Here is a 143,134-nt window from a genome sequence, read left to right as displayed (position 1 = left end):
CTCTTTGTGGAAACCCGTTCATTGCAAAAGGCCTCGAACGCGGGCAGTCTTTGTATAGCGACGGCTCGTGAATTTAACAAACAGCTTCGTCCCACACGATCAGATCTCTGTCACAGTTTGTACACTTAATCACGGAACAAGTCTTCCCTCTACTTTTCCAGATTTTGCACAGAACTGTAGCATAGCGGCAAAAAAAGGTCGGAAGCGCTCACATAGGCAAAGGCACAGAGCACTCGCAAAAGGCAAGCAATGGCGTGGCTACTGTGGCGCCATCTATTAGCGCCCGAAGCAACTGGCTGCTGTAAACGGTCTATAAAATGCTATACATCCCTTACCTGGTCCCACATTGTAATACCACACAGTTCGAGGCTAATGTTCTACAAAACTAAACATTCAAGTTGCAAAGTAACAGAATACTGTTGCTTTTCAGAATGACGAGATACTGACACAATCATCACCGTATCATTGTACAAATCAACACTTAATGATAGAGGTATCCCTGTTATGCAGAAACAAACACAACCTAACATCAAACACACAAACATCACCTATCTACATTTAATGAAGCATACGAAGGATGGAAGGCACACTGATGATGGAAGCCAATGAAATGCACAGGAATTCCTATACTGAAGTAAAATGGCAAATCACGCAGTAAAGTAGGGGTGCTCAAGCGCATCCCTTGCCGATATTCTTTTCGCAGGGTCATAGGTCAGCATTTTCTGCAAGGTAGCAGAAATGAAAAACGTCACACACGCATATTACAAGGATTTTCCAAGCTCGCTCCTCAAAAGCAGGAAGAAGTGTACATCCTTGCATATTCTTTATCACTGATAAGGAAGGAGTCTACTTTCCTACCTTCAGTAGGTCAATGGCTTCAGAGTCCATATCCGTGACCATGCTTCCAAGAATGTTATCCTTCCAGCTGGGAAATGTAGGCTTGTAGTCTCGAAGCCCTGCTACACCGGGCCAGGTATCTTCTGTTGGTGTGCCTAAAGTTCTGGAGGAACACGAACAACATGCTGTAGTACATGTGACTTGAATATGTCTCGCAGCAGAACTGTCTGGCACACCATGTACACAAACCTGAAGATGCGGAATAGTTGATCAATCTCCGAGTCACCGTGGAAAAGGGGCTTCTTGTTGTACATCTCCACAAAGATGCATCCGATGCTCCATATGTCAATCGGAATTGAGTAACGGGGAGACCCTAGCAGCACTTCAGGTGCTCTGTACCACAGGGTCGCCACTTCATGAGTATACACTCTAATGGGGTTACAGAAAGCCCTGGCGAGGCCAAAGTCTGCCACCTTGATATTACCCTTCTGATCAATAAGTAAGTTCTGGGGCTTGAGGTCTCTGTGCAGAACGCGACGTTGATGACAAAAGAGGATTGCTTCCAGGATTTGCCTCATGTAGCTCTGCAAGAAATATGGGCATTGTCTTCCGCTTATGCAATATAAAGTGGTCTCCCTTGAGGACGAGTACTCTTACAAGTTATATATACCTTCACCAACTTCTTGTCCATCTGCTGATCCTCAGGAATAGTATCAATGTACTCCTTAAGGTCCATCGAGAGGAATTCGAAGACCAAGAACAGTCCGTTCTTTTCTATGAGCACATCCTGTAAACTACATTACACACGCTACAAGATGTTAAAACACAACGCAAGAGATAACTAAACGCAGTATTTACCAGACAATATTCGGGTGGATGAGTTCACGTAAGAAGGAAATCTCACGCATCGCAGTAGATGGGACGCCTTCATCTTCTCTTTCAGGACGAATCTTCTTCAAGGCCACTATCTGACCATTTCGCTTATCCTCGCATTTGTAAACAACGCCATATCTGCCTGGAAACGTAATTTATAGGTTACATCCTTAGCATTTTTGGGCTCATTTAAGAATGTTCCTGTAGGAACCATACCTTCTCCTATCTTCTCTACCTCGGTGTAGTTCTCCATGGCTGCCACCTTTCAAATTTAAAAGTAGACGGTCAGAAAAATGCTACTTCCTCTGAGATACTATGCGGAAGTCGTATGCTACTTTTAAGGGACGCGCAAGTCCATACATATACATGTGTGGTAACGCCCGCATGGTCATTGTCTCACAATGCCACTTCGCATTCAAGTCAAACCCAAAAGATACCAATGCAGGTACTATGTCTCGGGTGCACATACAGCTATAAAAGATACGTTTGAAACTCTTACCGGCTGAATGTGTCTGGAAGTAATGCAAAGTATCGTCGTTATGTACGTAACAAAGCACCAACTGCCACTTTTTAAACGAAGCGCTGCGCTAGTGTCACCCTTCTTCTTGTTCTCATGCTTCTTCTTCTTCTTCCACCAAGAAGCACTGTGGTCACAAGCTACACAGGGCGATTGGCCAGGGTTTCGTGCAGGGTAATCCCTCCTCCTGTGTACACTGGGTACCCGGGTACTGGGGACTGGGAGGTACCCGGGTTCGAATCCCGGTGCCGGCTGTGCTGTCTGGGGTTTTTCCTGGGTTTTCCTCAGACGCTTTCAGACATATGTCGGCGCAGTTCCCTTAGAAGTCGGCCCAGGACGCACATTCCCCCAGGGCGTGAGTCGTGACGTTGCCCACATACGTGAGGCCGACAACGGCAAGCCCTATCACCACCACCACCTGTGTACAAAATTCTGGCGGCCAATCGCATGTGGCGACGCGTGGGAAGGGGTACCCAGATGGACATTCAAATTTAGCGATTTCTCCCACAAAATTTACTTTATGAAAGAATAAACCGCGTTATATTTAGGGTTCCGCGTTTTCGGTTCTAATCGAAAACACCGAAAAACATACGCCGGCTAAATTTCCCATCATTCGGTTTTAATCGAAAAACGCCGAATACAGAGGGACATTCCAGGACATGACAGTAATAAATTGCTGCACATGCCCTCCAAGATGTTGATGCAGAACGGAAAACCAAAGAGAAATACGATGGTTTTGTGAAAAATGTCCGTTTACTTTATCGTTAGCCGTAAAACGGCACCGCAGCGAACAACGCCATGTTGAATGAGCGTCGTGCAGAAATTACATTGGGATTTCTATTCGACGGTAACTGTCGGGTAAACCATGTACACGCCATCGAAAGACGCCGATTTCGTGAAAATCCATAAACATCGAAAAAGATGCGCAAAAATAAAAACCGAAAACGAGGAACCTTAGTTATATTGTATAATCTAACCTGTCTATTGTAAGCTTATGTAACACAGCACACCGCTGCGCTGCGAGCGGCTTTCAAAGCGCGTAATCAATAATTTTGGCACCTTGTAATCTTTACGAACAAAACACAAATGTTTATTTACTTTTCTGGGCCAGTTCTAGCACAAGCCGCTTTAAGATGTGTCGATTTTGTTCCATGTCGTTCTTCAAGGCGAGACGATAAGTATTGTCCTGGGGCGGATTACTGGCCACTTGTCGGTGCGTAGCGCAGCGTCATCTCCATAGTAACGCGTGCTGCACGTGACCCGCTTCGTCGTGAGAAGGAAGACGTGACCTTACTCGCAGCCTGGCCACCATCGCCGGGTGTGTGGCGTTCGTAGCCATTGGGCGAGGAGGTCAGCCGACGCAAAACGCTGCGATGTTCGTCGTTGAAAATGGCGCTTGTGTATGCGTTTCTAGAGGACCAAGGAGCCACTTCAGTGCAGTCAACGAGGACATTTCGTGCTCACAAGGATGTCTTCACGTCGTTGTCGGAAGAGCAGTTTGTTCCCTTCTTCCGACTGTCCAAAGCCTCGTGTATACACATACAGGATGTATATGGAAACATTGACATACACATCGAGTGTTTCCCATATATGGAATGTTATGCACACGCATTAGCTGAGTTCGTGTGTATGTAACCCACCATTGTGAAATTAACTCCGTCTTGCACAAGCATGACATTTCTTTCTTTATGAAATATTTGGACACTGCAATAAAAAAAAAAACTAGCAATACTTGCGCTATTCATTTGTATGCCTTTTCTGCAGAAGCTTGTGCGCAAAATATTGTGATATTGCAGCCAGTGCCTGCGGGAATGAGCCAGCACATACTTTATTGTCCGTATTGTTAGTAACTCATTCATTGGGCATACTTGGCATAGGCGATCAATGCTTCCTGCGGTCCGCCGTTGTTGTTCCACGATTCTCCTTCGTTCTTCAAGGAGTTGGTGGACATTGATGGTGGCACCTGTCTCCTCCTCCGTCGACATCTGCCTCCGCTCCGCACATTTTGAGCTTGGCTGCTTGTTGTAGCCGGCAACTCTCTGGAAGCCTCAGCAGGCTGTGTAGTCCTGAGCTGTTACCCGAATCACTGCTTAGTTTAGTTGTAGAACTAAAAAGGAGGAGATCACTCGACAAGCTCAGCAAGCACACCGTAAGTCCACCAAATAACTTTATCCTCGTCAGTATAGCAATCTTCCACGCGGTGTATAGTGCACAGATCACCGTCCTCGTCTTCTACGAATGTAATGCTAAAACAAAATACGCAATTAATCCTCAACGCATGTGTCGCGTGAAAAGAAAAAGAGACAGCTCCGAGCACCGAAGGATTCCCTTCGAGCCGGCGACGGCAGCAGACGACACTGCACTGCATTCGCATTGGCTGATTCGTGTCTTACGTGCTCATCTATCGAAGTATGTGCAAGAAGGTTTCTTTCCACGCGGTAACAAAATTTATATTTCTTAGAGGTAAATACAAAGTAAGTTAATGTCGTCAAATTTAGGCTTTTTGCTTGACAGACTTGCGTCTGCCACCGAGAGTAGCGTCATTGCTCCTCGCGCCGACGAGGCTCGCCTACCCAGCGGACGACGGTGGCCTTACTGACCACTTGAGATCGTGCGAATCCCTTGAATCCCTTGCCGATATCCTTTCCGCAGGGTCATAGATCAGCATTTTCTGCAAGGTAGCAGAAATGAAAAACGTCACACACGCACATTACAAGGATTTTTCAAGCTCGCTCCTCAAAAGCAGGAAGAAGTGTACATCCTTGCATAATCACTGTTAAGGCAGGAGTCTAGTTTCCTACCTTCAGCAGGTCAATGGCGTCAGAGTCCATATCGGTGACCATACTTCCAAGAATGTTATCCTTCCAGCTGGGAAATGTGGGCCTCTAGTCTCGAAGTCCTGCTACACCGGGCCAGGTTTCTTCTCACGTATCGCAGTAGCTGGGACGCCTTCGCCTTCTCTTCTAAGACGAATCTTCTTCAAGGCCACCATCTGACCAGTCCGCTTATCCTTGCCTTTGTAAACAACGCCATATGAGCCTGGAGACGTAATTTGTACGTTACATCCTTAGCATTTTTGGGCTCATTTAAGTGATCCTGTAGGAACCACACCTTCTCCTACCACCTTTACCTTCGTGTAGTCCTCCATGGCTGCCACCCTTCAAATGCTCAGAAAAATGCTACTTCCTCTGAGATACTATTCGGAAGTCGTATGCTACTTTTGAGGGACGCGCAAGTCCATATATACATGTGTAGTAACGCCCGCATGGTCATGTCTCACAACAGACTGCCACTTCGCATTCAAGATAAACCCAAAAGATACCAATGCAGGTACTATGTCTCGGGTGCACATACAGCTATAAAAGATACGTCTGAAACTCTTACCGGCTGAATGTGCCTGAAAGTAATGAAAAGTACCGTTGCTAAGTACGTAATAAGGCCACAACTGCCACTTCTTCTACCAATGAGATAATGGCCGTGAGCCACTAAGGAAGATTGGCCAGGACAAAAGGGGCGAAAGATGTTTGTCTGTGTCTGCGCAGTAATGATAGGGACTAAGGCCAGGTCAGATCCAAGTAACTTATGACATATATGATGTGTGATGACTAATACAGGAACTGGAAATGGACTTATGTAGGAATATGCGTACGACGACTATACACGGCCAAAAGGATGACTGTATGAATGTGTGTGTACGTGAAAGTGTATGAGAGTAGGAAGGAAGTGCCTAGAAGCGGTTGGAGAGCGCGATGTATCCTGCTACCACAGCCAGAGCGCAGACAGAGCGCAGTGTATGATGCTCCGAGAGACAGCACTGACGCCAATGACAGTGGGGCTCCTAACAAGCGCAAGGGTGTCCAGATATACCTGCGGCGTAATTGGCCGAACTGAGAGCAGGTTAGCAAAAAGTGTTCAGTTGTTTCATTCTGGCCACAGTGGGAACAAGCAGGGGACAAAGACCGTCCAGCACGGTGGAGGTAAAAATTTAGCGGCAGCGCCAGGCATCGAGCTCTCGTCACCAAGACTTCTGTCTGCCTGGAGCTGCAGAGGTTAGGGTTCCATGAAAAGACGAGATGTTCATATGGCGGGCGTGGGGGGGGGGGGGCAGCTCGAGACAGACCTGTGAGCCGTCTGTACCTGGCAACAGAAGTGCGAGCAAGTACTGGGAGGAGAGGGACATTTTAGCGAGGGTGTCAGCGGTTTCGTTAAGGGTGAGTCCGCAGTGGCCAGGAATCCACGTGATTATGACGTTGCGAAGATGAGGAGGGGCAAGACGAACCAAAATGGATACCAATGACTCTGAGGACGGCAGGAAACCTGAGGGCGACGCCAAGGCTGAAATGACGGATAGGGAGTCCGACAGCAAGATAACTTGTTCGAAGGCAGGAGGAACCCTCCTAAGTGCAAGGGCCATAGCTAAGAACTCGCTGTCAAAGGGTGGGGTAAAGTCAGGGAGGCGAACCGGAAACTGGAAATCAAGTTGTGGGAAGTACAAGCCAGCTCCAGCGCGCTCCGCAGAAACCGACGCGTCCGTTGCAACGATCAAGTACTGCGCGTAGCGATTTAGGTGGTCCGTTAATGTCCTCTGTAGAGTGATCAGTGGAAGACGCTTGGCATCCGCATGAAATATCTCGGAGACCTGAATCAAGGGGGCATCCCGGTGAGGACCAAGTACACACACATCCGCCAAAGAGATCCTCAGTGGCGCGAGGAGCTGTTCGGCGAAAAGCAGCTGTGGTGTATTCCTACGGTGCCAACGACGTGTTAGCCAAAGCCGACAGTCTCTCATCGACTCATTATTCCCCAACGCAACCGGGTGTTGCCTTTGCGAGAGGTAGCAACAGATAGTAAGAGACCGAAAGCGTTCTTTCAGTGAAGGTAGACGGGCTTCAGAGAGGAGTGCGTCCTTTGCCTTATATTTAGGGAGACCTAAACAGAGCCGTAAGGCCCGCCTCTCTAAGATATATAGTTTACTCAAGCGCCAGTCAGGAAGAGAAGAGAACAGAACACAGCCGAACTCTAATATAGGTCGGATGTACAGTTTATAAATATATAGCAGAGCAGCTCTGCGCATACCAATGCGAGGGCTGCAGCAACGATGAAGTATGCTGAGAGCTTTCGACGCCTTAGCGCTCAAGTAGTCTATGTGTTGCGACCAGCACAGAGTCTCATCATACCACACACCCAGATATTTTAGCTGGCTCACATGACGGACAGACTGGAGCCCCACCCTTAGATCATTAGATATGGCCGCATCCAGCGGGAAGACGCGAATAGCAGACTTAACCACGTTGAGCGACAGATGGACAGAGTCTAACCACGTGGACAAGGTGTTCATATAGGCTTGCAGGTTCGCATACAGCTCTGGCAAAGATGGTGCCGAAGCGAAGAACGCGATGTCGTCGGCATACGTTATGGTGAGGACTTCTGGGTCACAAGGGAGAGAGCTCATGAGAATGTTAAACAGTATGGGGGACAGGACCGAGCCCTGGGGGACGCCTTTACTCTGGGGTACGCTGAGGAGACAAATCGGCCGTCTGAACAGAAAAAGGTGCGACCCGAGAGAAAGTTCGCAATCCAAGTGAGCAGATACGGGGGGGTGTCTAGAAGCCTCTGGAGGAGCACAGCATGTATGACACTGTCGTATGCTTTGGTGATGTCCAGGGCAACAAGTGCTGAAAGGTGTCTCATCTCATTTGCAAGGCGAATCTGGCTCTCAATGTTCGTATGGGCGAACCATATCGAGCAATGAGGGCGAAAGCCTATCTGGTGGGTGGGCACCGAGAATGCCACGGGATACCACATGGGAGAGAAGTCGCCGATTGATGATACGCTCAACGGTCTTGCAGAGCACAGATGTTAAAGCGATAGGCCTAATATTGTCTAGCGTAAGGCCATTGGAAGGGACTTTCTTAACGATGACAATGCGCGCCACCTTCCAGGTAGCGGGAATCCATGCATATTGAAGAGACGTATTCACAAGATTCAGTAAAGCCGGCCGGTGGTTGGCCCACAGATTTCACCGTGGCAGCAGAAATTCCATCGGGTCCAGGGGCTGTTCCGGGCAAGGATTGCGCCACAAATTCCAACTCATCGGCAGAAATATCGTGATAGCCCACACAAGAAGAGGGAAGGGCTGATCCGAGGGGCACAGCGTCGAAAAAACGCAATGAGAGACCCTTGGCAATTTCTTCGAGGCGCGCCTTAAAATCCGTGTCCGAGAGGACAGTGAGATCTGAGGAGATGGCAGACGAGGAGCGAAGCAAGGCAAGGCAATGTGCCTATGAAGCGCTTTCCTACGATTCGGTGCAGAAAGGAAGGTGTTGCGTCCAGAGTAAAACTCACGCTTTGCTGTAGCAACAGACCGCTTGAAGAGAGCTTTACAAAACTGGTACTTCTTCCAGTTCACATAGCAGGTGTTGGCAAGCACTTGTTTCCATGCCGCCTTGCGGCGTCTATACGCACCTGCACAGTCGTCGTTCCACCAAGGCGCACAAGGGGATGTAGTCCGCTTCGTAACGCAGAAGGAGGACTGCTGCAGGGACTTGGCGACGGAGGACAGTGTGTGAGATGCCCAGTCTACCGAAGAAAGGCTATCACATTGGGCCAAAAGAGCATCCAGCCTCTGACTCTGCAGTCTGCGGTTATTGAGGATCCGAGAGGAGGAGTTACGCGTGGCAGAGCAGGGGACCACGAATAGTATGGGGTCACTGTTGGTAGATGAATCAATGGTCTTCCACGACGACATCTTGGATTGAGAGGAACACAAAGAAAGATCAATAGCAGATCGCGCCAGCCCACGGAGGAAGGTAGAAGAGCCATCATTAGCCACGCACAAATTCCGCTTACAAACCCAATTCCACAAGTCACGACCACGCGCAGGAGTCTTAGAGCCCCACATAACATGGTGGGAGTTGAAGTCACCACCGACAATAACCCTCCCAGATGCCTGAGTGACGGCAGAGTCAATAGAGCAGTCTGATAAGAACCCCCAGGGTAATAAGCGTTAATAACAGAAAGGACGTCATTCGGCAAGGACAAGTGGACCCCGAGAACTTCGCAGTCCGGCGACGTATGTGTGAAAAAAACAGAAGACGAATGAACCAAAGCAGTAGAAACAAGAGTCAACAGACCACCACCCTTACCAGCTGGCCTGTCTAAGCGGTAAGAATGAAAGCCACGAAAAGAGAAAGCACGGTCAGGGGTTAGCCACGTTTCCTGGAGGAGAATCACGTCGGGAGAATAGGAAGAGACTAAGGCGGTAAGATCAGGAAGGGATGCAAAAACGGAGTAGCAATTCCACTGAAGCACTTTAACACTATTCATCACAGAGTATGGAGCTTGCTACAGCACCTGCAAGGACATCGTTGTTCACATTCGGCCGGCCACCCTTTCTGTTCCGCTTTCCTAGGGGACTTTCAGACCCAGACCCAGTCTTAGAGGGAGAGGCACTGCGTTTAGAGAGAGCAGAAGTTGGAGTCATTTCAGTGTCTATGTCAGGGGATGGACAAATAGAGATATGCGTACAGGCTACCGGGGAGGGGCGATGTGGAGGAAATGGGCGCACTGTTGAAGGCATTACAACCTACTCGCCCTCAGTGGCCGACGGCATAACAGTGGGAGCAGCATGCGTCACGGACGAGACTACAGTTGAGACTACATCCTGCAAAGCAGCAGACAAGGAGGCCAGGGGCCCTATTCCGAGGTGCCTCGCTCGCGCAATCGAGTCGTTCGCAAGCGACGGCACGTGGTGTGTGATGTCATCGAAAGACAGCGCCGATAATTTGGTATTCCTGTGCTTCCAGACGAGCCGCCCGTGAACGATCCTGTCGTTCTACAGATGCGCACGCTTGTTCTGCGGGGAGAGCTCAGCAGAAGGGAACATGAAACAGAGCAACTTTCAACACGAACCACCAGAAGACAACTGCCGCCTGGTGCCGACCCTCATAAGCTAGCAACGTGTGTAATGCTTTTTTTTTTTTTTTTTGCTGCATTCTATAGAGGCTTCCCGCTCTAGCAATTTTGCCACGGCTGACAGTGAATACATGCAGTGAAAAGCAGTCGGAGGTGCGAAAGGCAAAGACAAAGGAACCACGGACAACTTCCCAATCCGTTGAGCAGCTACCACATGTAGTTCCGGACCACCGACGGTGTCGGTAGGCGAAGCGATCGAGGCGGCGGGAACGATACATGCCATTTTTGGTATTTCGGGTTACGTCTTGAGCCATGGTAGCGTAGGAGTTGCCACGGCTCTTCAAGATAGCAGCAGCGTCGCTGCGACAGCAGTGGCGAGAATCCATGACCTCCAACACGAAAGCCTCGTGGCTACGTGCAGGGAAGCCTTGATAATCAGAAAGGTGCGCACCACCGCACAAACAGCACTTCAAGAGCGAGCCTGGAGGACACTCGGACTCGTCATGGGAGTCAGCGCACCGACGGCAACGCACCCCAGACTTGCAGTGTTTTGTAACATGCCCGAAGCGGAAACAGCGTCTACACTGAAGTGGCCTACGCGTAAAGGGATCCACGCGAAAAATTAGTGGCCAAGACTTGATTTCGGAGGGTCGGTTATGACCAGCAAAAGTGACGATGACCGACTCTGTAGGAACACGGTCTCCGTTTACTGACTGCTGCACCGGTAGACTTCTACTGCGCCCGTATGCGAGAAAAGATCGAGGACCTCTAGTGAAGAGAGTGCCACATCCACTCCCTTCACAATGCCTTTGACACAAGTCAAATTAGGGGGGATAAAAGCTCTCGCTGGGCGTCCACCGAACGACGATATCCCGAGTAACGATCGGACAACAGCAACATTTGAGGATCGACAGACAAGCCCGTCGCCTCCATACTGGCGCACTTCAGAGATGTACCTATAGTTATCTAATACCTTCAAGGCATTGTGTGAGGAATTTGGTTCTTCGCGCAAATGGAAGAGCCACTCAAAGGTCGTAGGACAACAGGGAGGGATACCAGTCCATTATCGAGAAAGTATTCTAAGGGGAATGATAAAATGTCCTGTGTTGCGGTCCAGTACGGGTCAGGCCCCCCGCCGGGCGGCATTGTGCAAGTCGCGTAAGCGCCGGCCAATCTCTCTTACCTCAGGCCAGAGGAGTATTCCACCAAGATATCTTCCATCCACTGATCGGTGTAAGTCGGTTCTCCAAGCAAAGCAAGCAAGGCTTCAGCAAGGGTCAGAACGTCCGAGCTCGTCGAGCGTTGCGCGTCTTCTTCTTCTTCTTCGTCTTCCTCCGCAGTGGCGCATAGCACGGGGCCATTCGGATCTTCGGCGGATCGTGACATGAGGACCCAATTAATGACGGTTATGCGAAGCGATGAGAGGATGAGGTGAATGAAATGACTGAATAAAAGATGGGCGGGGGAGCGGAATGACGACCTGACAATTTACCAAAAGACAAAATGGAAGATGCCGACAGTGGAATATCCTGGGCAAGGAATGGGACGGCTAGGAACATGGCGCGTTGGGATGAGTAGCGTGAACAGCGGAGGAAAAAGTGATCAATGGTTTCGTTTTGCTGGCAATAAGGGCAGAGAGGAGAGACAGAGCGCGAATTTTATGGAGGTAATAGTTCAGCTGAATGACGCGACAGCGAAAACGCGTGAGCAGAACCTCCATTCGCCGCGAACCACAAAGGAGAGGGTTCCCGCCAAACTCCAGGTGCGCTAGTTCAGGCCGCGCGCGGAGCTGCTGTTGGAGGGCAGCAGCTCTACAGTCTTTGGCGCGTGTTGTTGTTGTTGTTGTTGCTCCTCAAGCGGGATGGCGCTTATCCGCTAGGGAGATTGGCCAGGACTACTGAGGTGCGGTCAACAGGATGTTAAAAAAGAGTTAGAATCGGTTAGAGCTGGAGATGAATGACATGATACTATGGAGAACAGCGCGGGCCCTAACGCCATTATGGGAGGCTCTAAGGGATAGCAGAGATGTCAGGGAGAGCTGAGCACCGATGGAGAGAAGAGGGGGGACGAGAAGGCGACGACGAATGGTGACGTAGGAGGGGCAATCGAGAAAGAAGTGATGGACAGTCTCGGCTTGTCCGCAGTGCGGGCACGCAGGTGCCGATTCGAGGCCAGCACGGTGAAGATAGAAGTTCAATGGGAGGGAGAGGCACCGAGCACGCGTTACAGAAGTTTTGAACTCACGGCAGCCACAATGCTCAGGATTCCAACGGAATAAGAGGTGTTCACAGCCAGGACGTGGAGGGCGACGCCGCGCGAGTGAAAGGAAGCGTCTGTAGCGCGCCCGGACGATGTCAGCTATTGGAGGAAGGACATCCAGGATTGGCCCAGAGAGTGCCATATTAGCCAGGGTGTCAGCGGCTTCGTTGAACGGGAGACCGCGGTGACCAGGAATCCAGGTGACAAGGAGATGGGAGATGTGGCTGGGTGCAAAAGCAACTAAGGTGGCGAGCAAGGGGCTTGTAGGGCTCTCAAGGGACGAAATCACAGAGAGAGAGTCAGAGAGAAGGAGCACCATTTTGAAAGCGATGGGAACCCTAATCAGCGCTAGGAGCATGGCTAGAAACTCACTGTGAAAGACCGGTGTGTAGTCCGGGAGGCGGACGGGACTGTGCAAGTCGAGCTGCGGAATGACAATGCCAACTCCCGCCCGTTCCTCAGAGACATGATGCGTCCGTGGCGATGACCAGGTGATTGGGAAACTGAGACATGTGAGTGTCAAGCTCTGCTTTCAAATAAGTGAGAGGGGCATGTTTGGCATCCGAATGAAAGATGCTGAGAACCTGGACAGAGGCTGGCGCGGGAGGCACAACCGGCTGGGGGACATGGGCAAGCGAAACGTTCAGGGGCGACAGGAGAGATTGGGCAAATAGCAACTGGGGAATATTGGATCTGCGCCACCGCCTGCTAGCCCAGGAACCCAAATCTCTGAGCGATTCAATGTGGTGAGAAGCAAGAGGGCTCTGCGCCAGAGACAGGAAAGTGCTCACTGTTAAAAGGTGAAAGCGGGCTTTCAGTGGGAGCAAACCCGCCTCAAGATACAGGGCGTCGTTAGCAGTATACCTGGGGAGGCCGAGACACATGCGGAGCGCTTTCCGCCGCGCTAGTGTCACTCTTCTTCTTCTTCTTCTACCAATGAGATAATGGCCCACTAAGGGAGATTCTTCTTCTTCTTCTTCCACCCCTAGGAACAGTGGCCACAAGCTACACAGGGCGATTGGCCATGGTTTCGTGCAGGGTAATCCCTCCTCCTGTGTACAAAAGTCTGGCGGCCAATCGCGCGTGGCGGCGACTGTGGCGACGCGTGGGAAGGGGTACCCAGATGAACATTCAAATTTAGCGATTTCTCCGACAAAATTTACTTCATGAATGAATGAACCGTGTTATATTGTATAATCTAACCCGTCTATTGTAAGCTTATGTAACACAGCACACCACTGCGCTGCGAGCGGCTTTCAAGGCGCGTAATCAATAATTTTGACACCTTGTAATCTTTACAAACAAAACACAAATCTTTTACTTTTCTGGGCCAATTCTAGCACAAGCCGCTTTCAGATGCGTCGATTTTGTTCCATGTCGTTCTTCAAGGCGAGACGATGAGTATTGTCCTGGCAGCCTTCTATATGTATTTTTGGCACATTCTGTCCAAATTGTAGATCACGTGTGGAGTAACGGACATATGGTCACTGCCAGGGGAAGCCCGCGCACTGTTTGCACCGATGGTTGCGCGTGCCTTTTGTTTCTTGTTTTTTTCTCGGGGATGGATTCTTTTGCGATTAAACACATGAGTTCGACTCGCACTTGACTGCTCGTCTCCGGAGTTCCTTCAACGTGAACACCGCAATCGTAGGAATTCATCTCCTCTGGGCACTGTACTTAAACCAAATCAATTACGTCTGCATTTAACACCGGCAACAACGCCTTTGCAACGCGTTGTGCGTGCTTTAAATTCGTCCCTTTACTTGAATCGTAATGTGCGAATTTGTCATCTTTTCTCGAGTTAACGAGCAAACTCCAGTGACAACCCCCTGGCGAATCATTGACGGGCAACAGAACAACGTCCTTCTTTTGAAGTTGAACTCTAGCAACAGAGTTCTGTAGCCTTGGGCCGAAGAGTCACAGAAAGAAGACTGTATCCTCCCAAAGGATAAACGGCATTGTTTACTGCAAAGTAGCCCACGTCTTTCAGACTCATTTTGGGAAGGTTCGGTGAGACCGTGAAACAGAGGGAGAGAAGGGGAATCCCGACAGGGAATGGGGGGGGGGGACGAGAGAGAGTTCATGTCCAGTAAGTCACGTGGTGGCAGCTCGCGTAACAAAACTCCGCTGTCGCGGATTCCTGGTCATTTTCCAACAACATATAAAATGCTATACATCCCTTACCTGGTCCCACATTGTAATACCAGTGCATAGGTGGGGAGTAACGCGTTACAAAGTAGTGCGTTACTGTTAACGCGTTACATTCGAGTAGTGAAATATGGTAACGCATTACATTTGGGAGAAAAGTAATGAGTAACGTAACGTCATTACATTTTTAACAACTAACGCGTAACGGCGTTATGCGTTACTGCGTGGTCGGGAACTTGAAAGCTTGAGCGAGGACCGTGCCTGCAGAATCCGGGAAAATCCCCGATTTTTTCTATTCATCTTCAACAATGACAAGAAGGTCACATCGACACCCACGAAGAACGCAAAAGAAGGGTTGTTGACCTACCTTGTTGAGGTGTCACCTTTGTTTACCACCTCTGTTTTTCACTCCCTCTGGTATTTTTCGGACGAATGGGGCAAAAGCGGCAGAAAAATAGCCTCTACCCTCTGAACAAGCCAAGGAATTGGCTGTTTGGATTTGTACTGTATGAGATAAAAGGTCACCGTCTCTATCAACCTTGACAAGGAGCACTCACTGGTCAGTAGGCGTCCTCTCAGCCCAACGGGCGAAGCTCACCGATGAAAATTTTGAACATCAACTACTTCTGCGTTGCAATAAATCGTACATGTAAGTTGTGTTCATGCGTGACCCTTGTTTGTGCCCAACATTGCTTGTATTGATTTGCGGAATGCACTTATGTGACTCAACCAAAAATGGTACATATTATTAGGACAACTGGTGAAGTAATGCAAAAGTAACGGCATTACTTATCAGAAGTAACGGCGTTAGTAACGCGTTACCTACTACCGCAACAGTAACGAATAACGTAACGCGTTACTTTTCGAAAAAGTAGTGAGTAACGGTAGTGCACTACAAAATAAAAGTGACTTCCCCACCTATGAATACCACACAGTTCGAGGCTAATGTTCTACAAAACATTCAAGTTTCTACATTCAAGTTGCAAAGTAATAGAATACTGTTGCTTTCCAGAATGACGAGATACTGAAACAACCATCACCGTATCATTGTACAAATCAACACTTAATGATAGAGGTATCCCTGTTATGCAGAAACAAACACAACCTAACATCAAACACACAAACATCACCTATCTACATTTAAAGAAGCACACTGAGGATGGAAGGCACACTCAGGATGGAAGGCAATGAAATGCAAATGCAGGAATCTTTATACTGAATTTAAACGAAGTCACGTAGTAAAGTACGGGTGCTCAAGCGATTCCCTTGCCGATACCCTTTTCGCAGGGTCGTAGGTCAGCATTTTCTGCAAAGGTAGCAGAAATGAAAAACGTCACACACGCATATTACAAGGATTTTCCAAGCTCGCTCCTCAAAAGCAGGAAGAAGTGTACATCCTTGCATAATCTATATCACTGTTAAGGCAGGAGTCTACTTTCCTACCATGAGTAGGTCCATGGCTTCAGAGTCCATATCCGTGACCATGCTTCCAATGATGTTATCCTTCCACCTGGGAAATGTAGGGTTGTAGTCTCGAAGCCCTGCTACACCGGGCCAGGTGTCTTCTGTTGGTGTGCCTAAAGCCCTGGAGGAACACGAACAACATGCTGTAGTACATGTCGCAGCAGAACTGTCTGGCACACCATGTACACAAACCTGAAGATGCGGAATAGTTGATCAATCTCCGAGTCCCCGCGGAAAAGGGGCTTCTTGTTGTACATCTCCACAAAGATGCATCCGATGCTCCATATGTCGATGGGAATTGAGTAACGTGGACACCCTAGCAGCACTTCGGGTGCTCTGTACCACAGGGTCGCCACCTCATGAGTATACACTCTGATGGGGATGCAGAAAGCCCTGGCGAGGCCAAAGTCTGCCACCTTGATATTACCCTTCTGATCAATAAGTAGGTTCTGGGGCTTCAGGTCTCTGTGCAGAACGCGACGTTGATGACAAAAGAGGATTGCTTCCAGGATTTGCCTCATGTAGCTCTGCAAGAAATATGGGCATTCTCTTTCGCTTACTGCAATATAAAGTGATCTTCCTTGAGGACGAGTACTCTTACAAGTTATATACCTTCACCAGCATCTTGTCCATCTGCTGATCCTCGGGAATTGTGTCAAGGTACTTCCTAAGGTCCATCGAGAGGAATTCGAAGACCAAGTACAGGCCGTTCTCTTCCATGAGCACATCCTGTAAACTACATTACACACGCTACAAGTTGCTAATACACAACGCAAGAGATAACTAAAATACGCGGTATTTACCATACAATATTGGGGTGGGTGAGTTCACGTAAGACAGACATCTCACGTATCGCAGTTGCTGGCACGCCTTCGCCTTCTCTAATAAGACGAATCATCTTCAACGCCACCATCTGACCATTTCGATTATCCTTGCCTTTGTAAACAACGCCATATGACCCTGGAAAAGTAATTTGTAGGTTACATACCTAGCATTTTTGGACTCATTTAAGTGTTACTGTAGGAACCATACCTTCTCCGACTTTCTCTACCTTGGTATAATCCTCCATGGCTGCCACCCTTCAAATTTGAAATTACACGCTCAGAAAAATGCTGCTTCCTCTGAGATACTATTCGGAAGTCGTATGCTACTTTTGAGGGACGCGCAAGTCCATATATACATGTGTGGTAACGCCCGCAGGGTCATTGTCTCACAACCAGACTGCCACCACGGTCCTTTGATACTTCTACCACCACTACTCATCCGATTTCTTTTCGAGAACGGTTTCGCTGCTGGCAGCCTCGTCGTTGCGCGACTTTTAGGCTTTGGGGTTCTCTAGTATTGCGGACACCCGTCAAAAATTCGTGGCACGGCCTCGGGACGCAGCTTTGACCTGTCGCGAGGCATGGTGACCTTCTCTTTGCTTGAGGTTCGCAGAGCTTCGCGTGCCACGAGGAATTCGTCCGCTCTGACAATGTCGGATGTGTCAAAGTGCTTCTCGCACACACGTGTCCACTTTGACTCAAAGCTGAAACGCGAGTCCTCTTTCTGAGGTATCGAACGCTTCCACTTGTCTCGCTTGATGGCATCAGTCGGCAATGCGAAAAACGATACCTTTTCACCAGAATTATCATATCCCGAGCGACACGCTGGGATACAACACGTCTGCGGCATGCATAGATTAGCCGAAATCTATTCACAGTCTAAGGATGCACGTGGATTTCAGGAAGAAGCGTCTACACTGGTCAAAACGCAGGCAAAAGAAGAGGCATTTTCCCGTATCACCTGGCGTTTTCTCCCCAAGTAGCGACGCGCGCGGCTCCGCGCGGCGGCGGTTCTCCCTAGGCAAACCTGACCTATTGTTCTCCGGCGGAGTTTCGTGACCAGAGAGAGTATCAATGGACCGTGCTGCCACTTCGCATTCAAGATAAACCCAAAAGATACCAATGCAGGCACTATGTCTCGGGTGCATATACAGCTATAAAAGATACGTTTGAAACTCTTACCGGATGAATGTGCCTGAGAGTAATGAAAAGTATCGTCGTTCTGTAGGTAACAAAGCACCAACTGCCACCTTTTAAACGAACCGCCGCGCTAGCGTGAGCCTCCTCTACTTCGTCTCCTCCTTCTTCTTCTTCTTCTTCCTCCACTAAGCACAGTGGCCACAAGCTACACAGGGCGATTGGCCAGGGTTTCGTGCAGGGCAATCCCTCCTCCTCTGTACCAGCTCCCGTGGCTCAGTGGTTAGCGTGCTGGCCATGTCACGTCGAGACTAGGAGGTACCCGGGTGCGAATCCCGGTGCCGGCTGTGCCGTCTGGGGTTTTTCCTGGGTTTTCCTCAGACGCTCTCAGACATATGTCGGCACAGTTCCCTTAGAAGTCGGTCCAGGACGCACATTCCCCCAGGGCGTCAGTCGTGACGTTGTCCACATACGTGAGGCCGACAACGGCAAGCCCTTTCACCAGCTCCTGTGTACAAAATTCTGGCGGCCAATCGCACAGTGGCGACGCGTGGGAAGGGGTACCCAGATGGACATTCAAATTTAGCGATTTCTCCCACAAAATTTACTTTATGAAAGAATAAACCGTGTTATATTGTATAATCTAACCCATCTATTGTAAGCTTATGTAACACAGCACACCACTGCGCTGCGAGCGGCTTTCAGAGCGCGTAATCAATAATTTTGGCACCTTGTAATCTTCACGAACAAAACTCAAATGTTTATTTACTTTTCTGAGCCAATTCTAGCACAAGCCGCTTTAAGATGCGTCGATTTTCTTCCATGTCGTTCTTCAAGGCGAGACGATGAGTATTGTCCTGGCAGCCTTCTATGTATTTTTGGCACATGCACTCTGTCCAAATTGTAGATCACGTGAACACCGCAATCGTAGGAATTCATCTGCTCTGGGCACTGTACTTAAACCAAATCAATTACTTCTGCGTTTAACACCGGCAACAACGCCTTTGCAACGCGTTGTGCGTGCTTTAAATTCGTCCCTTTACTTGAATCGTAATGTGCGAATTTGTCATCTTTTCTCGAGTTAACGAGCAAACTCCAGTGACAACCCCCTGGCGAATCATTGACGGGCAACAGAACAACGTCCTTCTTTTGAAGTTCTAGCGACTTGAACTCTAGCAACAGAGTTCTGTAGCCTTGGGCCGAAGAGTCACAGAAAGAAGACTGTATCCTCCCAAAGGGGATAAACGGCATTGTTTACTGCAAAGTAGCCCACGTCTTTCGGTAGCAGATCATATCCTCCAAACGCCCATTTCCACCGACGTCCCAATTCAACCAAAAGCTCATTTCCTCCAAAAAAATATTCCGAGGTTCTGGGCTTTCGGTTGATCTGGGCATGCGGGTGGCAGTGACCCATATCCCCCAAATGATCTTTTCATCCAAGCGTCCAGAACCACCGAAAGCGGGATACTTCAAAGGACACGCTTCCACCGTTTAACAGGGAGAGGAGGAAGGGTGAGCGGTTCCCAAGTATGCGGGAATCCGATGTACAGCTCGAGGCAGAGTTAACTGGAACGCCACTCCGACTGGCGGAGCTAAACTCGGGGAGAGAGCAACCCTAGCGGCTCTTACCAGAAATAAAGGCAAATAGCGTTCCGACTGTCCCACTGTTGCTGTGTTGCTGTGGAGGTGTAAGCCTTGCCATGAGCTATTGACTCGGCATTGCCTTTAGCTGTGGTTATCGTGGCGATGTTTGTTTATGTTTGCGGCGATTATATGAAGGTGTATGCCGGCTGATATCGCACGGATACGATGCCTTTATCTCATTGATACACGCGAAAGTGGTCGCGTTCGCTCAGTGAGGCATTTTGAGATTTGTGATAAAACAAATGAGGATGCACGGGGTCTACTGGAAGATTTATTGGAGTTGCTGTCCACGTTTGCGCGTATCAATGAGATAACAGCATCGTATACGCGTGATATGGGCCAGCATACACCTTTACATAATCGGCTCAAACCCAAACAAACATCGCGATGATAACCACCTCTGAGAGTAATGCCGAGTCAACAACTCATGCCAAGGCGGACAGCCTAGCAGCATCATGGCGAGTGGTGGTCATTTGGTGGCATTTCTTTTTTCTTTTTTTGACAGATCCCGAGCAGTCAAGCAATCTTGCATGTTCGCGTGGCACTTTCCGTGCGCCCGTAATTTCCCAGCTATTACTTTTTTCGTCCGGTCTCGAAAGGATCGAGCAGCGGGTTGCCCAACTATATCCGGTGTCGTCAAATCCGCAGTGCAACGGTGGCGAGTGCTCTCACTGGACCGCTGGTCGAAGTCCACGTGATTTAGCAGACGACGGAACCCGAAGACGGGCGACCGCAGTGGCCCTAGCGTGATCCAAGTGTACGAACTCTGCCCTGATTCAAAAGGGATGAGGCGAGCCCGATTCTGATCCTAAAACCGCCAGATCCCTGGCACTCATGTTCGGGTGGCAACTGCCACAAGATCCAGCTCCGGAGCCGACCTAGCAATCTCGCCAGGCAGTGTTGTAATTAAATGACCACCACAATTCGCCATAAGTAGGACAATGGAAACATTATTCCCTTTATTTCTCCTAAGCGCCGCTAGGGTGATTCTCTTCCCGATTCAGCGGTCGAAGTGGCGTTCCTTAGAGATGTAACATATATGACTAATATAAATATGAGAGCTAATGCACGAGATCTATATTAAAGAAGCTTGATCGTAGTTGGATAGAAATGACACGACACTCGGTGTGTACAAATGAGATCGCGTTCAAGAAGTGATCTCAACGGAGAGGTATCCCGAAAATGAATTTTATTGGTATGCACATTGCTGACGGGAGAAGCACTATCTTCGGAAGGTCATGGAAGTCCGCGTCATGATTCACGGAAAAAGAGCATGGTGGGAGTGGTATGTTCTGTGGCTGGAACATTTAGCGGGACGGCGGAAAACAAACAAACCTCAAGTGCCTTCATAGGAGGTAGACAGTTCAGGCGATATGTTGGTTTCATGCATTCATACTGTTTGCAAGCTTTTTCTAGGGGTTGTTTCAGCCGGTTAATAGCGTGTTTTCTGAACATCTGAACTGTATTAACAGAACGCATAACAGAAAAGTAAAGGAGGCCTAGGTCCTTTTTGTAACCTTCTTCGAGACCTGTGAAGTGGGCGCTTTGTTACTATATTTGCTTTCCACTATGATGACATACACAGTGCCTGGAGCCCTGTCACTCACATGGAAAATATCTCTCTGTTCGGATCGGATCATTTCTTGTACGCGATCGACATCAATAATACCTTTCCTTTGCAAACTTCACTTCTGACTCAGTTGCAGGATTGGATTCCCGCACACCCCAAACCCGCTCAGCCTTCCTCCTCTCCCTGAGAAACAGAGGAATCGTGTCCTTTCAAGTATCCCGCTTTCGGTGGTTCTGGGCGCTCGGATGAAAAGAGCTTTTGGGGGAAATGAGTCACTGCTACCCTCGTGCCCTGATCAACCGAAAGCCCAGAACCTCCGAACATTTCTTCGGATGAAATGACCTTTTGGTTGATTTGGAACGTCGGTGGAAATGGGCATTTGGAGGATATGAGGCCTAACCCGTCTTTCAGACTCATTTTGGGAAGGTTCGGTGAGACCGTGAAACAGAGGGAGAGAAGGGGAATCCCGACAGGGAAGGGGGGGAACGAGAGAGAGTTCATGTCCAGTAAGTCACGTGGTGGCAGCTCGCGTAACAAAACTCCGCTGTCGCGGATTCCTGGTCATTTTCCAACAACATATAAAATGCTATACATCCCTTACCTGGTCCCACATTGTAATACCACACAGTTCGAGGCTAATGTTCTACAAAACATTCAAGTTTCTACATTCAAGTTGCAAAGTAATAGAATACTGTTGCTTTCCAGAATGACGAGATACTGAAACAATCATCACCGTATCATTGTACAAATCAACACTTAATGATAGAGGTATCCCTGTTATGCAGAAACAAACACAACCTAACATCAAACACACAAACATCACCTATCTACATTTAAAGAAGCACACTGAGGATGGAAGGCACACTCAGGAGGGAAGGCAATGAAATGCAAATGCAGGAATCTTTATACAGAATTTAGACGAAGTCACGTAGTAAAGTAGGGGTGCTGAAGCGAATCCCTTGCCGATACCCTTTTCGCAGGGTCGTAGGTCAGCATTTTCTGCAAAGGTAGCAGAAATGAAAAACGTCACACACGCATATTACAAGGATTTTCCAAGCTCGCTCCTCAAAAGCAGAAAGAAGTGTACATCCTTGCATAATCTCTATCACTGTTAAGGCAGGAGTCTACTTTCCTACCATGAGTAGGTCCATGGCTTCAGAGTCCATATCCGTGACCATGCTTCCAATGTTGTTATCCTTCCACCTGGGAAATGTAGGGTTGTAGTCTCGAAGCCCTGCTACACCGGGCCAGGTGTCTTCTGTTGGTGTGCCTAAAGCCCTGGAGGAACACGAACAACATGCTGTAGTACATGTCGCAGCAGAACTGTCTGGCACACCATGTACACAAACCTGAAGATGCGGAATAGTTGATCAATCTCCGAGTCACCGCGGAAAAGGGGCTTCTTGTTGTACATCTCCACAAAGATGCATCCGATGCTCCATATGTCGATGGGAATTGAGTAACGTGGACACCCTAGCAGCACTTCGGGTGCTCTGTACCACAGGGTGGCCACTTCATGAGTGTACACTCTGATGGGGATGCAGAAAGCCCTGGCGAGGCCAAAGTCTGCCACCTTGATATTACCCTTCTGATCAATAAGTAGGTTCTGGGGCTTCAGGTCTCTGTGCAGAACGCGACGTTGATGACAAAAGAGGATTGCTTCCAGGATTTGCCTCATGTAGCTCTGCAAGAAATATGGGCATTCTCTTTCGCTTACTGCAATATAAAGTGATCTTCCTTGAGGACGAGTACTCTTACAAGTTATATACCTTCACCAGCATCTTGTCCATCTGCTGATCCTCGGGAATTGTGTCAAGGTACTTCCTAAGGTCCATCGAGAGGAATTCGAAGACCAAGTACAGTCCGTTCTCTTCCATGAGCACATCCTGTAAACTACATTACACACGCTACAAGTTGCTAATACACAACGCAAGAGATAACTAAAATACGCGGTATTTACCATACAATATTGGGGTGGGTGAGTTCACGTAAGACAGACATCTCACGTATCGCAGTTGCTGGCACGCCTTCGCCTTCTCTAATAAGACGAATCATCTTCAACGCCACCATCTGACCATTTCGATTATCCTTGCCTTTGTAAACAACGCCATATGACCCTGGAAAAGTAATTTGTAGGTTACATACCTAGCATTTTTGGACTCATTTAAGTGTTACTGTAGGAACCATACCTTCTCCGACTTTCTCTACCTTGGTATAATCCTCCATGGCTGCCACCCTTCAAATTTGAAATTACACGCTCAGAAATATGCTGCTTCCTCTGAGATACTATTCGGAAGTCGTATGCTACTTTTGAGGGACGCGCAAGTCCATATATACATGTGTGGTAACGCCCGCAGGGTCATTGTCTCACAACCAGACTGCCACCACGGTCCTTTGATACTTCTACCACCACTACTCATCCGTTTTCTTTTCGAGAACGGTTTCGCTGCTGGCAGCCTCGTCGTTGCGCGACTTTTAGGCTTTGGGGTTCTCTAGTATTGCGGACACCCGTCAAAAATTCGTGGCACGGCCTCGGGACGCAGCTTTGACCTGTCGCGAGGCATGGTGACCTTCTCTTTGCTTGAGGTTCGCAGAGCTTCGCGTGCCACGAGGAATTCGTCCGCTCTGACAATGTCGGATGTGTCAAAGTGCTTCTCGCACACACGTGTCCACTTTGACTCAAAGCTGAAACGCGAGTCCTCTTTCTGAGGTATCGAACGCTTCCACTTGTCTCGCTTGATGGCATCAGTCGGCAACGCGAAAAACGATACCTTTTCACCAGAATTATCATATCCCGAGCGACACGCTGGGATACAACACGTCTGCGGCATGCATAGATTAGCCGAAATCTATTCACAGTCTAAGGATGCACGTGGATTTCAGGAAGAAGCGTCTACACTGGTCAAAACGCAGGCAAAAGAAGAGGCATTTTCCCGTATCACCTGGCGTTTTCTCCCCAAGTAGCGACGCGCGCGCCTCCGCGCGGCGGCGGTTCTCCCTAGGCAAACCTGACCTATTGTTCTCCGGCGGAGTTTCGTGACCAGAGAGAGTATCAATGGACCGTGCTGCCACTTCGCATTCAAGATAAACCCAAAAGGTACCAATGCAGGTACTATGTCTCGGGTGCATATACAGCTATAAAAGATACGTTTGAAACTCTTACCGGATGAATGTGCCTGAGAGTAATGAAAAGTATCGTCGTTCTGTAGGTAACAAAGCACCAACTGCCACCTTTTAAACGAACCGCCGCGCTAGCGTGAGCCTCCTCTACTTCGTCTCCTTCTTCTACTTCTTCTTCTTCCACCACTAAGCACAGTGGCCACAGCTACACAGGGCGATTGGCCAGGGTTTCGTGCAGGGTAATCCCTCCTCCTCTGTACCAGCTCCCGTGGCTCAGTGGTTAGCGTGCTGGCCATGTCACGTCGAGACTAGGAGGTACCCGGGTGCGAATCCCGGTGCCGTCTGGTGTTTTTCCTGGGTTTTCCTCAGACGCTCTCAGACATATGTCGGCACAGTTCCCTTAGAAGTCGGTCCAGGACGCACATTCCCCCAGGGCGTCAGTCGTGACGTTGTCCACATACGTGAGGCCGACAACGGCAAGCCCCTTCACCAGCTCCTGTGTACAAAATTCTGGCGGCCAATCGCACAGTGGCGACGCGTGGGAAGGGGTACCCAGATGGACATTCAAATTTAGCGATTTCTCCCACAAAATTTACTTTATGAAAGAATAAACCGTGTTATATTGTATAATCTAACCCATCTATTGTAAGCTTATGTAACACAGCACACCACTGCGCTGCGAGCGGCTTTCAAAGCGCGTAATCAATAATTTTGGCACCTTGTAATCTTTACGAACAAAACTCAAATGTTTATTTACTTTACTGAGCCAATTCTAGCACAAGCCGCTTTAAGATGCGTCGATTTTGTTCCATGTCGTTCTTCAAGGCGAGACGATGAGTATTGTCCTGGCAGCCTTCTATGTATTTTTGGCACATGCACTCTGTCCAAATTGTAGATCACGTGAACACCGCAATCGTAGGAATTCATCTGCTCTGGGCACTGTACTTAAACCAAATCAATTACTTCTGCGTTGAACACCTTCAACAACGCCTTTGCAACGCGTTGTGCCTGCTTTAAATTCGTCCCTTTACTTGAATCGTAATGTGCGAATTTGTCATCTTTTCTCGAGTTAACGAGCAAACTCCAGTGACAACCCCATGGCGAATCTAAACAGGAACAATCATTGACGAGCAACAGAACAACGTCCTTCTTTTGAAGCTTTAGCGACTTGAACTCTTCAGCGCGAGATCGCTAAATCTACAAATGCGGCTTCGGAATCATTGTATGCAGTACACATCGGGAGGGAAGAGCCTGGATTTGGAGCCTGGATTTTGGTGCAAAACATCCAAGAGTTGAAATGTAAATGATGGTAAGGAAACTATACAACACCCTGTCAGCTGTGTTTGCGCTAATCGAAAATGAATAAGTAACTTTGTACCTTGCAAAAAAAAAAAAAAAGAAAAGAAAAGTATTGTCTGCGTGAGGAGGTATGTTACGGAGCCCAGGCATGTGGCTTGAGCATTATTCACTTTATTTATTGTTATGTTATAGGGCATCGAGAACTATATGAATTTTCTCTAGAATTTCAATGTTCTTACGATGCCTCTCTCCCCTTTCTTGTTGTCTTTCCGCTCGCCTCCTTTCTTCACGTTCCGTTCTTCTTTGTTCCTTTTTTGCCTTCTATTTCTTCCATTTTCTAAAAAAAAAAAAAAAACAGCTTCATGTCACGCACGCGCGCAGTGCTTGGCCGTTGTCTGCGCTCTGGGCCTGGTTCCCTCCAGCCGTCCACTGCAAAAGGCACATATAGGTAGGCTTCCGACTTTTCGGATTTATCCGATATACTCCAACAAACTCCCTCCGACGTTTTTTTTTTTTGCAAAACGTCGAATTTATCCGATAAACTCCGATTTTTCCAACTTCTTCCTTTGTCCGTCTTCTTCCACACCTAATTTTCGACTTCAAACTGATTCGCAACTAAAAAAAAGAAAACGTCAGAAGTGGTAGCCTCCTTCAGAGTCGTTGGACGCATGAATGGCCCAAAGGAAGGATATACTACACACACTTGTCCCCTCCGTTTTATGTGTCCTCGACCCCTAGTGAATTACTTAACCCCGGGCACTGGGCTAGTCTGGCACAGAACAGTTCTGTGTTCGTCACAGCTGCTACTCATTTTGAGTCTGGGCACCATTCAGAATCTGTGCAAATAAGCTCGTTTGTACTTCGATAGCTCTGGGTATTAAGACAATCCGTGCATTACATCGTGTGGTCCCAGTCACTTTTGCGCATCTTTCCTTGCATTGTCTCTGCGATGACTGCTCCGCAATACTTTGAAATCGGCAGCGTTCATTTTTCGGACATTTTAATCCTCCGAGTAGCTCCGAATTTCCGAAAAGTTGAAAACTCCGAAAACTCGGAACCTTACATCCAGGCAATATATCTTGAGGACACCTGTTCTAGCTGCCTGCCGGTAGATTCTGGAAAATATACTAACCCCTCCTCATTTGAATGTGCTAATTCCTGCTCTCGAGGGGGATCAGGAATGGCAATCTCAGTCTGAGTGTTGCTGGCTTGCACGGTAGTGACAGTAGGCGAGGGGACGGACCCCTAGTGCAGTTTGGGTGACCGATGCCCTTCTGTATGTCACCCCATGGGCGTCCCGCAAAATTTCAGGATAAATGCTGTTGTCTCTGCGGAGCCTGGAGCTCCTCTTGGTATGGGACAGGGAGCGGCGAAGCTCCTGATTGGCTGTTGTTTTTTTATGGCATGTCTCTTGCGTCTTAAAATTGTTTTTACTCCATTCTCACAATGCATGTGTGCCTTTTCGGTTCCCAATATACTTAAAATGTCCCGAGATATATTTTGAAACATTGATTTCTTATTGTTGAAGCGTTTTAGAGCTGGCCAATTTTTTTTCGAGGTACAAGCCATAGTTGTCAGGCAGGAACTTGGTTTCCCTGTCCGTCTATTCTGCAAGTGAACAAAAAAAATTGAGCTGGCAAACAAGATTGAGCCACGTGAATTTAATGCAACGTGTGTACATAATATGCCGCCTTTTGCTTTATTTGTTATTGTCATCAAACACCTCGATTGGTCGTGCACGAAATTATTACTTGGGGAATGGTGACGCCTACCAAAACAATGCCCACCACTTCCACTGGACGACCATCGCGTGGATCATCTTCAATGGACTCTCACCCCAGTCGAAACTGCTTAGCCCAGTCTTTTACCGTTGTGTACGAAGGAGAGGCTTCCCTGTACACGTTGTGCAGTCGCGCTTTAATTTTCTTTAGGCGAAAGTCCCTCTTTTGCAAACAATTTTATCACAGCGCGGTTTAACTGAAGAGTGCACCCTGGCTGTTCGAAATGCCGCTCTCCAACCGACAAAAGCGTGGAGAAGGGTTGCGGGTGGTTAGTTAGTTAGTTCCAGTTCCTATTCCCTTTTGCGACAGGGCGGGCGTTCTTTTTAAAACGCCTCAGGAAAAAAAAACACGCACACACGTGAACACTAACATACAGGGTGTTTCAAAAAAGGTGTCATTCGGAGTTTATAAAAAAACGGGGCGACGGAAAAATACGGGGTAAACGGCATTCGTGTGGCAACTGAATTTGCCACCTTGAAAAAATATTTTCTTCTGGTTTTAATTAAAATAAATTAAATTTCTTTAATTGAACTCCAAAATTTCCCAAGTCAACCTAATGTTTTTTTTACAGAATTAGAGAGCCCGTAGCGAACTTAGTCAGATCCACCAAGAAATCCGCTCGATATTGCAAATGGAACTGCCCAAAAAAAGTCCCGAAGTTGAGGCTTCAGAGTTTCGGGTATTCAACAGCGCACCAAATCAGTCGGAAAAATGCGCGGAGGGCAGGACATGCTCCTGCCCTATGAAAGATAGAAGGTCGAAAAAACACAGGGAGGGAAAAAAGAGGCGGAATCATTTTTGTTTGCCGCTTATCAACGTATGGTGGAATGTCACCTGCCTTGTTATCTGCGCGTCTTGTGCTGCACGCCAGTCCGGCGATAAACTGTTCTAGCTTCACGGGTGCAGGAGCCTGTCCTGCCCTCCGCGCATTTTTCCGACTGATTTGGTGCGCTGTTGAATACCCGAAACTCTGAAGCCTCAACTTCGGGACTTTTTTTGGGCAGTTCCATTTGCAATATCGAGCGGATTTCTTGGTGGATCTGACTAAGTTCGCTACGGGCTCTCAAATTCTGTAAAAAAAAACGTTAGGTTGACTTGGGAAATTTTGGAGTTCAATTAAAGAAATTCAATTAATTTTAATTAAAATCAAATGAAAATATTTTTTCAAGGTGGCAAATTCAGTTGCCACACAAATGCCGTTTACCCCGTATTTTTCCGTCGCCCCGTTTTTTTATAAAGTCCGAATGACACGTTTTTTGAAACACCCTGTATAGTCTTCAGTTCCTCTCTTCAAGCATTGTGTTGTTCTGTACCACTCTCGCAGATGGCGCTTGGTGTGGTGGATGGGGTGAGTGTTGCGCTGAGGGGAAGGCCGAGCGCGGGGGCTCCGGTCTCCACAGCTTTCCAATGGCACTGTATCAGATCCGTTGTTCGTTGAGGTGCAAGGAGCGGCGTCCGTTACGATTGGGCGAAAGTCACTGAAGCCCTAAAGCATGGCTTTATTCTCCTGATGTTTGAGGAGTTCCCCTCGGGTGTCCAGGCTGTTTAAGGCGGTGCATCATAGCCGGCACTTCGTCGTCTACAGTCGAGGGATGGCGCAGCGAGCGAAATGGTTTGCGCAGTCACCGCTTCACAACATTTTGGCGGCGTCCATTTAAAAGCAGTTGCACGGAGATCAACCAAATTTTCGCGGCGCTACGAGAGTTGAAAAATGTATGGGGATTCCCATAGAGCGTCGGTGGTGATGCACCGCCTTAATGCGTCGCATCGGAATAAGATATGGTCGATGTCTTCCTCCTCTTTGCCGCAGAGGAGGCACACAGGGTCTCCCTCTCCGAAGAGCTCAAAGATCCTCTTTTGGGTAAGGAGGGATCCTGTCCTTGCCTGAAAGAGCAGAGCGCTGTCCCTATCGCCTCTATACTCCGCTACTGGGGCCGGGATCTCCTTGCAAGCTGCGTAGTTGTCCAGGCTCTTTTTCTTCGCCAGTGACTCGCGCCAGAGTATCTGTTCTTTTGCTCGTGCTTCCTTCTTTACCTTCCGAGACCATTCCTTTTCGGACTTAGACAGGTGTCGCGTGGTGCCCGCGCTATAGGTTCTGTCCAGGGCGGCTATCCTTCGGACCCAGTTTGTCCTCACGCCGCGGTATCTTACGTGCCGGTGAATTCTGGTGGCGTAGTTACGGTCTGGCAGGTGAGTCAGCCTGCCGAGGTACGTCAGCTTCGACCGAGCGTCGCGCTCCCCGAATGTCGACCAGCCCATCTCGCCCGTCACCGCCAGTCGAGCTGTCGCGAAATTGCCGTCAAGAACCCACCGGCCAAGCTCATACTGGTGTCTATCCAGAGCTTTCAGTGTTGGGGGCTGGTATACCAGCACGTCATTTGCGTGGGTGGCACCTGGGACGGCCACTGTCTTCCAGAGGATGCGTCCAACCGTGTACGGGTTATAGGAATTTCTGGCCAGGTTCCAGGTGTACCCTTTCAATTGATTTGACTTAAGTACTAAATTCCTCTCATGGGCGTCCGAGTATTGCGGTTCATTCGTGATCGTGACCCCGAGGTACTTGTACGAAGTGCAGTTACAACGGTCTTTTCTTGTAGTAGCAAGGTTGGTTGGTCAACAACGTTGAAACCCATCCATTGGGACTTCTCCTGGCTGAATCGAAATCCATCCTCCCCGGCTACAGTTGTGCAGATGTCTAACAGCTCTTGCATGTTTCTTTCTGTGCTCGAGAGAAGTACGATATCATCTGCGAACGCTAGACATGGTATCCTTGTCGTCTCGAGCTTGTTGTCTTTGGTCACTGTGGAAAATAGGAGACCTGGGCCGGTTGTTTCGAGCGCCGTTAACAGGTCGTTGATGTATATATTAAACAGCGTCGGTGAAAGGGGGCAGCCCTGCCTCAGTCCTGTGGTAATAGGCAGTTCCTTTGTGGTATAATCTCCTAAGCAGTAAATACCCGTGCAGTCAGAATAAACATTCCGTAGCAAGTCGACGGTGTTGCGGTCGAGGCCGATTGCAAGTATAGTTTGCTCCAGAGTCTGTTGTGCGGAATTCGATCATAGGCCTTTTCCAGGTCTAAGAACGTGAGATGGAGTTGGGATTTGTCAGCCAACGCCAACTCGATCACCTGCGTTAGTGTGAAGATATTGTCTGAGCCCCGACGGCCTCTCCTAAAACCATTTTGGGCCTCACTGAAGACGCCTTTTTGTTCACACCAGTCTTTGATCCTTTCGTTTAGGATGCACATGAAGAGCTTGTAGATGTTGCTTAACAGCGCTATCGGTCTATACGAGTCCAGTTGTCTGCTGTCTTTGCCGTTTCCTTTGTATATCAGTTTGACCGTTGTCTTCCTCCAATCCCGTGGACACTGTTTTGTGGCTAGTACAGCGTTGAGTTGGGTCCTGAGAGCGGGCGCACGGGCTCAGGGCCTTCAATATTTCGTTTGGTACCTCATCTGTACCCGTGGCTTTCCCGCATGCGAGCTTCGCGATATGGCGATTTATCTCGTGCTCACTTATCGGAGCCGTAAGGGGGGGAGGAGTGGCTCTGGTGGTCTTGGATAGGCCCTGCTGTACGTTCGGGACGTTTACCGTTAAGCATTGTTGAAGGGTCCGGTAGAAGTCGGTCATGTATGACTCTATTTCGGCTTGGCTTTCCAGACGTACTGCGTCAGTGTCGACAATGCTTGGGTTCGCCGGCTCAGGCTCGTCTTGCATGGAACGGATATAGTTCCAGAACTTGTTACCTGCCTTTCTTCCTGCCGCCAGTATATCCTCTTCCTGCTTCTTATGTCCTTCTTGTACCTTGCGTCCAACCAGCTCTCGCACTTTTTCCTTCTGCCTCTTGTATGCTTCCCATAGATCTTTTACATAAACTTCATCCACTCCTCTTCTTTTTGCAGCCCTGTGGTCCCTGTTCAGTTTTCTTCGTATGTGAATTTCCTCTTTCAATTCCTTGTCGAACCAGAAGCAAGTTTTCTTTCGCGTCCTCCCTCTACTTCTGCCAATTATTTGCTCAGCGGTTTCGGCTAGTCTGGAGTAAAATTCATCGTACGTTGTTGTTGGCTTAGTCTCAATCATCTTATCAAATTCAGAGGCGAAGAGCTCTAATTTTTCTTGGTTCCCAACCTTCCATGGCCCTCTTGTCTGTCGTTTTCTGGTAATCCTAGAGTTTCTCCGCTTGCCTTCCGACAGAAGGCTTATCTTTACGCGGTTATGATCGCTGCCGCAACTTTTTATCCCGTCTTCGTCAATGTTCACCCTTACTGACATTTCCATGGATGGCGAGTACTTCGGTTTGAATAACACGTAGTCAATTGTAAATTGATGCAGTCCATTGCTCCACGTGACCCTTCCTTCACAGTTGTCACTTAGGTTCAGTATTTGTAGGTTGTGTTGCTCGACCATGTCTCGAAATTTTTCCGAGCGTTTGTCTTCTCCATTTAGCTCCATGAGATGACAGTTGAAGTCCCCCAAAAGGATAACATGTCCTGTTTTCTCTTTGACCACGATGTCTCTGTGAAGACATCCGTAGATTTCTTCATTCCATTCCTTAGTTTCATTTCCAGTGGCCATGTATATCACTGCCACATGGGTTTGCTGGCCGCTCGTGTCTGTGATCGTGAGCCATACACTCTTAAAAATGAACTTCACCGCATAGCAAGCTCCTAGCCAACCACCATCTTGAATGATATCGTTATCTGCCCTGATTTGTTGAAAACGGAAGGCGTGCGCCTTTTCTGTGACAATTATGAACCGCATAAGTGTCACAGAAAAGGCGTACGCCTCCCGTTTTCAACAAATCAGGGCAGATAACGATATCATTCAAGATGATGGTTGGCTAGGAGCGTGCTATGCGGTGAAGTTCATTTTTAAGAGTGTAGGTGTTCGGCACTAGCTGTCCTGCATGGCTCCATCCGTACAAAATCGCGAAGCTCGCGGTCCACAAGGAAACCTACGCCTCCCCATGCCCATCTATTGTTGCTATGCCCATCTATTGTGCTCCGGTCCTCCAACAGATGGCGCCACGCGTCCTTAAGCGCATTTTCAAATTCGCGCGCATTTTCTCCCTCGGGCCGGAAACTTATGGGACCATCCTCGTACCTTACTGCACCGCTTCCGGTTTGTTGCCAAAAAGACAACCGGTCTCGCAGCGAACACGCTCTGCGCCAACCACTAGGCCGATTGATACAGTTATCGCTTTTGATTTGAGGAGAGAGAGGGCCGTATACGCCTTTTTATGGCAATTGAAATTGTCACAAAGAACCCCTCCCCCCTACCACGGGCCGACCCACGCAAATCGTGCAAATTCGATTAGAAAAAAAAACATTATACTACATCCAATGTCGTGACGCGGCATATCGCCGGCCGTGACAGCCTATATGTACAGAATAGCATTTTTAACGTTCAAACATTATAGATTTTTATCGCTCATCTTGCTGTATGTACAGGTATGTGTGTGGCGCAACCGGCATCAGCGGCGGGGAGGGAGGTTCGTACCGACACTATCCGTGTCTGTCTCCTGCGTTTACAACCACCACGCTCTACTCGTTTTATCGTTACGTCCGTCTTTCACGGACGCAAAAGAACGTCATGTTCGTGTGAGTCCAACCTTCAGCGGTTAAAAATCGACGAGATTCACTTCTTCCCCGATAAATCGTGATAAATTCTTCATTGGTAAGTCACTGCGTTCATATACAGCAGCCACCGAACGTTTGAGCTGTCACCACAGCGGCATCTGAAGCTTGTTTATTTCTACGAGGGTGGCGCTGGCCATCTGTGTAAACAGACGCTCAATGGTGGCCATTGTAACGGTCGTTTGGTGAGCACGTGGCCACCGTGCACGTGACTTTAGTGGAAGCACTAAAAGGAGGCTGCTGCCGACGGGCTGTGTTCACATACGTATATGTATGATTCCGATGCGCTTCTGATAAGCGAGCTGATTTTGCGTCATCGCCGAGGTTGGAGGGCACTTGCCATCATCGCTCTTACCGAACATACATCTCCTACACTCTAAAAACAGAACTTCACCGCATAGCACGCTGTGAGCCAACCATAGCCAAGAATGATAGGGTTATCCCTTGTGATTGGAAGACAGAGGGAGGTGTACGCGTTTTTGTTGCAATTTTCATATATCAAAATTGCCACAAAAAGGCGTACGCCCCCCTCTCTGTTCGAATCAGAAGCGATAACCATTATGGCAACGATATCATTCGTGGCAACGGTTGGTGTACAGTGTGCTATGCGGCGAAGTTCTGTTAGAGTGTAGGGTTATCGCTTCTGATTCGGAGATAGAGGGGGGGGGGGGCGTACGCCTTTTTGTGGCAATTTGGATATATGGAAATTGCCACAAAAAAACGTACGCCCCACTCTGTCTTCCAATCACCAGCGATAACACTATCGTTCGTGACAATGGTTGGCGCGCAGCGTGCTATGCGGTGAAGTTCTGTCGGCGGTATGTCGGCACAGTTCCCTTAGAAGTCGGCCCAGGACGCACATTCCCCCAGGGCGTCAGTCGTGACGTTGCCCACATACGTGAGGCCGACAACGGCAAGCCCTATCGCCATCACCACCACCACCACCACCATCTGTTTTTACAGTGGTCGAGGACTCGAGGAACGAAAAATGAAGTTACGTAACAGTCATAATAGGAGCCTCAACTACGAGCAAGAATGTTATCACCGCGAAACAGCCGTGGCCGTACAGGTACACTCTTAAAAATGAACTTCACCGCATAGCACGCTCCTAGCCAACCATCATCTCGAATGATATCGTTATCTGATTTGTTGAAAACGGGAGGCGTACGCTTTTTCTGTGACAATTATGAACAGCATAAGTGTCACAAAAAAGGCGTACGCCTCCCGCTTTCAACAAAGCAGGGCAGATAACGATATGTTATTCGAGATGACGGTTGGCTAGAAGCGTGCTATGCGGTGAAGTTCATTTCTAAGAGTGTAGGATTGGAGCCGTCCACCTTGGAGCTACGCGGAATTATTCAGTTGGTGTGTTTTGCCTTTCCAGCGACTGTCGTCCCTCAAAACGTCAGATTCCTCTCTTGCAACCGCACCCATGTAATGTACGCCGTCTTGAAGCAAGTCTGATGGGCGTCGGGCAGGCGAATCAACCGAGCGTGCCGGCAATGTTGCTGCATTAAACATGGGTCATCTTGGGCGGAATATTTCTATATGCGCGCCGAGCTTTTTTTTCCTATTCGAGGCAATGAGCGCAATTTCTTCTCTGGCACTTTGCAGGCGCACCCAAAAGCAGAAATCGAGGCCAAAACCAAGTGGACAACACCGAGTCTTTTTACTGCACAAGCGGTGTTGTACGTAACGCCGACACCTAGACTTTATCAAATCGATATCGGAAATGGTAACGCCGATACCGCTACTTTTATAGTGCCCAGACTTGTACAAAATACTGCGCAAAAGTATTTAAAATAGAGTACAAAATACTCAGAACTGAAAGTAATCTGAGTAGAGTACTAAATACTCTAAGAAGTACTTTAATATTAGCAGTAAGTGAAAGGCGTATTCTGAACGTGGCCGTACAAATAGAAGGAATGAACTTCATCTGCATCTTTCATTTGCAAGGTCGTGGTGTCAAGTAATGTTTGGTGAAATTTGTAAATTTTGAAATTGTAATTCGTAAATTGTAATTAACTTTGGTGATACGTCCTGTATGTCAGCTCAGGCCTTTCAACCTCTGGCGCGTGTTTATTACTTTCGTGACCAAGGAAATAACTGCCCGGATGCTCTCGTATACCTAATCCCCTGGGGATTCACCTGGCAATACGTATAAGAACCGTTTTCTGACCAAGTTGGCTATTGACAACAAAGCCAAGCGTAGGACCAGCCTATATTGTACAGTAGGCGTAATGATAGATTCCCGAAAAAAAGGAAAGAAAAAGAGGCGCTGAAAATGCCTGCTCTTCAGAGAGGAGGCGCCACGCGGACGCTTCTCAAACGCTGGGTTTCCAAACAAACGACGCAGCCGTCCTCTCCTACACTCTTAAAAATGAACTTCACCGCATCGCACGCTCCTAGCCAACCCTAATCTCGAATGATATCGTTATCTGCCCTGATTTGTTGAAAGCGGTAGGCGTACGCCTTTTTTGTGACAATTATGAACAGCATAAGTGTCACAAAAAGGCGTACGCCTCCCGTTTTCAACAAATTAGGGCAGATAACGATATCATTCGAGATTATGGCTGGCTAGGAGCGTGCTGTGCGGTGAAGTTCATTTTTAAGGGTGTAGCAACTTCAGTATATTTTCTGAAAGGTGAGTGGCCTGTCATCGTCCACCGAATGCATGGAGCAGGTCAGTTGTGTAGCTCTGGAAGACGAATACCATGTGGTTAAGCAAGCGCCCAACATTTCCATTTACGCGTGAGCAGTCAAAATTAAACGAGCCAGAAACATAAGAAGTGGAGAAGCAGCATGCGCAGAACGGTGCCTGTATAATTGGTGGTGGTTCGAAAAATGCACGTATAGTCCTGCTTATTGGTAGTGCAGTTGTGTTGTCCCACGACCTGCTACTCCATGGCATGAGGTAATGCCCAATATCTCGTTGCACATTTCAGGGCTGAGAAAGAAGGGCGAATCCAGCTCACTGGAAGCCAAGGCAGCTGCTGAGCTCCTAATTAGCGACACTTTTCACGCGCACACTCTGGTGTTCACAGACGGATCCGTTGACGCAGACATCAATATAAAACGGAACGAGAGACATAAAACGGAAGCGTTGAACCGGTCCGCCAACCCGTTCGAGGCTGCGAACCGGTTCGATTTTTCCGAACAGGTTCAGTTTCAGGAACTGAACCGGAACGAAGTCCAAGCAACGCGAACCCGAACCGAACCCGTATTTTTTGCGGTTCGACACCCTGATCCATATACTACTTGTAGAGAGAGTTGTATACAATTTATACCTATGTACACAACCTATATTATTAATATAGACCCGTGACAATGGTCATTTTAAAACGGAAGCGAATAGTCACAGTAACCGAGCCGTACATACCATACATGACACGCATGTGCACAAATCTCGAGTGTAATATACTCTATTAATGACATTACTTCAGTAGAGTCAGCGACTTGAAAAAGAAGAAACCTTTGGTCGGGCCTGCGAGACAGTTTTGAAGCAAAAGTTGGTATCACCCACGTTCAAATAACGTACTGGATTAACAGTTCCATGTTGCTGTCATATCGAATTTAATTCATCATGTACACTGAAGTAAAGTTTACTGTCTGGGTTATCTGACGAAGGGAAACAACTTCTGTATTGGACGATGCCCTAGCTGGCAGTATAATGAGCATAGATTGAGAAGTTATCCGTCAAAAGGAACTCGTTACGAGTTAAGTTATCGTGTGAAAAATGTAACTATAAGTTAATAACGAAGTTCTTCACCCTGAAATGTAACTCGCAGTTACGGAGTTACTTAAAAAAAGAACGAGTTAGTTCCAAGTTACTTGGGACACAAAATAGCACTACACAGGTACAGCGCACGTGAGCAGTTGAGTTAGACCTTGAGTTGCTTGCGGAGGAGTGCAACACGCTTAGATAGTTTTCGTTTATGTCCAACAAATTCGAACGCTTTGCATCTTACCCCCTGTGGGCGCAAAATGGTTCAGCTTCATTTCAATGGCAGCGGTTCTTACTTCCAGAATAGAATACTGTCATTGATTGAATATCACGTTCTGTGGCGTAAACTGCCGTGAAAGAACCGGAGAGAGAGCAAGAAAATAAGTGGGCGTGAGTGAAAACCGAATTGAAAGTAACTTGGAACTCAGCTTAAGTTACTTTGGCTTGTTACCTGACTTACTTAACCTCCTGACTACCTGAGTGACCTTACTTGTGACCTGAGCTACTTCACTTGTGACCTGAAAAAGATACGAGTTCCTCTGAATGTTACCACGTCTCAAAAGTGCCGAGTTAAGTTAAAAGTTACAAAAAAAAAACAAAAAGGAACTTAGTTACAGTAACGAGTTACCTCGAACTCTGATAATGAGTAATGTAAGTTGATTACAAAGTGAAAGTAATTATGCTCGGAGTCTTTCCCCATAGGAAATATATGAAATAGTAAAGCAACGGACAGTGGACATGGAGGATGAGTCACCATCCTTCCCAGGGTTTCGACCCGGGGCGTCCAGACGATGACTCAGATGGGGTTTTCCGTCTTATCGATCGTCTCGTTCACTGCAGAGGAACAAGTTGGGGGCTGTTCCGAAAACCGCGTCTGCTTCATCCAGTCCAGGACCCCTGGTGTTAAATTCAATTAGGATACTGTATGAAACGGGAATTTGTGGTCTACAGTGTCGAATGCCTTCCCAAATACCGAGAAAACACAGCCGGTGCGAATTTCTCCTATCAAAGTGAGCGCGAGATCCTGGGCGTTGTACGTGGGTGGTTTTTACGAAAGCCGTGCTGGGCAGGGGATAAAAAAATAATTAGACAATAAATTATAAACAAACTTAGAATAAATAAAATGTTTTTTGGCTTATACTTAAAAGAGAAACTGCACTCTTAGAAATGAACTTCCCCGCATAGCATGCTCATAGCCAACTATCATCTCGAATGATATCGTTATCTGCCCTGATTTGTTGAAAATTGGAGGCGTATGCCTTTTTGTGACACTTATGCTGTTCATAATTGTCACAAAAAAGGCGTACGCCTCCCGTTTTCAAGAAATCAGGGCAGGTAACGACATCATTCGAGATGATGGATGGCCAGGAGCGCGCTATGCGGTGAAGTTGATTTTTAAGAGTGTACACTCAAAAATGAACTTCACCGCTCAGCCAACCACCATCCCGTTCTGTGCATTGATTTCCTAAAAACGGGGGGCGTATGCCATTTTTGGGACATTATGGGGTTCATAATTGCCGCAGAAATGGCGTACGCCCCCATTTTCATCAAATCAAGGCAGAAAACGTTGTCGTTCAGGATGGTGGTTGGCTAGGGGCGTGCTATACGGTGAAGGTCTGTTTTTAGAGTGTAGACGCCTCTTTTGATTAACTCTGCTCGCACGTGAGGGAAAGAACACACAAAAGTGACACACACATTACGTATACTGTATGTACACTCTTAAAAATGAGCTTCACCTCATAGCACGCTCCTATCCAACCGTCAGTTCGAATGATATCGTTATCTGCCCTGATTTGTTGAAAACGGGAGGTGTACGCCTTTTTTGTGACAATTATGAACAGCATAAGTGTTACAAAAAAGGCGTACGCATCCCGTTTTCAACAAATCAGAGCAGATAACGATATCATTCGAAATGGTGGTTGGCTAGGAGCGTGCTATGCGGTGAAGTTCATTTTTAAGAGTGTACTCGCAATTAACACATATGTGAGACCTGGAGTTACTAATAGCTAGTGACTCTGTAGTGAGACCGAGAAGATACGATACCGAAACCATTTTGGCGTTGTTGGCCTCACAAATGCGGGCAGCGTCACGACTGTATAGACTGTTGGTGAGATGAACTGGTGTGATGGCGCAGGAGATGAAGGCGGAAGCACATTGCCTATTGCCGCCGTTCTGAGGAGCACATAAATCTATGTGGGTGTATCTTTTCTTCTATGCAGATATTAGCTAATGCGGTGCTTGATATGTGCAGTTATGTTAGGAAGAACGACAAAGAAAATCCTATCAATTGGATGACGTATATGCATGGTGACTTGAACGTTTGATGGCGAGCAACTTTCTGAGATCCGTTTATGACGATGGAGGTAAAAGACGAAAATAATTTCTCGTTCAAATGCACGATCCGTTTACCTACTCCTATATCCTGCTCAAAGACAACGAACCCCTATCTGAGAAACACCACTATAGCTATATTGTTCTAGCCGCGTGACTTATTATAACGGTAAAAGTTGGCTCTGTAGCCGTTAGACGATTACATTATTAGCGGAGTAATTTGTAACGGTAAAAGATTATTGTTACCACAAGAGTAATAGTACCGGTAATCAATTACAATTTGCGAATAATGTGTACAATTTGATATCGCGTTTCGGCCCTTTAGTTACGCTCAGGGATTTCCCCCCCAAAGACACCTCCAAATTGCCTGCCAGAAAAGCTGCAAATATATGAGTGTCACATCTCCCCTACGGGACCCCCCCCCCAAGACGACAATCCTAGGATTACGCTTTGAAAGAAAATTTGGTGTCTCCCCATGGGAGCACAAGTGGCCGTATTGGTGATCATGACTAGAGCAGCCGATCGGGACCATCCCCGCATAAACATGCCACTCAGAGACACTTGGCGCCAATTCTTCCCCATTAGTTGAGAAAGGTCGCTCAATCGGCTCCTTCCTCTGTTGGGGCAGAGATTCCACAAAAGAGGGCCAAGAAAATCATATGGTCATATAGTATATATAGTATAGGGAGTGACTTTTTCGGGTTAAATGCCTTTTTCAGATTCGGGGGGGGGGGGTAAAAATCGGGCTCTATTTTTATATATGTAGTTAGTTAGTTAGTAAATTACTAGAATAAAGTAAGTCTTGGAGCTTTCAGCAACCCACCATGGGTGCTACCTGCTCCATTGCAAGAGCCGTATAGCTATTACACGCTCTGATTCGTAATTCGTAATTAAATCTGTAATTCGAGGAGAAATCGGGCGATGATTGTGCCTTCGGGTGTTGTCGGGTGTTTTTGTTTCTCCTCTTGCACAAGTGTCACAAAACAGGTGTTCGCCTCCCGTTTTCAACAAATCAGGGCAAATAACGATATCATTCGAGATTATGGTTGGCTAGGAGCGTGCTATGCGGTGAACTTCATTTTGAAGAGTGATATTTCTCCTCCCAAGTTTCGCTCTAATAGAAAGATGTACGAAACAATCATTGAAGTTTCAGCAAACAATCTGACTCAATTAACGTGGGATGGCGGCGGGTTCGGTGGAAAGCGGAATAATTTCCTCGGACGACGCGACGCCGTTCCATGTCCAGGAAATTATCCACTCTGGATGCGGTTCCGCCCTGCGGATGGTTACACGGAAACGCAATTTCTGAGGCCCCTCCAACTGAGAACCAATATAAGTGCGCCTTCTCGAAACCCAGAGCTTTTTCTAACTCGATTAACGACGTTTCATTTTATGGATGGACTATTGATCCTGCAGTGGTGTTATCCGTTTATATCAGTCCCAAGCTTGTTTTGCTTGCTCCAAACGGCGATTTCAACGAGTTGTTTGTGACTCCTTTTGTATAGGTGAATTTGATAGCACGCTCTTAGCCAACCATCTTCCCCAGTGACAACGTTCTCTCCCATGATTTGTTCATAACGAGAGGCGGAGCCTTTTATGTACCTATTATGCGCGGCTACAAAATGGGCTACGCCTCCCGTTTTCAACAAATCAGAGACGAGAACGTTGTCATCCGGGATTATGGTTGGCTTGGAGCGTGCTATGTAATGAAATTCATTTTGAAGACCCCCCCCCGCCGTACACGCACCGCCGTCCAAATACCTCTATCTATCGTTACGTCATCTCAAGAATTGTAGCACCCAATCAGACGCCAACGCGGAGGCACACATAACGTTCTGCTTTAGCCTCTTCAATGAACTTCACTACATGGCACGCTCCTAGCCAACCATCATCCCGAATGACAACGTTTTGTCTACACAACTACACTCTTAAAAATGAACTTCACCGCATAGCACGCTCCTAGCCAACCATTATCTCGAATGATATCGTTATCTGCCCTGATTTGTTGAAAACTGGAGGCGTACGCCTTTTCTGTGACAATTATGAACAGCATAAGTGTCACAGAAAAGGCGTACGCCTCCCGTTTTCAACAAATCAGGACAGATAACGATATCATTCGGGATAATGGTTGGCTAGGAGCGTGCTATGCGGTGAAGTTCATTTTTAAGAGTGTATGTCTATGACAACAACTGTCTATGACAACAATGTCTCTGATTTGTTGAAAACGGGAGGCGGATCCCATTTTGTAGCCGCGCATAATAAACTTCGCCTCTTGTTATCAACAAATCATGGGCGAGAACGTCGTCATTCGGGAACATGGTTGGCCAGGAACATGCTATGTGCCGAAGATACGCACCTATCAAATTCACCTATACAAAAGGTGTCACAGACAACACGTTCAAATCGCCGTCTGGAGCCGACACAGTCGGCGGGCTCTCGGAAGGACAGTTCATAGCTCCTTTAACGCTGCACAAGTTATGAAGGAGATGAATTGAACAATGAATTGTAAATACAATTACGAAGCGTACAAGAACAATATTACATCTATTAAACCCGTAACTAAATACATGCAGATAGGATTTCTTACCTCCTTTAAGACACTCGAAAGAAGTTTTTTTTTTTCTTTTTTTTTTCGTTACCAGTCCCGACTTGAGGAGGGCCAAGCTTGATTTGCGCGGCGCCACAAAAAAGACCTTCCGTTTACAGGGGTCTTTCCACAAAAGAGCGATGTCATTCTTCGTGTTATGCGGGCAAATTCTGTTACACTGCGAGCGGATCCTGCCCTCCGTTGCACCGCGTAGAATCAACTTATAGTCTTATACACGTATAGATGGGAACATGTTGAACGACAACGCTAAACGTGCCATACAGTGGACGACGTTTGTTTAAGCTCGGCATGGTCCCGTTCCCCAACTGCGGTCTGTGTGATGTAGTTGAGGACGTGGATCATATATACTCCAAGGCTGCACGAGGTACAGTGCACACCGTTGTACCCTTGTGTCATCGCTGACCCGCCTGGATAATCGGCCATACTCCACCGAACTTGTGCAATTTCTCGTCTCGACGGACCTCTTTGATACTTTGTGACGCTCTTTGTTGTTTTTCTGCATTCAGATTTCGAAGTACTCTCCTACTCTGTTGCTTTTGGGGCTAAGTTTTGTGATGATGTTTTCGTCCACTCAATTTCAAGGTGTATAGATTTGTGTAGCTTCCTTTTCTTTTTCTGAATGACGAGTCCTAGAGTAGCCAGTCCCGAGTGGCTCGAGACTAACATCTCCATTTTTTTTTCTTTTACAAATCAATCAATCAACGCTAAAGCCTTTCCCATTTCATCGTATCGTTTTCGGCTTCCGATCTGATCCGAAGAATTGTACCTAACGATTTCTCTCGAACCTCCGATTCCTGACGGGGCAAAAAAGGAAAACACCCAAGGGAACAAAATGCAGTTGAGCATTAAAAAAAAAAAATTGAAAATTTTGAGGTATCGTAAGAAATTATTTCGGTCAGGTGTCGCTTTAGTTAGAATCGTCAACTCTTCGATGAAAAACTGTTTCGGTCAACATAAAAGCGAACCAACTGGCGTAAAAATGACGAAGAAAGCGCGTCAGACGCTCTTTCGGGGGACCCCAGGGTGCGCGTAACGGGACCTGCATCTTCCATCTGGGATGCGAGAGAAGGCTCTCTGACGTCAGGACCTTCCTCCTCCGGGGCAGTCCGTTGCTAGTGGGTCCTCCTCAGTTGGCTTTCTGTCGGTTCCGCCGTCGGCCGCTTCGCTCGATTTTCCGAGGCCAGGATTGACGCGCTTTCACTGTCTGGAATACCGCTCGTCGCCGACATCCAGTGAGTACTCTTTCCCGCTTAAGGTTCAGGGAGAAGGAAAATGTGGGACCTGTGGGAAAGCGATCTGTCCCACGCCGGTGCCCTATACACCGAAGCTTGTCTTTTCTCTGAGAATATATGTTTTACCCCAACCGTGAAAAGCCTCGTAAGAACTCTGTGTTGAAGCCTTTGTTCACTGTATATAGTCACTTTTCTGCTCGCAACATTTGATCCTCTATGTTTTCTTTTTCTTCTTCTTCTTTTTTTCTAGTCGCAATGTCAAGAACGTTTCGATTTTTTCGCTGCTTCACCGGTGAAATTTGTATGGCTGATAATATGGCGATTTTAAACCAGTCTCTAAACCAACTTAACCCGAAGCAACGCGAAATGCGTTCAGTGTTCTACGATAGCCTTAATATTTTACTTTAATATTACATATATACTTTATAATAATAATAATAATAATATATACTGGGAAAATAGTGAGTTGAACAGTCTCCGTTGCTCGCGACATGTTTGTATTTTTCATCCAGTTTAACGTTCAATCGACAAGTCTTCAACGTGACAGCGTAGATAATGCTTACTCATCTCAGTCTCCTTTGATTGCTTGGAAAGGCACGTTAGCCTCGAGATGCCAAGTTTTAGGGGAACAAAAAAGGTCTGCCTTTGTAATTTTTTCCCCCCTTGTCAAGTTATTACTATTACGCGGGAGAGCGAGATTGTTAAATTAATTTCAACGTTAAATGTTGTACACTTAATTAAATTAATTAAGTGTGCAGCACTGCGTGATCAACTTTTCGACGCAGAGATATGACATAATTATTTGTGGCAGGCTTTGGGCATTTCATTTTCTTGCTTATGGAAACGTAGAGCGACTTTTGGTAAGAATGGGAGGACTTATTGTTACACTGCTCCGCATTCTTAACTGTATTAATAATCCCATACAAAATATTAACAATGTCCATCCGCTCCCTCGTCTCACAACCTGAATTTTCATTTTGTGGCGTAATAAATAAATATGTCGTCTGTTCAAAATGACTGGTTTTATAACAAAAAAAAAAAAAAAGTAAAATGCTAACATATTTGAAACTTAGTCGAAACAGTCTCTTTCCGAAGCCAGACGCTTACTTTCACGCAGCTGTTTCAATTGCATTTAGATTTTTGCGTCTGTTTCCTCTTTTCGAAAATCAAAATGCAAATGAAACAAGAAAACAATTGGGATGTTGCAGATGTGACGACGCAGGGCTACTTCCAAAGAGGACTCGAAAAAGTGTTTTCAACAATGGACTCAGCGCTAATTTTCAAATCTGGAAGTAACGAAATTTTTAAATTATAAATCCAGCCCGGATACTTTTTGTGCGGACCTATTCCTAAAATATCAGTCACGCTATAAACCTTTTAATTATCGCAGAAACGAACCCATCATCAACATTACCATAGTCATCGGCATTCTTCTATGAATCGATTTACGCGCAATATTTTCCGTCACAGTTTGAACCGTCTTGCGTAAAGTGACGTTCTCGAAATATGGCATTTTATCTGGCTGATGAGGTTAGCCCGTAGTGTGGGTAGTCTGACGGTCATTAGAACTAATACGCTTGTCGACTTCAAGCAATAATTAGGCTGGTTGGTACGTATTCAAGTAGTCAGGACACACTGGGCTTGATCATCATCATCATCACATTCGGTGTTCCTTCATGTACTGCGCAAATATCTCCGTAATTCTCCTACGTTCTAAAAAGGCGGAAACTTGGAAGCCCTCTAGGAGTGACTTGACGATTGGGAGAGAGTTCATTCTGGTAAAGATCATTCTAATATCGACACGTATGCCAAACGGGGAAAATAATGGGGTTCGAGTGAAAGAGAACAAATTCGGGTGTCAGGGACCTCTGCTTAACTTGAACAGGTTCAAAAAATGGTTATGCGTGGCGCATAATCGTGTTTACTTGGCACAGCGAGCCTCTTCGTAAATGTCAAATTACTAGCCTGGTAATAGTAGATAATTAAAGACATCCGACTGGTTCCTTTCGGAGAACAGCCCAGGGTAGTCTAAATTTAGTCCACAGTTTACTCTTTTGAAAATATAAACAGGACATGGGCAACCTGGCCAAAAATACACCGGCCAGCTCGGCAGCGGATAGACTTCTTTGTATAGACCAAAGTTTTCGCCGTCTCCACTGCGCGGCCATTGTGTAGCGACTGGGGCGCCATCGTGCGGGTATTTCCTGCGGGGACTGCGGGCGCGGTCCATTGGCGAAGGCTCGGGATATGGATCGTTGTTCGGGCGCCCCGTTGCCTTTAGAGATGCATAAGTGGATGTTTTTATGCGCGTGAAATGCGTTTTGTAATATACTTGGAAACCGAAGTCATCAAAGGGTTTGGCATCTTGTAAACTTTTGAAGGTACCGCAGGCGCTACATGCATTTTCTAGTTTGTTGAACTATACATCGAACATAGTTATGTTTTCTGTATGTGTGTTTTTCTATGTACATGTGGCGTAGTCTTAAAGCAAAGTTTTTGCAGCGTGGGGCGAGGGACTACAACATTGCGGCTAGTATTCAGTAGACTACATGAGATGCCTTTCTTAAGTATCGCTGTTCTTGACTAGCAGAATATTCCTGTCAGATACGAACACTTATTCAGTTATAAGTGTTCGTATCTGTGTTCGGTAGAAGTGTTCTTATAAGTTCGTATAAGTGTTCTTAAGTGTGCGCGCTTAAGAGCATTTACATTTGTCTCGCAGGAATGCTTGCTGGTGTTGCAGTGAACAAAACGATGACTGCTTTAGAATAAAATAAAATAGAAATATAAAGAAAAAAAAATGGAAACGTAGGTCGCTTTAGAGAATTAAATAGGCACGCATGTTAAGCAGGGATCCCGCACTCTAACAGTATAATATCAACAGCATCATTATTTCTGATTGTTGTTAATAGTTGATGGTAGAACAGGTTGTTGTTAGCTCATAATGCCCCATACTTGGATTTTTTATTATATGTTTTTATGGATATGTTCTTGGTTGAAAAAAAAAAAAAAAGTCCTCCAACCGACTGGCATAAAAGGGCAAACTTGCTCACTCATAGCCGCGCTCCAACGCTACACTCTAAAAACAGTACTTCACCGCATAGCACGTTGTGAGCCAGCAATTGCCACGAATGATAGCGTTATCGCTTCCAGTGATTCGAAGAGAGAGGTGGGCGTACGCCTTTTTGTGGCAATTTGGATATATGAAAATTGCCACAAAAAGGTGTACGTCCCCGTCTCTCTTAGAATCAGAAGCGATAACCCTATCATACCAGGCAGTGGTTGGCCCACAGCGTGCTATGCGATGAAGTACTGTTTTTAGAGACGCTTTCAGACATATGTCGGCACAGTTCCCTTAGAAGTCGGCCCAGGACGCACATTCCCCCAGGGCGTGAGTCGTGACGTTGCCCACATACGTGAGGCCGACAACGGCAAGCCCTATCACCACCACCACCACCACTGTTTTTAGAGTGTATGAGTACTGCTTGAGGGGGGGGGGGGGGATATGTTTATTAAGAAAAAAAGAAAGGAAAGGTTAGCCAGGCAAAGAGCCGGCTTGCTATTCCGAAAAAAAATGAAAAAGGGGGAAGGGGAAAACGAAAAAGAAGGAAGGAGAAAGAAAAAAACAAAAAGGGGAATCAAAAAAGAAAAGAAAGGAAAAAGAAAAAGGGGGAATCGAAACAAAGGAAGGAGAGAAAAACAAAAAGCAACAAAAAGAAAAAGAAAGGAAACAAGAAACAAAAAGAAAGAAAATGAAAAGAGAAATAAAAAGAAACAAAACGAAAGGAAAAGGAAAGAAAGAAAGAAAGAAGAGAATAAACACTAGCACAACGTTACATGCAGTTCACGAGTCCTGAGACTCGGAGAGTACTGCTTGGACTTCTCACAAACTCTGGCAGGGACTGCCCTTGATCTTAACTTTCGGCCGTCATCATTCCTTCATCTGTTATCACATCATCTCATCTCATCCCGGCTACAGTCGTGACGCAGCACACATACGTGAGACCAACAACGGCGAGCCGGTTCCACACTCTTAAAAATGAACTTCACCGCATAGCACGCTCGTAGCCAACCATCATGTCGAATGATATCGCTATCTGCCCTGATTTGTTGAAAACGGGAGGCGTACGCCTTCTTTGCGACACTTATGCTGTTCATAGTTGACACAAAAAAGGCTTAGGCCTCCCGTTTTCAAGGAATCGGGGCAGATAACGGTATCATTCGAGATGATGTGGTTGGCTAGGAGCGTGCTATGCGGCGAAGTTCATTTCTAAGAGCGTAGGAAGAGGCTGCAGCAAGCGGATATCATTACATCATGTCGTCGTCCAAGTTTTGACGTCAGAGGAGCTATTTCTATTGGTTCTCGGAAGCAAGTGTGGCCTCATAGCCGTTTCAGCGCGTCCCTCCTTTTCTGTGTACTCCTGAAATTCAAGCGGGCATGGAAATGAGCGTCTCTTAGCGTCAAAAGGAGCGGCCACGATTCTATTAGGCCAAGAGTTCTACGTTGACTTAATTAATTCTTTTGGCGTCGCATGTTCATAGTCCACATTATGAGATGGACCAACTATCCGGTCCCTCGTGTCGTTTGGAGGCCTATAAATAAATCCCTTCCGAAGGACTCAAAGGAAATTAGTTGAGAATAGAAACAGATCAACGCACAGAATGACGTAATTAAAAACAACAACAAGTTTATTTTGATTGATTGATTGGTAAATTAAAAAAAAAGATTATTTGAATGATGATAATCATCGCCAGGGGCAATACTCTACGCGCCGTTGCTGGCGTCGCCTCACAGTGAGGACCCCTAAAAATACAATCAGCGAGTGCTTCGAATTCCAAGAGAGACGAGATATGAGAGAGATATGATAATTAAGGCACTAACAGGGAGCGCTCTTGACCACGCAGTATGTCAATCATGATCGCGTATCATATCGCTCTGTCTCCCGATAACCTCGGAAAGGGGATGCACCACATTTTATGTGTGATGTGATGCGATAAAAAAAGAAAAGAAAATGGGGATGTGAGGTTCGACGAAGTCGAACTGGCTGCCCCAGGACTCTACCCCCAGTACACTTACACACAGAAAGTCGAAACAGATGATGAGAAGACAAAGATATGATAATGTAATTCAAGATGTAGTTCAAAGGTTTCGACAAAAAGAGAGTAAAATGTCGCTGGGGGCACACACAGCACACATTCAGCGTGTCAGCTTATGGACAAATCTATGACACTTTTTGTGCACGAACTTTCTTTCCATTCGGAAGATCAAACGACACGTTTCAGAAGCTTGGTTGGCCAACGATTGGGTTCTGGTAGGGTACAGAGTAAAACGAGGAAAATTCACTAGGTTTATGTGAGAAAAAAAAGAGAGAAAGTTAATAGCCTATTTGTGGTGGTGGCGCAGTGGCGTAGCCAGACCTCCAAGGTAGGGGGGGCTCGATACGAAAACTCGCCCCCCCCCCCCCCGCTGATCCTGTGTCGACAACACACACATACTTGTGCACACTGCAACCTGAGGATTAAAAAAAGGAAGGAAAATACTTGATTAGGACGTTCACAGTACGATTACATGTATAGGCTGTCATGACCAATGAGGTGGTGTCACGAGATTGGAAGTATTTTGAAAAGCTCATACTTTGAAAACCATTCAAAAGTGCTTCTTAGATAGACGCCCATGAACTGCAAGAACTTTCGCTATCGTCACACTGGTCCCCCCCACATATATTATGTTCTCGGATTTGCACGATTTGTGTGGGTCGGTCCGTGGCAGGTAGGGGGGGCTCGAGCCCCCCCTAGCCCCCCCGTGGCTACGCCACTGTGGTGGCGGCACAGCAGTATAGGAATCGCCAAGACTGTAGCTGGTGACAGTGTGGTAGTCAGAAAATATTTTGCGGGGGTCTATGGGGACTGTATACATCAGGGGAGGGGGATTTCCCCTCGTTTTTCTCCCCCAAATGCTACCAAAGGTACAATTTCGGGTTCAATCCCCCCCCCCCCCCCCCGAGCCCAGCCCCCCTGGCTACGCCCCCTGCTGGTGACAAGAAAATCAGTGGAACGTTAGTCTCGGTCGTCATTTGGAGCGCGTATACTAGTATTGTGAACAGCGATCATTTCACAAATCTTATATCTATAAAGTTTGTTTGACGTCGTCTACGTGCTTTCACCCTGAACCAAAGAATCGTTCAGGGTAGTGCAACCTGGGCTCTTCATTGTCACCAGAACTCCCCCAATAAGCTGTGCAAAGTTGCTAAAAACAGTGACCACTCACCACCAGCGAGTGAATGAAGCCACGCTGCGTGAAGGAAAAATGGGCCTCTATGGCCGCTGCTTTTATTCGGATAAAGTACTACTCATTCCAAAATATTTGGTGCTTGAGAGGCGACGGACGCAGGTTTTGACCAAGTCTGACCAAGTCTTGCGAAACCTTGAAACTTGCCTTCGTCTCATCTCGTAACTGCCTAACATCTTATGAAGTTAAAAGGAAAATCATGGAAAAATCGAGGAAAATCGAACATTTCGTGCCTCTCGGTTTCCTCTATGTATAGTATCAACATATTCATCGCCACACAAAAAACAAACCTAAAGATTAGCCCTTTTCTAATTAACAGAACGACAGCCCCCTTTTTCTGCATATAGGATATCGAATGATCTCTGTGTCAAGTGATATTTGCTGCCCCTCGAGATGAATTCAGATAAAAAATAATATCAAAAATCGGGACAGTGTAAAGAACTGTGTGCTGCTCTAGCATTGGTTCACTTTTCAACTGGCATCGTGATTCTGAATAACCAACTTGATTCTTTTGGAACTCAACTAACTTGCGTTGCCATCCTGTGACCTTTAACAGAAAAAGTGTGCGCGCGCATCTGTCGTGTGTATGCAGATAACGATCGCCATTTGAAAGCAACACAAAAAGTTGACGTGCCTGTTCACCTCAGCCAATCGCCCTGGAGAGTTTTCGTTGCTACGGAAACATCGTCTACCTTTATTTCATTGATCGTGGTTTTCGCAAGGCTATATTGTCAGTGAATTAAGCATTGTGATCGAAAGAGGGGGACCCACAAAATGCGTCGTCTAATTCCATCTGTGGTTTTCTTTCGCTCTTAAAACAGAGTTTCACCACGTAGCACGCTGACTGAGTCCAACCGTTGTACGCAGAGTGATACCTTTATCACTCGCAAGTTGTGGAATGCACGGGGCGTACCCCTTTTTGTGACAATTAACGAAACTTCATAAGTGCCTCCTGTTTTCAACAAATCGGGATAAAGAACGATGTTATTCGGGATTGCGGTTGGCTAGCTATGCAGTGTGTTTGGATGACAGTTTCCTCTCACTTTCTTCTGTCCACCTGCGCTAATTTACTAGTACAATTTCTTGGCGGAATAAAGATATTTCCGTTGTTTTTCATTTCCTTTCTCTCTCAACTTTGCGGCTTTAAAAAAAAAAAAAAAAAAAAAAACGATAGACCAATATGCGGTACACTCTTAGAAATAAACTTCACCGCATAGCACACTCGTAGCCAACCATAATCTCGAATGATATCGTTATCTACCCTGATTCGTTGGAAACGGGAGGCGTACGCCATTTTTGTGACACTTATGCTGCCGATAATTGTCACAACAAGGCGTACGCCTCCCGTTCTCAACAAATCAGAACAGATTACGATATCGTTCGAGATTATGGTTAGCTACGAGTGTGCTATGCTGTGAAGTTCATTTCTAAGAGTGTCGGTATTGAAAGCGACCACGAAGTAAAATAAATAAATAAATTTGATGCGTGCAAGCAGAAGCCAGATGAAATGTGCGTTTCCGGCCAGCGGAAACATTGGGCGTACGTACAACAAAAATGCCTTCTCATCTTTATGCATGACCTTTCGTCCTTCTGTTGAGGGGCCACCACCCGACTGGTTCCCCAACTGAGGGATAACGACAGGCACTGGCACTCAACGAATGATAACCTTTTCGCTTGGGATTTGCCGAAAACAGGGGGGCGTACGCCTTTTTGTAGCAATTACTCGAACCGCATGATGAGACAAAAAGGGTGCACGCTTCTTGTTTTCAGCAAATCACGAGTGATGACGATGGCAACGGCCGCTCTCAGCGTAGTTCCTTTTCTGTGGTTCCTTTTTAGAGTGCATGACGCCAGGATAAGTGAATGAATTGGTGAGGGCGAGGAAGGGTGTGAACGCAGAACTTCACCACCTAAGAAAAACAATATCGTTGTCACTTGTGATTCGCTGAAGTCAGGGGGTGTACGCCTTTTTGTGACCATTATCGTAACAGCACAATGCCACAAAAGGGCTTAGCCCCCTGTTTTCAGCAAATCAGGCATGATAACGATAGCACTTGATGCAGTGGATGGTTTTCAGCCTGTGGTGGGGTGAAGTTCTTTTTTTTTTTTTTTCAGAGTGCATACACTCTAAAAACAGAGCTTCACCCCATAGCGCGCTCCTAGCCAACCATCACACCGAATGACAACGTTCTCTCTCATGATCTAATGAAAACGGGGGTTGCGTACACTCTTAAAAATGAACTTCACCGCATAGCATACCCGTAGCCAACCATAATCTCGAATGATATCGTTATCTACCCTGATTTGTTGAAACGGGAGGCGTACGCCCTTTTTGTGACACTTATGCTGTTTGGCTACGAGTATGCTATGTGGTGAAATTCATTTCTAAGTGCGTACACCATTTTTTTTGTGTGGCAATTATGAACCGCATAATGCCACAAAAATGGCGTACGCCCCCGTTTTCACCAAATCAGGGGAAGAACGACGCCACTCGGGATGATGGTTGGTGGTCAAGTTGATTTTGAAGGACACGAATAAGGGACTCTTTTGTCCTTTGAACAGTTTGCGCAACGCGTCCCCACACATAGCCGCACCGAATGTTTTAATGTGGCGGCCAGGACGGCCTATCCTATAACACGTAACTTACAGCAATATAATGAACAACAGTTTGGCGTCCGCGTTTAATTTCCGACATTTAATTTTAACAGGATTTTGTGTCTATCTTTAACTGATGTGTTGTTATATTCCTTTTTCGCGCTCTAGGTCACCGCTAACACATGAATATCACATAGGCCAGGATGTCATCCGTGAGTCTGATACTTACAAAGACTTGGGGCTTCATTTCTCCTCAAACCTCTCTCTCGGTCAGATCATATTCATACCATTGTTGGAGATGCAAAAATCGCAAACTTGGTTTCATCCGTCGCCACTTTAGACTTGCTCCACCTGAGGTGAAACGTCTTGCATACCAAACACTAGTCAGGCCGAAGTTGGAAAATGCATGTAGCATTTGGGATCCTTATCAGTCAACACTTGTGGGCCTTCTTAAATCCATACAAGCTCGCTTTATTTTATCAGACTATTCTTTTCCATCCAGTATTACATCACTAAAGGCCTCTATCAGTCTTCCTCCTCTTGCACACCGTAGGAAATACTTTTGTCTGTGTTTATTTCATAAATTCTACTACACCACAACCATCCGACCTCGGTTCATCACTACGGCCCACTATACATCTCCTCTAGGATCGATCATGCCCATAAAATCGACCAAATTGCATGTCATGCATCCCATTTCCAATTTTCCTTCTTCCCCAAAACCATCATTGCTTGGAACAACCTTCCCCGGTCTATCGTAGCCAACTCCGACTTTTTAGTTTTTCGCGGCCAGCTGGCTGCCAGTACTGGTATAGAGTTTCCTTATCATCATCTCATATTTCTAACTCAAAATGATTTCACAATATTGTTTTTTCTCGTGTGTTTTGCTTCTCCTGTTGCGTATATTTGTTGATGTTACCTCCCTCTCACACAACGTCCCCTGAGGGCTTCGAGAGGTATTGACATAAATAAGTATGTGGCGTTGTTCCGTACAACCCGGCACACAGTGCCTCTGATGCTGGCCAACTTTCCGCAACAGTTGAGCACGAGGCTGAGCCCCCATCTCGACACCGGTCGTTCAGTTGTCTCTAATTGTCTCAATTATTCTAATTATTCGGTTCTCAGTTCCCTATCTCAGTGAAACTCCAACTTATTTCAACTCTATATTTATTCGTAATAATACTCATTGGGAGTTTACGTCGCGAGACAACTGAGATCATGAGCGACGCGGTCGGTCTGCGGATTGCTTTTGCCCGCCTGAGGGTTCTTTGACGTGCGATGAAAGCTCATCACACGGCACCCCGTATTTAACGTGTATAAGCAACTTGTACCCTGCCACCAAGTTGCTGGCGTCATCGGCCGGGTTCGAACCCGCGATCTCGGGATCAGAAGGCGAACGCGCTACTGAGCCACCGAGGCCGGTCTCTATATTTATTCAGTTCTCTATCTATTGGAGGAAGGTGACCAGCAGTACAAACGGGACAAAAGACACACGGACGCTGGAATCTCTCTATCTATGGCAGCGAAATGACACCACGGGAAATGAAGCTATACGGTGCCGAAGCCGAAATGATAACGTTACAGCTAAACTTGTAGCACTGTACAAAAATCAATGTTAAATCGTTGGTGGACGTGGACCGTGTCTTGGGACACGGCCGCGTGGTCACGTGGCAGTATTGTTTTACAATACTGCTCCTGGAATCATTCGAACCACAACAGGAGCGTCGGCACATGACCGTATAGGGCAATTGTCAATGGCAATGTGGCAATTATCATGTACCCAAATTGACACAGAAAGCCGTACGCCTCTTTCAAATGAGTCTTTAGAGTGCACGCTCTAAAAACAGCGAGAACCATGTCCCCTTCCTCCGATTTCTTGAAAATAACGCGGTTAATCGCCACAAAAGCGTGTAGCACTCTCTTCGCAGAGGCCATTACTTCTCGACTTGAACGCCGTCCAAAAAGGTCACCGAGCGTGCACTTGGTGTATTTATTGATCCTTCTGTCGTGATGCTCTGGGAATTGGGTTGCTGCACACTTGCCGCACCCTCTTGTCAACAGCGCTCTCAATAATTGCAAAGGGTGCAATGTAGCGTGCAGTATACTCTTCTAAATGAACTTCACCGCATAGCACGCTCCTAGCCAACCATCATCTCGAATGATATCGTTATCTGCCCTGATTTGCTGAAAACGGGAGGCGTACGCCTTTTTTGTGACAATTATGAAAAGCATAACTGACAAAAAAAAAAAAGGCGTACGCCCCCATTTTCAACAAATCGGGGCAGATAACGACATCACTCGAGATAGTGGTTGGCTAGGGGTGTGCTATGCGGTGAAGTTCATTTTTAAGAGTGTAGTTTTCGCAATGATTAGAGACTTATGGGTTACTCCGCCTCTCTTTCTCTCTCTCTCTAAAGAAGAAGAAAGAGCCAGCACGACGTGCACCACTCCCGGACAGATTAGATATTGTGCGGGTAACTAGCAAATAAATAAATAAATAAATAAATAAACAAACGAAGAGTTCTCATCCATACAACACGACGTAGACGAGCTGCGACGACAGCTGTAGTGCCAACAAAATTGAAATCCCAAGGGAGGACGCCAAGTAACATTTTCCGCTGTATCTCTCTTTTGTGTTATGTCAAGTGTATATGTATACACCCATAGTGCCTTTAAGTGAGCGAGTACGTGCCATGGGGTTGCTGGTCTCCATGTATGTGAAGCCAGTTTTCTCTTTTCTTTTCCTTTTTATAATCAATCAATCAACATTTTTCGCGAAATATAATATAATATGTGGTATCTTGTAAGTTTTGTTCTTCTGCATATTGTCAAATATGCATTTCATCGTGCACTCTGTTCTTCTTCATTTTTTTATCCCCATACCGTGTGGCCACCTCCGTTATCTAATGCCTTCGGGCTTGTAATGCATCAACAATAAATAAATAAATAAATAAGCCAAAAAAGGAGGTCAATTATGCAGACTGCTTAAAGCAGAACCATCTAAGGAGCATCTAACTATGTCCTTGTCGTTCATAAGCCTACCTGGGTCTGCAAATATACACTCTAAGAACAGAACTTCATCGCATAGCACACTGTGCGCCAACCATTGCCAAGAATGATAGGGTTATCGCTTCTGATTCGAAGAGAGACGAGGGCGTACGCCCTCTCATTAGAACATTAGACTCATTAGAACGCCCTCTCATTAGAGACATCTCAATTAGAAGGCACTCAATCACTGCAACTTTCGGTGCACTCGCTGTTCTCGTTCACGAAAATTCCGGTGCCGCGCAGCGTGCGTGCCCTTGGCGTCGGTAAACCCTGTGACGCTTCGATCAAAAGGGTTCCAACTTTTTCGACGGCGCCGAGATGAAACACGATCACCTCACGACGGACACATCTCTGAGACAAACACAAAAGAAGAAAACTTTACTTTGCCACCATACTCACTTTGAAAAATCGCATTATCCTGAATATTGCACCGGAGTGGCAGCAAAAAAAAAAAGAAAAAAAAAAGAAAGAAAAACAAATCCGAATGTCATTGTGTGTGTGTGTGTTTGATAAACGACGAAAAAAAAAAAAACTGTGGCGACTACTTGAGATTTAGAATGACCTTGGAGATTGACCTTCTCAACAACAAGTCAATGACCATTTGCTTTTCCGCTTAATTCTGCGAAATACAACTGTGCCTGTACAGACGAAGCAGAGAGGAAACTAATTACACTGGAAAAGCAGATAACAGGGCCAGAATCACCACTAACGCGTTCCAACAAATCAGAATTGGGAATGATGCTGCCTGTGTTTAGACTTGAGGGCAAACTGTGGGCGCCAATCGTGACTGGAATGAGGCGAGACAAATTCCTCATTCTTCCCAAGTATGAAAGAACCGCACTTTTCGTAACTTTATTTTATTTTTGTTTGGGTACCCAAAAACAACCACTAGGGTCGAGATAGTTTATAAGGAAGTTCCAAGCCTTTAGCTTCGGGGTCCATCCGGATGTATGTAGTCTGGAAAAATAAAGCTGATACCGAACAAAGACGCGTCCAGCCAATTTTATTTTTGGAGCGAAATACAACTGCTTAGTTTACAGTGCATACTAGAGCACCGCAAAGGGTTTGCCCGGAAACGTGAAAACCAAAGCCCGGTCCGGCCCTGGGGCCGAAATTGGGCCTCACATGGGCTCGAGCCAGTGTCGGGGCGAGCTTCTGTGCGCTATTCTTTCACATTTCTATTTAATCCTCAACGTTCCTTTTTTAAAGCAAAACAACTGAGTGCCCATCGTCCGTCTTTCTGCTAAAATGCTACAATATAAGCGTCCCTTTATTTTCGTCTTGGCCTCGTTGAAGCGGATCACGTCCTCGGCGCGGCTTGGAAACCGCAAAACGAATCAAGGGCTGCGCGTTCCAGCTATGTCATTCAAAGTCGGCCCAGAGCGACTTTGTGAGGCCGACAATGACGAGCTCTTTCAGAAGCACCACCGCTGTTATGAGTCTTCAGAACGTATGATTCAACCTGTTGGACGGATCGCATTGCAAATTTGCAGCAGGGCTGGGGTCGCGGGATACAGCAGCCGGGTAAGGCTTCGGGTCAGGTCGCGCCAGTAAATTACGCTCCGTGCACATATATCGCACCACGCTGAAGGCATAGAATGATACCACTCCTAATTTGTGGAAAGCACGCAGTCTTAAAAATGAACTTCACCGCATAGCACACTCTTAGCCAACCATAATCTGGAATTATATCGTTATCTGCCCTAGAGCCCCGCACGTACGGGTCCGGGCCGCTGACCCGGCCCGACAAACATGTTTCCGAGAGTCAGGCCTGGCCGGGCCACGCAGCTAATTCCACACAATGGTGATCTATTAGTTCATATCAGCATGCGCATGCCTCATTCCTGTGCATATTTTGCAAAGACAAGCAAAGGACACTATATGATTCGACCCTCTAGAACATTCTCAAAGCCACTTCCACATTGCTCCTCACTCCTCACGTATTTCACAATCACGTTGGCAAAGCTTGGGGAGAGGGGTTGGGAGAAAGAGTTTGTCGACAGCATCCTCTACCTCCGCAAAAACTTGACAATGTAACGATAACGGCCATGACCGCGTGCGTTCTGGATTTAATTTAGTCGCGTGCGGTTACGGTGCTAAACCGCCATCACTTGTATGTTTGTGGCCTTGTCTTCTCTCCTTATAAATTTGTTTGATAAGCGCCAGAAACGCGTACGTCACGGCTGGAAATACTAGGCCGGGATCTACTCGCCGAGTCACCGGGCCGGGCTCTATTTGCTTAGACGTCGGGCCGGGCCGGGCTCTACTCACTGGGTCACCGGGCCGGGCCGCATAAAAATATGAAGGTCCGGACCCGGGTCGGGCCGGACCATTTTTCGATGCGCCCGGGCCGGGTGGGGCCCGGAAAAGTCGGCCCGTGCAGGGCTCTAATCTGCCCTGATTTGTTGAAAACGGGACGCGTACGCCTTTTTTTTTTTTTTTTTGTGACACTTATGCTGTTCATAATTCACTTCCGGGCTGGTGATTGGCGTGGTCAAGTTCTGTTTCGCTGTGCAAAGCTTTTTTTTCTACGCACTACCCGTTCGCGTCGATGCATCCTTTCTCCGAATGGATGAAACGTGATCCAAACAGCCTCGCAGGGTTAGATTCTGGCAACACTCTGTCGCAATCACTTTCTTCTGCGCGTGATTCAGTCGTCTTTTTTTTTTTTTCTGCCACTTTTCCTGTGAATGCGGCTGGCGAGATGAATGGGTGGTTATAGGGAGGAAGCTTGCCACGCACCGTTGCTGACTCGCGATGCGTACTTGGTAAACAGCGTCTTACAACGCCTCAGTCTGCGGGGCTTTTTTTATACTCCGCTGCGTCACTCGGCCTTTGGGGGGAGACGTGGCTCTGTAGTGGTTTCCAACTCCCCGTTATCGCCGCGAAGTAACTTTGGCTATGAACAGTGTACAGACAAGGATAGATGTTGGCAGGAAGGACTGGGGGGGGGGGGGATTCCCGGTCACGAATGAAAGAAAACGCTCGATCGGTCGCTTCGTTAGTTGATAAGTCGTCCCCGCAATCATCGCTTCTGACCAGTGGAATATTCTATAGGCGCGTTGCTTAGACTGATTACGTATTGAAGAGCGCAAAGAAACCAGTCTTGGGTAGTAACTCAGTTACTTTTAACTTGTAAGTGTAACTAGTTACTTTTGGGGGTAGCTAATTACAGTAACTAGTTACGTTTCCAGAAAAGTTGCTTTTAACTGTAACTAGTTACTATTTCTGTGAATATAACCGCAAAATGTAACTAGTTACTCGAATAAATGTCGTTCCTTTTTTTCCTTCACCTTACCGTACCCTACTTCCCCCTAACAGTGCGTTGCTTCCTTCTGTACCTAATCAGTATGTGCCCCATGCCTTGGGCTCTTCCGTCGCGTACACATGTCGTATTTTTCCCTGTGGAAGAGCCGCTTTATTGACTTATACAGCTTCTGGTTAAGTGCAATAATACTTTTATTGCACTTACGTAAATGTAAATAAATGTATGTTTTTAACGATTGTATCACCCTCTCATGGTCATTTTCATAAAAAGTAACTGTAATGTAACTAAGTTACTTTCTCTCAGTCACTGTAACTGTAACTAGTTGCTTGACAAAGAAAGTGAATATAACTGTAACTTAGTTACTTGACCAAGAAAGTAACTATAACTGTAACTCAGTTACTTTTTAGAAGTAACTTACTCAAGACTGAAAGAAACAATATGTAAAGCAAAGGAGGCAGCGAAGGAGAACATGGATATCCTTTGCTTTATACAGTTGGAATGCAGGCCCAAGTCGGATGCACATTTGTAACTGGTAATGGTGTTCAAAATGAATGAACGTACTCTCTTAAAAATAAACTTCACCGCATGGCACGCTCTTAGCCAACCATCATCTCGAATGATATCGTTATCTGCCCTGATTTGTTGAACAGGGAGGCGTACGCCTTTTTTTGTGACACTTACGCTGTTCATAATTGTCACAAAAAAAGGCGTATGCCTCTCCCATCTTCAACAAATCAGGGGGCTTAATCGCTTCATTGTCGTTACTGTCGTTACAAGCTAACGAGTGGCGGAAAATTCAAAAAGGTGGGCACGTGACACATTGCGCGTGACGTGTACCACGGCCTTCACGTATCGCGCGATGAGCGCCGTGCACGTGTTTTATCACGTGCCCACCTTTTTAAATTTCCCGCCCGCCTCTTTGAATTTCCCGCCACTCGTTAGCTTATAACGACCGTAACGACGATGAAGCGATTAAGCCCCCAGGGCCGATAACGATATCATTCCAGACTATGGTTGGCTAAGAGCGTGCTATGCTGTGAAGTTCATTTTTAAGAGTGTGGGGCCTTCCTGTTCTGGGAGGGCCCTGCGCGCAAAGGATACGCGTCATATCCTCGAAAACCACTTTTCGATTTGCCTTGGAAAGTGGCCAGAGTTGTCCCGTTTCTTTTCGTTCAGTGCTCTTGCAAAATGAAAAGCACAGCCATGAACGTCGATTGGCTCTGAAAAGGATCTGCACTGAACACAGCGATAGCTGTCAGACATACAGTTCCCTTAGAAGTCGGCCCAGGACGCACATTCTCCCGTTGCGCACCTCTGTGAGGCCGATAACGCGAGCGCTTTCATGAGCATCACCACCCCACCACCACAGTGATATAGCTGCTTGGATGGAGCGATGGCGAGCTCGAAATCCAAGAGCCATATCGTTGCGTTGTAGCGTGCCGAGGTGCAAGAAAACTGCAGCATTCTTAATAGTCCGAAAGAGCACATCGTAGAGCCGTCATGGCGCTTCAGGAAACGATCGGGTGGGCTTCACCGTGGACGATCACGTGCAGGATGTACAGTTGTCCAGGGTTTGACTAGTCAGGAGGGCATACCAACTTTAACACATTTCATGGAATGTCCCTGTTGAGCAAGACCTTTAGAAGCATAGCCGTAAACGGAGGCCAACTTGGATGCGATGTCTTCAATCAACCCGCCCGAGCTTTTAACCTGTTCAAGAGCTGCGTTAAAGGCATCACGAAGACGGTTGTTTGTCTTCCTCTTTTCATAACTTGACACATGTCAACAGCCACATGGGCCACACGGGCCAACATCTCAATATTTTTCTTTTTTCACCAACCAACCAGATCTCTGTTCGTTGGTTTTGAAAAATAAAAATATGGAGAGGCTGATCCCACTCTACGTTGGGCCAGCTACTCCAGCACGCTCACGGTGCGGCGAGGTGTCACTTCCAGTGATTCTAAAACGATGTTTGTTCCCCAAGAGCCCCAAGGAAGAAAATCACAGAGTGGAGCATACCATGCCGATATGTGGCTGTCCATGTCACCGAGTACTTATTTGGTTTTAAGAGGGCCGCGTCTTTTGGTCGTTTCTTTTTCTTTACTTGCACCATGGCAATTTGGACGACCTGTGGCATAGCTGGCGAGGGCGGAGCAAACGCTAACTTGCGAAGCTAAGAAGTGTCGAGGAACGCAGCCACTGCCAGATGGTCAGCTATACTTTCGTTGCCCCGAATGCCCGTGTGGGGTATCCACTGTAGCCCATGGTCGAGAGCTTCTATGTACACGGCGATGATATCGTGTACCACAGTGAGATTAAGCCACTTTTAGAATATCACTGAACATAACCCAGGAGTCTATGGCTGGTACATTGGCGGAATTCTGCTGCGGGGGCCGATGTAGGTTGGCACAAACCGCAGTTCGGTATGTAGAGAATGTAGGTTGACTCATTTGACCTTGCTGACGCGTCCATAAAGATCGGTTTCTCTTCTGTATAGTTGTGTATAACGTCTAGGGTAAGTTGTCTTACGTCCTGTAGAGCAGTAGCCTTCTTGGAGGTTAAGCCTGAAATTTCCACGCGCACAATTGGTTGTCTCGGGGTCCAATGACGTAGTTGGGAATGCGCTATGGGCTGGCATTACAGACTTATGGATCTTTTCTCTTATGGGCACATTCAAATCAATAAATGGATACCTAATCGGAGGAATATTAGCGGGTGTCTGCTCTGTGACGTGTTGCTCAACGGGTGCAATGCGGAAACGCTTTACGGAGAGCCGGTACGGACGGCTTCAGCCACGGTCGTACACTCTTAAAAATGAACTTCACCACATAGCACGCTCCTAGCGAACCATCATCTCGAATGATATCGTTATCTGCCCTGATTTGTTGAAAACGGGAGGCGTACGCCTTTTTTGTGACAATTATGAACAGCATAAGTGTCACAAAAAAGGCGTACACCTCCTGTTTTCAACAAATCAGGGCAGATAACGATATCATTCGAGATGATGGTTTGCTAGGAGCGTGCTATGCGGTGAAGTTCATTTTTAAGAGTGTACGGTGTAGCACGTGCTATCCCAAGGTAAATCTTGACGCTCCAAGCCAGGTATAGCGCTGTGTTTCAAATGTCGCACATAGAGCATGAAGGACTGGCAACTGGTATGCCAAGATCTGCCGAATGAGAGACGCGCGAAGCCTAAACATAGAGTGGCATGTGGCTTCACGCCGTGTGATGATAATGATCCTTGCGTCAGCTCCATCTTTTATGTTCCGGCGTTCTAGGGTAATATACGGCCAATGATAATCCCGAGGAAGCGATAGCGAAACACCCATGCTCCATTCATGTGTATAGAGTGAACCCTGTCAGGTGTTTTCTGATGAACACGGTCGTTTCAACTGGACAGTCGTGCAAAAAGCCTCCAGTGCTGGTCGAGTGCCAATTAAGATTCCCGCCGGGCTTTTTCGACGACTGCCCAATTGCACATTGAGGCTTGTGTTGTGCCCGTCTTTCGTGTGTTTCAGCCTCAGGACAGTTACGACCTTTTCGCTGGAGATGTCTATCCCTCGTCCTGTGATGTACACATTATCAGTTTGTGCGCTCTGCAACTTGCTTTGCAGCGCCGGCGGTAGAACCACTCTTCCTTGCGGAACCCCGCCTGTGAGTATCATTGTATTCATGATCCGTGCGCATAAACACTATACCAGACCTGGTAAGTAATGAGCAATCCACATCAGCATGTATAGCGACTGATTTGCCGTTCATGTGGATCGCCTATATAAGACGTGCATGTATCTTACGATGTCGTATGACCGTTTTATGTCCAAGAATATGGCCACTGTGATGTTCCCACTGGCGTGCTCCATTTGAATATGATGTCAATGATAGCATCCATGATGTTGCGTGCCCGTCTAAGGCCTGCATTAGGAAACAATCCACTACGACCGGTTTAGCGCCAACCGATATTGTTTATGGAGCTCGTTATATTTCCAGGCTTTAGGAGAGGGGCAGCTCTGATCTGTTAACTAACTTCAGGAGGACAGTTCTAGTTTTCGGGCTTCTGAGGTCTTGATAAGTTATGCCATCTGCGCAGAAAGACGCTTATAACTATGAATCCAGTTTGGTCGTTGTCCATTGAAAGATTAGTCAGCTGATGTACGTCGGCCGGAAATCAACCATGCTTGTGACCGCAGCAGTCTACATTAATCAGTGGCAGACGCAGCAGAAGGGTTACAAAAATGTCGTCCTCACATTATAGTTTCAGGGGTCCCAAGGTGGCCAAAGCACAAAATGGACTATATGCATAGCCACGGCAGAGCTAAGGCACATTACTACTTGCCACCCAGTACGAGTATATGAAGCCAATCAAGTACAAAAAGACCTGCAGCTGCGTTGCTGGTGACGACCAACTCTTTTCCAACTTCTTCGTAATCAGAAAGGCTTCCTGCTCGTCTCCGCATTGCCCTCAGCGTTTCATGTTCTGTTTCTGCCATGTCCATCACCTGTGGGGGTGTAACCACCCTCGTTCTAGCGTTCAGCCGTTCAGGTATGAGGCCGCCATCTGCCCCGACTCTACATCCCGTTTATTCGACTGTTATTGTAAACGGTCACACTTTTTTCCTAGGGCGTGTACGGCGAAACAACGCGTGACTATTAGAGCACGGAGCCGCTGCTCAAATCGGTTACCCAGGTCAAACGTCTTACAATACCCGGCGATGAAAATGTAACGCCAAACCAACCGGGATATTCTTGGCCTCGGAAACATGTGGGGGAGCAGTCGTTCAATTTTTCTGCAAGATTATTAGGGAGCTGACCTCTCACATCAGTGTGCGCCCAGAACGAGAGCAATAATTTTTCCAGTTGTCAATAATATGAAAGAAAACACGTAACATAGCCGGAGAGTTTTCGATCTGCCGGAGGAGGCCGGGGCACAAGCCACAACACACAGAGAGCACAAACATACAGAGAGGTCGGGCAAGGTATCAGGAATTCCGTGTTGTGACGTTATGAGACGCACTTTTACAGGATTTTCATCGTCACTCGCATGCAACATGCGACCGATTCTTAGGATATCCCTCGAAACTTGGTAGCCTTCCCGGAGGGGGCCTGACCCCCCCTAGGAAAGTTCCGGGTGGGGCTCAGCCACCCCCCCCCCCCCCCCCCCCCCGCAGTCGGCGCCTATGACATGTAAGCACGGGCACCATGCAAGTGTTCAAGACACAGATGTCGAGGGCATTTTTTGCTCCGGAATGGAAACTCTCAAACGACACGACGACGACTCTCTGACATAAAACAAAAAGAAAAAGTAAATAAAAATCGTCCGCAGTAAAATCGCCTCTATCAATCTCCAGGGTAAAGTGGCAAATTCGGGTGCATTTGTCGGGGGCTATTTTTCCAGTTCGTCCTGTCTTGTGTGCGCCTTTTGTTTGTGTTTGTGGCGTTTTGAACTTGTCACGTACCGACTTCCCCAACTTCGCGCACTCAGCTATTTTCCATTCGTAAAGCCTGGTCCGCACTATTGCGTTTCAATGCGTCCGTCTGCGAACCCACACAAGCCCCTTCGAAAGCGACGGACGCAAACGGACACGGAGGTTCGCCAAGTTCAATATTTTGGCCAGAGCGACGCCAGAAATGGCGGTCGTTGCCCCGCACCGCCGCGCGCTCTTGTCTACTTTTACTTCGTTTCACGTGGTCGGCACTTCTCGTGAAGGATCGTCGCAAAAGTGCCATTTGAAAAAGTTCCAGGGAGCAGCGTGCGCCCTGCCAGGGCGTGCCGGGAAATGCGACAGTGACGGCGCATACACCAGAAATAAGACGACGACGATAGGAAAAGCGAGGCATACGCATGTTTTCCCCGACAACTCCCAACCTACACTATACGACTGCCGCAGTGGCGCTGCGTGTTAGCCCATACATCCGTCACACAGAGACGCTGACGGACGGACGTATTGAAACCACGACCGACTAGATTGTAACGACCATGTCGTAATCAGCAACCCCTATGAGGAGCCCGTCCGCACGATCCGCTAGGGGCGCTACTCATCGGCACGCGAGATCTGCATCACGATTGGACGCTGGAAATTTGAATTCTGAACGCGCTGAAGCGTACGTACGACTATACCGTAGCAGACGACAGCAATACCTCCTATGAAAACGCTAGAATGATGATGGTAATCAACCTCAGAATGAAACGTCTTCCGTGGAATATCCACCGCTTGTACAGAAATACTAAGGTAAGCTGAAGTACAAAGTATCGTAGAAGTTGAGGAAGCAATAACTGGGACGATGAAAAGCGCCACCGCTAGCTTCCAGAAATGCGGCGCTGGGAAGGGGTGCCTATGACATGGTCATTATAATCTAGTAGGTTGTGATTGAAACGCAATCGTGCCGACCAGGCTTAATTCTGGGTCCGTCCTCTCTTTCCCTCTCAGCCTTCTGCTAAACGGGTCTTGAGCATACCTGGGTAAATTACTTCTAAAACATAATTATATTGCATTACTCGTTACTCCAGTTAGTATGTAATTAAATGACTGTACATTACAATTACTACGAAAAAGTAATGACATCACAAAGTCATTAGTTTACCATTATTGGCATACATGTTCCCGAGTTTTGTGGAAGGCACAATGGACAAAAACACAAGCGTTGACAAAACTTACCTTGCCCGAAATTCGGGGAAATGTATCCTGACAATGTAACAAAAGTTGGATTGTACTCTTCTGTTTGTCTGTTCTACACGTCAAGCTAGTGTGCCACGTATGACGTACAGTTCCACAATGTAGAGACGAAGATGACACACTGTATCACGATAACGGGAAGATTGTCCGGAGGGTGGGGCCCACAAACAAGGCAACCAACCGTTGACCTGACTTGTAGGTGCCCTAACTAATGCAACTGGCTCGTCGCAGGTAAAAAAGTAATCAGTAATGTCATTAAAATTAATGCCCAAATGTAATTAAATTGCATTACAAATTACATAATGTCAAAAGTAATGCATTACATTGCGAATTACCAGAAAAAGTAATTCATTGCAGTAATGACATTACTACCCAGGTATGGTCTTGAGCCAGGAGAGCGTTGCGTGTGCAAAGCGCCTCTAGGCCTCTGGGTGTCACTATATAATGTTCTTTTCCGGTAGAGCCGTCTTCCGATCTGACTGTCTGGAGCCTTAAAAAATTAATTAAGGACCAGGTATTCCCAACAGGAGAGGAGGGTGGAGAGTGCGAGGAGCACTCCGGGTGGGAGCGGCAGACACGCCGCAAAAGGAGATGTCCCGTTTAGGAAAACGGAGCCGCTACCTAACGCACCCATACGTTTTTATCGTGCAGGGGGTGGGGGGATATGTTTAATGCGAGGGAACTTACTTTAATAACATTACAAGGGGTTTGAATATAATAACAAACTGGTTGTTCTTAAGAGTATAGGCGACACAGCATTCTATTCTCGGATAAGGCACTGAAGAGAAGAAAGAACTTCAGGAAGATCCATTGGTGGATTCTTTGGAAATGAGTTAACGTAAGCCTTTTGTTCGTTGATTGATTGATTGATTGATTTTAAAAGAAAAAAATGGAGATGGTAGTCTCGAGCCACTCGGGACTGGCTACTCCAGGACGCGTTATTAATAAAAGAAAGGGAAACTACACTAACCTCGACGCTTTGAAACGCTTTGAAAGAATAAATGAGAACATTTATTCTTTTGTTCGTTCTTGCGCTTCTTCCTTTCTGTTTTGCTTGTTTTCTTTGCTTGCTTGTTTTACTTCCTTCTTTCTCTGATTTTCTTTGGTTCTTTTTTCTTCTTCCTCGTTTTGCGTTTCGGAGTTCGTGTCAGCGTTTAACTGAGGGAGTTATGCTGACACATTTCCACGGGATCTACGAATGGATCTTCCTCAAGGTTTTTGAAGGCTTGCGCCACCCTTAAGTAACGACCCAGAGGCGTCGTTTGGTAGACGTGGTCCACACACGTTTCCTCGGTCAATGGAGATAGAACCTTTGGGGACGGCAGAACGGACAAAGCACAGAGAACGCATATGAAAAGCGAACTCGAAGCCTTTCGCATCGTCTTGGTTCAGGTGTCCTATACCCTGACGACCAACTCCTGAGTAACCATAACGCAGTCCATCATGTGGTTTACAGCGGTTGCCGCTTGCCTGTTTGTAATGCCTTGCTGGAGGTACACATAACGACGCTGAGATCTGTGGGAAGGCGTACGGCACAGGACTCACCATATTCGTCTTTTCTTGTTTCCCGTGACGTCCGCACACAGACACCGCCGTTTTTCCTTTCGCATGAGCCTTCTATTCTAACGCAGTTGAGCGAAAAACTGGTTGCAGCTTAAATTCGTGATGAACACGGTCGCCCTAAGTATGGAGAATCGCCGTGACGTTTGGAAGGCGCAGGCGCTTGCGCAGACAGACCTTTGATGCGCTTGTACGAGACCTGCAGATATGTTTTCGAGGTCCCTATACTAAGAACAAAATGTTTCTGCAAATCAACTCGGACAGTCTATTGCCGATGAAACTGAAGGGTGTCATATTTTTAGGAATATTGCTACGATCTAGTGGAAGGGTATAGTCCCATAACTGTGTGACCGTTTTATTTACTTTCCAGGTAAATAGGTTTTTCAAGAAAAAAACTGGGTCTTGATAACATAGCTCTTGAAAACATAACCTACCATTGGTGTTCTGTTAGCACATACGTCCCGCCTTCAGCAGGTTGTCTGCTGTCTGCTGTCTCGGAAGCGTATGTGCACTTTACCACTCTCAATATAGGCGATATCACCCTACGCCAAGTCATGTCTCATAAATTCCTGGGGGTCAACCTTGGACTGCACCTTGTCATGGACAGCCCATATCAGATATCTAGAGACGAAGGGCTGGCGCTACATGGGTATTGACCCTCTTTTAACCATCCATTCTGCATTGGGCCGTGGAACATCTCATCTACACCTTACCGGTGCTGCACGGAATTTTACGAACATCTGAGCAGCAACCCCGTGCACTGTTGGCCACAGCAATGGCTGCGTATCTGCCTTGGAGTCCCGCGCGTAGCGGAAACCCGAATGGTATTAGGACGGAGGCCCACGAGACTTCAGTGGATGTTTTATGCCTCGAAGGAACTGTACCTCACTGCTTACACCTGGTTGCTCACCATCATCGTCACCCCTTGATCTCGAAGATCCGTCGGCGGAAACGGCACAGTGCCTGTGACGCTTCCGTGGACGTTCCCGGCCCCTTCAGTCTCTCTTTCCATCCCTGGGCTCAAAGGCCGGAAAAATCAGACAGCAACTCCAGTTGGAATAAAAAGAAAAATATGGAGATGATGGCTCCTACAAAAGACAGGAGCTGGCAACTCCAAAACACTTGAAGATTAAAAAAAAAAAAGGAAAACAAGAAGAAAAAACAGTAAGACAAAAAGTTAACTGCTCCAGATACAATGTTCAACGTAATGACCTCAGAGCCGCCTTGGAAAAAATTGGACCATCGTCCTCTACACTCTTAAAAATGAACTTCACCACATAGCACGCTCCTAGCCAACCATCATCTCAAATGATATCGTTATCTGCCCTGATTTGTTGAAAACGGGGGGCGTACGCCTTTTCTGTGACACTTATGCTGTTCATAATTGTCACAAAAAAGGCGTACGCCCCCCGTTTTCAACAAATCAGGGCAGATAACGATATCATTTGAGATGATGGTTGGCTAGGAGCGTGCTATGTGGTGAAGTTCATTTTTAAGAGTGTAGACTTAGTGAAGCTCCTCCGAGTGATCTTAGACAACGTGCGACAGCTGCTTTAATGACATTTCTTGTGGACATTGCGGCGCCTCTAACTTTTTAGCCAGCACAAGTTAGTCTTTTGTGTATCTGCTTTCTTTCTAAATATATTTAGTGAAAGACTGTAAGTAAAGGAAATATATTTAGTAAGGACCGGACTGCCAACAGATCTGTGCTATAGTGCGGAGCTGTTGGCAGTCCGGTCGTACTTGTTACTTGACACATGCATGCAGAATGTGACGTGGATTGTTGGAACTTTGCATTGCGTTTACTGATGGTGATGGTGACGTGAAAAAGATGAAAAAAAAAAAAAGGGAGGAGGGGAAGGAGATGAGCCGGACTGGCTACACATGGGCTTTGCAGGGTTTGCATTTACTCATCCTCCCTAAATATATGTGTCTATTATCTGAACATGCAGGGTAACGCACACACCTGCAGCTATACCTCTTTCCAAGTGGTATGCATGATATAGATTTCCTTTAGCACTCCTACGGTTAAATTTTTTGTATTGCAGCCAGTGTGCTTATATTCTGCTGTGGAATTGAATAAGACCTTTGAATTTTTGCCATCTTAACTCCGCTGAGCATGACTGGAAAGTGTCAGCATGTCGCTGTTGCTTCGAGCATCGGTGACGCGCACCTCTGACGTGAATACTTCCAGTCGCCATATCGTGACACCTCCAGGCCGGTGACGCATTCGCACACAAATCTTGTGAGACATATATTGTCTGAGGTGTCACAGCGGGTGGGCCTCGTTTGTTCCCGATTTCGAAATTCGAATCCCCAGTGTCGAAACAAAGAAAATTAAATTCTCGATTGCTTCGTAAGATACTGTTTAAAAATCCGATATTACTATTTAACTTCTCAGCTTCACGAATTTTCGATATCTGTCCAAGTCGTTATCGCGAATGAAGGCCACATTTTAGCAGCCGTTATAGGCTTAGCAAGGCGGACACGCCGGAAGAGCATGTTGATTAGTTTTATTATTTATTTATTTATTTATTTATAATACTTCTGGCGATTGCCATAGAAGGAGGGGCAAATACACACGTCCAATATTAGTGCAATTGCAATGGAAATGGAAAAGAAATGTTAATGGAGTAGAAAGCACAAAAAAAGCGAAACCAGTCACACATCCTGACCTGTCAGGTAATAAAAAAAAAAGAAGGCTGCATTAAATGAAGACAAAGTGTCACATGCTCCTCTGTTGGCAGAGAATTCCAATCACGGATATAAAGAGGAAAAAAAAAAGAGTGCTTAAAACAGTTTGTTCGAAATCTAAACTGTTCTATATACTTAGGGTGCTTAAAACGCGTTTTGCGCTGAGCAAATATGATGTAATCATCCTGTAATTATCAGGTTAGTCCACACTTCCCGCCGTGCCGAGATTTTCAGCTAACTGGAATTTAGCACCTTTTTTTCTCTCTCTTTTTTCGGGAATTCGCGAATCTGTCATTTATCCTCTCGTACAATATGCTGGTCCCACGCTTGGCCTTGCTTGTCAATAGCCAACTTTGTCAGAAACCCGTTCCTATTCATATTGCCAGGTGAATCACCAGGGGATTAGGTACAAGGGAATCCCGGCATTTATTTCCTTGGTCACCAAAGCAATAAACACGTGCCAGATGTTGAAAGACCCGAACGGACATACAGGAGGGATTACGAAGGTTTGGGTCAGAACATATCAACAAAATTTACTTGGGTTCACCAAAGTTCACCAAACATTATTTGATACCAAGACGTTGCAAATGAAAAATATGCTTAAGCATGGCTGATGAAGTTTATTCCTTTCATTTGTAAGGTCATGTTCAGAATACGCGGTTCACTTACTGCTACTACTAAAGTACTTTAAAGAGTATCTTAAATACTTCTTAGAGTATTTAGTACTCTACTCAAATTACTTTCAGTTTTCAGTATTTTGTACTCTATTTTAAATACTTTTTACATAGAGTATTTAGTATCTTATTTTAAATAGTTTTGCGCAGTATTTTGTACAAGTCTGAGTCCAGGTTCTGTGTTTGCAGTTTTTGATGTCCGGGTTATAGTCCAAGTTCGCTGTTGGCATTTTTCACGCGCGCCACCGTGCAGTTTGGGCAGCGTGTTCTCAATCGGGGGACGCTTTTGCAACGGGGATCTCGATCATGCCGAAATCTTTCCCTTACTTGGATCATTTTATTTCGAGACCAGCCACAAGCGCAAATATTTGACCGAAGCCGGTGGGGAGCAATTTAACCTCTGTATGCAATAAGGGGATAAGTTAAAAGATCCCAAACCGCGAGAAAAGGGCCTGATCTGATTGTCCGTCCCATTGACATACACGCATTTCCCATTTCTTACCCTCCTGTGGCGGGCCAATAAATTGCAACATTGTCCTAAATTTTCTTTGGCAGGTACATATTGGTATGTAGATGTCATTGCAGCAAAAATAGTAAAAAGGGGATAAGTCGAGTTATCCCGTTATTTTCATACAGAGGTACAATTATTGTCCGGAGATCCACCTTTTCAAAGAGGCACAGTTCTAAGCGAGAGAAACCCACTTGAGTGCGACACAACATGGAACCCGCTGCTAAACCGTAGACAGAGAGTGGACAGCCGTGGATTGCAGACTCCGATAAGGCCCAAGAAGGTTGACGCCGGCCGGAAGCATTTGGGTGCCACATGTGCAACGGAAGCTGTGGGGATTTTTTTTTTTCCAAGTCGAGGGTGGCTGCCACCATAATCGCCGCCGCCCGAAATAGTTGAGATGTGGATTAAAAAGCTTGTTTGCTGTGCGGATGTTGGGTTTATGTGTCTGTCATGCTGTACTTTTTGTGCGAGACTTTACGGACGAGGTTCACGTTCAATAAAAGAAATGCCGGAACATATTTTGGAAATGCTTTTGGTTTTGCTGTTGATGTTTATTTTCCTCCAGACTACGCGTATTGGTGTAGGCCGAATGACACAATGTGCTGTCGTGTTCTTCCATCGTTCATTGAGTGCTTTCATTGCTGTTGTAACCAATACGGTGTCGCTGCAATTTGCTAACAAGCTATTATGAAGATCTCGATAGAGCTTCTACGTGTACGGACAAGTAATATCCCAGAATGCCACCGTAAAGAATCCACCGCTTAGAATCCCACATGTTCAAAATCCCAAACGGCTCAGCGTTGCGTGCGTGCCCAACTGTGGGGGCCCCCCAACGACGTGGTGAACTGTCAAAAAACACCTAAACTAACCTAACCTCTGAAAACTAACCTAACCTAACCAAATCCTAATCATTTATGCTGCTCTGTGATGTGACCGCCATGCTAAGCCTAACGGCCGCCAAAAACCCTGGTTTTTATTCACGACAATGACTTCTACTGACGTCAAAATAACGCGAGACTGCGAGGTCTGTCTCAGTAATATGCATTATTCAACACTATCATTCGGCCATTCTTCATATTAAAGCTTTAATTTAGAAACCTGTGATTTTGAACATTTGGGATTTTAAACTTTTTAACGGTGTAATATCGTGGCATCCCCCGTCCGAAAGCGCAGAGAAAGGCTTGTGAACCCAAGTGTCTCGAAATAACGGAGAAGCTGGAAGAGCTGTACTAAGTGAACGAAATAAAAATCAGCACACGTTGTTGTTCAGCACCATAAGAAAGGCATGACAGCGTGGACACCTTCTGCGAATCCCAAAATATTTTCCAGGCAAAGAGAGAGACTCAAATCCTACGTTCAAACTGCGTCGCCAAAACTAACTTATCCGTAGCCAGTGCCAACCTTTTTACAATTATCGTTTTGGAATGCGTTGCCGCGATCCACGAAGCCAACAGAAAACGGCATTTCCTGACCTTGGTCGTAAAGCAGACCAAGTTTCCGGAACCCCCCTGTCTTAACTGGTAACCAAAACAAAACCCCCGCCATCTTGTGGGCTCCCCATTCCCAAGGTCGGCTAAAACGAAGCAGGCGTCCGACCCAAGCTGCTTTATTGCCCCCAAGGAGTCCAATTTCCAAGGGGGACGCTTTCGAGTAGAGGAAGATGGTTCCCGGCGTTTTTCAGCAATGGAAGCTAACGCAAAATTGTAGCGCTTACAGTAAGCCTATAGACAGTGACATCTGGATGATTGTTTAAAGGACTGTTTAAAGGCGATAAAAGGCGCGCACTGAACCAAGACGAGCTCTACGTTCTCCTAATACTCGCTATGGTTTCCCTTTCCTATTCCGAATCTTGCACCGAAATCGGTGTCTGCTTCCTTAACTCCTTTGCTGATGCATTTTTGTCCCCATTTTGGTTCTTTACCTGGATAGTGTAACGAAATCGGGTAGAAGAAGGGAATGAAGACTCCTTAATGTGCTTGCTACCTCTCTATCCTCTCGTCTTTCATAATGTGGTTGAACAAAGCGTGGAGCATTACAACGATGTTGATGGTACCATTTCCTTAAGCTGGAGGCGGTGATCTATAGTCCACCGCCTCAACATGGGCACAACTGAAGGAGGCAGCATATAAACGTGACTCGAGAGAAAAAGGTACCGACCCGCAGCACAACAAGTTACAAATGTGACAGAGAATGTTTAGTATTTTTAACTTACTAGCAAAACTGGAGATGTATACTGCGGCTTTTCCCTTTGAAACGGGCGGTAGCTTGCTCCACCTATAGCCTAGGTAAAACGTCTGGTGGGAATAATAATTCCCAATTCGCGGAGCAGCAGTGATCTATGTTCCCGACCTTCCCGACTGACTTGCTCTGCCTGATGGCTGCGTATAGCCAACTTCTTTCGTTCTAGACCCAGTGCTGTCCGCATGCAGTTTTCCGCCGTACGAGCAATGCGCTGTTGGCACCCACTTGGAAACAGCGTTGGCCAGAGTACTGAGGGCTCTGGCTATAGGATAGAAAGGAGCAAGGAAAGCAGCTCGAAATTCCACCCAGGGAGGAACAGATAAGGCATTTCCGCAGAGGACAACGTAGCTTGAACAAAATGTCACCTGTTGTTGTTGTTGTGCTCAGGCTCCAGACAGAGCTCTTTCGTGGCAAGTGAGCTCAAATATACCAATATATTTCATTCTTTCAAAATTACAGTCTCAAAACGTTTGTAGAAGAACAGTCTCTGTTCAAAATATCGTCCTCGGGCATTTCCTTCCCGGATTTTCTACCATTCTACAAAACGTCACAGTAGCGTACAACGATAGCGTGTGTGAAAAAAACGACGGCGGCGTACTTCTGTGGTGCCATTTCCGACACAAAACTGCGTATCGTGAAGACAACGCGTTGTTACGTGGGCATACTGTCATTACTTGGGCCGAAAACTGGGAAATTCGGTAGATAGAAGCCGTCGAGAAGCGGTGATATTTCTAACAAAGACTGAGTTATCTTAGCGGCTCCCGACAATTCGGCTTGAAAATACTCATGGAAGCCTTTCAATGAATTTGGTTAATATCTTGGGTTAAAACTTGGTACAGTCGAAACTAAAAGGAAGTCCGACCTCCGCTGCTTCACTCTAGAAGGCGTTTTATTTTTAATTCAATTCTACGGAATCCGCGGCAGTCGCGCGTGGCTTCAGCGGCTTCAGAGACGCTCTCTGGCTTGGTGGAATAGAGAGAGAGAAAAAAAAGGGGAGGGGCGAGAAGATTGAGGACGCGATGTCCCTCTGTCAATAGCTGCGTCCCACCGTCCAGCCTAAAAAAGGTGGCTTCTATATCGGGATCCGTCTGTCAACGGGTCCGCTTGGGAAAGTCTTCGTGCAGTTTAGTTTCGAAGGAACCTAGAAACGAACTTTGCCAGTGTTCGGGCAAATAACGAGCAAGTAATTAATTAGTCTTGCCGAAAGCACACAAAGGAGCAAGGAAGTGACGCTTCAAACCCTGCTTCACTAATCGAGCAGTTCAAAGTTCAAAATCCTCAAAAATCGCCAGCGCGTCGTGAGAAAGTAGCCAGTTTCCCTCGTTTATAGCCAATTCTATAGCCACACTCTAGAAACAGAGCTTCACCACATAGCATGGTGTGCGCCAACCATTGCCACGAATGATAGGGTTATCGCCTCTGATTCGAGGAGAGAGGGGGCGTACGCCTCTTTGTGGCAATTTGGATATATGGTAACTGCCACATAAAGGCGTACGCCTCCCTCTCTCCTCGAATCAAAAGCGACAGCCCTATCATTCGCGGCAATGGTTGGCGCACACCATGCTATGCGGTAAAGTTCTGTTTTTAAAGTGCACACTCTTAAAAACGATCTTCACCGCATAGCACGCTCCTATAGCCAGCCATCACCTCGAATGATATCGTTATCGGCCCGGATTTGTTGAAAACGGGAGATGTACGCCTTTTTTTGGGACAATTATGAACAGCATAAGTGCCACAGAAAAGGCGTACGTCTCCCGTTTTCAACGCAGATAACGATATCATTCGAGGTGATGGCTGGCCAGGAGCGTGCTATGCGGTGAAGATCATTTTTAAGAGTGCAGTGGTGCGCACGTGTCAGTCTTTAACGAGTGCTAAAACGCTAGCAGACAAACAAAACAGATGTCGACTGTGAGGAGGCCGGTCTCGTCTCTGGACATCATCCCTTTGTGTTTTCATCATCTCATCATCGGTTTGAACTTTCTCGATTAACCTAGTCTCGGGGTTTTTTACATTATGCATTCTCGATTAAGTTTACTGGGGTATAGCCAGTTTGACTTCGTCGAAACTCACATCCCCATTTTTTTCTTTATTCACATCACACCACATCACAGGAGGCCGGTCGTCAAGGAAATCAGGAATGGACGCACTGTGCGTAACTTGCGCATTATGTGGTGTACGCGATGAAAACTATCCCGATCTACACTCTTAAAAATGAACTTCACCACATAGCACGCTCCTAACCAACCGTCACCCCGAATGACAACGTTCTCGTTCTAGATTTGTTGAAAACGGGAGGAGGAGCCTATTTTGTGCCGTGCATAATGGCACAAAATAGGCTCCTCCTCCCGTTTTCAACAAATCATGATGATATCGTTATCTGACCTGATTTGCTGAAAACGGAGGGCGTACGCCTTTTTTGTGACAAATATGAACAGCATAAGTGTCACAAAAATGGCGTACGCTTCCCATTTTCAACAAATCAGGGCAGATAGCGATATCATTCAAGATTATGGTTGGCTAGGAGCCTGCTATGCGGTGAAGTTCATCTTTAAGAGTGCAGGTATGCCTGGCAGATTAATACCCCTTCAACACGTAAAATGAGTTAAGTCTGAATGTCATTCGTGCCGTTGTTAATGGCATTCGTCTGAATGACATTTTCCGAGTAAATCTTGAAAAACTTGGTTATTTACCAAAACAGCTACGCAACATTTAGTAGCACATACCAGTAATGATCAGAGAATACCTAAATTAGGCCAAGATTATATTTTAAGATCGTAATAACATGGCGGCACCATACCTAGAAATTTTGCAGAAATTTCGGGCAACAGTGCTAAAAAACTATAGCAGAGAAGATAAGAGACAAACAAACAAAAAGACTTGTGCGATCAAGTACTGTTTGGCTTGTACTTTGTATTTTTTGCGTACAACGGTAAAGCACTGGCAAGACTGCGCAGGTGCGCGGTTGGAAATTATGCGGTGAATTAGGGCATGCCTCCTCCTTTGTACTCCATGTTCACCTGCCATTTTTTCAAGGAGTACGTATCTTGAACGCGTTCAGATAAGATACCTTATCGCGCACGCTCGTCATTCCTTATTGAACACGGCCAAGAATTTATTCAGGAACATTAATTCCCATATTTTTTACCTCCTAGTTTACTTACCTACTAGTAACTCTCAACGCGATCTTTCAGCAGTGTTTGCGGCTTCCGCATGGGTGTGCCTCTGACGTCATCGTTAAACCAAAATAGGACGCGTTTTTTTTTTTTTTTTTGGTTAACCATAAAACAGCTAGGCTCCTTTTAGCGAACTTCTGCGGACTGGTAATCGCACACTAATTTCAAAAGTAGTGTTCCTTCAGGGTGACACAAATAAATGGGCTCCTTCTACAGTTTCCCCAAAGAGGTGAAAGACCCGGATGACTTCACCGGGACATCCATCCCAGAAGCAGTTGAAGAGACGCATTTAATGATATAGCGGCGACGGCAGCAGTATCCACGCCCGTCTACACGAAACGTCTCAAGCGTTGTTATGATGCGCTCAGTTTATACTTAGCAAGAAATAGTCTTTTCGAGGTCCACCCAAGGTTGATGAGGTGTTCTTCGACTACCCTGCGCGCGTTTTATCGCGGTTGGACGGTCGATGTGCTTTGTGAAGCATCCGACAAGATAGCAAGGAAGGCTGACCTTCCATAACCCATACCAAGCAAACCGTGGCTTCTTTTCAGCCGACAATTTACTCAAAGACGAAAAAATTGTCACCCAACTTATCTTGTACTTGCTCTTCTGTTTCTGTGTATTATCGCGGTACTGGCAGGTACAAAAATTGGAGGCCATTTACTTCAGGTATCAATTTTAAGTTCACTCCAAACAAAGGCGTCCGAAGACTGTCTCGTTACAGGCCGCGTGACAAAGCGAAACGAGAATTTGTCTCAACTCTTCGTCTCGGGTCTCACAGCCACGTTATACTTGGAAGAATTGGCGCACAGAGTTTTTTTTTTTTTATTTCGTTTTTGTACCGCAAGTATGTTTTGTGTTGTGTTCTGTGGAAAGGAAGCGTATACCGAAGGTACAGGCATACTGTACACTCTTTCTCAGTCGTTGTCATCCCTATAGAAACCCACCTCTTGCTTTCAACGTCGAACGTGTCACTGCCACATGGTACTTTTCTTTTTTTTTGCTATTTCCTGGTGCTGAGAATAGTACAGCGCATGACGTCTGAATCAGTCCGCGTACCCAACTTGGTCATTTCAGAGAGAGCGTGTACTCGAACATTCAGTTATTTAGGAAGTAACTTTCTAGGCAGCAACTACACCTTTTTGTGCAGGAGGTGCGGCGGGGCCATCTGCGCGTGCCCCATCTGGGTTGGCTAGAAATATCCATCTGGTCGTGTACACACGTGATTGCTTTTTCTCGGGTCCTTCCGGCTCCGGAGGCAGAAATATTTGCCCTTTTCTTTTAATTACTCTCGTTTCACCATCAGTGTGGCTCCTTGTCCTTACTACGTCACAAAGATGACAAAATCGCTCGCTGACCTTGAAAAAATTCCGACGCGAGTCTCGGGAAAAGTTACTCGAAAAAGTAACTGAGCTACAATGACAGTTACTGCACGAACAAAGTAACTAAGTTACCGGTACAGTTACTCTGCAGAAATAGTAACTATAGTTAAGTTACAGATACAAGTAACTTAGTTACTCTACAGTTGCTTTCCAAAATGGCAAAAACACCCAAGTAGCACAAAAGGTTGCCTCGATATATATACGTTTCGTACAAAGAAATAACGTACCTGCAACGCTTTCCAGATAACGTTATACAATCAACGCAGCATAATGTAATCTAGCCGTTTGACTCTGAATCATTGTTGGAATGTTCCGACCACGACCTACTAGATTAGAACTATAGGGTTCCGCGTTTTCGGTGCAATGTTTTTCCATGTTTATCGATTTTCATGAAATCGGCGTCTTTCGATGGCGTGTACATGGTTTACCCGACAGTTACCGTCGAATAGAAATCCCAATGTAATTTCTGCACGACGCTCATTCAACATGGCGTTATTGTTCGCTGCGGTGGCGTTTTACGGCTAACGAAAAAAAAGTAAACCGGCAAAATTTTCCACAACAGTCGTATTTCTGTATTGTTTTCTTATCTGCATCAGCAACTCGCTGGGCATGTGCAGCAATTTGTCTATGTCATGTTCCAGAATGTCCCTCTCTATTCGGTGTTTTTCGATTAAAACCGAACGAGGGAAAATTTACCCGACGTATGTTTTTCGATGTATTTCGATTGAAACCGAAAAAGCGGAGCCCTAATTATAACGACCATGTCATAGGCACCCCTTCCCAGCGCCGCATTTTTGGAAGGTAGCGGTGGCGCCACTCATCGTCCCATATTGCTTCCTCAACTTCTACAATACTTTGTACTTTGCAACGCCAAACGGAGAGGCGTCGTTTTTAGGATTATACACAATGCACTTGCGGCAGCGCCGTGTATTCAAAGTGGAGAGGAGACGAACCCAGAATTCTCCGAATCCGAGTCCGAATTCAAGGAATGTTCAACGAATCCACGAATCTTACGAATCCTTTCTTTAAAAAGAGTTTAAAAAGCCAGAGTAAAAACGCACATCTACTGAAAAGTGTTTTCGAGCAGGATTTGATATCTGCGTTTAAAAAATAAATAAATAATAGTTCACCTTCGGCAGAAAACATACCCATATACTTCTTGAATGTAATATGTATTTAAAGGGGCACTAAAATGCAAAAACAGCTTGTTCTGAAATGAAAGTTCGTGTTTCGATTAGTATGACGCAAGCAAAATTAGTTCACACCGCGCTACCATTTAGAAAAAAAAAACGCAATGAAAACAGAGCAGGCTTTGGCGGCAACGAATAGGAGGCAAAGATTGGCGGCATCCAATGAGACTACAGGAGGCGCACACCTATCGTGGCCATGTGGATTTGGAACCAGTCCGATCGTACACTCTTAGAAATGAACTTCACCGCATAGCACGCTCCAAGCCAACCATCACCTCGAATGACATCGTTATCTGAAAACGGGAGGCGTACGCCTTTTTTTTTGTGACAATTATGAACTGCATAAGTGTATCTGGGTAGATAACGATATCATTTGAGAAGATGGTTGGCTAGGAGCGTGCTATGCGGTGAAGTTCATTTTAAAGCGCGGCATGATACGCACTGCTACATTCTTCAATACCGATTCACTGAATCGTAGCCCCCAACAATCCTCGCGAATGTGACAACATTTATCTTCACGTCGTTCTTACAGCGATGTCAGTCCGCTTCGCAACGCGCATTATTGTTGAATTCCAATGGCAGAGTCGGAGCAAGTGATCCGAATCTGCGACTGGAACACTTCCTCAGAACTTGGAGTTTAGCCCTGGGTAATCTCCCTCGGTGGATGACGGCCAGAGGAAAAAGAAGAAGGTGCTCATGTTCCATTATAACGCCATGTTTCGCAACATCAAGGTCCTCCTAATCTCCTAACGTTGCCCTGGTAATGTCGGACTTATCGTCACGAAACAAAATCGCCAACGTACGACGCGAAAGACTAGTCACGGCGAAGAAAAGTTGCGAAGCGGCCATGTTGGCGAAGTAGAGACAGGCTTAGTTGACACAACACATGCCTTAGACGTTATTGTGGCTTACCTTGCTGACCGTGGCTTGTCTGTCTCACCGTCTAAGACAGTAGCTATGACATTCACACGCCACTCCTTCCGCGAATGACCTGCTGCTGCTAGCTAGCTCTAGACTGAATTACGTCTCGCACTGTCGGTACCTGTTCACATAAAGGACTGACATATGGTCGCGGCAGATCAACTCTCTCTCTGCTAGCGCCCGCATCTACAGTAATGTGCTCCGGTACCTCTGTGGTTCCGCGTGGGTCCCGTCCTGTGAATTGTTCCCTGTTGCACACTGCGATACAGTCTCCCGATCCTTCATGCCCTCAGCTGCACCCAAGAGCAGGAGCTCCTGAGCCTCCAAGCACGTAGTCTCCGTGTTTGTCTTGGTGTCCCTCGAACAACGGAGACATATTCCGTACTCGCGGAAGCTGCCTATACCTATTCTGCGGGACTCCGCCACCCTCCGCGTCTACGCCCACACTCTAAGAAAAAAAGGAGTACTTTTACTCCTTTTGGGAAGTAATCGCATTGCCACAAAAAATAGTCCCTTTCGGGAGTAAATGCACGGGAGTAAATGAATGTCACAGAGTGAAGACCGCATTTCACGCGCTGTTGTAAGAGTCCCAGGTACACAATTGGTGCGCATGCATGAAGATACTTTGAAGCAAACCGTCAACCGTGATATATCGAGTGATATAAAATCTTGCGCCATACTAGGGCACAATTTGCGAAGAAAGATGCGCTAACTGTTTCTTACTGTGTGTGGCTGGAAAATTGCTACGTTGTGTGAGTTATACAGCCTTATGTCGTTCAAATTGACCAAGGGCACATATTTACGTAGACTTTTGCATTCAGGAGACCATTCGCGAAGTTTAGTGACAATTTGCAATCCTGGGGAGTAAACGTCGGGACTAAATGTTGGGTTAGGGGAGTAAACTGGGGAGTAATTGCAGACTAGGGGAGTAGAAGCTGCAATTACTCCCCGCTTTACTCCTTTTTTTCTTAGAGTGCACTGTCTGACGCCACCCTCTCATCCCCTTCGCCGCATTGCTGTGAGCTGCCCTGCATCCGCTTTTGCCAATGCAGTTGCCCGCTTACGGGACTATCTCCCGTCCTCGACACCTGCCACTACCTTTGTGCCAGCAATGTGGACCTTAAAACGGCCTCGCATTCACGCCACTATACCAGACCTTCCCCGAAAACAGGCAATCAGCCCTGTGGTAGCCCAACAACTCGCTTTGGCCCACCTCACCTCTCTATTGCCCACAAATGGTATCATTCGGTATGACGGTTGGCTTAGGAGCGTGCTATGTGGTGAAGTTCTGTTTTAACAGTGTAGATACAGAATGTCTGCTTAATGCCTCCTCCCCCACTTTCGCTACGTGGTCACGAGGTCAGAATTCGTCTGCTATCGCGATTCGCCGTTCTGCAACAACAAATGCAATCTGCGACAACAAATGCAATTTTAACCTGTTAACAAACGCTATTCAAATTTAACCCAAAATTTAGCCTAATTTAGTTAGCAAACGCAAATTTGAACCTGTAGTCGAAAAGTCCCAACATGCTTTCCAGAAAATCAGCTTGAGAAAAATATGCGACCGTTTTGCGCTTTATTTTATTTTCCATTTACTACGCGGGGACGTTCACTACTCGCAGACGACAGTGGCTGCCCATGCCCATGTGGCTGACGGTGGCTTGTCTCCATGGATACGACCGCTGAAAGCACGTTCGTGATTGGCTATGGCCTTTGAAAACACGGTCCTGATTGGCTGAGTCGTAGTTGTTATGTCATGCCACGAGTCATGCCGACGAGTGAGCAGGCTATCTATATAGGTGGTGGTGTTACGAGAGTCAATACTGATGGCTCCTCTGACGTCACGGCTAAACGCAGTATCCTGCACTCCAGAAACAGGTGATGGTGGTGGTAATGAAAGAGGTCGCCGAAATAGAGGGGGTAATGGCAAGATCGGCTCGCCGTTGTTGGCCACAGAGAAGTGGGCGTCGTCATGACTATAGACAAAAAATAAATAAATAAATAAAAAGAAAGAAAGACGGATAGAGGATGAAGGGTGGAGATACGTAGAGGGTGCATGAGTTCGTCGGGGAGAGCAAAGTATTAGATGGGTCGTTGAGCAAGACCCGCCGAGAATAACGCTTTTTGCTTTAGCAGAATGTTCGGCAGAAGAACCACCGGGGTAGAGGATGTCCGCTAGCGTGCCCGAGCTGGAGCGAGGGAGATGGGCTTCGCGCGCAGAAATGGTATGCTCGGCGGTCTCGCAGGATGTGCTCGATTATTTCAGGTTGTTGACAGAACACGGAAATCGAACTTGACAAAACTCAACGAAGGCCAACCATTGCACAGCTTAATACCATTGTCAATATTATTTTGTGGAAAGCGCTGGGCGTATGCCTTTTTGGGACAATTAATGCCTTCTCTCCCTCCTTCGCTACAATGGACGCATATAGTCAGAATTCATCCGCTACCGCGATTCGCCGTTTTGCGAATTCGAGAACTCGCAAATGCTTGCAGTTAACTCCGCAGATTTGAACCTCTAGACTAAAAGTACAACGCCCTTTCCAGAAACTTCGTCTTTATAAAAAATAAGAGATCGTTTAAGGGTTTATTTCGTTTTCCCATTTAGTACGTGGGGAGGTTCACTACTCGCAGACGACAGTAGCACTACTCGCAGACGACAGTGGCTGCCCATGCGGCTTACACTGGCTCGTCTCCATAGCTACGGCCGTTTAAAACACAGCCCTGATTGGCTGACTCTTAGTTGTTACATCACGTCGACGAGTAAGCAGGCTTTCTACATCCAAGTGGTGTTGTTGGCTATGCGCTCAAGTTGTCTTGTAAAAAGTGTGGGACACGTCGTTACTTAGGGGAGAGGCATAGCGTTGGACCGACATATGAGTATGAATGAGGTTGGCACTCCGTGATTTTCTTCCAACCTCTCGGCTGATGAAATAAAAGCTTAATGCGTGCCGTATTTACAGCCGTGCTTCCCTTTTTGCAGAGAGGATGAAGATCTAAGTCCACCATGCTGGTCATTCAAGTCATGACGCTCTTCGCCTTGGCAGCGGCAAAAGGTTTGTTGCACATTAAAGTCAGATAAAACCAGTTGGTCATATGACAAGAGTCTAGGTCTATGCATGACCGCCACTTGTGACCCACCATGTGTGGAGCGAAAATTGCGAAACAATCATTTGCTAATTGGGGCTTCCTTGAGGAGATGTCGGCAGAAGTGATATCATGAATAACGACACGGACGGGCAGCGTTTTCCCAAAGTGAACTCTACACGTCACCAGTCGTAGCCGCAGTTGCTTTGCGGTACCGGAAACGAAAGCAGCGCCCAGTCAGTTTGAGGGAGATGAGAATCGGAGAGGGGCAGTCTCACTATCCGGACGCATCCTCTCGCCCACGCCACCTCGGCTGAGAAGAAACCAACCGGCGCGCGAAAACCTCTGATTTACCAGTTTGCCGCACGGTACTTACCTGAAGTTGAAGCGGGCTTACTTACTATCGTGGGAGAACTATAGCATTTCCTCGTAGTAACCCGCCAAAACTAGCCAAAAATTCAAAGCAGTTCTTTGGAACTTCACCTTTCTAGAGCGGTCTCTACGTGGCGCTCCAATCTCACCTTCCGACTTGGCGACGACGATCACGTGGACTCTCGCGGTTTACTTGCAAACACCAAACGGGCATCAGACAAAAAAAAAAAAAAAAAAACGCCAAATGCGAGCGGGGCAGGATCAAGAAATGAGGGGGGGAGGTCAGGATGTCCTGACCTCTACCTCAACTTCTGTCTACGCATAGTGTTTAATTGACCCAGATTGTGTATCTAACATACTTGCCAAGAGCTGAACTCCCCTTTCAGAACAATCCGGGATCCGCCCCTGAGTACGAATACGGCCGGTCGTCTGGTGGCACCACCGGTCGGTGTTCATTCTGGTCGGCGGGCAACTCAACAGTCGTTAAAGTACCACTACGGACTAAATCTTGTGTCTTCAGAATCCTACCAAAGTTATGTTACTGAAATCTTCTTGTCTGACTTTACATTCCTGCGAAATATTTCGGCTCTACGTGACGCGAAAGCTAGAGAAAAGTAATTTTTATTTTTGAGAACTGTGACGTCATGCTAGGCTCCGACTGAGCGTCCGGCTCTAATCTGACAACGTTGTTGCCCTTCGCGTCTTCCTGGGGCTCACTTTTTGCACTCCGTTAACGGAGCTCCTCCCCATATCCTCCGACCGCTCCGACCTTCCAGAAAACACGAGGAGGGAGAAGACATCTCTCCCATTTTCCCCTCTTTCGATCAGCGTCACGTGACTTCTTCACCATGTGACTGTCCCCGGACGCCGGCGTTATTGTTAGGAGAAGAGTGCCCTCTCCAGAACATGACAATATTACAATTTGTGAGCTTATGATTACGTCACCCGCTTCTCGCTATGGTTGGCTAGGAGCGGGCTATGTGGTGAAGTTCATTTATAAGTCCTCACTTTGAAGTCCTCAACTCCCCTCTCCCACTTTTCTTTTTTTTTTTTGCTATAGTCGTGACGATGGCCACTTTGAGTGCGGCCAACAACGGCAAGCTACCTCGACACTCCCCCCTCATTTCTAAGGTAGGGCAGCCTTGGAGTCAGTACAAATAATCCAGGAGCTGACTTGGCATGTCTTGATATAGGTCAGAGCTTTCAATATCCCATGCAGTTCTGCTGCTGTGGATGATGTCGTATGTGACAGCTTGTAGCTGTTTGAAATGTCTTCTCCATAAACTGCGCTGGTTTCAGCCGACTGCTCTAGTAGAACCATCCGTAAAAATCTACTTTGCTGACGGGTGGGCTTCTTCTAGGTAGCTCAGTGCAAGTTGCTTTTGCGCCACGCGTGGGAGGTCAGCTTTCCTTTTAATACCTGGGACTTCAGTCCTAATGGCCATGGTCGTCAGTAACCACGGTGCCTTTTCACGCGTAAGGGTTCGTTTTCTGCATTTGGGAAGAAACTTTTGTATGGCTCCAAGATGCCGATACAATGAAGATTTTTTGCGATCTTGTATTTTTTTAACCAAGTGGTGCTGAGTGTGCCTGGTGATGATTCGGATCAGATGGCGTCGAAATGCGACTTTCTAAAGCCAGTCGGGGCCATAGAAGTCCGGCAGCGAGGCTTTAACACAGATGAAACAGGTGCCAGGAGAGTGATTAACGCATTCAGGTCAGACATGCCCATGTCTGAAGAGGTTATACCCTAGGATTCAACACTTTCAAGGTTCGTGATTGGCCAGAGAGCTGGAAAAGTGGGTGGAACCCATTAATGGTCAGACTCCATTTGGCCGGCAATGATCTGTTGGAAACGGACGCTTCTGTGTCTCCTTCTTCCATGCGACAAAGCGTGCCGCCACTATACAGATGTTCCGAAATGCGTACCAAAGAGTACAACAAGAAGTGACCGCGTTTGCAGGCGAAACCCGTGTTTCTGCATGATGCCCATGGCAACCTATGGTCACGTCCGCCGTTGGGCCACACGCAAATCATGTACGGTCAAAGAGGGACTGCCTTTCGTCTGCTGCAATGCTATATGGCAATTTCGTACGCGATTTTTTGTCTCTTCTTCTCAGATTCGACGCCAGTCTCTTAAACGCAGCGACCAACCAACTGAAGCGATGCATTTTTCATGTTGCTAGCAGGGTGGAGGCGGATTGGAGGAAATTTATTGACGGCGCCCACCATCACCGAAACGCTTCCGGAAGGAGACGCCCAGACGCACGGAGCCGAGAGCACTACCGGTGACATCACTTGATCCACCTGTCGATTTTAATCCGTGTTAGCAACATCTGTGGTTCGGAGCGTCGGACATCCGGAGAACCGTGCCGCCTGAAAAGTCTGCTAGAAAACCATTGTCCGCTCGATATATTTTTTTTATTTGATACACTGGCCTCCTCCTGGGGGCCCAAGTAGGAGTGGCGGTAGAGCGATACAATAAAAAAAAAATAGTACAAAGGTGAAACAATGAAAATAATTATTGGAACATAGCAGGTGACACAGTGCCTACAAATGAGAAATGCCTATGACAAGGTTGTTATAATCTAGTAGGTCGTGGTTTTAACACTCCCAGTGCTGTACAGCGATAGCAGGAATCGTTTGAAACGTATCAAGTATGCTGCAGATGGCGCTGTTTTCGCACTGGAGATGAAAAGTGGAAGAATAGCTCGGTGACACCGAGGATACCGTTAGTAGATCCTAAAGAAGGCGTCATGTCCTGGAACACCCTTTGGGCCCCCATTGGCTACCGTTGTGACTGACCACTGCTCCTGTCCATGGCTCTTACTTGACGTTACGTCATGTAGCGGTCAGGTGCCTAAATAGTGTTGGTAGTTACAAAAACAAGTCGAACCCTGATGACACAAGCTAGCTAATGAATTATGTACATGTCTCTCCCTCCTCCATCTACATGCCTGCAAGGGTTGATCTCTCGGATGCGACAAGGCTTTACCGGTTGCGACAAATTCACTCTCCAAGATCTTCTCCATTGGCAACCTTTCAGAGTATCCCTAAATGAGCTCGACTCTAGTGGCCCGGACAAATCTAGCCCGCTCTGCTTTCAAAGCACTTATTGGGTCCTCCGCTCCTCGCTGGGAGCTACGTCACCGCCTGCGGTGGGGTCGGCGATGAATCATCATAATTAAAATAAAGTTGTTGTGGTCAACTGATAATAACCAAGTCATAGTGTAACATGCAGTTACCTTTTCAGATTACCCAACTGGAGTGTTGGACTACTCGAATGAAGTGGAAAATGCTACCACAGCCTATATGCAAGAAGAGGAACCTCTTCGTAAGGCATTTTCACGTTCTGCGTGGCCTGTCATACATTTCGCTTCAAATTCGCCCCTTTTTTGGGGGGTTCACCCCGGAATTTATTACCGTGCACCGCATTTTGAGAACCATATTTCTAAAAAAGCTACTCTTTTTACTGCTTTATGAAAACCATGTTATCCCCCACAGCAGCACAAAAAGTAGACAGAATCTTGCGATTGCAGGGGCTCCAACGTTTACACGATCTTACGACCGTCTGGCCGTCGTCCCAGTTGGAAACCGTCTAAAACTCCAATGCCTCGCCAAAGGAAATCCTCCGGTGAATGTTACTTGGCTAAAGAATAATCAACCTCCAACCAGGTTGCTCGGCAAAAAGGTTACGCTCAAAAAGGACAAGTTGTGGCTGGACGACGTCATGGTGTCGGACAGTGGGAATTACACTTGCATCGCTTTTAATTCTCAAGGCTCCATCAACCACACGTACATGGTTGAGATCAAAGGTGAGTAGTTGCCGTACAAGACATAGAAATCATAAGGAGAGGCTAGAAGGAAAGCTGGGAGAGAGAGAGAGAGAGAGAGAGAGTGATGAGGGAGAGCAAAGGAGTTGTACGGGGGCAAGACTCTCTTCCAACGTCCAAGTCAGGGAGGCGCCATGATCGATATTTTGGATTTGACCGGATTTGCCACAGCCTTTCCACGTGTGAAAAACCAGGTGCGTTCGCCGCAATGGTATCCAATCCAATGCAAGTCGCTTCCGCTGGGCTCCGTGCGCCATGCCGTGTGCGAAGTGTGTTTGTTTTGTCTGCCATCACCTGTAGAGCTTGGATTCCGTACACTCTTAAAAATGAACTCCACCACATAGCACGCTCCTAGCCAACCATCATCCCGGGTGATATCGTTCCCTTCCTTGATTTATTGAAAACGGGAGGCGTACGCCTTTTTGTGACACTTATGCAGAAATGTTAAGTGTCACAAAAAGGCGTACGCCCCCCCGTTTTCCACAAATCATGTGAGAGAACGATGTCACTCGAGATGATGGTTGGCTTGGAGCGTGCTATGTGGTGAAGTTCATTTTTAAGAGTGTAGGGAATGAGCATCGTATGGTTTAAACATTGCGCTGCGACATGAAAGAACGGCGCACGGAACTCGTAGGAGATACCGTTAGTAAGACGGCAGGCCTACCGTATCGATCATGGCGGCTCCCATGTTGAGGTGTCCCCCTTCGCTGGCTTGGTTTCTAGTTATTACGAGAGTTCTATGGTACAAGAAGAAAAACGCCTCAGAGAGCCTGCGTTTTCAGAGCGGCTGCCACATCGACCCATCTTCTACGATACGGGCCCTACGAATGACACCTTCCGCGTAGGCTCGACAGTGGTCCTGTCGTGCCGTGCCATCAGCGATCTGCAGCCGCACATTCGGTGGGTGCGTCACTACGAGGTGAACGGCTCCTACTTCAGCGACGAAAACAATTCAGTCCCCCATGCGAAAACGGTTCAGGTAAGGAATGCTGGTCACTTGTGTCACTCGTTGCCTCAACTTCCTTTCGACTTTTCACGCATCTTTCATGGGTCGGACGCAGGAGGTAAGCCCCTGACTCTCTTTGCGAAAGCCCAACTCTCGGGAGAAATCTGTGGAGTACCCCGAACTTTTACTAGATTAACGACTCAGTTATGAAGCTGCGCCTAGATGGCCGCGTGTTGGGATCTCGGACAAACAAAAACAAAATCTCCTCTGTTTTTTCACGTCCCGTAATCCCGGGACTTTTTCGAAACATATTCGCGATTTCGGGGTTTGCGGTGAATGCTACAAACCTACTGTTTAATATTTATTGTAATGTTTACGATTGCCACAAATGATAGGGTTATCGCTTCTGATTCGAGGAGAGAGGGAGGCGTACGCCTTTTTGTGTCAATTACTATATATCCAAATTGCCACAAAAAGGCGTACGCCCCCCCTCTCTCCTCGAATCAGAAGCGATAACCCTATCATTCGTGGCAATGGTTGGCGCAGAGCGTGCTATGCGGTGAAGTTCAGATTTTAGAGTGTAACGTGTCATTTTGCCTACTACTCTGTAATACTTCCTTTTATAAAAGAACGCGGGTACTACGTTTCAAACCTATCTGCAGGAAGCACGGAACAACTACACTCTTAAAAATGAACTTCACCACATAGCACGCTCCTAGCCAACCACCATCTCGAATGACAACGTTCTCGCCCCTGATTTGTTGAAAACGGGAGGAGGAGCCTATTTTGTGCCCATTATGCACGGCACAAAGTAGGCTCCTCCTCCCGTTTTCAACAAATCAGGGTCGAGAACGTTGTCATTCGGGATGGTGGTTGGCTAGGAGCGTGCTATGTGGTGAAGTTCATTTTTAAGAGTGTACATGAATGACGATGGGATGAGGTGATTCACCGAAACAAAAAACAGAAGGACGGAGAAGCTAGCAGGACCTTGTAGAATCGCTTAAAATCGCTTAAAAAGTAAGAAAAGAGCAGAAAGAACTGACGCAATCCGCAAAAGTACAAGTGGTGCCGCGAATGTAACCCTTTTATATTCCTTATTGAATGACGTGCAGCTTGTATTGTTCATTAACATTTATGTCAATTAAAAAGAGAATGTCTCCCAATTTCAACAAATGAGGAGGGCGAATGATAGCACTTGAAACGGTTCCATCACATAGGGTGCACTCTTACAACTTCACCCCATAGCGCGCTCCTAGCCAACCATCATCTCGAACGATATCGTGTATATGCCCTGGTTTGTTGAAAACGGGAGGCATACGCCTTTTTTGTGATACTTGCGCTGTTCATAATTATCACAAAAAAGGCGTACGCCTCTCGTTTTCCACAATCAGGGCAGCTAACGGTGTCATTCGAGATCATGCATGGTTGGCTAGGAGCGCGCTGGGCTCAAGTTCATTTTTTGGTGTGTTGTATTAAGACATTGAAAATTTATGCCGACTTCGTCGACAAATGAAATCTCGTGGTGAACAAAATAAAGACGGTTTTGGCATTTGGCGGCCCAGATTGTATCGCGAAAGAAAGAAGCATTCTGCAGGGACACTAATGAAATGCTTGGTTTTAGAGCTCCGACCCGAATGTGACTGACCCCTACAAGCTGGTCATCGAGAATGTGACGAAATATGATGAAGGCTGGTACACCTGCATCGCGGGCAACTCTGCTGGCATCAGCACCAGGAGCTTTTACGTTAATGTGGACGATGGCAAGTACACACATCTCTATACGTATACAGGGTGTTTCACGAAAATCCCCCGGCTGAATAATTCGCGGCAGATAATTATTCAGGGCAGATAAGGATATCATTCGAGATTACGGTTGGCTAGGAGCCTGCTGTGCGGTGAAGTTCACTTTTAAGGGTGTAGGTGGTAACTGTATAGAAGTTACCACCTTTTAGAGTGTAAAGACAATGACGTTTTCGCATAGATCCTTATCTTTCTTCCTCCAGGCGCAGAAATGTGTCTGAGTAAGAAACTCTTTGTCTCACTCGTAGGCATAGAGTCCCAGTCATCCAAGTGGGAATATTTCCGGCAGCCATGGCTAATCGTGCTTTTAGCCCTGTTTGGTGTGACGGTCAGCTTCGGCCTTGTCATCGCCCTCATCTGCAGGTCCACATTCATCCAGCAGAAGAAGCTGGCCCAGAAACAAAACTTTGTCATCAAGAAGAAAGTGATCCTGGAGCGCCACGTAACGGTATACACGAATTCCTGCGAGGGGGTATTCCAATGACATTTTTCGTGCAGAATTAAAGCGTATCACTCGGCCCACTTCGTAAATATAGTATTTCTGTTGACACATGAGCTCTGTAAAAGAAGCAGTCGCCTTTGAGTTCCTTTTTAGGCAGCTTTTTAACATGGGAATTTGCGCAAATTCCTTATGGCCATGTCTGGTGTACAAATAACGCCCAGGCTCTGCTGAGACGACAGCCCTTATTGATACTGACAAACCCATCATCTCTGATTTTCCGAAAACACAATTTATGTTGATTGGTACTGCTAGGTATCGCCCCGTACATTAGTGAGTCTTAGTGCATCGACGCTATCCCCTTTGCGTAACATGAGGGATAGCGGGTGCGCGGAGTCACCAACGCTATCCCCTACGTACGCAAAGACGATAGCGTACTATGTGTTTTAAGAGTGTACGAATTCTTGATGTTGCAGGATACTGGAAACTACGAGGAATCTTCCATAGCACCGCTTGTGAAGATTGACTTCCAGAGGGCACCCATCACATCAGAAATGATCTCGGAATACGAACTGCCATTGGATCCTTTGTGGGAATTTCCGAGAGAAAAGTACTTTCTTCCAATATCTTAAATTCAGTTGAAAAGTAATGCTTACACAACGTCAAGATATTTTAATTGAAAAAGTATGCAGCGTAAGAGTCAACGGCATTTAGTCCTGCTAGGTTTTTGCCACACGTTGTGGTAGTTAGCACACGTGTCACGCATTATTTAAGCTAATTTTTGCTAATTCAACTCGAAAATTAGCCATGTGAAGATATCGTTTTTCTTCACGAATTAGATAGCCTACACTCTTAAAAATGAACTTCACCGCAAAGCACGCTCCTAGCAAACCATCGTCTCCAATGATATCATTATCTGCCTTGATTTGTTGAAAACGGGAGGTGTGCACCTTTTTTTGTGACAATTATGAACAGCATAAGTGAAGTTCATTTTTAAGAGTCCAGGGAAAACGTGCACTCGCAGAAAAAAAGAGTGGAGCAGTTACACCCTTTAGGAGGTAACATTTGTCGCCTATGTTGTGCCTAAGGTTGCAAAGTTCTACCTTCTACTTCACTCTCTGCCACGAATGATAGGGTTACCACTTGTGATTCGGAGAGCGAGGGGGGCGCACGCCTTTTTGTAGCAATTTGGATATACGATAATTGCTTTTACCACCCTTTATCAGACGCTACGTTGATCTAGGTGGTAACAAAGAAGAAGACCACCTTTTCACTCCCTTCTTTCTTATGGTGAATTCGGGTGGTCATTTCGGAGCAACTTTTTTTGCCAGATCTCGAGCAGTCATGTTCGCTTGGTCAAAATGAAGCAAATCTCGCATGTTCGCGTGGCGTTTTCCGAGCACTCGGAATTTGCTAGCTAGCACTTTTTTTGCCCGGTCTCAAAACGATCGAGCAGCAGATTGCTCAACTGTATCCGGTGTCGTCACATCCGCACTGCAACGGTGGCGAGTGCCCTCATTGGCCCGCATGTTGAAATCACGTGGTTTAGCAGACGACAGAACTCGAAGACTTGCGACCGCGACGCCCCTAGCGTGATCTAAGTACCTAAAACTGCTAGATTCCTAGCAATCATGTTCGGGTGGCAACGGTCACGTGATCCAGCTCGGTCGCCGACCTAGCAATTTCCGAGCGCTCGGCCGTTTTGCTACGAAATGACCACCCGAATCCGCTATTAGAGTGTGCTGACCCTCCGGTCATGGACACCACCACAGCAGGGCTCAAGTACAAGGGGGACAGATAACCGATCACGGTCTTTCCCAATCTGAGTTGTTTGATTTCATTAGAGGTGTTTGTGCCTCGGCTAATTCTCGTTGCTTATGCGTCGTATATACGCAAGATGTCGCCCTGCCTCGTGTCTGAATCCCTGAACCGGAAACCAGGAGGGTCTTTCTCGTCCGTGTTTTCGAGCGCTTCCTTACTGTTACCCAAGATAACGCTTGTGTGTAGCATTATCCCGGTAGCACATGCAGTCCGTATTCATTCCTAACGTGGCCAAAGTGTTCTCCTCAATTACGAGGGGTGTTCAAGTCAAACCGGAACTTTTCATTTTTTCCAAAAGTAAAATGAACTTACAGGCGAGAAATTAGATTTATTTTTCGATGTAATCTCCAGCTGCACTAATGCAGTTGTCCCAGCGTTTCACGAGGGCTGAGATGCCAGCGGCGTAGAAATCCTTACCGGCGCGTAGCAGCCATGATCGGACCGCATTCTTGACCTCATCGTCGTAGCTCAAGTCGCGGCCCCCAAGGAACGTCTTCATTGGCCTGAAGAGATGGAAATCGCTGGGGGCGAGGTCTGGAGTGTAAGGGGGATGTGGCAGCAACTCCCATCCAAGTTCCTGTAAGGTATGTGTCGTGAGATGCGCCGTATGCGGGCGTGCATTGTCCTGTAGGAGGAGGACTCCTTTGGTGATGAGGCAGGGCCGCTTTTGCTTCAGCGCCTTATGCACATCCCTGAGAACCTGGCAGTAATATGCACTACGTTATCCGTCTGTCCATGAGGATTAGGCGCTCCACAAGTTGGATGTTCTCAGGAACTCTGACCGGGCTCTGGGCCGCCCCGGCCGGGGTCGTCCTGCACTGATGTACGGCCCTCTCGGAACCGTTTGCACCACTCAAAGGCTTTGCTGCGGCTAAGTGTATCGTGGCCATACTGAGCCTGAAGTCTTCTGTGAATTTCAGACTTTACACCTTCATTTACGAGAAACTTGATGACAATTCGCTGTTCGATGAGCGCGCTCACCTCGTTGTTGGCCATCTTGTCCAGCACGTGTCTTCTGTTTTGCACAAACTTTGCACCACCACGTGGTGAACGCGGAGGCCTGTCGCGTGTGGAAATGACGAAAAAGAAGTAGCGCGAGCCATTTGTACACTCAGGAGACAGAAAGTCCCGGTTTCACTTGAACACGCCTCGTATTCCTCCTCGACATTGAAATGTCGGGTTGAATGAATGCGCAACTCCAAAATAGAGATTTATATATCTCCCACCAGTGTTGTCAGATGTGTCGTTTCGTTACTTTCAAATCACACCGACGTTACCAATGTGTTGGGACGACGGTGTCCATGAATTTTATAGATGATTAATTTGTCATTCTCATTTCCTCATCCACGATTAAATTGTCCAGACTCGTCCTGGGCAAGCCGCTGGGTGAAGGCGCCTTCGGGCAAGTGGTCAAAGCTGAAGCCTATGGCCTCGGTGGCAGGGAAGGCCCTACAGTGGTCGCCGTTAAGATGCTCAAAGGTCTTGACATTTTTCTACTATGTTGTACAAAGTGTCCCACGTTTCTGCCATAAATGTATTTCAGCTGTTAACAATAACTCGTCAAAATATTTATTCAACACTGCGAATATTCGAAAGAATTGCAGGCAGCTTTGAATGAATGGAGTTATCGAAAGAAATACTAGAGGTGGCTAAAAAATAAAGATTGTTCTACTCGTAACGGGAATCAACTTGAGTAGATGACGTCACATGACGAAGAAGCAATAACTTGATAAGGCCAATAAGATTATGCATAACCAAGTATTGCAAATGCAGATGGGCACACAGACAGTGAAATGGCGGACCTCGTTTCCGAAATGGAAGTGATGAAGACAATTGGAAGACATATCAATATCATTAACCTCCTTGGTTGTTGCACGCAGGATGGTAAGTCCTTTTTGCCTATACTTGCTATTCACTTACATTCATATCTATGTAAAGCACAGTCACTCATCCAGCCTAATATTTTTACAAGCAAAAAACCTCGTGTACTCGTTGATGGTGGAAGTTGGGAAACGTCGCAAAATTCAAGAAGGCAATTTACGAGGCTCTCTTCGAGCTTGCCTCCTCCTTCTGTTATGTGAAATAACGACAACAGCAACTTTATTGTGAGCTGATGAATGGGGAGTTCTCTACCCCATCGCTGGTGGTGATGTGGGGAATGAAATAATGAGCCCCTTCACAATAACGATCCAAGTCCTATGGTATCCAGGAAGGTGAAGAGAGCTTTGAGGGCAGAGCGTTGGTGGGCTGGTTGTGGCCAGGGACCAAGCAATTTTGATAGGGCTAGAAGGGGCGAGAGTCCAGGTTGTTAAGGAATCCGGAGAGTACGGTTCGGGAAGGTTGGTAGTGTGGGCAATGGAGAAGAATGTGCTCTAGGTCTTCTACAGCACCGCAGTGACTGCATTGGGGAGAGTCAACTTGCCTCAAGCGGTACCGCCACTGAGCTGTAAAAGCCACATCGAGGCGCATTCGATGAACTAATGCGGCATCTTGACGAGAAGTATGTCGAGGCATGCGGAAAGCGAGCGCTGGATCAACTCTGCTCAGCATGGCTGGGGGGAGAATGTCAGCGGTCTATTGGAGGGAAGCCAGAGGAGCCACGAGGCGTCGAAGAAGCTTCTGCGGCGCTGTCGGCCTGTTCGTTCCCTTCGACACGGCAATGGGCCGGAACCCATTGGAGAACCAGCCTGTGCCCTGCTTCGTAGACAAGGTTGCAAGCCATTAACCCATCCAACACCAACGGTGCGGATGAGCCTCGGATGCCAGAAGTTTCAATTGCTTGCAGCGCAGATGTAGAGTCAATGAACACGACCCATTCCCGCGGGGTAAAATCAACGTTGTCCTGCAGAAAGAAAAGTATGGCATAGAGTTCTGCAGCTGTGGATGAGGTTTGATGCGAAAGACGACGTCCTTCCACTACGCCTTCGGACGGGATGACCAATGCCGAGGCGGACTTGCCATTTCGAGATGCGCCATCGGTGTATGCTACGGCAGAGGTAGAAAACTTCGCGTCTACCAGAGCATAAAAATTGGCCCGAAGAACTTGTGGGGGGTACCTGATCTCTTTCTTCCTGGAAGTCCGGAAGACGTACGAAGATGGGTTGCACAGGCAGAGACCAGGGCGCGCCCGACGATGTGACGTCCTTAGCTACGAAGTCAGTGAGAACCTGGCGTGTCCTCTGCGCTATTGTGTTATGTTCATTTAAGAAGAAGCCAAATAAGCCCGTTTCATCGAAACATAAGGGTCTGAAGACCTGCATAAGGATCGAAACTTTAGAGTTCAATGCGGAATCCACTGCAAAGCACCTCCATTTGACTAGGGAATGCGGTTTGCTGGGTCGGATAGACGGCTCACACTTTTCTGGTTGTACTCGTACAATGGATTTGTCATCGAAGACGGTCTATAATGGACTTGTATGAAAAGTGGGTACCATGGTTTGCTCCCTTGGCTTCTAGCTTCGAGATCTCTGGACCTTATGCATGACCTACAGATAGGAGATACTGCCGTCGTATATCGGAAAGCCTGGCCAGGGGGGGGGGGGGGGTATATGTTTATTAAGAAAAAGAAAGGAAAAGTTTGCCAGGCAAAGAGCCGGCTTGCTATTCCAAAAACGGAAAAGAAAACGAAGAAAAAGGAAAGAAAGCAAGAAGAAAAGACACACTAGAACAACGTCACATGCAGTTCACATGCAGTTCACGAGTCCTGAGGCTCGGAGAAAACCGAGGAGAGCGGCAGTGACAGCCCACCGGTTGGGGTGCAAGACGGGGCCAAGGAGAGCGGGCAACGAAAAGTCGTTACAGCATTACAAGTCGACTTCGAGGCTCTCGCCGCTACCCAGGCCACCGACAGCACCTTGCGCACCCTCAGAACCGCTACTGCCAGCAACCTCCGATGGGAGCCTGTTGCATTTCCCTCATCTGCTACTCCCATTTGGTGCGACATGTCCACCGATTCTGCGCGACACTACGTTCCCCCATCCCTGCGCCGCGCAGTCTTTCTTGCCCTGCACGGTCTGGCGCACCCTGAGATCCGTGCGTCGCGCAAGTTCGTGCAAGACCGGTACATCTGGCCCTCAATGCACCGCGACGTAGCGACCTGGGTCCGTTCCTGTCTGTCCTACCAGCGCGCTAAAGTCCACCGCCGCACATCCACTACACCTGCCAGTTTCCTCGTTCCCGACGCCAGATTCGACCACGTCCACATGTATATCGTGGGCCCCTTGCCGCAAGTCCGTGGCCACCGCTACCTCTTGACCTGTATATAGACAGGTTCACGCGGTGGCCTGAAGCCTTTCCCATCCCTGAGATCACAGCAGAGACTGTCGCCGCCGCTTTCGTCGCCGGCTAGGTGTCCCGTTTCGGCGTACCGTCCACCGTAACAACCGACCGAGGCAGACAATTCGAATCTCATTTCTTCCGCGAGCTCTGCTGTCTCCTCGGCACCCGACACTGCCGTACCACTGCCTACCATCTGGCAGCGAATGGTCTAGTCGAGCGCTTCCACCGGCAGCTCAAGACCGCCCTGTGCGCCACTGGCAGTCCGCATTCCTGGCCTGATCGTCTCCCGCTGGTTCTTTTGGGCCTGCGTTCGGCCGTTAAGCAAGATCTGCGATGCTGCCCTGCCGAGTTGGCCCTTGGCACCACGCTGCGCTTGCCCGGTTCCTTTTTTACCCAAGTCCCTACTGACGCTGTACCCGACTATTCCTGCTACATCGCACGCCAGCGGTCCACCTTCCAAGACTCCGACCCGGAACCAGTCTTCACGCCTGACTTTCAGACCACCCGGCCTTGACACGGCTACGCACGTGTTTCTGCGACTGGACACCGTGCGACCACCGCTCCAGCCTCCCTACAGCGGGCCGCACGAAGTCCTGTCGCGGTCGCCGAAGCACTTGCGCGTGCTGCTTCCCCGAGGTCCGGACTCAGTGGCGGTCGACCGCCTCAAGCCAGCCTACCTGGACCCTTGCCCGTCTCCTTTGGTAGGAGTCTCTTCAGCGGACACCGTTTCAGCTCCCCAGTCTCCCAACGCGACGAGACCCCTTCGTCACATACACTGGTCTCCAGTCCTAGTCCAGCAAGCGTCGCCCCATTCTCCTCTCCGGGGGGGGGGGGGGGGGGAGTCATGTAGCGGTCACCGCATATTCAGCACACGAGTCATCACCATCAACTCCTCCAGCGCTTTCGACTGCATCACCATTCCATGTCATTAAACCGTCACACATCGTAGAGCTCACTCGTCTCTTTCGTAGCCTCTACACAGCCAATCTGGCGCAGACGGCAACGAAGGGTGTTTCTATGCTGAAGGTGCTGCTGACAATGTAGGGGCTGCTGTGGGATGTCAGCTTCCACGCCACAGACATTGCAGTTTGGTGAATTTAGTCGAGCCATTTTAAAGAGAAGTGAGGGTGTACGGATTGAGTCGTAGGCGGTGAAGAAGGGATTCTTCTTTACGACTGCGGGGGCAAGTGATGACAAACGCCATCAATGGGTCGATAGATCGTGGGTTGTAAGTCGTAGTCGGTAACTGGCGAGCACATATGGCGCACCGACGGCGAATATGTAGACGGCAGAGGTGGCAGGGGCAAAGTGACATACGATACGATAGTGGCCAATTTTCTTCTTCTATCACCACGATAGTACAGTTTGGGACAAAAGTTTACAGAACACGGCACTGGCGTATTTCTTCATCGGAGCGGCCCCTGCTATTAGGAAGGGATCGAATATGGAACAGGTGACCAGCCATTCTCGATATGTCTGTCCGCTCCTGTTTGCTGCTATAGGGTGTCGCTGCAAATGGAGAAATGCGCCACCCCGGTGTTCCGTGAACTTTTGTCCCAACCTGTATGGCCGCTACAAGTGCTACTTTGTACACTATAAAAACAGAACTTCCCCGCACAGCACACTGCTAGGCAACCATCATCTTGAATGATATGGTTATCTGGCCGGATTTATTGAAAACGATATCATTCGAGATTAGGATTGGCTAAGAGCGTGCTGTGCCGTGAAGGCCAGCCATTACACAGAATGATCAACGTTGATTTGTTGAAAACGGGAAGCGTTTTTGTATGCAGTTATGTTAACGGTTACAAAAAGTCGTACGCCCCACGGCTTCCACAAATGAGCAGTGATTATTCTGTGCAATGGTTGGCGTGCTATGCATTCGCTGAAACTTAGTTTTGTTTAAAAGTGTAGTCCTTCATGAACTACTATAAATCAGTGCTGGGATCTTTGCATACGTCTGCACGGCTGTGCTTTGAGAGCTGCAGGAGCTACCCTCCAAGTCATCTCTCTTCTTTCTTAGGACCTCTGCATGTCATTGTGGAGTACGCCGCCCATGGGAACTTGCGAGACTTCTTGAGGTCCCACAGACCGAGTTCTGGCTACGAGCCGGCTATAGGATCGGACTTGAAGCCAAAAACTCTTACTCACAAGGACCTGACTTCATTCGCTCGTCAAGTGGCACGTGGCATGGAGTATCTCTCAGACAAGAAGGTATAGTTTGCCATAGTGTCGTTCAGCATGAATTCGGGTTCTGCCAGTAGGGGATGCATGTTAACTTACTGTTTCATCTGCAGTGCATCCACCGTGACTTGGCCACAAGGAATGTGTTAGTAGTGGAGAAAAACGTGCTCAAAATCGCCGATTTTGGCTTGGCGCGAGACCTGCACAACATCGACTACTACAAAAAGAAATCGGACGTAAGTCATTTTTAAAAATATTCGAGGGACAACCGAAAAGTACCGCTTGATTGCTGTTTAAGTTTGCAACAGTCATGATTTGAAGGCACAGATGGCGATGTAGCGTAAAGATGCCACAACCGAAAGAACGTTTTTATTTGACGCGCTACAAGCCTAGTATTTGGTAATCCTCCAAAAGACACTTCTTTTCTAGGGACGACTTCCAGTGAAATGGATGGCTCCAGAAGCTCTCTTTGACCGACTCTACACGACACACAGCGATGTGTAAGTGCATTGAGTGAGCATGTTTGCCCGTCATATTTGGAATTTATTCTCGCTAACCAGGTGGTCCTACGGGATCCTTTTATGGGAAATGATGACACTTGGAGGTACACCATATCCTTCTGTACCCATCGAAAAGCTGTTCCAATTGCTTCGAGACGGGTACAGGATGCCACAGCCTCCCAGTTGTTCAAAGGATGTGTGAGTATCTTTTCATATCTGTCTGCGGTCATTGAAATACGTCCTCAAAGAACATGTCGGCACTGTCCTATGCAGGTATGACATCATGAAGGACTGCTGGAAGCAGAGTCCCTACATGAGGCCGAGCTTCCGAGAAATCGTTCTCAAACTGGACACTATCATCCTGTCCGCGACAAACGAGGTAAGAACCAATCGACTGCAGTTTCAAGTGTTGACGTCATGAGAGGGAAACATTCTTAAAGCACCACCTTAAAGTCGGATTTTATTGGCTGCATTATGGATAGGGAGTGACTTTTTCGGGTTAAATACCTTTCTCAGATGCGGGGGTAAAAATCGGGCGCTATTTTTAAATCTGTAATTCGGGGAGAAATCGGGCGATAATTGTGCGTTCGGGGGTTATCGGGTGTTTTTTTGTTTCTCCTCTCGTCTATTAAGTCCTTTCCTAATCTCTGTCTTTGTGTGTGCGTGTGTGTGTTTTTGCGGGATCGTGACCTGCCAGCGGTAATCCCCGAAGGCATAGACAGTGTTGACATACATGGGTGTATTGCTGGGAACGTAAGTGACCCATTCTTCCATGCGTTGCACGTGGCGACCTTTGTTCGTCTCCAGTGGAAGCGTCACTCGAGGATTTCATAGTGACTGGAATTCGGGGAGAAATCTGGTTTAACCCGAATTGGTCGGAGGTCAGTTCTGAGGGGTGGGGGGAGGGGGAGGAATAACCGGGCGGAATCGGGGTTAACCGGAAAAAGTCCCTCCCTAATTATGGATAATCAGTGGCGAAATGCAAATCCAAATTTCTTGGCACGCATAACCTACTTCGGATGCTCTTAGGTGTACCTGGACTTGAGCATCCCCGTGCTGGACACCCCGCCGAGTTCATCAGAAAGCGACACGCCACAGACTGCAGTGTGACAGTGTGTGTATGTGCATGTACAGACACCATCATCGTCTTCATCGTCACCATCGCTCTTGACACTTCAGTATTCGGATGTGATCCTTGCGGGACACATATGTGCAGTAATTTTTCCATGCGGGTAATATTCGTTACTTTGACGTAAAACTTGCAAGTTGATATCAGTCTTCTTCTGCAATTCAGTTGGCTAATTTTACTAGGGGCTGAAAAGTATTTTTTATTCTATACGAGCGTGACCATTGAAAAGTGGTCTTCCCCGCTGTCACTTGTATCGGGAAGCAATGGAGATTTCCACATTGCGATCACACGCCGAGGGACATTGCGCGCGCCATCAAAACACCCCAATGAACTCTTTATGTGAAATCGTCCGCGCAGGAGTTTTCTTCTCGCTTTGTGATCATGACGTCACGGGATTTTTTTTTTTTTTTTTTCAATGTGATAGAACCACTGAGCTAAACATAATTTGAAGCATCACCAGGAAAGCTTGTCATGCATGGGTGCTGGAAGTGCACCAGATCATGGCTCTATTGATGTGTGTAAAAACTGTGAATAGTGTTGTGCTCATAGTTTGTGTTTATTTATTGTTGACGAATGTCTTGACGTTTGAGCATTTGTTCTCGTGTTTCAAATATGAGATCGCACGTCTGTATATTCCGCGCATGTGCTTGCTCGTATGGAGCAAGAGAAGGAATGGAACCATGTTTTTAGTATAGTTCAGCATACCTGTCTTGTATAGATGTGCATCGTTCAATATGTCGTGTCATAGAACCCACGTGGGACGGTACTCTGTTTCGCTCAGTAGTTCCAAGTTATGCGGTGACTTCTACCATGGCCTATCGCAACCAAATAAAAGCCTCCAACTAACGCCGACTGTACCTTTCTACGAACGTGGAGGGAATTCAAAAGTGAAATCGCTACTTTTCTACATAGCTCTTCAGAATGCAAGCCTGCTCTCGCGTTTCCTCAGTAGGGCTCTTTGTACTTTGACAAATTTGAAATGTAAACCGCAGGCAAATGAACTATCCAACTATTCTTGCGTGCCGAAGATGCGCTCGTAGAAATGAACTTCACCGCATAACACGCTCCTAGCCAACCATCATCTCGAATGATATCGTTATCTGCCCTGATTTGATGTAAACTAGGAGGCGTACGCCTCTTGTGTCGCAACTATGAGCAGCGTAAGTGTCACAAAAAAAGGTGTACGCCTTCCGTTTTCAACAAATCAGGGCAGATAACGATATCATTCGAGATGATGGTTGGGTAGGAGCGTGCTATGCGGTGAAGTTCATTTTTTAAGAGTGTGGGCTGAAGTTAAGGAGCCGAAGCAAGTTACTGAAAACTTGTACACTCTTGACTGCATAGCACGCAGCTAGCCAATCGTCAACCGGAATGACATAGTTCTCTCCCCCGATTAATTGAAAACGGGAAGCCTTATTTTTGTGGCACTTACGTTAATTGTCCGAAAAGGGCATACGCTTTCCGTAAATTAATAGTGATAAAGGTGTCACTCTGGTTGGCCTTCAGCGTGCTTTGTCGTTCAAGTTCTGTTTTAAGCGAAAGGTATCCACAAAGATCTCCTTGACATGTGCAGTTTCGAAAGCCACTTTTGGTTCAACCTAATTATCATGGGTTTCGTCTTTGTCCGAAATACATCGTGAACGCTATACATGCCCTTCTGCACCGCTTCCGGTTCGTTGCCAAAACGAAATCCGGTTTCGCAGCAAACACGGTCTGCGCCAACCACTGTGCCGATTGATACAGTTATCGCTTCTGATTTGAGGAGAGAGAGGGCCGTATACGCCTTTTATGGCAATTCAAATTGTCACAAAGAGACGTACGCCTCCCGTTTTCAACAAATCAGGAAAGTGAAAGCTATCCTTCTGCATGGTGGCTGGTTTCGAGCACCAAGGACCAGAAGTCTTCGTGACACCGAAAGGCGTGCATTGCTGCGCATATGCTGCTGTGCGGGAGAAATACCTTGGCCATTGCAGGAATTGCACGGTGGATGACGTCCTACATCCCAGAGGCTCATTCACGGAAAGACACTCCAAAATTCGTCTGCTTTCTCCAGGAATCTGGCCTCGCTCGAAGGCTACGAGTACTGCTCGGACTTCTCACCAACTCTGGCAGTGACTGCCCTAGATCTTAACTATCGGCGTCATCATTCCTTCATCTGTTATCACATCATCTCATCCCACCCTGGCTACAGCCGTGACGCAGCACACATACGTGAGACCAACAAAGGCGAGCCGGTTTCTCGTCACCACCACCTATGTTCTAAGAGTCACCAAATGCCCATATTCAACTAAAAAGGCAAGGGGAGCAGTTCGCCCAGGAGAGAACATCCGGAATCAAATCCACCTCGTAGTGAGATCAAATGTTCAACATGTAAAATAACGACCCGAGGCTCGAAAAAAAAAAAAAAGAAGAAGCCATCTCTCTGCCTCTGTCTGTATTGCTCTGAAAATAGCACCTCTGTCTATCGAGTTGTCATGTCATAGATAATCGCAAGCAGTATAGTCCAGGCCATTTTTGGAACAAGAAAAGAGCTTTAGACTGGTTATGTCCATTTATGTACTGAACTAGATACCCCTGTTACATTTCTTTGCGAATAAATGAAATAAAATTCTTATCGTCAGATGACTTTGACACTTACTCGACCATATCAGGTCATGGCTGCGAGACTGGCATAGGTTGTTTCCTCTTCCCTCGACCCATGCATTTCTACCGGGGGTGCTTTCATGCATAGAGATTCTTTCTCGTAAAGGGATTTTTTTACACGATTTGTACGAATTTTGGCTACTCCAGGCAAAAGGGATTAATTTGCACATTTGCTATAGTAGCGTCGCTACCCCTCTTACACGGAAGGCTAACGCAGAGCGGCCCCTGCCTGAAAATGGCGGTCTCACTTTCACGTTGGCAAAAGTGTTCTATTGGATTCAGCATGGTTGAAAACCACAGAAAATCTTTGACAGCTTTGTACAAGTATCATAACAGGAAAAAATGGCTTAGGAAGCAAGCGAGCTGGTGAAGACGATGCATAACGTAAAACCCCGAGACTATATAGGGAACACGAAAGGACAGGCTCTCTCGTGTTGGGGGGGGGGGGGATATGTTTATTGGGTATTCTCTCTTTATGGGTGTAGTAGAATTTGTCACGTGACGAATTCCATTTAGTCTTTTTTTTTTTTTTCATTCAAACAAACTCGTTTTTGCGATTGAGTCTATACACTCTTAAAAATAAACTGTAGTGTCTTTCTATTCGCCAGAGAGCCAGCAAAAGGGTTTCTTTCTTCTCTCTGGTTTATCAATCTTATTCAGTCTTGGGGGCGTGTCCGCCGCGTGACATTCCGAGGCGCTCTTTGTAGTCATTTCAAGTGATAGCGCCTTTTCTACGGCTTTTTTAAACGTGAGCGATTCGTTCTCAGCAAATAAGCATTTCTGGATATCAAGTCGGTGCAGTCCACGCACAAACCGATCTCGCAAAGTCTCTTCCAGATTCGCTCCAAATTTGCAGTCCTGCGAAAGTCGCTTTAATTCAGCAACAAATTGGACGATAATCTGAGCCTCCCCTTGTATATATTTGTGGAACTTCGCCCTCTCCGCAATCATGATGACGTAGCACTTGTCTGACGGTTTCTCAGGTGCGAGCAGAGTTTTTAGCAACGTATACGTTTTCGAGCCTATGATGCTGAGAAACGCATCCACTTTCCTATCATCTCCTATCTTGTTCACTTCCAGGAATGAACTGAGTCGCTCTTTATAGGAAATCCAATCTGAGATAGTCTCGTCAAAATGTTCCACTTGCCCAATAGTTGCCATGTTCGTCCCTGCCGTTGGTTCCGTGCATAGGGCACCACTTCCTTCTTCTGGACGATATCCATCCATGCTGGCGTAAAACTCCATCTTCTTCGTCGCCAATATGTATAGTGTCTTTCTATTCGCAGAGAGCCAGCAAAAGCGTACTTAACAGCAACGTTTATTGCTCGACAAAACGACAGGCAGCACCGCTGTCTGTATACTGACAGGTTGGTGTCGCAAAGACGCGTACACAAGAAAGCTGCGCCCTTTTATCAGGAACGCTGAGACGGCGGAAGGCCTTCAACCGTCAACACGCTATCGCGTAATCGATACAGATATCACATCTTCTGTTATCGGTGCGGCGGCAGCAATCATGCGAGTGAGGCGTGCAACTTTCGAGACGCTGTCTGCCATAGATGTAAACGGAAGGGACACATCAAAAGAGCTTGCCAGTCTGGAACGAAGGTCAAGCCTGCGGGACGACAATCCTTGCGTAATTTGAAGGAGGAGAACGACTGGGTTCAGAATAATCCTGGGGGAAACGCTATCCTTCGACTGGAGTCTCACAAGAATGATCCTATGTATGCTACAGTTTCCGTCGAAGACGTTCCACTCACGATGGAGATTGATACCGGTGCTGTTGTTTCTGTAATGTCTTTACAACAGTACCAGAAGTGCTTCCCACACCTGACCTTGGAACCCACATCTCTGCGTCTGCGCACGTATACTGGTGAAGCATTAACGCCCCAAGGGTACATTACGGTCAACGTCAACTACGGAGGTCGTCAGCGGACCCTGCCCCTTCATATCCTGCGTCAACAAGGTGTCCCTCTCCTGGGCCGTAACTGGGTGCGTGAGCTGCGGCTAGACTGGGCCGGACTGAACACCATGTCGCTCGACGTCAACGCAATTACCGGACAGTTGACCGAGAAGTACAAGCCTCTTTTCACCGAAGAACTCGGAATGATTAAGGGTGAGCAAGCATGTCTTAAGTTAAAGGAAGGCACGGTACGCCACGTTTCTTGAAAGCTCGAAGCTTATCGTTTTCTCTGAGAAATGCTGTGGAGAATGAGATAAATAGATTGGAGAAGATGGGAGTAATATCGCCAACAAGCTGCAGCGCATATGGCACGCCAGTAGTTCCGGTCGTCAAGAAGGACGGCTCCGTCCGATTATGTGGTGACTACCGAACAACGTTAAACCAAGTCCTGGAAGTCGAAAAGTATCCCCTTCCGAGGTTGGATGAGATTTTTGCGGCGCTTGCTGGTGGAAAGTAGTTTTCGAAAATAGATCTTAATCGTGCATATCTTCAAGTAGAAGTCGACCAGCAATCAAGTCAGTATTTAACGCTGAATACCCACAAAGGACTGTACAAGGTAAACCGTCTTGCCTTTGGTATTACTTCGGCCCCTGCAATATCCCAGAAAATCATGGATAATATGCTGAAAGACCTGGATGGTGTCATCGTCTACCTAGACGATATTCTTGTGATGGGGAGGTCAGGACAAGAGCATATTTGGAATCTGGAAAGGGTTTTGCAGCGCCTAATGGAACGAGGGGTCCGTATAAAAAGGGGAAAATGCGAGTTTTTGAAGACCGAGTTGCAGTACTTAGGACATGTCATTAACGCTGAAGGCTTGAAGCCGTCGCAAGAGAAAGTTGAAGCTGTACTACGTGCCCCCGCGCCGACAGACAAGCAACAGCTTCGCTCGCTGCTGGGAGTAATCAATTTCTACGGGAAATTCCTGCCAGACCTATCAAGTGTCCTGTATCCCCTGCACAGGCTTTTGAGACTAAAAGTGGCATGGTCGTGGAACCAGCAGTGTCAGACGGCCTTCAATAGAGTAAAGGAATTACTCGCATCACCGCCGGTCTTGGTGCACTATACGACCCGGACGCCCCGTCGCAGCTTGAATGCGACGCCTCGGCTTTTGGAGTAGGTGCGGTACTGTCGCACATACAAGAAGACGGAAGTGTGAAACCCATAGCCTACGCGTCACGAACACTAAGTACAGCGGAGGCAAATTATAGTCACTTGGAGAAAGAAGCACTTGCCTTAATATTTGGCGTTAAAAAGTTTCATAGCTTCTTGTATGGACGAGAATTTGTGCTACTGACTGACCACAAGCCACTTCAGACCATATTCGGTGAAAAGTCAAGCACACCTACTATTGCTGCTGCACGTCTGCAGAGGTGGTCCCTTATTCTAGCAGCATATCGCTACAAGCTTCGCTACAGGGCCGGAAAGGCCAACGTCGTCGCGGATTGTTTTTCTCGTCTGCCGTTGCAAAGAACTCACGAGGACGACGATGACGAAGTCAGTGCGATCTACTCTTTGAGACTTGAAAGTTTCCCTGTGAACTGCCCAGAAATAGCTAAAGAAACTGCTCGCGATCGAGTACTAAGTGTGGTGGCGGAAGTTATTGCCAAGGGGTGGCCTGCAACTATAAATGATGAGGCACTGAAACCTTATTTCTCACAGAGGACAGAGCTAACAATGCATCAAGGATGCATCCTGTGGGGAATGAGGGTCCTGATACCTTCAAAGCTACGCACGAGGGGGCTCGACGAACTCCACTGCGGACATCCAGGATCCATCGTCAGGATGAAAGAAATTGCAAGAAGTTACACATGGTGGCCACGAATCGACGACGAGCTGGAACAGACGGTAAAAAGATGCGACGACTGCCAGGAACAACGCCCTCAACCACCGAAGGCTCCGTTGCATCCTTGGTCCTGGCCGTCGCGACCATGGGACCGTGTGCACCTGGATTGCGCGGGTCCCTTCTTGAGTAAGAACTTTTTAGTCGCGGTGGACGCGCACTCCAAGTGGCCGGAGGTGTTTGTGCTCCAGTCAACGACCGCAGCAGCTACTATACAGTGTGTGCGTGAACTGTTTACGCGATGGGGTATCGCGGGTACAATTGTCACAGACAATGGACCTCAGTTTTGTGCGGAGTCTTTTCAGATGTTTCTCAAGCAAAATTGCGTGAAACACATAACATCGGCGCCCTACCACCCATCAAGTAATGGGTTGGCAGAGAGGTTCATCCGGACGTTGAAAGCAGGCCTGAAGAAAGATCAGAGATCAAGTCACTCTCAGAGATCAAGATCAAAGTCACTCTCTGGAGGTGAGACTTGCTAACCTGCTTTTAGTTTACAGAAACACTCCACATGCCACAACGGCACAGTCACCCGCATCGCTAATGTTGGGACGACCATTAAGAACCAGACTGGACCTCATGAAGCCGTCCCTCGACCTCACCGTCCGACAGAAACAAGTAATACAATCCTTTACACGGAGTCCCAGAGCCCGCGTTTTCCAAGTGGGAGATCGTGTGCGCGTCACGAACTTCCGTGGTGGTGCAAAATGGGTAAGGGGATATGTTGTTGAGAGAACAGGATCGGTGTCATACAGGGTCAAGGTGACTTGCCAGAATGGTACACTTGTCTGGATGAGGCACGCTGACCAAATGATAACAGCTGACGTTCCTGCCAAGAAGACGGCCCAAGAAGAATCGTCAGACCTTTTCCCGTCGGTTCCAAGTGGATCAGCTACCGTTACCGAGAACGCCACCGCTACAGTGGAAACACCACCGTCACTCGTGTATACTAACCCTTCTCGTGTACGCAAACCTCCTGACCGCTATCAGGCTACTTGAATTGTTCCATGTACAAGCTTCACATGAGAATACCCAATGATAAATTTTGCATGCCAATTACCCAAGCAGCAAAATGTACTGAAAGTCGAGTGCAATAGGGGTGGACGGGTAGGTGGAAGGCCTTGAACAAACTCGTGAAACTAAAGAACACTGATAAGACACATACCGTCCACCCCTGTTGCACCCGACTTGCAGTACATTGTGCTCCCAAGCAGCACAATGTACTGGAAGTCGGGTGCATTAGGGGTGGACGGTATATGTGTCTTATCAATGTTCTGTAGTTTCATGAATTTGTTCAAGGCCTTTCATCTAGCCGTTCACCCCTATTGCACTCGACTTTCAGTGCATTTTGCTGCTTGGGCTGCTTGGGTAGTATTGTATAAATATTGTTTTAGCCTCGGATGGGCGAAGATGTGATATCTGTATCGATTACGCGATAGCGTGTTGACGGTTCAAGGCCTTCCGCCGTCTCAGCGTTCCTGATAAAAGGGCGCAGCTTTCTTGTGTACGCGTCTTTTTGCGTTTGCGACACCAACCTGTCAGTATACAGACAGCGGTGCTGCCTGTCGTTTTGTCGAGCAATAAACATTGCTGTTACGCTTTTGCTGGCTCTCTGCGAATAGAAAGACACTACATAAACTTCACCGCATAGCACGCTCTTAGCCAACCATAATCTGGAACGATATCGTTATCTGCCCTGATTTGCTCATACGTCAAAGCCCCAAACATGTGCATATGTGACCAGGCACATTATATGCACAATCGCATAAAGGTAGAAAACGAGCATACAAACCGAGCCGATCGAGATATAGGTATGGGTGATGGGTATATTAGTCACGGGACATAAGCGAAAAAAAAAAAAAAAATATCGCGTGACATTACGCACAGTGAACGTGGATGACGACTAATATTAGATTAGCGTGTAAAAAAAATCGAATTGAAGAATTATGCAGTGGGGGTCAACAGTATTTAGTTCTGCTAGGTTTTTGCCACACGTTGTGGTAGTTAGAACAGATGTCACGCATTAATTTAACTATTTTTTTTTTAACTGAACTCGCAAATTTGCTGAGCGAAGGTAGTATTTTTCTCCGTGAATTCGGTAGGGTATGACACGACAAGTGTGGTAAAAACATGGCAGGTCTGAATACCGTTGACCTCACATGCGTACGTTTCGTACTTTTTAATAAGTTTTTTACGTGGTTACTGCAACTCAATTTCTATCCCCTGTTCCTTCTTTTCTATGTATGCTAGAACTTTCTTCCAAACCTCTTCACCAGCCGAAGCGTGAAAATAGAAATAGCTGTAATCGTTGGTGTGCTTCTCGTCTGACTTGGCGCGGACCGTGATTTTTCATTGGATATAAACTGCAAGAAGAGAGGAGGGAAAAGCTACCCGAAGAGTTGACTTGGGGTGTTTCTTTAATAACTGTGAACTCCATAGTGAATATTCACACTCGCACAAGAAATGACATTGCATTTTTTTATATTGTGCATGTTTCTCCTAAATGTGTACCACCAAATATAGTCATACACAGTTTTGTGATATGAAACTTGTCTGTTCCTATTTCTGCTCATATTTACACTTGTACTAGCAGCAGAGCAAGCTAGCTTTAATGTGTAACATACAGGGTGATTCACGAACCATGTCATTTTCGCTTTCTTTTTTTCTTTTTTTCACTCGTTGTAGCATTAGAGATTTCGGCTTCCGGTGTATTCGACTAAGTTCGCCACGGGCTTCCTGATTCTGTAAAATAAATCGTTATGTTGAGTGGCAAATTTCAGAGTTCAATTCAGAAATTTCAATTTATTGCGATCGAAATTCGACAAAAGTATTTTTTGAAGATGGCAAACTTAATTGTCGCACGGGAGCTGTTGGCCGCATATTTTTTTCGTTCTACCGTTTTCTTATAAACCCCAAATGACATGGTTCGTGAATCACCCTGTATGTAAAGAGTACCCAAGCAGCTTTTAGTGAGCGTGCCGAGGAACCAACTCAGCTCAAATGCTTGAGACAACATAACGTGCAGCATCAGGAAGCAGCGGGACACAACGCCCCAAATCACCTTTTCCAATAGGGATACAGTGCACTCATACAAATGAATTTCACCGCATAGCACGCCCCCAGCCAACCATCATCCCGAATGACAACGTTCTCGCCGCTGATTGGTTGAAAACGGGAGGGGGAGCCTATTCTGTGCCGTGCATAATGGCCACAAAATAGGCTCCGCCTCCCGTTTTCAACCAATCAGGGCCTAGAACGTTGTCATTCGGGATGATGGTTGGCTACACTCTAAAAACTGAACTTCACCTCATAGCACGCTCTGCGCCAACCATTGTCAGGAATGATACGATTATCGCTTCTCGTTGGAGGAGAGAGTGAGGTGTACGCCTTTTTGTGTCAATTTGGATATATGATAATTGACACAAAAAGGCGTACGCCTCCCTCTCTCCTCGAATAAGAAGCGATAACCCTATCATTCGTGGCAATGGTTGACGCAGAGCGTGCTATGTGATGAAGTTCAGTTTTTAGAGTGTAGGGGCGTGCTATGTGGTGAAATTCATTTTTAAGCGTGTAAACACGAAAAAAAGAAAAGAAAGAAAAACGCACTTTCACTGTTCGAAATCGCCGACTGAATTACGTGTCCATAAAGCAGGGTGTTCTCATGGTGGTCTCATTCACAAGTAAGTAGACACGGACTCAGCTCGTACTTGCTAAACTATAATATTGCAGGTAGAAGTCCCCGGAGGTGCTGCTTCACCGCTTGAGGCCCGGTGCGCCAGAATAGGCCTTCACTGCCACCACCTTGGAATTTCCTTTGCGGTTCTTGTAGTAACAGTATTCAAAAGCAAGAGTGATGCAGGCCATAACGACGCCGATGAAGATGACGATGAACACACCACCTGTGGACAGTGAGAGCAGCCAATTGGAATACATTCCTCTTATTCCATACACGATTGTGTCACAAGCAGGGATATTCCCAGGACTTATTCGTCTCGAGGGGGTGTTGGTGTTCCGTATGGGAGTTGTGACACCCTTTGCTATTTTTCTGTTGTTGTTTTTTTTCTTTTGCCTTCCTGGCAGGCATTTGGGGGTGTTGGGAAAGTCCCTGATCTTTTGAAAGCTTTGGGTACACTCTTAAAAATGAACTTCACCGCATAGCACACTCCTAGCCAACCACTATCTCAAATGATATCGTTATCTGCCCTGGTTCGTTGAAAACGGGAGGCGTACGCCTTTTTTGTCACAATTATGAACCGCATAAGTGTCACAAAAAGGGGTACGCCTCCCGTTTTCAACAAATCAGGGCAGATAACGATATCATTCGAGATAGTGGTTGGCTAGGAGTGTGCTATGCGGTGAAGTTCATTTTTAAGAGTGTAAATGTGAGATAGCAGTCATTAATTACAATGCCACTGCGGGATAAATCACCTGCCTTCAGAATTTTGGTCGTTGGCACCTATGTGTCTAATTTCCCAGAAGCTTGTTCTTCTACGTATCAAGTGTCATAAAATCAATTTCTCATTTTACCGCGTAATGGGGTAACGACGCGCCTGCCCACAGTGCTCTTTGGCTCAGTGGGTATTTCCCTCTCTCCCCTCCCCCACTACGCGCTCCAACAAAGAAGCCGCCCCCAAACCGAGGGTCTGGATCCGCCCCTGTCTTGGATTTCCCTCCACAGCTGCCTTTCAACGTGGAGTGGTATATATAGGAGGCATAGTGATTAGGAGACTGGGAGGTGACGAATCCTCCGAGGTTTTCACTGAGGTTTTCACGGGTTTTCACTGGGCAGCACAGTATGCAGCCACAGTTGCTTCGAGGAGCGGAATAAAAAAAAAAAAAGCTCCGCCATGTTGGAATGCGGAACCCAACCCCCAACATACCCCCCACGAACTCTGCTGCTGTGGCGGTGATGAGGTAAACATTAACGGTGTGAGCGTTGCCGCCGTCTATAGATATCGCAAGCGTCACAAAGGTTACTCCACGCAGTGTGTGGCAACCACCGGAGACCACATCAGTGGTCGGAACTACGAGTGGTTTCACAGCTTTCTCGCTTCCCCATTGGACCCTCGTAGAAGAGCGGTAGACAAATTCGGGTGGCCCCACAGACGTGCACATGGATCTGTCCGCTCTCGCTCGGATAACCAGATGCATCACCCGAAATCGCCATCATAAGTATCGAAAGGGAGCCAGAAGAGCCTCCACGACATCATGGGAGGTAGAACACGCTTCTCCTGGATGATAGCAGATGACAGGAAAAACTCGTACGACTTCGATTGTCGGTTCATTACATTGACGTTGCGTGTCGTAGTACCTCCGCGTACAGCTTTGACGTTAGAGAAGTGAGAACCATTCTAATTCTGCAACCGCTCCAATTGGTTCTCGTAACTGCTGAGTTTCAGTATTTGCTGTAAAATTTGGGTTCACATCGCTGCAAATAACAGTGATAACTCCTAACGTTGCAGCAGGGTGTCCATCACTGGCAACCAATTTGTAGCTTTTCTTGGAGCCATGCCCAACTTTTCTCACCGATGTTCCGGATGCTGATGCCGTCACTCTGGCGTTCGCTGTCGTCGCAAGTGACCTTGGCAGGGTTCTTGTTCCACCAGGTTTCTTTAAGGCCCTCCAGGCGTCGCTGGTTCAGTAGCTTCAGGATGCTGCACAAAAGATTATGTTAGCTTATACGGCGCGTATGATTTCACAGAGAAGGTTTACGCGCTGGACAGCTGGTCTTTGAGTGGAGAGTTTTGCTGAACCGCGAGCGCCAGGGGTTTCCGGCTGAACTCGCTGCCTACAGACACCAGGTCGCAGTTGGTCATGGTCGCGTACTTCACTTGAGTCGAATCGGCTGGAAAGAGAACAGCATCGACAGATATATCGATTTCCTTCATCCTTCATATATATGTATACAGGGTGTTCAAAATTAAGCTTTCACGAGCGCTACGCAAACACAGCGATGACAGGAAACCGGATGATAACTTTACGCTACTTGTGCAAGAAACAGGTGCTGCTAATTATGTAGCACCTGTTTCTTACTCAAGGAACAGAAAAATAGCAGCCAGTTTTCTTTTGTTCGCCTATTTATAGTGCTACTGAAAGCTTAATTTTGAACACCCTGTATATATATCCTTCATCGACAGATATATTATCACTTCGGAAGCAGAAGCTAAGCAAAACTGACGTCATGCTGTTTGATGGTCATTGTGAATTGTCGTCGTTACCATCCATCCGTCCGTCCGTCCGTCCGCTCACAGCATACAACTCTCATAATGACTAGAAAGTAGAAACCAAGGTGGTGGGCATCTCAACCGCCATGATAGATACGGCACACCTAACATGATCTCATACAACCTCCTTGCGCGGTTATCGTATGTCGCAGGTACTGTATAAAGCAGTAGAGCTGCAATCGGAGAAAATTTATCTAGTCGAAAGTCTCACTTCTCTTAAGTCACAATTTTCGTGCTCATAGTCTTTAGACAATGAAGATTGTAAATTACGGGCAACACGTACCGTGTCCAAGTTGCGCATTGCACGTCAAGTACGGCGGCAAAACTACATTGCACGCGCATAACACTGGGTCTGAAACATAAGAACGCTACACTGTAAAAAAAAAAAGGTAGAATTTTCTACCCAAAGTTGCAGCAGGACAGTACTTCTACCATTTCGTGCCAATCCACACGCGACTTCTCCCCCGTGGGTATAAGAGGCGGCGTCCCTTTCCCTTCCTCCTCTCTCTCACGTTTGCTCTAAGAGAAAATGGTAGAATTTCCTACCCAAGCTGGTAGAACGACGGTTTCTACTCTGTAGTTGGTTTCTACTCTGCAGTTATACCCAAAGGGTCAAACTGGTTCGAGTAGAAATGTGGTTGCAATGCAGCTCTACCTAAATGGGTAGAAAATCATACTTTTTTTTTCTTAGAGTGTACGTACTCATCATGAGCAGCAAGTCAGTCGGGTACATAGGACGCGTTAAGCGGCTGCTTCTAGAGTCACTAAATAAGCTACGCTTAGAATATCGACACTGAGTTCCAAGAGCGAGCATGCGCCATTTTGTTTCCGCGCCACGCTCCCCACGCGCACGCGCACTGCGCACTTTAGCGCACGATGCCACCTATCGTGCGCGGGTGAAATGTTCCTTTCGTTTGCAAGCAGCAGTTGACCGCCTTGACCTCACCTTGCATCTTCGGGACGCTCTGGTGGACAATGTATGGGTTATCGGCTTATCGCACAGCAATCACACACGCTTCTCTATCGCACAGGGAGCATTATGTTAGCCGTCTTTGATCCTCAACTGGGGATGGTACCGGTGTGTGGTGCGGAAACAAGATGGCGCTCCTGCTCTCCCTTGGACCTCAGTGTCGATACTCTGAAGCGAAACTTATTTAGTGACTCTAGCTGCTCCAGAGCGCGAGTGTTTGGCACTCCTACCGTTAAGTGGTTACGCTCGAGCTCCGAGTTTCGTACGTGAGAGCGCCCTTCACGCCCCAGCTTTTGGAGGGTGCACGAAACGTCACGTGACCTCTTCCCTTCTCTCCACGAAAGCGAAGAAAAAGGACGTGGGGCGGCAGAGCGAGTAGAAAAAAGAGAAGGAGCAGAGCGAGCGTGGTCGAGCGACGTCGCGAGCGGGCGGAGGAAATAGACGCGCATTTTCGGCGTTGGGAGAGGAGAGACGTCGAGCCAAAAAAGAAAAAAAAAAATTGTCATGCCAAACTTCTTTCACGAGGTCGGCGAGAACTGCCGAGAACGATATACTCGCGACCAATAAGGTGGCACAGAAAGGCCACGCCTCCTGGGTTTTCGTCTGCTTTGGACGACGGAATGCCACTGTGGTGGGAACATGAAAATCGTGCGCTCTGACGGGGCGGCGGAAATGCGCCTCTACTTCCGCCGCCCGCTCACGACGTCGCGTCGGGCGTCGCCAAGTGAGAACTGGCCGTAATAGCTGCTCCAGGAGCACGAAACTCGGAGCGCCCGCGAAGGAGTAAGAGACCAGCTACTTAACGCACCCATAGATAACTGTTGCTTGACAAATTGGGGACTGTTTCCCACAAGACGTCGCCCTGAGCCGTTTTACTGCAATTTTACTCGCAAATTAAAAATATTCAGCGTTCCGTGTCACATGTATAAATGTTGTGCAGCACAACATTTATACATGTGACACGGAACGCTGAATATTTTAAAAGCAAACAGGTTTCCAAGCAACAAGCTGTTAACATAACCTTTCTGTCTGCTGCGTTACGGTACCTTTACCCGTTCGAATAGGACGCAAACGATGATAGGAGACTAAACAAACGCACTTTGCACACGGAGCCCAGCGGAGAAAACACGACTTGGATTGGATTGGATAGCAGGGATGCCGACGCGGACTGGCGTTTCCCGCATTGAAAGGCCGTGGCCACCGTGGCCGCGACTCCCGGTCTTGGACGCTGGGAGGGGGAATCGCCTCTGTACAAATCCTTTGCTCTCCCTCATTACTCTCTCTCCCAGCTTTTCTTCTAGCCTCTCTCCTTGTGATTTCTACGGCTCAACGGAACGCCAGTAAAAAAAATAGTGAGCTGCCGTATCGTTGTTTCTTCGTCCCTTTCGACGGTCATATGAGTGTTAGAAAGAGACCTTCTTATCTGCAACTAGAAGAAGCTTTCATTTCTCAGCTCCATGCATATCTACGGACCTATATGACACTAGCCTATCACTGCGTTACCACGCACTCCGACCAGAGTTGCCCACGCTGGCTACGATGAAGAGCTGACAGAAATCATTTTTAGAGCGTCGATAGAAATATTGAGTGACACCCAGATTAAAGCGCACTCACCAATGAATGCAAAGCCCTCTTGTGAACCCTTGGATTCCTTAACACGCATAACGCCCTCCTGGAAGGAAGTGGGCATGTTGGCTTCTTTCATGGTCCACCAAATCTTGGTGTATTTGTCACTGACTGGGTAGTCCCAGACAGCCAACTTGGCTCGCTCTTCGTCGCTTAGAGTATCGTCCAGAGACATATTTTTCCATATCCTGAAATCAATGAAAGGCCCTTTGCTCTGTGTATAGGTACTGGAAGAGAGCATCTACACTGATTCGTGCAAGCAGCAAGCTCCGCAGCGAAAACAATTTCAAGCGCCGAATTGCCACTTCGGATAATTTGAAGTTATTCATTAGATATTCCAAGCATCTTCTTCCCTTCAACTTGTGGCCCATACGCTGGTCTACTTCAATAGGAGTTCAATACAACTTCAACTAGGAGTTCTTACCTCCTTTAAAGAAACCAATTGATCGATCCACGTCGGGAAACTTAGCATCGCTGATCACTCACGTTAGCGCACTTATAGGACAGTCCTAATTCGGCGTTTTCACCTTCATTTGCGTGCTTTAATACAATATTCGTCCAGTAGCTGGACCATCACGGCCTGCTTTATTGAGAGCGAGCAAACCACTTTCCCAAATCCCGTCGGCGGAACGTGGACTTGACATTCCCTAAAACAGCCGTTCGCCGCACTGGAATGTACTAGAGTCACTAAATAAGCTACGCTTCAGAGTATCGACACTGAGTTCCAAGAGCGAGCATGCGCCATCTTGTTTCCGCGCCACGCTTCCCACGCGCACGCGCACTTTAGCGCACGATGCCATCTATCGTGCGCGGGAGGAATCTTCCTTTCGTTTACGAGCAGCAGTTGACGGCCTTGTGCTCACCTTGACATCTTCGGGACGCTCTGGTGGACAATACATGGATTATGACACAACAACCATACCATACACGCTTCTCTATCCCACAGGGAGCATTATGTTAGCCGTCTTTGATCCTCAACTGGGGATGGTACCGGTGTAGTGCGGAAACAAGATGGCGCTCCTGCTCTCCCTTGGACCTCAGTGTCGATACTCTGAAGCGAAGCTTATTTAGTGACTCTAGAATGTACCACGTGTATCGTGTACAGCTTTCAGGCTTATATGTTGGTAGGTACTCGCTTTCTGTCTGTGTCCTGAGATGCTTCTACCCCAGAACTCGAGTGCGGGACGAGAGCACACGTCGTCGCAATACGAGGTCAGATTGATTGGGTACACAGTAGATGACTAATTACAATCAATGTGTTGAGGCTGAGTAATACTCCGCGAACGGGTTACTTCGTTCAGCGGCGGTCATTTTTGAGACTTTGTGTTGTGTCGTCTGTTTTTCGTCTTTTTCCCAGTCTCGGGTTTTTGTCATGGATGTATCGTATCCGTGTTGGACCCGAGTTAACAGCACTCTCGTTGCAGTGTCACTTATAGACCAATATTTGGGTGCCGCTTTATATTTAATTTTCTTTGTCATCCGAGTTGATTGCATCGCATATTTAAAGAATATATGAATTCTTGACAAAATGAAGCGTGATGAATTACCAACCGTTTCCTAAAGTAGCTGTAATACTGCTACCTTTGTGTATACACGAAGGAATATCAGTCATTAATTGCTAGTACTAAAGTGACAGATTGCCAGCAGCGCAGTATTTACGAAAAACATTACATATTACCGTAGATAGCCACTCTTTGAAATTATTTTCAATGAGAGGTGTAAGCCGCTGAAAAATGAGTACTCAGTTAAAAAGCTATCCATCTAGCCTTCCTTAGGTAACTATTTTTGAATTGGGGCACGTAGAATCTGTAGCTATTCTACATCGTGGGTTGCCGACCTCCACTGCTCGATCACACACGAAAACACACGCAAAAAAATAAAAAAAATAAATGCAGACCATCAGGGAAGGTTTTCAGCTGCACTTGTAAGTGACTTTTGCTGACGCTGACGAAACGTTTGACATTGCCGCTAAATTTCCCGTGACGGTCTGCAAATTTGTTTTTAAAATGTTTGCGATATGTTTGCAGAAAGGTTATTAATTTCTGGAAGGGCACTCCGAGAGAAGGAAGAGACGTACAACAGGATAACAACGTCTCTTCGTACGCCTTTTCATTCTCTCCAAGTTCCTTCCCATCATGACCAGCTGGCTTGCACCTTATCTCTTCTTCAAGGTTATTAAAGCTGATCCCTTAATGCTGTATTGACCTCCACCGTGCATGAAAACATGATCGAGGCGCCGGATATGCATATACGGCATTCGCGGAAAGATCAGTCGTACACTCACCAAGTCGAGTTCCGGCAAATCGGTTGGCATGGGCGGATAGACATAGCCTTGGCACGTTGCGAGTGCCGTAACTTTGCCGGCTGCGCACTGAGCAAACGCGAAACGTGCTTAGGTCGGCGTCGGGTATAGGAGCTCTCGAACAGGGTTGCGGAATTGGGACACCCATTCCATTCCAATTCCATTCCCAGGAATGGAGATTTCTGATAACTCCATTCCTTTCAATTCTTCGGAATGGAAAGGTGTGGTCAATTCCCACTCCTGGAATGGCTCGGCAACCCCATTCCGTTCCTTTAATTCTACAAAAACAAAAAACAAAAAGAGAAGCAAGGAAGAAAAATCATGCATGACACCCTTGAGGCTTATGCCTTAAAACGTAAATATAATGCCAGAGTAATGCCAATACTTCCCACCTCTGCCCCCCCCCCCCCCCCAGACCATTCCATTCCAATTCCATTCCAGGCTCTGATAAAACTGGAATGATTCCGGAATCATTCCAACTTCGGAGGGGCAACACCGCAACGCTGCTCTCGAATAGTTAGTTCCCACTTGTTGACGCCCAACGCAAAGTCGCGGCGCGAATGGTCACTTCGAAGGACGTCGCCAGAGAGCATATTTTTCGTGTTCACTATACGGAGAGCTTGCCGCTATGTCTCGCAGCTGACGAGACTCTTCAGGGACTGCTGTCCTTGCGAAAAACGCCAAGCAGGTGAGGATTGGAGCGTCAAGCAGAGGCTTCTTGTCGGGATAGACAGAGTCACTCCCTCTTTGGAGTGTAAGACTCGTGCGAGTTAATGTTATGCGGGTGAGGGTTCATGCGAGGAGTTTGCCTGCCCGTAACAAAGCTTCCGTCAATCGGTCTTTTTAGCATTATTTCCTCCATGATCGTATGAATGTATCATAAGGATTATCTGGCGTTATCTGACAACGAGAGTGCTTTGTACACGCCACTCTGGGAGTATTTTAGAAGTCGCGGCAGTCAAACCGAAACTAGCGGGGTCGTAACACGGCTGACCCCCAAATTTCGAGCAAGGTTCTCGCTCCATGCCTCCGGTTTGGATGTTCCGTGGTTATGATCTCAGCTCGTTGCCTGAGACCCCTTTGTAAAGTGGAAACTTCCTCTGCGACCGAATGGCTCATTATTTTTGTGTTTACTTCTCCCCGCACTTCGCGGAAAACGACCGGCCACCGTGGGGTTTTACCGTTGTTCCTCCCACACACGTGGTCTGGAAGCCATCACCAGATTCTGACTCCAAGACACGCAGGATCAGGTTTCTGTGAGCCGCGCCTCGCACATGTCCGTAGCCGACGAGAAGAGGTAATAAATTTTGAGTTCGAAGACGTTGGGTCAGTCGAGCTAACGGTTGTGCGGGGGGTATATTTTTGCTGAGTGTTTCGTTTGAATAGCGCGAAAGGAGGACATCTGGGGGACGAAAAACAACCCAGAGAGCGGGGGAGTTTGGGAAATTAGAGGGACTTGGCCTGCGGACTCCGTAGCAAACGGACCTGCTCGGAAGCCCGGAGTGACTTTGCCATATGATGTAAATTTTGTCCACTTAAAATCTATTGCTGTAAATAAACCTGTTACCAACTATTGAATATCGTCTGCTGTCGAGTACCTACAACTCAACCGTCATCATCACCGACAACTGGCAAGCCACGGGGATTCAAGAGAGAGCGAGAAAAGAACCAACTTTACTCCCTTTTATCCAATAAGATCAAGTAAATATATCGATGTCATACTGACTCGTAGAACTTGTCCTCGATATGCGCCATGCGTTCGAAGTAAGTCATTGAAGAAGTGTCCTTCTGCGGCGCGTACTTGATCTTGTACTGCTTGGCCAGGTCGTCGAGGGACTCAATGGGAGAATCCAGTCGAGACACAGTGAGGAATGCAGCCAGATTGGCTGTGTATGAAGCAATGATGATGAATCCGAAGAGCCACCATGTAGCGGCCACTAGTCTTCCCGACAAATTACGCGGGGCTTCGCCTCCACCTGGACAACAACAACTTTATTTTATGATAATGACGAGACATATTTTCATATTGAATTGTCATCAGGAAGAATCCTACACTCTTAAAAATGAACTTCACCACATAGCACGCTCCTAGCCAACCATCATCCCGAATGACAACGTTCTCGATCCTGATTTGTTGAAAACGGGAGGAGGAGCCTATTTTGTGCCCATTATGCACGGCACAAAATAGGCTCCTCCTCCCGTTTTTAACAAATCGCGGGCGAGAACGTTGTCATTCGGGATGATGGTTGGCTAGGAGCGTGCTATGTGGTGAAGTTCATTTTTAAGAGTGTAGCTACGAGAAAGCTTATGCCTATGAACTGACCTTGTGGCGTCAGCGAGGTCATGCAGAACCAGAGACACTCCTTGAGGTTGAAGTCCCGTTTCTCTTCGTCGTCTTTGTATTTTTCCTTGTTGTTCCGGTAGCTGTATGGGCTGAGTCGGTCGAACAGGTACATGAGGAAACTAGATCGAAGAAAATCTTTTTAGTTGGTCACGATCCAGAGATTCTTTTATGATAATGTTTCGCACTAGTGTAGCTCTTTCGTGGGAAATAGAAAGGGTATCCGGGAGAAACGATTGGGTCAGGTGCACATGCATCTATCCGGGAACTCCGCTTTATGCAGACAAGTGCAAAACCGAAACTAGCGATCATCACATTGGCTGGTCCCCAATTTCTTTTTGTTTGTTGCTGATTTTTGTGTGCTCAAACAGGGCTCTCATTCCTTCCTGAAAATTTCTTTCGAGGACACCTTAAAGGGAGGCTGCGACCAGAAACGTGTGTATGCGACCAATACGGTAATGTTCGGCACAGTCTACTTGGTCAAAGTTTCTCTCTTCCGAAAACAGCGAACATATTAACTAAACGAGTTTTAAAGACTCGCACTCCATCTGCAACTAAGGGAGCCCCAGCGATAGTAACGTCACGATGACGTAAGCACAGGGGTGCCATCCAATGTATTGCTCTATAGACGAAAGCGTGCTGGGCGACAGGTCATGGTCACACATCACGACAAACGTCACCGCACACGTGACATTAAAGATGGTCCGTGATTTATTGGAAACAACGCGCTTTCTCGTTTTGTGCGCCGTTTTGGACGTGTTTCGATCCCGGTAATTATTTTTAGCCGACAATCTGGCAGTAAAACGTGCAGTTTTGTACGAGGGCTTGTACTGTTGACCACTTCCAAATATGCGATGACAACCTCGCATTAAGGCACTAATGTGATGTACTTAAACTAAAGAGAAATGTCGCGGAAGAAGCACCGTATAGTTAACGCTGGCCAAATACGTTCACCTCTTGACTTCATGCCAGGGGTGCTGAAGTGGCGGCCTTCAACGACCTGCAATGGCCTGCTGCAGGCCCGTGCGAACGAGTTCATGTATCGCACGAGAAATTAATCTATCCAAGGGCACGTATACGAAGCTAGAAGATCAGATCAGAAGAGACACGCTGCCAAAGCGGCGATGGAGCCTGACTGTGATCCTGCTTTCCACGTCAGGGATGCGCTTCCGACAGAGGCCGCCACCACATGTCCTCACGCTCAATACTAATGGCGAATTCGGGAGATCATTTAGTGCCAACTTTTTTTTTTTTTTTTTGACAGATCCCGCCCATGCTCTCCAGTTTTGCCAGATTTCGAATGTTCGCGTGGCGCTTCCCGAGCGCCAGGAATTTGCCAGCTAGCACTTGTACCACCCGCTCTTGAAGCGACCGGGCAGCAGACTGCCCAACTGTATCCGGTGTCGTCGCATCCGCATCCCGAGGGTACCGAGGGCCCTCATTGGCCCGTACGTCCAAGTTCACATGGGTTAGCAGACGACAGAACCCGAAGACGAGCGACCGCGATGCCCCAGCGTGATCCAAGCGGCTAAAAGCGCTAGATTCCTGGCACTCGTGTTCGGGTGACAACGGTCACGTGATCCAGCGCGGGCGCCGGCCTAGCAATTTCCAAGTGCAAGGCCGTGTTGCCATGAAACGACGACCCGAATTCGCCGCAAGTGAAAAGTTCTCAGTGAATACGCCGACTTTCGCGTACCACTGTGAGCTCTGACGCGCTCGTGGAGCACGGTGTTTAGGCGCCTTCCCAAGCACGCGATTTGCCGAGCGACAGCGACAATTTTTTCCGTTCCGCGCAGGCGGTAGCAACAGCAGGTTTCTGGTAACCGCATGGTTTGTCTTCCGGTTCCGCTCGCATATAAATGGTTCAACGAGAAGCCGAGGCATGGACGGCTCCACAAACACGCTACCCAGAAGGTGACATTCCGAACACAGACTCTCCGCGACTCGCAGAAGCAGCCAGTCCCGAAAATGTTTTCTACGATTTCCAAACAGTCGTTCTCTCAACATCTGCTCTTACCATACATTCCATGCACAGAAACGACTCCACTTTATTGTCGGTGATGAACGAGGAGTACCTTCGGAAGTTTCTCTAAAGGGACGTTCCAGTCGACCTAGATTATGGACACTTTTCTTCCTACTATATACTTTGTTAATCTACGCTTGGCATTTTTTGTGTGTATCGTTTCCTCTCCTGCAACAACCCTGCAAAAGGTTAACAGTACGAATAAATAAATAATAATATATTTAGAAACTATAGTGTCATTTTATTTCTCCTGGACCACTGACCACGTAACGAAAATCCCACGCGAAATACTGGTGTAGTTTGACTGTTATTCGGCGGAATAGATAACAAGAGCAGACGCCGGATGTTGAGAGTATTCCGGAATTCCCTCTCTAGGAAAACGAGAAAACGTCACTCCCTAAACAACCAATCAGCATACGGCCTTGAGAAAACACATGCTGCGGTCGTGCGCCTCATAGAGTCATGACCTTTAAATTCCTTTATTTAATATTTAAGCCCTTTACGGACGAACAAATTAGTCGAGTAGATTGTCGGTCGATTCGAACATAGTGGCTTCCGGAGCCCCTTTAAGCACGCCGTCATATCTCAGTGCGATATGAGGACCAGCCTAATATCAAGATAACGTCAACTTACTGCGCAACTCACACGCGGAAGTAGCCAACGGTTGAGAGCGATTTTAGGCGCTTTGTGAAAGACACACGAATAGACAAACACAACGGGGCATCCATTTGCCTCGTCTTGGTTACTTTCTGCCATCTGCATTAAATGCTGTGTTGACAGTATCTCAGCGTATGTCAAAGAAGGACCTTTTTTTTTCACAAAAATAATGGCGCAGGTCTTCCCCAAATGTGGAAAATATCATTGTTTAAGGTTCTTTCCAAAGCTACTCTTGTTCTTTTCAGAAAGTACAGAGCTATATATGGAATGGTTCTGAACCGCTTCCGTCGGCCTTTACCTGGTGAAAAAGTAGGCAGCTAAAATGCATCCCCAGACATTGGCCTCGAGCACAGTCAGGAACTTGAAAAGGGACGGCTTGACGTGCGGTTTTTTCATGAGGATAGAGATGCCCACTAAGTCGTAGTAGGGTACCGTAAAGTCCACCACTGTTTCGCGCTCTGCCATCACGGAGATGGGACCTAGAGCGATGTCTGCGTTCTAGACGAAGAAAAGTAAGCAACTCTGTAGTGACAACTAGGGCATCTAGAGCAAAAAACAAAAAAAAATGCATTCTCTAGCACATGATTTTGTCACAAGTGACACGTTCCGTCTGTTTAGCCTCAGTCTTGAGTGATATATTCTGCATCGCCGCCACAACTGGGGAAAGTACTTGCCATCGAAATCGCAGTGTTGGTGTATGGCTGAATTAAAACCGGAGCACGGAACACGGACAAGAACACACAGAGGAACACACAGGAGAAAGTGTCGTCTGTGTGTTCTTGTCCGTGTTCCGTGCTCCGGTTTTAATTCATACTTGCCATCCACCAGAATCGATCACGGTTTTCATGTGGGGCTCAAACACACTACAGATCTCATGAGTGACCTCTGCGGCATAGCACTTGGAAACTAACCAACTGCATGTGGTTCAATGGGCCACATTTTGGATGTGAAAAAGGACCATGCCAAAACAATTTCCTAAGAATGCATGATGGCTGGTGGATGTAATGACAGCCATGCTCTCGGCGGCCGACTTTGAAATCTGCTTGTACTGAAACGGCGATCATCTACGGGAGACACAACGTAATAACATGGCGTCAAATCCTCGCCAACCTCGGTGATCCCTCGGGGTCGTGTCTCTGATCCTTCGTGGTGACTTCGGAAACACTATTATGTTGTGACCTTCATGAACAAAAGTTCTTTTTGAAAGGATATTCCAGAGCAGGCCTTCCACACGTATCGTATTTCAGGGCGTACCTTGTCGACGAGCTCTCGAATCATGCCGTTCCACTCCTTGGTTGTTTTGTCGACCGAGCCGAACATCTTGTCTTTCACCTCATAGATGACGTACTCGAACTTGAGGATTTCTTTGATGGCATCGATGAGCTCGATGCAGTAGCCGGTAAATTTTTCCTCGCCGTCCGACGTATTCACCCGTACCACAAAAGGGGGTTGCTGCCAGGGTAAAAAACAATCGAACAAGGTCATAGAGGGGCTACGCTTAGAGGCAGAATAGCTTAGAATTCCTGCTTACGACGATCGTAGTGATGCGAAACACGGTGACGGCCGCGAAGGACTTAAGGTTCACTCCTTGCTCGATGGTGAAGACCCCCGTGGGGTCGCTGTACTTCCAACGCGCTACCTAGAAAGGTGGGAAAAGGAGATATTTCCAACAGACACATCGATGGCGGTTGCCACGCAGTTGGGCCCAGCTACCTAGCCCAGCTGCAGAAACTGAAACCCCGCGTGGATGCTCATTTCTGGCCAGCAGCACCCGCTCTATACGGAGACCACCATGTTTGCATCGGTATTCCAACTGCACGAAGAGCAAAGTTTGCGTGCCTATATATTTTTTATTGCGCAAAGTTAGGTTACCACGATTTTTTTATCGCGAAAATGCTTGGTCCTGTGCCACCGGAAGTTCGTAAGGAAGCAACGGGTTAAGTGCATAAATGTGGGGCTGGGATACTTTATCTGCGCACACCCTGTACTTTCGGCTCGACTTTGCTTCCATTATATAGTTACCTTTTTAGGAGTTCGCTGCTGTCCCTTGAGGAATGTGAACCTGTACAAGTCCATGATGATCTCCTGGAAGCTGTGCTTTGAGTCCCGCAGAATCACTTTTCCGTAGGCGCCTTCATACATCATCTGAGGCAAGAAGAAAGGCATTATAAAAACACTCCATAGGCTTGATACTAGTGAGAAGCGTAATGAGTGATAACACTAATAAAATCAGTCGTGTCATTGGGAACACTAATGGCTCAAGAACAGACCATTGAGATGCGCTGTATATAGTGAGAAGGAGGTTTTCTTTTCAAGACAAAACTGTATGTGGGCGTGAAAGTGAGACTTGCGCACAATACAAAAAAACAGAGATAAACGTCGTACCCCCCCCCCCCCCCCCCCCCCCGATACCTAGTACAGCCCCGGTCAACGTTAATAATAGCACTGGGAAAAACGTGGTCTCGTTCCCGAGCGCGATTACAGCAACCCTTGGGGCCATGATGAAATCTTAATTGAACAAAATTATTCTGTTAGTTTAACGCAATGAGTTCACTTAACATTCCCCCAGTTCCCCAGTGGTGGCTGTTATCGCGCTGGGAAATGAGATCGAATATTTTCCAGTGTTATTATTAAGGTTGACCTGAGCTGTGCAAGCTCCGTGTTCATTTAGCGCGAGTAGTTATTCGTAAATGATGATGCCGAAAGTGAGCCCAATTAACATGTTGTCCCAATATTTAGCCCCTGGGGAAATGCTTGGCTCAGGAGATTTGCGTGGAAGGGGATACCGTGAAATGACCCACTGTCGTCTGCTACACCTCACGACGTTGCTCATCCGTCGGGAAAACAAAAACAACAAAAATACAGTTATTTCTTCCGAAACGTAGCCAGGACAAAAGAAGCAGTGCTGGGAAAAGCCAGAACTGTCTTCATTACCGCTGCCCGAGCCACTCCCGAGCCCGCTATAACTTCATTGAAATTTGTGCAGTTTTGGAGCAAGATATTTCTTAGACATGTTCCTGACAGCCGAAACGATAGCGACCTTTGTGATGATTTTGTTCCGGAGTTCCACTTTACCTCTGCCGCACGGGCACGAGAAATGTCGTTAAGTTCTTAGTGGCTTCAGTCTTATGTCATTCGTGCGGTGCCCCACCGATATACTTAATGACAGTTTTCTGAATGACAGTTTCTGCCTAATGAAATGACCACAACTCATTCGGGGACGAAATGCCTACTCTTGTTCCCATTTGCTGCGCAGAGTAACAATTACGTAAACCCACTTCCGTACGGTTAAGGAAAGTGCCTCAGGACGACAACCAATTGTCCAACCAACCTTGTCCGACCAACTTGTCCTCCTCGGGAGGACGAGATTATTTCATTATTTGAGGTTACACTACTATTCTTTGATAAAGGAACAATTGGAGTTGTTTGAAATTTTCACCGACAAAATCAAAAGAACGGAAGATGGCGCCCGCCAAAGGGGCGGCATACTCTGTGCAAGTTGAACTGCTGCGCAGGAGAGGGGGAAATGGACGGAGAAATCACGTGGGAAGCGTTCCTCCCCTCACCGGCCGGCGCACAGTAACCAGCGTGCTCGATGTTGTGGTTGCGGTTACTTCGTTGCTTCCTATACCCACGTGGACTCTCTGCGTCCAGTTTGTTGTGCTGGAGGGCTGCCAATCATGTGCCGGGTTAGCTTACGTCACAGGTTGAGGGAAAGGGGGAACTGAGGAGTTGCACGTGGCAAAGGGTAGCCCAACGTAAATACCGTTGGCCCCATTAAGTTTCGGACAAGTTAAATTTTAAACGCCTTTTATGGCGCGTTAGGTGAAACACATTGGATACCCCTGGCACACGACAAATTGAATGGCATTCCCAGCGAATGACATACGCACCAAACATCATTCGTTTGTATTGCTTCGAGCTACACAAGGAAACAGAATGCCAATCGCAAATTACGTCACTGTCGATTATTCAGACACCAGGGCATAACATATGGAGCTATATACAGGTATACATTCGTGATATTCTCATTTCTTTTTCTCGAAACTAGCGAAACATTAGGTTTTCCGACAAAATTTGACTTTCGCAATGAGTTGAAGTTCGCAAAGTTCGCAATGAGTTTGCAGTCTTGCATATACTGTTAGCATGTTTCTTTCTACAAGGTGGAAAACCATTGCCGATGCCGCAACCACCAAGAGTTCCGCACTTCCGACAGTTTCGATTTCGCAGCGTAGTCGAGCCTGGTCTAGCCACACTGATGGCGGTTTCCTTGAAATGGGGAACGCTCACGTGCGTCCGTTGTCCGTTGACAGAAGTAATCTGTTTTCATCGGTGATTTTACTCGTCGATTTACCTCGCTTTTATCATAGCATCGTCAGGAACAACATAAATGCGAGATGTCGCTAAGAAACAAGGATATTTTCGGTGTTCTGAGAGGAAGGTGTAGTGAGTGCGAAGATTGCAAAGAATACAAACGTCATTCACCGCAGCTGAAGTGCCTATATTGTTGCCACAGCCCTGGTTCACACAATAAGCTTCATATACTGGGTAAGTGTACATTTTGTGCTATGTAACGTGCATTATTGTGATAGCAAGAGCTGTTAGCGCATGTTTGTTGTGATTATGGCAAGCGGTTTGTGGTCCTGCATGTGAACGCCACTTGCGCTTGCTACTTTTCTGCCCTCAATTGGTCGCCAAGTCGATACACCGGTGTGCATTTTTTGAGCTGCGGATATATCCATAGAAAACACGAGTATCTATAATTCGCGGCTTCCTACTCATTGTATTCTTACGATATTCTAAGACTCCGTCGTGGAGTGAACGCCTCCCAGCATTTATGCTGTTCTCTCAGCGTACCTTGTGCTTTCTACGGATGTAATTCAGCAAAACATTTTTTCATCCACACTGCTGCTAAATATGGATGGCTGTTCTGCATTGTTGCAAATAGAGGCACACAACGCAACAAGTTTGATCGTATTGCTAGCCTCTGATTTCATGTATGTAACGGTCACGGCACATTTGGTATACATAATTGCTGCTAGGTATAATGGGCTGCTGAGGTTTGCAGATGGAGCAGAATTAGATGCCGTAAAAAGGGCCGCCTGTTGAGGCTCAGATGCCAACGACACATGGATAGAAGGTATGTGATCTTTATTTATTTTTTATTTTTTTTTCCTTTTGGCATTTGTGGTGGCGCTTCCCTGCTTGAAAGGTGTTCCATAAAACTCTGAGATGTGCTACAGGTTATTTATTGGCTACCTGCTTATTTACTTCATCTCAGGAAGTTCTTTGAGCGGAGGGCAGTGGCTGGAGGGCTCATCAGAAAGCGGTATATGCACAAATAACATATTGAGTGGTTTCGCAAATGTTTCTCTCAATGCCCAAACTTGTGTTCCCAGGATCCCACATGCAGGTTCACAGGCCGTCACCTGCGCAATGGCGTACCTCCCACGCTGATAACGCAGCTGTCAACCAGCTTCTGATACTATTCGAGGTTACGTTGATAATTTGAGTTTTCTCACAGATCTGATGTTCATTATGCCTGAGCCATACAAAACACCATGTGATTGGCTGCCCTAGCTAGTGCACAGCACTGCTACGAATGTAGTGTCTCCTGCATTACTCTACAGTCTACACTCATGTTTCCCAAGGTTGTGTGCGTTTTACGTAATACTGTGTCGTTTGCGCTCGCCTCTGCAACACGAATGTGGAATAAATTTTTTTCAGCTGCAATTTTCTGGTTTGTTGTGTCTGCTTAGCTTAGCAAAAATAAGTCAATTGTTCTGACTCGCGGGCTTTCTGCACAGTTTTATGCATTACTTCTCACTTAAGGATCGTTCTTCTTTTCATATATCTCTGGTGAAACGACCATGGCCTTCTCCTCACATCAGAATAACGCTTGTGCACAATGTGTCAGCATGTGGCCTTTCAAGTGTTCGCAACGTCAATGGTCATACAAGACCTCTAAATAGACTCCTGTTTTTGTAATACACATATGTGCAAGATCTCCTTTTCTGTTGGCGTAACCTTTACGGGCAGGTTCTGAATTGAGGGCCGTAACCTCTAATTAGTGGGTGTCTTTGTAACTTTTATAAAGGGTACTGCTCAGAGGGTACTTGGTAACTTCTGAAATAGAGGGCAAAATATTGCGATTTTTTACCCTTTACTAAAGGGTACCGAGTTAAGAGTGTATCACAAATCACCTAAGGATTTGAAACAAAAGCAAGGACATTCGTCATCGTGCAAGAAGGTCCATCTTACCCTGAGCACGGCCAGTAAGTGTAGTGAAACACTGATGGAAACGCACGTTTCCATTTTGTGACCACGTATGAATGCCCTGTTTAAAAGGTCGTCTCCTCTAACCATCCCCCAAAAGTCTTTCTTTTGTTGACCCAGGGAGGTAGTACAGCTCTCGGGAAGCTATGGCTTGTGGAGATAACGAAGGACAGTAGAATCCACCTTGCCTGAGTCATGGCCGTTCGGAAGGATATCTCGGACCGTTGCTGGATGTGGGCGCTAGTCATAACAGGATCCGCCGAGCATTGTGGGTAATCGAGCTTCACTGGGAAGGGCCCTTCCGTGATCGCTTGTACCGCCATTCGGGTGACGTCCACGTAGAAGGCTACGTCAATCTACAAGGAAATCGTACATGCGTCTGGACTAATTGCTGTGTGCTTTCGCTCGACACCAGCAACTGCGCAGACACTTGGAAGATAACATAGTGGCAACTTACTTGTGCCGTGAAGGGCGACGGAAAATCTCTCCGTGTCGCTTCGTCCAGCTGCTTGTTGCTGGGCATTGGGTTCATGACAAGTGCAGTTACGTTAATGCATTCTTCGCACTTGGGCGAATAATTCTCCTGTAATGACCAGAGGATGAAATGAAGAAATATTCACCAATGAATGTTACCTTGGACACGAGGAACCAGGCGAACTGCATGTTGTTCCACTTCCTGCGTTGTGCCTGGAACACATAAAGACGTTCAAAATGAAAAATACGTCGTTCGTACAGAAAATTTGATCCAAAATTCAAGCACAATTGAAGGATTTCTGCATTCCAACGGGCAAAATTCAAGGATGGTTCAAATGTTATTTGAACCTTCCTTTGGAGTTTCGAATGATGTAATGCCCGACACAGCTTGACATTGACATCCAAATGCTTTTGCTCCATGTTCATTGCTTCATCAAATACATAGCAACCAATGTTCTGATTTCTTCCCTGTGTCTTCAAGTTGGGAAGGAAAACACAGCCGCAGACCATCACATGGAATGTACGCGTATCTTTTTTTTTCTTTTCTTTTTTTCTCTCCGCAGGTGGAGCTCCTGGTGATTTCACTATATACGAGGACATTTGTTGCAAAACATGAGCAACATTCACAGAAGAGCTGGAGGAGAGGGCGCTACCTTCATTGTCCACGAAGTCTCAGCTTCTGTAACTAGATCATGTTTCCTACAGGACAGAGTTGAAGACGACAGGTGCATTGTCACGCCGATGTCTAGGGACGTTAGGTTTCCAGCTCACATGTAACCAGCGATGAAGAGCTGCCTTCACTCGCTGCTGCTGCAGTACGCGCTTCGAGATTAGTAGACGACTTTTCAATGCCCGTTCGGCCATTGTGGCGGCGTCGATCGTTGTTCGGTTGGGATTCTACTTGGGTCTATAGTCTGACCCTGCAGCGATGTTAACGTTGCTTTGAGTTCGAGGCAAGACACAGGACGGAAGAACACACGGCAGTCTGTATCGTCCTGTGCTCCCCTCAGACTCAAGGCAATGTTAACATCAAGTGAACACCAGCTAGCTTGCCTATACTCCTGTTATGTTCACTGTTTATGCCCTACCCAGGTAGCCTGGAACATGCACTTTCCGCATAGCGTTTCCTTAAACATGAGACATACGCGTTGAAAGTTGAAGCAACGCCTTTATGTATATGAAACCCAGAGTGTCCAACAGTGTTCCCTCATCACAACAAACTCCAAGAGGTGCGCTCCTCCTTACTAAGGCTTATTTACAACTCCGCATCACTTGTAGTGCGTTGATTTCGGTTAAATTAACGAGCTCTGCCCGCATTATCGAGGAATACAAGGAGCAATTATACATTTAAGGAGTTTCAAGCCCCCCCCCCCCCCAATAAAATGGCACGCTTGGGGAACATTTTCGTGCACTTTCAAGTGACTCGATATACACCGGCCCACTGCGTCTTTGTCTTTGGCTCACTATGCCGATCGTCACAGTGAGGACGCACCTTTAGATGAGCAGATCCTGCTCCCAGCGACACTCCAAAAACAGAACTTGACCGAATAGCACGCTCTGAGCGGACGAGCCATATTAGCAAGAATGATAGGTTTATCACTGCAGATTCGGAGAGAGAGGGGAGAGTACGCCTGTTTCTGGCAATTTAGATATACGACAATTGCCACAAAAAGGGCGTACGCCCCGCTCTCTCTATGAATGAGAGTCGACAACCCTATCATTCGTGAGTGAGTAAAAAGAAGAAAAACGTGGAGAAACTGGCACCAGCAACGTGGAAGCTGACTACTCCATACAACGTGTACAACTCTGAGCGCGTGAACGTACATAGACACTTCAAGTGCAGACACTTGCGGTAATGGTTGGCGGCTGTCAACTTGTGTCTTTAAGCCCGAATCCCATAACAAGCGACACGCGGCAGATACACGCGAGAAGCGACAAAATCGACGTCACTGCCGCCACACGAGCGTCAAAAAAGCTTTGTCGCGGCTCAATATTTCTGCATCTACTCCCAGTAGATATTTGTAGCATGTCGCTGAGTTCGTTGCCTGTTGTTTGACAAAACCAGCTAGATTTGGCGGCGTGAAACAAGAACTGAACGCGTGGGCAAGGGAGAGGGTGGAGAGGGCAACCAACGAAACTAGCAGACGAAGAAGTGGGCGGGGCGTTGGGTACTTCAACCGCAGCGCCACTGCGTTACGGCGACTATTACATAGCACCTTCATTACAATTTCTCCTCGTTTTGACGAATGAAATACTATTTTTGGTATATTTATGGCAATTTACAACTTAGCTCGAATAAAATAAGCATTGCTTCTCCAAAAACATCATTTCTCTGTGACGAAATGTCGCTGCTCAAATGGACCAGGAAGTCGCGCCATGACCAGACGCGACAGCGACAAATTCTGCAGCGCGTCGCGTGTCGCTTGTTATGGGGTCCGCGCTTTAGAGTGCAGCCGACGTTGTGACGCCGTCCATGACAGAAAAGACACCATTTCTGATGAAATGGTGTCTATAGTCAAGCAAGCTGGCGGATGAGAAAAGCAGGCTGAAAGGAGGAAATTTTTTTGTGACTGACCAACTTGAGCGCGTTGTTAAGTGTCCGGCTGGTGCCGAGTACGAAAAAGTTGGACACGTCCGTCGAGTGCATCATTCTTGCTTTGTTCTCCAAGTCTTCATACGTGTCTTCCACTTTTCTCATGATGTGCCGCGTCGGGATGTTCTCCAACAGTCGAGCATACTTGTGGTCAATAACTGGAAAACAGTTTACCTAGCTTTCAGACCGTGTGGTGGCTGGAAAAGGTGTGGCTATACCAGAGCATAAACGAAGCTCACTCAGAATTCTCTTAGCCGCAGTTGCAATTCTGCACACGGATCGGGTGCTGACTCATATGAGAAAGTCTGGTATCCTTTATAATGCCCTCACACGAGGCAACGTAATCACCAGTGTTGTACATAGCGCCGCTACCGTATTCACAGCATTTTTCAGTAGCGGAGTAGCGATCGCGCTACATTGTATTGCTAACGGAAAAAGCGCAAATATGGGTAGCCGTGGACTCTTTCTCAGCTACTACTACTTTTCATAATATGGAACACGTGAACACAGATAAAGAAAACGAGATTACGGCGAAGCAGTCAATTTTTTTTTCTCGTTATTCCTTTTAGTTACTCGTTAATCAGGCAGATTGATGTGACGACCATCTCCCTCGGTGGCTCAGTCGGTAGCGTGTCTGCCTGCTCATCCCAAGATCGCGGGTCCAAACCCGACCGAGGACGCCAGCAACTTACTGGTGGTAGTGTACAGGTTGCTCAGTTAAATGTGCTGGCTCCAGATTTGGGCTCCCGTTAAAGAAGCCTCAGGTGGGCCAAACTAATTCATTAAAACCCGACCACGTCGCGCATGAGCGCAATTGTCTCGCGACGATAAAGTCCCCAATTACTATTATTCTCCAATTTCATTAACTCTCAAAAGCTGAGCGCAATCCAATATTAAGGAATATAATTTGCGCTATTCCGTGAGCTCACATTTGCGAAACACAGACAGGTATGCATAATATGGGCTACGAAGCTATAGTTTCCGTCATATACAATGAGCTGCAAAACTTGTGTGTCGATAGCACATTTCAAGCTGTGTTTTTCAACTGTATTGTTCGGAGCAGATAAACGAAGCGTCGTGTCTTTCGAAACAGGAATACGAAAATATATCGGAAACGTAACGAGATATCGGCTATAGTCATTGCCCTCCAACGCGCCGACTTTGTTTTAATATGGTTGTGAAACATCTGTGGCAAGATAGAATTACCTTAGCTTGCACAGGTTGCCGAACGCGATCTAGTTATTTTCTCACATCAAATACGTTACACTGTAGGTATGTGAGCCACACAAAATGAAGAAATAATATTATTATTCGGGAGTCAGTTTATGTCAACACATGCTTATTAATGCTCTTTGCACACGCAGAGCACGCTGGGTTATACGCAGACAATTAACTTTAGAGCAATTTATTGTTTACAGCGTTTCACATGCTTAGAGAAAAGTCGTACAGTTTTTTTTTTTTGTTTTTTTTTTCTGTAAATACTTCATAACGGAGGTGATCCTCTGCCTGAGGAACTCATAGACCAGGAAAAAGCGTCAACGGCAAAATCAGCAAAACGAACACCCAGTACAATGAAACACGGCCTCCCGCGCTGCAAAGCATGCAGGCACGTTCAACACACTAATTCCATGAAATTGGCGCTGCGAGAAATGACAGACTATCGGGTACAAGACACTTCTGGGAAGGCCTCTGTTAGGCCTATAGGAATAGGAAGGACGGCTATACTTACTGACAGTCTCGTCGTACAGGATGCCTGCAGTGTTGAGGTCCATGTGAACGCACAGGTCGCGTATGACCTGCGTGTACATGTCTCCCGGCGGTGTGACGTGTACCAGGTACTCCTTTTCGTGCAGTCTCAGACCGTTCCATCCGCTCAGCTCGTAATCGTTGTGCCAGCCGTACGTTAGGCTTAGCGTCGGGATGCCCATCTTTCTGGCCATCTCTCGGACGACCGTCGACAAGCGACTTATGGTACTGCCGGGCTCCCGAACTGCATCCAACAGCACCGTCGGAGGACTGGTCGCGAACACTTGCGAACATACTGCACAAGTTTCAGCCTTCTAAGCTTCTTTCACGAATATGGAAGTCAACAAACATAACAGCACGACACGGATTACCGCACACCCAGCAAAAACTATGCACCGTATATACAGGGTGTCCCAGCTAAATGTGACCATATTTTTTAAAAGATATATCTATCACTTTTTCAGAGATGAAATCAATGGCAACGAAGGGCACCCCCTAGGAGGGCATTAGAAGACTCCTAAGGCAATGTCTTACTCTTTAATTATAGAAGCTACGAAGTTGTTCCATGAGCACATCTGATCTCTTCGGTCACCAGATACCAAAGCCGTTTTCAAAACAAAAATTCGTTCCATAGATCGTTCGCAAAAAATTCGCGAAGCCATTTTTTTTGTGTATTTTGTTTGTTTACTATTTTCGTTTGTTTTTTTATTCATTGCGCATCTCTAGAGACTCGTCTTTTCTTCACCCCCAATACGAGAAGATGAAAGAGCACACTATCGCCTCTGGGCGCCTGCGTCCTGGAAAAAGATTAAAAGAAAACGGAAAATGGAGCCCAAGATAAGGGCAGTTGCGATAGAGTCACCCGGTACATTTGTTTTTGTTTTGTTTCCGCAAAGTTAAAGCTCATCTTCGACATATGAGGCGGCATTGTGCTCTTTCACTCTCTCACACTGGGTGAAGGAAAGACGCATCTTCGAAGATGGGCAATGAACAAAATAAAGAAAAAATGGAGTTCCTTCACGAATTTTTGCGGACGATCTACCGAACAGATTTTTGTTTTGAAAACGGCTACGACATCGGGTGATCGAAGGGAGCAGGTGTTCTCATTAGGACAACTTCGTAGCTTTTATAATTAAAAAGTTAATTAACGATTTTTAGGTAATTAGTCATTCGACGGTTGAGCAACAGATGACCAAGAACGTCCGCCGGCCCAGAGATGATAGTTAAGTGAAAACAGGATATCTATGGCCCTTATAGTTTTTTAATGAAAAATGTGTATCGATGATGATGATGATTAGTATTTTTATGGCGCTGCAGCGCCAAACCGTTGTCAAAAGTGTCACTAGTTAAAAATGGAATGTATCGAAAAAAAGCACCCTGTATAGAGACAGGCAGATATCCCCTGTAAGACAGTATGTAACTATACTAGATGACTAATTACCTAAAATTCATTTATCAACTCTTTAATTCGAGGCTAATAATAATGGGCTTTAATAATGGGAGACAGTCCATGAATTTTTTCTAAAAATCCTGAAACGTACTCCTCAGAAGCGCAGGGAGTCAATGTCAGAGGGCTTTCGAGCGATGGAGATGATTGGAGTGGCTGCTCAACCGCATGGCGGCCCAGATAAGCCTCCGACGTCGAAGGCGCGCGGTTTCGGTACATACAAAAATTCCTCCATTGATATTTTAACGGACATGCTCGTTTCGGGATTTTTTTTTTATAAATGGAATAGCTTTGAACGAGGTCTGCCTCCAATTACGCTGACTCACTTTTGCCCCCCACATAATTAAAGAGTTAATTCACGATTTTAGGTAATTAGGCATCTGTAGCCACGTACTTCCTTCGAGAGGATTTCCGCCTGGGCCATTTACTCAACTGCAAAAACGGCATCGTAGCTTTTTAAAAGGGTCTGATGCCGATAAATAAAAAAACAAATAAAAAACACCCGGTATATCATCGATGCACCTCCATGCAGTACGTACATTGCAAGCACACGGCCCGACAACAATTCTTATGCATGTTTCATAATTTCTACAGTATATGATGTATAGGTGTGTTCACGTGATTGCCGTCATGTGCAGAGTAAACGCCATTTCTCTCTCTCTTTTAATGCCGGTTACGCCTCACCCGCTTCTCAATAAATGAAATTCTTACAGCTCATAACAGTAGCTTCCTCCGTGAGTTGTACTACTTCATGAGTGACGTTTCCCATTTTCTTGAGAGCTTCTGGAATTATCGTCCTGGCCACATCATTGCCGGGCTCCACCACCACAACTGCAGGGTTAAAGTGGGTTATTCTCAAGCATACAACTTGGCGCTTTTCTTCTTTTTCTTTTTTTGCAACTCCTGGAAGACACGCAATTTGACTCCGAGCTATTTTTTTAAACGCAAAACAGATCCCCGGCGGGTACTGCTGGATAAAGGTGTGCTTCTTTTATTCTGCACCGCCAAGAAACTGCGTACAGAGCAAGTTTGCAATAGCAGTGCACATGCTTGAGGAAATAGCCGTCGGTTGGATGTGACCACATCTTGTTAAAAGGGTAGTGGGCCGCACCTTATGTGGCGAATTTCCCCATTCATTATCATTAATTTATTTGTTGTTGTTGTTGTTAAAAGGGAATGCAGAGTGTTAGTACCGAGAAGCAACTGTTTCGGAACCTTTCAGCATGACCGTCCAGCACTCGGCGATTAGCAAAGCAGACGGAAATATCTCGCTAATGCTTGTCAAAAGGCTGCCAAAATGCTGCCAAAAAGCTCACCGGCTGTGCTCATACACTCGAAAACAGAACTTCACCGTATAGCACGCTGTGTGCCAACCGCTGTCACGCAGTTGCTGCTTCTGATTCGAAGAGGACGGGGTATGCCATTTTGTGTCAATTTGTATATACGATAATTGCCAGAAAATGGCGCACGCCCTCTCTCTCTTCGGATTACACGCGATAACCCTATCATTCGTGGCACTGGTCGGCGCAAAGCGTGCTAGGCAGTGAAGTTCTGTTTCTACGTAAGAAGTGAGCCCCTGACTCAGCATGCAGGAAGTCCTGTCAGCCGACTTACCTATGTGAATGTTGTTTGCTTGCACGAATAGCAGCGGGACAAATTGCAGCAACCTGAGACATAAATGAGCCGTCACTCGTAAAAACTAAACATTTTAGTCACACAGAATGATGTCCATAATGGCTAATGAAACACACAGTTGCGCACGACAGAGCAAAAAAAGAAAAACGCCCACAGAAAAAAAGGCCGAAACTTTTTTACTATTCACCGCACGATGCAAAATGTTTTTTTTAATCGAGGATAAGAAAATGAACAGTTTTCCTCTCACTCTAAGCACACCTACGTTTCCATTTTTTTTCTTTCTATTTCTATTCTATTCTGATTGATCGGCCGTGATTTAAGATTGAGCTCCCGATCCTATTTTGAAAAAATCAGGAAACTGTTCTGAGCATGTTATGAGATGTGACCGCGTAGCACGTTCTTAGCCAACCACCATCCCGAACCCCTGATTCGTTCGTTGTTGGCCTCACGTACGTATGTGGGCTGCGTCACGACTGTAGCCAGGATGAGATGAGATGATGTGATAACAGATGAAGGGAAAGATAACGGCCGAAAGTTAAGTCCGAACAGTACTTATAGTCTTTGAGCGAGGCCAGATTTCTGGAGAAAGCAGACGAATTTTGGAGTGTCTTTCCGTGAGTAGGACGTCATCCACAATTCCTGTAGTGGCCAAGGTTAAAATAGAACTTGACCACATAGCACGCTCGTATACACTCTTAAAAATGAACTTCACCGCATAGCACGCTCCTAGCCAACCATCATCTCGAATGATATCGTCATCTGCCCTGATTTGTTGAAAACGAGAGGCGTACGTCCTTTTTGTGACACTTATGCTGTTCATAATTGTCACAGAAAAGGCGTACGCCTCCCGTTTTGAACAAATCAGGGCAGATGACGATATCATTAGAGATGATGGTTGGCTAGGAGAGTGCTATGGCGGTGAAGTTCATTTTTAAGAGTGTAGCCAACCACCATTCTGAATAATATCATTCTGTGTCATGATTCGTTCAAAACAGGGGAGGAGCCTATCTGGGACATGCATAATGTGTCCCAGATAGGCAGCAAATAATGACACAGAATGATGGTTGGCTAGGAGCGCGCCATGTGGTCAAGTTCTGTTTTAACCAGAGGTGGGCACCCTCACGAGGGCGTGCAAGGGTGAGGGTTTCCTCACCCTCACCTCACGATATTTGAGGTGAGGTGAGGGCCAATTTTTCTGGTGATGTTTGAGGTGAGGAACATTTTCAAAAAGTTTTTGAGGTGAGGCGAGGAAAATCTTTTAAATTTTTTTTTAGGTGAGGCGAGGAAAAATTTATAAACGCGCACTTTATGAAAACTTTTCCCGCGCGTACACGGGATATCTTTCCTTCTTTCCGCAGCTTCTGTCTCTCATCTGGGCGGTACCCGGTATCCACGAAGCGTTTTCTATGATTGGCTAGGCCAAATCCTCCAGCAAGAAGTAAAAAAAAAAAAACGGTTACACTGACTAAGCAATTTCATGAGTTCAATTTCGAAAATGTATTTCAATGGCCAATTGATGAAACTATTTGTATTTGGTGACAAACTAAATGTCCAGAAGAAATTTGTTTACCCCATATTTTTCCGTTAAGCCGTTTTCTTATAATGGTCAAATGACATGTTTCGTGCCGCACCCTGTATGCACTCACGCTTGAGATATGTGCATTTACATTGGCAGTCACTCAAAGCCAACGCGCATCGAATACACAATCTTCACATCGAATACACCAATAGCTTTAAAAAATTGAGGTGAGTTGAGGAAAATTTCGAAAGAAATTTGAGGTGAGGTTTAGGTGAGGAAAAGTCTCAAAAATTCCTTTGAGGTGAGGTGAGGTGAGGAAAATTTTTCAATAAAAAATTGAGGTGAGGTGAGGAAATTTTTAAAAAAACATTTTTAGGTGAGATGAGGTGAGGAAATTTTCAAATAACATTTTTGAGATGAGGTGAGGAAAAAATTTCAAAAATTTTTTGAGGTGATGTGAGGAAAATTTTTCTCCCAGAAAATTGAGGTGAGGGCGAGGCTAGTGAGGGCAAGCGCAAACCTCTCTCTCCACGCTGAAAACCAAAATCACATGGGCGCGTTAAGTAGACGGCTGCAATGGGCGCACTCCTTTTTTTACTAAACGGGATATCTCCTTTTGCGGAGTGTGCCGCTCCACCCTCCTCTCCGGTGCTACACGTAACGCTCTGTTGGCTTCGAACCCCGTTTAGCGAAGAGGGACAGAGAGGACTCTGCAGGGCCGATCGGTCCTTATGAATAAGCACGCAAACTACTTCAATTAAAAACATTATATGTCACAGTGACGTCAAAGTGAAAAATGTGTCATTCTCATTCTTTGTAATGGTCGGCCTTCAGCGTGTTATGCGGTCAAGTCCATGGGTCAAGACTGGGAGGTACCCGGGTTCGAATCCCGGTGCCGGAGTCTGAGGTTTTTCCTGGGTTTTCCTCAGACGCTTTCAGATGTATGTCGGCACAGTTCCCTTAGAAGTCGTCCCAGGACGCACATTCACCGTCAGTCGTGATGTTGCTCACCTATGTGAGGCCGACAACCCTTTTTAACTTTTTAACAGTATAGGAAGCAGAGCGTCGAACCGAAACGTTTTTCCGTTTGTTTCGGGTTCAGGTTCAGCTCCGGATTTATAGGTTTGATTAACCAGTTCGGAACCGGTTCGAGTTTCTAATATGCTACAAAATGATAGATGGCTACTAAAAATGATATAAGATCTCTTAGTTACGTTTTGTATGCATTCATTTCTGTCTTTCGACCAACAGGATATGTAAATTGAAAAAAAAGAAAATGCAACGATATGCCTAACGGTAACACGTCATCTGAAAGTGGAACGTCCGTGGGACTACTGACTAGAGCATGAAATATGTGTTGGTAACTTATACTTCAGATGTCAGGATGACATCTGAACAAGGACGAAGGACTTGAGGACAAAGGACATGTGCTTCTGGAATTTTTTTAATATCGCATCTTCATAGAGCAAATGTCACTATCGCTAAAATGAATCTTCCCCATCCAAGTCTCTGGCGTGACTCCACTAACATATATGTGGTTGGAGGGACTTCACTCACTACCGTGTGCTTCCCTTCGCGATCTTTGCGTTCAAACAGACTGGCACAACTTCGGCCAGCGTCTACACTCTACATCTCTAAAATTGAAACCCACACGCCGGGCCACTTGCAAGTCGCAAATGGAAGGACTGAACTGCTGAGACAGGCGAGTCGCGGCACACTTGCAGCAGCAGTGCACTGCAGCCTTATCGAACATACTAGTACTTTGACTACGTTTTTAATGTTGTACATGATGTTGTTACAATGCACTGTTGCTGCAAACTTTGGAAGGTAGGAATGACAAAACATGTTTCTTCTATAAGCGGCGGCCAGGGGCCTTCACCCTTGGCCTGGTATGTACCGCGCTACCGAATGGATCTCGAGTATTATGTCACATAAAACGGACGTCGCCACCAGACAATGGGATAGATAACACGCGGCCCACACCAAGATGGCGCTAGTAATTACGGTTCCGGTTCAAAATAACGGTTAATTCGGGTTCGACACTCTGGCAGGAAGTGACGTCACTCTAAAACCGTCTTATATGTTCCGTCCAGCATGCGACACACATCTGTTGTACCTGCGTTACAAGCTGGGCGAGACATTTCACAGCTTTTGAAATGTGCTACTTATTCTTCCCTAGAAATGAGAGCACTTACCCCAGTAGGGAACGCATGGCGGAGTAAATTGGTGTCGCATCTAAGACCCGAGTTACCCTCCCCCCGTCCATGCCGTGGCCAATCGCCTGCGAGGCATTCGTCTTTGGCCACGCCCATTCGTCCACCAAGATAAGGCAGCCAGTCGATAAAAAGCCGATTGTTACGCTACACAGGCGAGGCGAGGTTAGAATGACGGAACTCGATCAACAATCGATTAACAACGTTTGTCGTCCAACTCTGTACGAGGATGTGTGCGCAAAAATGATTCAAATCGCGAGTCGGGCTCACAGGTGGATAACCGTGTTTGTAAGATTGTTGCCACGCAACCATTTAAAGAGAACAAACCAGGAGTAATAACGGTTAGTCTTGGGCGTCAAGTACATTCGTACCAATAAAGCCTATGTGACGAAACTTACTTGTGGAACATTAATAGCAGTTCAACGTACATACTGGATTTACTAACGGCTCCATCTCCGGGTCCCCGCGAGTCACCGCTATGTATATCTCGCTCCGGTAAAACTTTTTGTACGAGAACGTGTTATCCGATTGGGATTGTTACCCGTGGAGGTATATACAGCCCCTTTCGGGACTCACCTGCAGCGTCAATATACCGTTAGCTGCTCAAAAACAACGAAAAGTACCAACTGAGTTACTGCTTCCAAATGGTTCGAGCTCCGTGTGTCTTTTAAAAAAGCGCCTTATTTTAGCAGTCTAACCGCATGCTTAAAAGGAGCTCGTACAAGGTTCTAAAGATGGAGACTGACGCGTGGAAAAATTACCCGAGAAACTTAATTACAATTCTATTTCACCGAGACTAAATTACTTTCCCCAAAATTGTCTGTGAAACCTAGTTACTACCCAGTGTCATAATGATTTTTTTTTATCCACTCATCTTGTGTTCTCCGGGCTCTTATTGGCTGCACTCTTAGAACAGAACTTGGTCACGTAGCACTGCGACTCCTCATTTTTCCTGTGTTTTCCTCAGACGCCTTCAGCCATATGTCGGCACGGTTCCCTTGGGAGTCGGCCCAGGTCACACAAGGGCGTCAGTCGTGAGACTCGTGACGTTGCCCACACCTGTGAGCCTTTTCACCATCATCACCTCATTTGTGGAAAGCCTTTTTGTGACAATTAACGGAACTGCATGGGTGTCACAAGCAAGCAAGTCCCTGTTTTAACAGACCGTGGAATCATCAGAACGATATCATGGTGGTTGGCTAAGCGCGTGCTATGCGGCAGGGCCGGGTGCTATAGGGGTGTGCGGGGCCTTAGGCAAACGCACATCGCGGGGCCTGTTTCACACGATTAAGTGCACGATCGGACTGCGGAAGAAAAACCCCGCTTCAAAAAGGTGAAAACACTCGTCGGAGGTTTTCCCTGTTCCTGCAGCCGTACCCCCGTGTCTGTACAGCTCTCGTTGCCATAGCTGCCTCGCGGTATTACTTAAAAACAGGGCTCAAGGTCAAACCACTGCACATAACGATCATCGTTATGACGGATGTCAGGTCATCAGGAGATATATATCAAGATTGGCGGGGAGTATCATGCGGCAAACTCTCTTTTCAGACGGGACCGTTTTTTATTTTTTTTTTTCTCTCTCTTCCCCAGAAATATAGCGCGGAAGCGAAACACATTCAAAATATCCAGGCACGGGTCGAAAAAACGATGCTTCCGACTGGTACACACCTGAGCAGCGAATCGAAGCCGTCTTTTAAAAAGTGGTGAGAGTCATTGGTCTCCATGGTAACACCAGGGGTTCGTCACTGTTGTTGGCTTCCGATAGTCATCTTCAGTCGTAGCTTTTCCAATTGATGATCCTTGTTGTGCAAAATGACTTTCCTTCAAAGACAACGGACGGAACGTTTTTTGCTCGGGGTCAGCCACGTTTGTGTTTTCTGTTCATTTGCCACGTTAAAGAGCCCTACGGCTCCCGAGATCTGCCCTTACCGCGTTTTGTAAACTGACGCAACTAGGAAGCACTTGTTAGCGGATGATCGACCCAACCTTATTACATTTCCGACATTACGCCTTTGGAAAAAATTTGCATTCCCCTGTAACCTGGACAAATGCGTCCACCAACCAAGCCGGTTTATGTATATGTCGTAGCTGTCATATGAACGGACGTTTAGAACCGTCATAGCGGTAGGCATACAGTTTGCAGTCTTTGCTCGCAAGTACAACGCAGTTGTCGTGCACAAGGGCCACGTCGTAACACTGGGCATGCTTCATGTGACTCTCGAAAGCACTCAGCAACTGGCCATCCTGCGTGACGTGAAAGTATACTTGTAGTTGTCTGACACAAGCAAAGCCGCGATCGGATAGTTGGTTATGCCCGCTCCCCGTAATAACGCCAAGGAATACGCCTTCGTAAGAGAACGCAGTGGGCTCGATCGTTGGAGATGAAGATTGTAGTTGGTCACCACGCCGTTTGGGAACTCCGTGGTGCTTGGAACAGTTGAACTGCCGCAGAACGTTCCCCGAAAGGTCAAAGATGACAATTCGCATCAACTTACATTCGACGACGATAATTCTTTACTTGTTGCAGCACTTGATCTCTGCTCAGGAATCGTACGTCCCAGTGAGATTTTACCGGAAATCGGTTCCACAGGCTTTTCAGCAGTTGGCGTTTCTTACCTGCCCTGTGAGCACCGGCCTTTTCTTCGTTCTCAATCGAGTGATGGCGTCATACCATGGGTAGAGGAAGAGGGAAACGATAGTGAAATCCCCTGTGTCCCCCGTAGAATCCCTACGCCACTGATGGACATTCTCTGTGGAGCAATAATCAGTTACACTCACGACTTCCTGTGTCCAGGAGGACAGCACACTGTTGAACATGGCTAACTTCCTCCTTCCACCGCTAAGCACAGTGGCCACATTGGCCAGGGAACGTCCTCTTGCATGGTTCTGGCCATGTCACGTCGAGACTGGGAGGTACCCGGGTTCGAATCCCGGTTCCGGCTGTGCTGTCTGGGGTTTTTCCTGGGTTTTCCTCAGACATATGTCGGCACAGTTCCCTTAGAAGTCGGCCGTGGACGCACATTCCCCGTCAGTCGTGATGCTGCCCACCTCTGTGACAAGGGAGGGCCCTTTCACCACCCGCGAAGCATACACAGTCAGACTGCTGGGAGGGTTTCACC

At 46.9% G+C, this 143,134-nt stretch overlaps 5 protein-coding genes across 5 annotated transcripts; 2 read left to right on the top strand and 3 right to left on the bottom strand.

Moving 5' to 3' along the window:
• Positions 1-544: 544 nt before the first annotated feature.
• Positions 545-2,331, bottom strand: LOC135377287 (cyclin-dependent kinase 1-like). Its single transcript, XM_064609606.1, has 7 exons — positions 2,210-2,331; positions 1,927-1,972; positions 1,696-1,852; positions 1,508-1,631; positions 1,087-1,421; positions 859-1,000; positions 545-722 (listed from the first exon to the last, which is right to left on the bottom strand). Exons 2-7 carry the CDS (start codon positions 1,961-1,963, stop codon positions 648-650), a joined length of 870 nt encoding a protein of 289 aa, XP_064465676.1. The 5' UTR covers positions 1,964-1,972; positions 2,210-2,331; the 3' UTR covers positions 545-647.
• Positions 2,332-15,736: 13,405 nt separating this feature from the next.
• Positions 15,737-24,631, bottom strand: LOC135379191 (uncharacterized). The gene is made up of 15 exons (XM_064612434.1): positions 24,351-24,631; positions 23,377-23,423; positions 23,148-23,304; positions 22,957-23,080; positions 22,537-22,871; positions 22,324-22,465; positions 22,116-22,186; positions 21,307-21,370; positions 18,019-18,086; positions 17,045-17,091; positions 16,816-16,972; positions 16,625-16,748; positions 16,205-16,539; positions 15,992-16,133; positions 15,737-15,854 (listed from the first exon to the last, which is right to left on the bottom strand). The coding sequence occupies exons 2-15, from the start codon at positions 23,411-23,413 to the stop codon at positions 15,780-15,782; spliced, it is 1,878 nt and encodes a 625-aa protein (XP_064468504.1). The 5' UTR covers positions 23,414-23,423; positions 24,351-24,631; the 3' UTR covers positions 15,737-15,779.
• Positions 24,632-42,803: 18,172 nt separating this feature from the next.
• LOC135377286 (fibroblast growth factor receptor 2-like) lies at positions 42,804-100,370 on the top strand. The gene is made up of 16 exons (XM_064609605.1): positions 42,804-42,917; positions 82,118-82,190; positions 85,847-85,927; positions 86,133-86,408; positions 87,209-87,405; positions 88,994-89,132; positions 89,421-89,620; positions 90,088-90,221; positions 92,796-92,911; positions 93,206-93,316; positions 97,734-97,924; positions 98,008-98,130; positions 98,324-98,394; positions 98,455-98,592; positions 98,668-98,773; positions 99,424-100,370. Exons 2-16 carry the CDS (start codon positions 82,142-82,144, stop codon positions 99,502-99,504), a joined length of 2,013 nt encoding a protein of 670 aa, XP_064465675.1. The 5' UTR covers positions 42,804-42,917; positions 82,118-82,141; the 3' UTR covers positions 99,505-100,370.
• A 3,554-nt stretch (positions 100,371-103,924) lies between these two features.
• On the top strand, positions 103,925-106,451 carry LOC135379190 (uncharacterized protein K02A2.6-like). The gene is made up of 4 exons (XM_064612433.1): positions 103,925-104,279; positions 104,672-104,804; positions 104,880-105,150; positions 105,216-106,451. Exons 1-4 carry the CDS (start codon positions 103,925-103,927, stop codon positions 106,449-106,451), a joined length of 1,995 nt encoding a protein of 664 aa, XP_064468503.1.
• A 3,065-nt stretch (positions 106,452-109,516) lies between these two features.
• LOC135379189 (ionotropic receptor 25a-like) lies at positions 109,517-136,305 on the bottom strand. The gene is made up of 17 exons (XM_064612432.1): positions 136,263-136,305; positions 135,360-135,479; positions 133,185-133,496; positions 131,438-131,613; positions 129,022-129,075; positions 128,846-128,971; positions 128,577-128,744; positions 124,135-124,257; positions 123,644-123,751; positions 123,367-123,564; positions 122,411-122,610; positions 119,415-119,554; positions 118,818-119,067; positions 114,778-114,977; positions 111,682-111,814; positions 111,496-111,623; positions 109,517-109,868 (listed from the first exon to the last, which is right to left on the bottom strand). The coding sequence occupies exons 2-17, from the start codon at positions 135,415-135,417 to the stop codon at positions 109,723-109,725; spliced, it is 2,520 nt and encodes an 839-aa protein (XP_064468502.1). The 5' UTR covers positions 135,418-135,479; positions 136,263-136,305; the 3' UTR covers positions 109,517-109,722.
• Positions 136,306-143,134: the final 6,829 nt, after the last annotated feature.

The sequence above is a fragment of the Ornithodoros turicata genome, chromosome 1 (assembly GCF_037126465.1).
Source record: "Ornithodoros turicata isolate Travis chromosome 1, ASM3712646v1, whole genome shotgun sequence".
Classification (NCBI taxonomy): domain Eukaryota; kingdom Metazoa; phylum Arthropoda; class Arachnida; order Ixodida; family Argasidae; genus Ornithodoros; species Ornithodoros turicata.
The sequence above is the reverse complement of the archived record's forward strand: the minus strand, read 5'-3'. Positions and strand labels throughout refer to the sequence as shown.

What these genes read in the sequence shown, in the direction of transcription:
- LOC135377287 (XM_064609606.1), bottom strand. Translation starts at nt 1,963, where the DNA reads ATGGAGAACTACACCGAGGTAGAGAAGATAGGAGAAG. An exon ending in GGTAGAGAAGATAGGAGAAG is followed by an intron (nt 1,853 to 1,926) that starts GTATGGTTCCTA and finishes TTACGTTTCCAG; the next exon opens with GCAGATATGGCGTTGTTTAC. An exon ending in CAACTATTCCGCATCTTCAG is followed by an intron (nt 1,001 to 1,086) that starts GTTTGTGTACAT and finishes GTGTTCCTCCAG; the next exon opens with AACTTTAGGCACACCAACAG.
- LOC135379191 (XM_064612434.1), bottom strand. Translation starts at nt 23,413, where the DNA reads ATGGAGGATTATACCAAGGTAGAGAAAGTCGGAGAAG. An exon ending in GGTAGAGAAAGTCGGAGAAG is followed by an intron (nt 23,305 to 23,376) that starts GTATGGTTCCTA and finishes TTACTTTTCCAG; the next exon opens with GGTCATATGGCGTTGTTTAC. An exon ending in CAACTATTCCGCATCTTCAG is followed by an intron (nt 22,466 to 22,536) that starts GTTTGTGTACAT and finishes GTGTTCCTCCAG; the next exon opens with GGCTTTAGGCACACCAACAG.
- LOC135377286 (XM_064609605.1), top strand. Translation starts at nt 82,142, where the DNA reads ATGCTGGTCATTCAAGTCATGACGCTCTTCGCCTTGGCAGCGGCAAAA. An exon ending in GCAAGAAGAGGAACCTCTTC is followed by an intron (nt 85,928 to 86,132) that starts GTAAGGCATTTT and finishes TTGCGATTGCAG; the next exon opens with GGGCTCCAACGTTTACACGA. An exon ending in TACACGACACACAGCGATGT is followed by an intron (nt 98,395 to 98,454) that starts GTAAGTGCATTG and finishes CTCGCTAACCAG; the next exon opens with GTGGTCCTACGGGATCCTTT.
- LOC135379190 (XM_064612433.1), top strand. Translation starts at nt 103,925, where the DNA reads ATGGAGATTGATACCGGTGCTGTTGTTTCTGTAATGTCTTTACAACAG. An exon ending in AGAACTCGGAATGATTAAGG is followed by an intron (nt 104,280 to 104,671) that starts GTGAGCAAGCAT and finishes ATACCCACAAAG; the next exon opens with GACTGTACAAGGTAAACCGT. An exon ending in GTCAGACGGCCTTCAATAGA is followed by an intron (nt 105,151 to 105,215) that starts GTAAAGGAATTA and finishes GCCCCGTCGCAG; the next exon opens with CTTGAATGCGACGCCTCGGC.
- LOC135379189 (XM_064612432.1), bottom strand. Translation starts at nt 135,417, where the DNA reads ATGGGAAACGTCACTCATGAAGTAGTACAACTCACGGAGGAAGCTACT. An exon ending in TTCGCATCACTACGATCGTC is followed by an intron (nt 123,565 to 123,643) that starts GTAAGCAGGAAT and finishes TTACCCTGGCAG; the next exon opens with CAACCCCCTTTTGTGGTACG. An exon ending in GACCTCGCTGACGCCACAAG is followed by an intron (nt 119,068 to 119,414) that starts GTCAGTTCATAG and finishes GTTGTTGTCCAG; the next exon opens with GTGGAGGCGAAGCCCCGCGT.